The sequence below is a fragment of the Podarcis liolepis genome, assembly GCF_965112155.1.
Source record: "Podarcis liolepis genome assembly, chromosome: 17".
Taxonomy (NCBI): domain Eukaryota; kingdom Metazoa; phylum Chordata; class Lepidosauria; order Squamata; family Lacertidae; genus Podarcis; species Podarcis liolepis.
Genome location: NC_139571.1, coordinates 40012474 through 40134369, shown reverse-complemented (window position 1 = coordinate 40134369; position 121896 = coordinate 40012474). Strand labels below are relative to the sequence as shown.

The 121896-nt window shown below is 46.9% G+C and overlaps 4 protein-coding genes and 1 long non-coding RNA gene across 10 annotated transcripts; 3 read left to right on the top strand and 2 right to left on the bottom strand.

The window, feature by feature from the left end:
• Positions 1-2901: 2901 nt before the first annotated feature.
• On the bottom strand, positions 2902-31281 carry NCAPD2 (non-SMC condensin I complex subunit D2). Of its 3 annotated transcripts, none has more exons than XM_083481658.1 (31): positions 31065-31281; positions 26823-26898; positions 25979-26037; positions 25354-25535; positions 24479-24612; positions 24072-24199; positions 23795-23918; positions 23572-23719; positions 22441-22638; positions 21249-21383; positions 20659-20743; positions 19814-19988; positions 19502-19626; positions 18159-18356; positions 16925-17099; positions 16250-16334; positions 15127-15260; positions 14540-14672; positions 13384-13468; positions 13144-13293; positions 12711-12931; positions 11864-11975; positions 11596-11719; positions 11300-11455; positions 10921-11098; positions 8461-8555; positions 7563-7643; positions 5703-5889; positions 5361-5505; positions 3740-3892; positions 2902-3454 (listed from the first exon to the last, which is right to left on the bottom strand). In XM_083481658.1, exons 1-31 carry the CDS (start codon positions 31087-31089, stop codon positions 3369-3371), a joined length of 4092 nt encoding a protein of 1363 aa, XP_083337784.1. In that variant the 5' UTR covers positions 31090-31281; the 3' UTR covers positions 2902-3368. The 3 variants fall into 3 exon arrangements, with proteins under 3 accessions (XP_083337784.1, XP_083337785.1, XP_083337783.1); XM_083481659.1 differs by lacking the exon at positions 31065-31281 and adding an exon at positions 30818-31018; XM_083481657.1 differs by lacking the exon at positions 31065-31281 and adding an exon at positions 29028-29405.
• On the top strand, positions 8562-12702 carry LOC310696509. Of its 2 annotated transcripts, XR_014520591.1 has the most exons (5): positions 8562-9316; positions 10348-10549; positions 10892-11043; positions 12453-12523; positions 12556-12702. It is a non-coding gene; the product is annotated as an uncharacterized lncRNA (long non-coding RNA). The 2 variants fall into 2 exon arrangements; XR_014520590.1 differs by lacking the exon at positions 10348-10549.
• MRPL51 (mitochondrial ribosomal protein L51) lies at positions 31117-35302 on the top strand. Its single transcript, XM_083482061.1, has 3 exons — positions 31117-31247; positions 34004-34111; positions 34932-35302. Exons 1-3 carry the CDS (start codon positions 31157-31159, stop codon positions 35126-35128), a joined length of 396 nt encoding a protein of 131 aa, XP_083338187.1. The 5' UTR covers positions 31117-31156; the 3' UTR covers positions 35129-35302.
• An 8197-nt stretch (positions 35303-43499) lies between these two features.
• On the top strand, positions 43500-51897 carry VAMP1 (vesicle associated membrane protein 1). Its single transcript, XM_083482074.1, has 5 exons — positions 43500-43807; positions 46925-47051; positions 47453-47611; positions 48497-48548; positions 48871-51897. Coding segments are annotated over exons 1-5 (357 nt in total). The 5' UTR covers positions 43500-43805; the 3' UTR covers positions 48888-51897.
• A 4300-nt stretch (positions 51898-56197) lies between these two features.
• Positions 56198-83248, bottom strand: SCNN1A (sodium channel epithelial 1 subunit alpha). 3 transcript variants are annotated; one of them, XR_014520557.1, is made up of 16 exons: positions 82920-83159; positions 80812-80862; positions 78314-78359; positions 76056-76443; positions 74352-74601; positions 72649-72836; positions 66996-67096; positions 66168-66331; positions 64957-65055; positions 64669-64786; positions 64443-64521; positions 63157-63214; positions 61733-61788; positions 60246-60321; positions 57117-58414; positions 56198-56934 (listed from the first exon to the last, which is right to left on the bottom strand). XR_014520557.1 is itself a non-coding variant. In XM_083481795.1 (14 exons), exons 1-14 carry the CDS (start codon positions 82962-82964, stop codon positions 58115-58117), a joined length of 1968 nt encoding a protein of 655 aa, XP_083337921.1. In that variant the 5' UTR covers positions 82965-83159; the 3' UTR covers positions 56198-58114. The 3 variants fall into 3 exon arrangements, 1 of the variants encoding a protein (XP_083337921.1); XR_014520556.1 differs by lacking the exon at positions 80812-80862 and having other exon boundaries at positions 82920-83248; XM_083481795.1 differs by lacking the exon at positions 80812-80862 and having other exon boundaries at positions 56198-58414.
• Positions 83249-121896: the final 38648 nt, after the last annotated feature.

The following is a 121896-nucleotide window of genomic DNA, read 5'->3' as shown; positions in this document are numbered from 1 at the left end:
TCTGGGTTAGCAGAGTCAGTGGCGTAGCGTGGGGGGCGCAGGGGGGCCTGGCCACACCGGGCACAACATCTGGGGGTTAGGGTTAGGGGGCGCAAATCCACGGGTTAGGGGGCGCAAATCCACGGGTTAGGGAGCGCAAATTACTTGCCTTGCCCCGGGTGCTGACAACCCACGCTACGCCACTGAGCAGAGTCTGTAACCTGAAGCATATGTAACCCGAGGTACCACTGTAGTAGAATTGTAGCATTGAGACTTTGATGGCAACATGCTCTGGGCTACTGCGAAGGAAAGTGGTTTAAAGAGTCTCGAAGCATTTGCACAATCCGAATGTTCTGTTTGATGAGCAAACAATTGCCAGCAAGGACTCTCCTTTCAGGGGCCAGAGGACAAATGACACAGGCACATCAAATGCTAACGTTCGCCTGAAGTTTGTACTATCACCAGAACACCCTAGTACTTTGTGGTGGGAGGTGCCAGCTGGGAAAACACCCATTTATTAGGAACATAGGAAGTTGCTTTACACCGAGTCAGACTGGCATCGGCCTTGTAGGCAGAGTCTTTCTCAGCAACACCTGGGGAGGCTGAGGGCTGGACCTGGGACTTTTTGCATACAAAACACGTCCTCTGTCATTGAGCTATGCCTGTTTCCCAACCACTAAACTCTCACTCGTTTAGTTATGGCTCATAGTTGACCCCTGTGGTATATTTTAGGACTTGAAGCCGGGGTGGGTGGGGAAGAAACATGGCAGCAAGTGGATAAAGTTGAAAGGCGAGATTGATAAGGCGCTGCAGTGAGAGCTGTGTCTCTGCCATAGGAAGAGCGCAATATGCTACCCTTTTTTTGAGCATTTTCTCTCTTTCATAGCACCCCACAATCTTGCAGCACCTTGTCAGTTGCAGCAATATGTTATAGCATGTGTGCCATGCTAGGAAAAGCTCTTACAACTTCTGCCTCTTAACGTGAAAAAATATTCAAGAGGCAATAGCTCAACATGCACAAATGCCAATAATTAAAAAGGAAATTACATTCCAACCAAAGAATGGTTGAATAAATTATGCAAATACTTGGAATTAGCAAAGTTGACTGATTTGATAAGACAAAAACCAAAAAATATAATCCTGAAACAATGGAAATGCTTAAATTATTTATGTAGACAAGGATTAAATGTAAGGTATCGGTTGTGTTTAGAATAGATTTAGAAAACATATTGATCAGAATATTAGTGTGAGATTGTATGGGAAAAATATGGAATAACAGATACAATCTTGCTTAAAATGTATATAGGAAGTGCAGTGTAAGCAATGGAAGTCAATCAATGAAATTTTATTATTATTTTCATATTGAGATATTTGTAAAATGAACTTGGAAGAAATTCTTCCAACTTTTGTTCTTTTTTTCTCTTTATTTTTTTCTCTTTTGTTCTTTTTTAATATGTATGTGCTTATTTGAAATATATATGTATGTATTTGCAATATTTTGCTTATATTTTGCAACAATTGTTAAATAAAAAATAAAATTAAAAAACCCCACAAGCACAAATGCAGTAAAAAGCTCATGCCACCTTCTCAACTTCAAGTGCTGACTAATGAAAAAAAATCTGGTGGGATCCTGGCAGTGGGAAGGCTCAGCTGTTTAAAGTGGTATGATACTGCTTTAAAAGTGCATTGCAGATGGAGCCACACACACATGCATCTATGACTTTAGAGATCTGTTCAAGTCTGACAAAAGCTGCGATAAAGAAATGGTGTTAATGGGTCAGGTGCCTGTGGAAGCAGCCATCAGGCTGAGCAGGAGCTGCTCTTTCTATGAGGTTATGCGAGAGAATATCCACCGTTGCAGCATGTCAGCCAGCCTAGGCCTTGGCCAGGCCTATCATCCTTAAATGCAGCGGTGGTAGCTGTAGGGAACACTTTGGCATTAGAGCTTTTCAAAGGCCAAAAACATTTCTGACACCCTTCCCCTGCCTTCTGAACACAGCTTGGAAAATGAGACTCAAGATTAACTTGGAGCTTCCTGAGAAATGCTGTCGCTGAGATACTGGGGGTTGTGCTGCCATCTGCTGGCAATAGCTTGCAACCCCATCTCACATATTTTCTGTAACTCCCCTATAATTAGCAACTGTTTCCCCCTCTCTAAGCCATTTTGTTATATGGTTGCTCTGCTAAGTAATTTTCTATGCCTGTAAGCAAGAGCCAGTATGAATTGATGCTGTAATGGTATTTAACACTAAGGTTGATTTAATAAAGCGTTTTGTCACCAGGTTTCAAATACTGGAGAGATAAGGCTCTATACCAAATGTCAAAGAGAAAAACAACTACCAGACTTTTAGAAGACATCTAAAGGCAGCCTTGTTTAGGGAAGCTTTTAATATTTAATAGACTATTGTATTTTAATATTCTGTTGGAAGCCGCCCAGAGTGGCTGGGGAAACCCAGCCAGATGGGCGGGGTATAAATAATAAATTATTATTATTACTATAAACAGGTCTTTTTTTCGTATGTGATGGAACTGTCAACTCATATGATCTGCATCCAATACTTTTACAAGATCCATATTTGCTTTAGATCCTGTTAGCTGAATTTAGTGTTATGGATGTAGGTCTAGATTTGTTAATTGCATGGTTGACCAAGGGTAGTCAACCTTTTTATACCTACCGCCCACTAATGTATCTTTCTTGATGGTAAAATTTCCTTACCTCCCACCAGTGCTGGATGGAAGGAGGATTCAGCTTGTGAAATAGAACCCCCTACCGCCCACCTAGAATCCTGAAACGCCCACTAGTGGGTGGTAGGGACCAGGTTGACAACCCCTGGTCTAGACAATGTAGAGACCCCAAGATACTCAATGTTTAAATTTGGCAGAGATGATTGATATAACACACACACAATTGGGTATGCAATGGATGGTTCAGCTGACAAGTGAACAGACTTTATTCAATGCTGGAATAGGCACTGTGATCACATAACTTTGGACAGGAGCATGTTTGTATTAATTGCATTTATTGTGATTACATTTTTTACATTTTAAAGTGATACACATGAGTGGCTTTTCAAAGGCCAATTCTGAAAATCCGGGACCCATGTAAAATGCAAGGATAGTTCTTACGAGTGAATGGCACATATTTTCTCAAGGCCTACGCTGCCTTTTTAAATATCTTTTTTGCCTGTGTGTACCGGCACCTTCACCTCCTTTGAAAACCCATGGGGCAGAGAGGCTGCGCAATCTCCATGTTGTGATGCAAGAACACAAAGTCCAAGCTTGCATTCTGCGTTGCTTTAGCATATACAAAAACCTGGAGAAGCAATACTTCCAAAACCCAGAGAGCTTTACTCTCAAATTAACCAGGAGAGAGTCTATGCAGGGTGTCTTCATCGCCGAGCGCGGCGGGATGAAGCACGTAAAATGGGAGTAGTTTTGCTTGGTGTCTCCGCATCCGTCAGTTCGGCAGAGAGTTCTGAAAGAGAAGAAAGCAACAGCTGGCTTTGGAGGCAAATGGCCTGTGCACTGGGTGACAGCTGCAGCAAGCTTCAAGCAACAATCTCCCGTTTAATGAAATTCTAACCCACTTTTCAATATAAAAACATTTCCAGGGTGGCTATCGGATCAAATAGGAAACGAGGGAAACGCACAAGAGGTGGCTTTATGTGTTCATGTTTCCATTGGGGGGGGGGGGGGAAGACCATTCCAAAATGAGACCCCTCCATCTCAATGTTCAGGCACATACAGAACATAACCTCACCTTCCTCTGGGGCGTTCTCCTCATCGCTAGAGAAGACAACAGAAATTTTGAGCCTTGAAGTCTTTCTGCGGGGTTTGGAAACACGGGGCTCTGGAGTGGCGAAGGACGAGTCTGCTTCTCTGTTGGCTGCACGCAAGGGTCGTCGTCGGGAGCCTGCGTAAGAAGGGGGAGTTTGAAGAAGCTACAAGAACACAGACTGAACGTGCAAATGATTAAGTAGATACTACATTCTTCATAAAGCCAAAGTGGGACACTTTTTAAAGGTTCTATTATTGGGCATGTTAAAAAACCACACCCCAAACCACACATACCTTTTCCTAGCCTGTCATGGATGTTTCAGTCGAGATCCCTGCATTGCAGGGGTTGGACTAGATGACCCTCAGGGTCCCCTCCCATTTTTATTCCTAAAGTTTTCCCAAGCCTGCTTCTACAAGGGACAATTCCGGTGCAAGGTGCTTTACATACCATCTCTAAGCTGAGATGGAAGGTACAAGCTCTGGAGGCTAATAGAAATCTGCAAGTTAAGTTATACTGCTAAATCGCTGAAAGTTTCCCCCCCAGTATCCTGAGTTTTTTGTGTGCTTTTGTTAAAAGAAAAAAAGGCTGCAGGTCAAGTTTTCCCCGTTTCAAAGAAAACACGAATGTTTTTCTACAACAGGTCTACAAAAATCATGGAATAAGGACAGACATTCTTTAATCAACTGTGATAAGCTACCCCAGGACTTGCCTTTACAAGCCTTATAAGCTGCTGCTACAAGAGAGAGACTGTGAACATCATGGCAGGGGTGTGTCTACAACTGAGGTGAAACTGTCAAGCTTCCTTGCTATTTTTGCTTTTGGATGCTGTTAATGTAATTTTAAGGGATGCCAGTGGTGCTGTGGGTTACACCACAGAGCCTAGGACTTGCTGAGCAGAAGGTCGGCGGTTCAAATCCCCACGACGGGGTGAGCTCCCGTTCCTCGGTCCCAGCTGCTGCCAACCTAGCAGCTCGAAAGCACCTCAAAGTGCAAGTAGATAAATAGGTACCGCTCCGGCGGGAAGGTAAACGGCATTTCCGTGCACTGCTCTGGTTTGCCAGAAGCAGCTTAGTCATGCTGCCCACATGCTGTACGCCGGCTCCCTGGGCCAATAAAGCGAGATGAGCGCCGCAACCCCAGAGTTGGCCACGACTGGACCTAATGGTCAGGGCTCCCTTTACCTAATGTAATTTTGTTAGATTTGAATTGTTGTTTCATATTGTTAAATTTGCTATTGCTATTTTATTACGTTATTATTTAACTGTTTTGCAGTATTTGATTTTGAAATGCATTTCTCTTTGCTGTAAGCCCCTTTGAGCATGATTTTTCTGTGGAAAAGACAAATAATACAATGGGTGACGGATGGAAGTCCTATTCATTGTGTATAATTCCCAGTGTCTCTTGCTGTACCCTCTTTGCACCTCTTGCACCATAGTGGCCTTTAGTTCAATTCCTCCTAACCCCTCAAGAATTTAGAAAATATTCAAGGTGTTTTTAAAAAAACATTAAGCTGATGAAGATTTGGCACTTCACTTTAGTAGGCAACCCTGAGCGTTCATGCTGCTGAAAGGTGTGAGTTCAAACTCTTAAACTGTGGACATACTTGCTGCTGCTTTCTTTGTCGTCCGGGGCGCAGGAGTATTTCTGACTTTGGGGTCTACTGACTCCCCAGGAGGATCTTCAGCGAGAGAGTCCAGGCCCCTGTTGTGGCACGTGCGGAGCTTCTGCTCGAATTCTTCAGCAAGAGCCTGATAAATGACACCCCATGCAAAAGCAGAAATCAACACATATCACAAAGCAAGGAAAATATTGCATGTCTGGATGCCAGCAGTTGAAGAAGCTTTCACTTTTCTTTGTTTCGGGAGAAAAATGGCAACCTCTTCCCTGCCCTACCGGGGGACGGGACGGGACGGGACGGGACACAAAACACAACAATGGCCCTCACCTTCATCTCAGGCTTCGTGGACATCCTGCGAAGCCGGCCCAACACAGTCAGGAAGCAGTTGTAGACAGCTGCATCCTGAAGCTTGTCAGCAAAGCAATCAAAGTTGTCTTGCATCTTGCGAAGACCTCGTTCTGTGAGAGGAAGCAAGGTGAGGCAGTATGCCAGATCGTGGTGCTGACGCTCCGTTCTGCAGGAGAGAGGCAAAAAAGCAACCTGCCTTCAGCTTCAGGGATTGCAAACCAGTTGCAAGGGAGGGTGACTTGTCTTTGCCACAGTGGCCAGGGGATTCTGCTCTAGGTGGAAGTGCCCTGGCTTGCCCTGGGCTAGAAGCCTGCAATGGCTCTGCACTTCTGCTGCAAAGCACAGAGCCCAAACAGATCCCAGACTGAAAATGAGGGTTGGGTTTCATCCATTCTCCTTTGTAGCGCCAAAGCTCATCTCGCTCCCCTGAGCCTTGCCTTTCCCTTGCCATGGTGAGGAAGGCTATCAAACCCTGGTTCAAGGTTTACAACACTAAGGAGATACTAATGCCTAGCTCTGATAAGAGCTGAGAAATTTGTGCCGGGGCTGGACCGTTTCTGATTGCAAGCACCATCACCACTGACATTGCTTCTTTACCTGTAACTAGGGCTGCTTTGGCAGATAAGCTTTCAAGTGACAGTGAACAAAGTAGGAGCTCCAGAAAAACGACTTTGCTGTGGGATGTCCTGAGGAGTGCTTGACATCCTGTAAGCCCCTGCAGCCCAGACCAGACAAAGGTTTACCACTTCACCCAGAACTAGGCCTGCCTGTTGTATGCAGAAATCAGGAAGCGGAGAGCCAATCAGACACACGGGACAAAGTACCGACTTGCACGAGCACTTTATACTATTTTCCATAACAGCCTGTGCAAGAGTAGTTGGAAATTGGTAGTACAAGGATTTGGGGCCATTCGTGGAAGGCGGAATAAGAGATTTTAAACACAGAAACAACTAAAGGAAACATTATCCAGTAGTGCAGCAAAGCACACTGAACACAAGATTTTACTAATGCTATGCTTGGATTGCCAATTCGCTTTGTTGAAGCACTGCAGAAAATCTTGGCTGGCTGTAGCTGCCGCCTCAGTTTCTGGCAAGTATTCAAACTGGACAAAGAGCTTCTTTCTAAATAATCAGCACACAACCTAGAAAAAAAAAGGCTGCAGACACTGCCATTTAGGCACACCTCTTTTATAGCAGTGTAAAGGATTTCTATGCCCTAGTCATTGCCTCTCCACTTAAAAGTAGGAAAACACCCTTTTTAATTTCAGGAAAAAACCCCTCAGGAAAGCGTGCCTTCACTAGCTTCAAAACAAAATATATATATACTCCACCCTAGCAACGTTGCAAGTATGGCAAATAAGGAAATGACGACTAGTTCTGTTTTTTTCCTTTTTTTGGCCTGCCCCTAATAATTCCTGCAAGGACACTCTGCAGCGACTTCAGAGACACAGGGTGCAGTTCTGACGGACTTTCTCCCTGCCAGGGAGAGAATACAGTCTGGCAGGATCAATCCCTCTGCACCCAGGAGCACTACAGGCTTCTATAGCTACTGGTCCACAGGTCAACAGATGAGCCCAGACAGTCTTGCCCACTGAACTGTCTCACAGGCAGGCCAAGTGCTATTCATCATCCATTTGTAACTTCGTAAGACAGTAGTAACAGTGAGCTTTTGCTCTCCATGACTCGTTACCATACTTCAGTGAAGCAAGCACACCCTTTCCATCCAATTCTCACCCACCAAGTTCCTCATTCCAGAGCCTACGGCTTCTAATTTCAGGATCTAGCAGACTGAGATAGGTTGTTCCCAGATAGCACATTTCCCTAGCAATTCCTCACTCACCGAGAAGTCCGGAACCGCTGACAAAGCTTTTCCACCAAGCTCTCTGTCTGCTTCTCCTTTGTGATATAAGAGAAGAGCTGCCTGTGGAGGAGAGTAAAAAGAGGAATGAAGGAGGCAGTTGTTGCTGGCCCCCAGGGTTCCATAGTTTCACAGAGACTCTCCTATTGCAGCTTCCCTATATCAGCAGGAGCTACAAAGAGTCGGAAGGAACCAAAAGGAGAGAAGCCTATCCAAACATCCGACGCCGGAATTTACAATGCTAGTCGACTATACAAGAGCATTGTTACCAAGAATGGCAGCTTCCCTCTCTGAAAACAGTCTTTAACAGTGGAGGGAATCAGGAATGTTAACATATAATATTGAAATTAAAAGTGTATCACTGAGCCTCACAGGGACCCGTATGATTAGAAGAGACTCAGACCTCCTCTAAACAAAGGTGTAAGAGTCTCACAAGCCCTTTCTGCAAACTTGAATAGACTTGGGATCCCAAAACGCTGCTGCATCCTGCAGGAGTCTTAAAACAGGACAGGCGCTTAGGGAAAGTTTGGCTCCCATTGTGACCCCTTAATACAGCTTACCTGGATAAGACCAAGGATCCAAACAGCGACCAGCCAAATATCTCTGGGAAACCCACAAGCAAGGAAGGAAGCAACATGCCTTCACCGATTTGCCTCCCAGAAACTGGCATCTCTGAACCAGGAGATTCAATATACCCAGTCCCTCCCCAACCAGACACACTGTTCTGTTTTCCGTTTTATATTTAGCAAGCGTTTCAGGACAGCCATTTGCAAATTTGGCCTGGTACCACAGCTGCACCCTTCTGTCAGTCTGGGCACATAGGAAGTTCCGTGCCTCAAAGGTGGGGTGGGAGGGAAACACAAAGCCAAGACAAGGCTACCTCATAACGATGCGGAAAGGCTGCTCCTCTATGCCGGAGTCTGGATCTGAGAGACGACTGATGATGTCCGGGAGCAAGTTGTACACAGCGTTATCCTGCATGGAAAGGAGCAGAAGTTGTTGAACCGTTGCCCCAGTCCACTATTTGTGCCCTGAAGGTGGGCCCCTGGATTTCTGGGGATTCTTGGTTAAGATACACACTAAAACCAAGACAGGAGTCTGACCCAGAGACTGCCTTTTTGTTACAGAGAGAAGCATTTTTGACCGAGTGCAAGCACAGCCACCTGCAAACAAGCCTAGAAAGAGCATAAGGACTCTTTCTCTCCTTGGGATAAGCAGGTGCCACTTTTAGCATGAAGTTCAGAAGGATACTTTCAGAGAATGTGAGAAAAGGAGGAGGATACTGTCTAACATCAGAACATCAAGCAAAATAGTTTTGTCTTCTTGGTGGAGAAAGTAGCAATTTGATCTGTTTTGGAACATTTAAATATACAATCAAAGCAACTGTTAGAAAATGTTCTAACAGTTCACGATTAAGAACATTTAGTTCTGGTGACCACTGAACAGGGACTCACAAAGTCTGGCTGACCTTGGTTGCCTGGATCCCTGCCAACTGGCCTTTTGATTGGGTTTTGCGACTGAAACTGCATTGGCTGTCCTAATGCAGGGGTCGGGAAGCTCAGGCCCAAGGGCCATTTGCGGCCCCCCAGGCCGCTCTAAGTGGCCCTGTTTCACACCCTCGTGGAGTGTCTTTGCCTGGCTGGAATGTGTCCTTGAACTCTGATAATGCCTCGTGTGTCTGGATGGAGGACAGAAGAGTGCGTAAGTGTGTGCAGACACTCGTCTTCGGCACAAAGGTAATGTTTACATTTGCTGCTCATCCATGTTTGCCTCTGCCCTGCCTACCGCTGACACGTAACCCTCAGAAGGGAATGCACCCCCTGGCTGAAAGGGTTCTGCATCCCTTTGCTAGTGGATGAGTTGTGGCAGGAGAGGGACAGGGATATGTTATTATGCTTCATTCGCTGGGGCTTCTCCATAATCAACCATGCTATCCGTCTGGGTTGGCTTTCAGATAGTTTGGGAAAGCACTGTGGTCAGAGATGTGCTCCAGGTCTGAGAAGGTTTTGAGGGATTAATGCTTTACTTTCTGACCAGATGAGGTACCATCTGATCACTCACGCTTTTCAACATCTATATGAAGCTACAGTTGTCCAGAGATTTGGGCAACACCCAGCTCTCACTCTCAACAGATCTGAGGAAGGCAGTAGAATCCGAGAACTGTTTGAAACTCAATCCATTTGAGACTGGGATATTGTTGGGTGGTGTTGCCTGATTGATGGTTAGGTGTACAGCCCTGCTTTGGCTGGGGTTGCATCCCCCCTGAAAAAAATTAGTTGTGCAGCTTGGGGTGTGCTCCTTTGTCAGACACGAGAGATCACTAGGAGTAAAGGTAAAGGACCCCTAGACGGTTAAGTCCAGTCAAAGGCGACTATGGGGTTGCGGCGCTCATCTTGCTTTCAGGCCAAGGGAACCGGCGTTTATCTACAGACAGCTTTCTGGGTCATGAGGCCAGCATGACTAAACTGCTTCTGGCACAACGGGACACCGTGACGGAAGCTAGAGCGCACAGAAACGCCGTTTACCTTTCTGTCGCAGCAATACCCATTTATCTACTTGCACTGGCGTGCTTTTGAGCTGCTAGATTGGCAGGAGCTGGGACAGAGCAACGGGAGCTCACTCCATCACGTGGATTCGAACCAAGTGCTTTCTACTAGCTCTGGTTAATATATCAACTGTGTCTGTTCCAAAGAAGTCAGACTTGGCGATGGACATTCAAGCCTTAGGAACCTCTAGACTTTACTACTGTAAACTGCGCTCCATATAGGATGCACACATAAAATATTTGGAGACTTCAACTGGTTACAAAATAGTGCTGCCAGATTGTCTAGCGCCTACCAACAAAGAACAGCATCATGGCTTTATTTTGATCCATCTGCACTGTCCTTCCTGATTCCTCTGCCAGGTGTGCTGCTGTCCTCGTTATTTTGCATTCCTGTGATGAAATAGGAATTGAACCTCAAGCTTATGTAAGTCCTAGTGGAGGAAGTGAAACCTTGGGAAATATAGGCATTGGCCAACAGTGAATGAGAGTGTCACCATCACAAATCCCTAGGAAGTTTCAACATAAAGGGGAGTTTCAGATTTACAGGTTAATTTTGAGGTGAAATCCAGTTTGCATCTTCCCCTGTCCTGAACAGGCACGTCCCAAACCAAAGTGCTTAAGCCCATTTCCGTTTTGAATTGTCCTGTGCTGCTTTTTTAAAAAAAGGGACTGAAGCTTTTATATGGCAACTATACTTTGCTGACCTGCTTCATATAACATTTTAAAAGCATAGTAAAGTGAGCAAGATTAATGCTTTGAACTCCAGAAGTTTTGCACCACGCCCTTTCGCCTCACCTTGCCAGAGAGTTCTGTGAAGAAGTTCCGAGCGAGTCCCACTATGTCCTCCTCTGGGTCGATGAGAAGAGCTGCCATTTCGCTCACCTGCCCCTTCACTTTCACCATGTCCTTGAGGATCAGGTGAGTCATAACCAAAGCAGCTGTCTGCCTCACGCTCCGACAAGGGTCCCGCAGCCTGAGGAGCAAAGCACGCCCCCAAACAACAGCAGTAAGCAGCCAGGCCATTATAACCTGATGCTTCCATTGGACTCCTGCAGGCTTCCCCCGTCTGGAGAAGTCCTGCTCCTGCTCCAAGCACTGTTGCATGCTATTACAGCCCTCCATTGCCCAGATTCAAGCCCTACACCCCTCCCAATCTTCCTTACCAAAGATTTACCTAGCATAGAGGTGGGGTGTCCAAGGCTCCACCAAGTTGGGGAAGCGAATGGCCAGGTCTCCGGCTGCAATCATGAGGTTGGCGCGCACGCTGGGGAGGGCGGATTTTTCCATCATGGTGAAGAAGAGCCGCAACTGAGAGTCACAAAACTCTGAACTGAATGCGAACGGAAAGGGAATCAATGCCAAGTATGTCAGAGTGGTGGCTCCAAGTTGTTGAATTTGGAATGGAATACAGAACCATGCAAGAGGGGTTCCAGAGGAGCAGGAAGGGGAGGAACACAAAAAAATAAATACCTGACCATGCAAAATTTCCCAAGGGCCAATGTGGCAGCGGCTGAGAGTGCTGGATCACTGTAGAGTCCTGGGTTGTTGCAAATCTTGAGTACCAGGGGAATAAAGGTTGAAAGCAGCTGTTTTCCTATACAGAAAGAGGCGGTAGAGAGGTTGCAGCAGATCAGTCCAAATTAGAAGCCTACAACTGGGCTTCATTTGTGCAACGGTGTCTCACAAACTAAGCAAAGTAGCCTACAGCCTGCATTCCTACTCAAACAGCAACACTCACCATCCAGCAGCTCTGCTTCAGTAATGGTGCGGATGAGCTCTGCTTCTGTGTCGTCAGCAGAAGCCCCAACCAAGCCAAGGTCCTCCTCCATGGTGGTATCATTCCCAGTACTCTGAGCAGAGAGAAGGAAGCCACCAGAAGTTAGCACTTTCTAAACTCTTCCCCTCCAGCACAGACTGTCCAGCTTAAAAGCAGGAGAGAGCTAAGTGCAAAGAAAGGCAGGACACAGATAACTCTTGTCAGGAAGTATTCCCTGCACCCCTAATTCCAACTGAGGAAGCACTTCCAGAAAATTGGGGCTCTGTCTCTAACTCAAGTATTGGGGATCTACTCTGCAGATCAGATTCATTTGTTTTTATAGGAGCAGAGCAGAGGTCAATGGTTTACAAACAAACTTAATATTTTTTGAATACCAAGCAATTCTAGCAAGTAGCATGTTTGCAGCATGAGATATCAAGGAAAAGTATCCCACTACTCCTAATGAGATAGCAAAGAATTACCTTTGTAAAAACAGTGTCAAACCAGGTATGATCAACTTGTATAAATATCTAAGGCCCTAGTAACACTCTGCTTCTCCTCACTCTTCCAGATGAAGTAGTGACAAGCAAGCACACTTAGCAAGGGACTTACACAGAAGGATTTGCTCAGAAAGGTTTGGCTGTTTTTAAATAGAGAGAGAGAGAGAGAGAGAGAGAGAGAGAGAGAGAGAGAGAGAGAGAGCTCCTGAACAGCAGAGGGACCTGCAGAATTTTATGGCCAGATAGGAAACAGAGATCAGTTCCTGCTACGGTGTCAAAAGTGCCAGGAGGCCAATAAAGCAGCAGTGATAGAAATCCAGCCCCCTCACCTTGTCATTTTGCCCCTTCGTTTTGCTTGCAGCCTTTTCTTTCGCTTCCCGTTCTTCCCCAAGGACTCGGCGCCTGCGTAGCTCTGCGCTCACTGACAACTCCAGATGTACAAGCTGCTGCAACGCCACGTCCCCAGCCAGAGAGATCAGATGTGTCAACACCATGGTGTCAATAGTGCTAAGCTTGTCAGCAACCTTGTTGGGAGAAGGTGGCCCAGGCTCTGGAAGCAAATAAAAACTGTTCCATGACGCATTTGCAGTCTGCCCTTATTTTTCAGCGCTGCACATTTACTACCCAGAGTCCTTGTTGCCCTGTACCTAACCTGCTCATCTATTGGGTTCTTGGTCATCTCTTTTCCATTTCACCCTTTCTCCTCACAGCCACATAAGAGTAAACCAAAAGGAATGGGGGCATTTCCCATTTCCAACTCACCTGCCTCAGACTCCAACTTCTCCAGGGCCTGCTGGCTACAGCACTGCAAGATCTGAGCACATATTTCATCAGGCCCTTCTGCCAACTGATAGATGAGGGCAATTGCTGTCTCTGTGAAAGGGATCCAGTATGCACTTGATCTAGCAAAGCCTAAAGAAGAACAGAAGGACTACTTATATTAGGTAAGGCAACCAGCTTGCATACAGACTCACCCATCGTATTGCAGTTTCAGTAACTCACCCACAGTTATCACTTCGCGCAGGCGTTCAAAGAGCTGATGTGACTGAGGAAGCCGGAAGGGATGACTCCTTTTCTCAAGGCCAGGCTGTAAGTAGAAAGAGAGCGCATCAGGTTTTGTCCATCAAAACCTTGCCCTGTTTGCCTTTCAGCAATAAACTGATTAAATGTAGCAAAAATAAACAGTTCTAATTTAAAGCTACTCTTGCGACTGCTCCGTGAGTTTGGCCAAGCACAGCAGCTTGAGATTTTCGCATCAGAACTCTGTCCTCTATTCACAACAACGGTTAAATGACACATGCTTGGTCAGATTGGGCTGTGGCACTTAAAGGGCACGGGAGAGCCCTGGCTTTTGGACAATGATCTGGAACTGGAATGGGGAAACTTTCACCCTCCAGGTGCTGTTGAACTACAAGTCCCATCAGCTACAGCAAGCACAGCCAATGACCAGGGATAATGTGAGCTGTAGTTCAGCAACATCTGGAGGGACAAAGGTTCCTCACACCTGATCTGGAGCAGGTATATTCAACCTTGTCAGATGCAGGGCCCACTTTTAGCTCAAGCATATCCATTTCTTAATATTTTACCATATGTATTTGCATAGTGGTAGTTATCCTGTTGCGATCCATTTTCGATCAAGCCACAACCCAATAGCACAGGCATCCCCAAACTTTGCCCTCCAGATGTTTTGGGACTACAACTCCCATAATCCCTAGCTAACAGGACCAATGGGCAGGGATGATGGGAATTGTAGCCCCAAAACATCCGGAGCGCCGAGTTTGGGGATGCCTGCACTAGCAGGTCCCAACCCACCAGTTGCAGACCAGTGATCTACAGCTTAGTGCAATATTGTGAAGTGACTAAAAGAGCATGAATTCCCCCATAGCTGAAAGTGGCTTCCAGATGCCAATTAAAACTTAGGACACTTAGAACACCAGGCACAGTAGGGCTGTTGTAAAAGATGCAAGGTGAAGGAGGAGAGTACTCAAAAACATGCTGTATAGTTACATTGAATATTATTACAGTTTGGGGCAAAGAATGCATGCAATATTCATTACTGATAAAACTCCAAGACCCAGACTTATCGAAGTTGGCTGCCACCTGTTGTGGCAGATAACACAAGAAAATAACTTTACACCCATCACAGGCAGATTCTGACCTTCTGGCTGCCGGCAATTTTGGAGATGGCATTGCACACTTCTCGGGCAAGGCGATAATCTCCATGCACTCTCTCATCCAGCCCCACTGTTACCAGAACATCTAGGTTGCTCCCCACAATCTCAGGCTTCCCTCTGGTGAAGGCAAAAACACATTTCGTTAGAACCACATGAGAGTGACTCTGAAGGACTCAAGCCACTAAAATCCAAATATACCACAGAAGCAAAACAATCTAAGAGATCATTCCCCATGCTTAGTTATGCATTAAGCCTCAGCTAGTGGGAGACGAGAGAAATAATTTCACAGGGGTACCACAACAGTAAGAACACCGTGGCTGATATCTGACTTCTGAAACTCATTGGCCCACACAAAATGCAACACCTTTGAACTCTGGTGAGGACCATATACCTATGGCAAAAAGGGCAATACAGCCAAACCAACCAAATTTCAAGATTACTTGGGCTTCCCCTCACCTACCTAACCCAAGAGAGTGAGGGTAGAAAAGAGCAGGAGCTTGGGGGGGTGGGCAGGGAGAAAATCTGTTGCTTTGAAAGAGACAGGACACAGGAGGCTAAATTAATGACTCACCGTGCCATCATCCCAAGAAGCATGATGGCAGCATGGCGCTCCAATGCTGAACACTGCAATTTCTCTGTAAACTGTTCCCAGAGCAGTTGGACCACAGCAGGTTTTATTTCATCTTTTTGCACAAACTCAGAGATCTAGGGAACCACAAAGATTATCAGGGAAGAAAAAGCAATCAATTGTTAATTTTTTAAATTTTAAATAAAAAGCATGTAAGTTATCCCCCCCCCCAAGCAAGTGAGGTCAATTCTGTGCAGATTAAATGGCTGGAATAAAGAAGCTGCAACTTGGAGCAGAGGAGTGCTTTCATGCTGCAGGAATTTGGGTGAGTTATACTAAAAGACACACACACACGTGTGCCTATTCCAACTTTACAAAGCTACTATCAGGAGTGTGGGTTAAGAGACTATCATCTGGTTGACCAATTTCACTTTTCCACCATAACACAATAATTAAACAAGGACTAAAAACACATTGCACTACCCAGTAACAACAGACCAATAGTCCATCATTCTCTTCCCAACAATATCCAGCATGATGCTTATAAGCAGGGCACAGAAGCAGCAGCCTTCCTCCTAGCACTTGCCCCCCAATAGCAAGGATTCAGAGGACCACAGCCTCTGAACAAAGGTATAATTTGATCCGCAAATTTGTCTTATCCTCCTTTTGAAATGGGATCTAAGCAGGTGGTCACCAGCATAGCAAATTCTACAATTTATGTGTCCAGGGAAGTACTCTTTTCTTCTAAATCTACTGCCCTTCAAACTTGAATGACCCCAACAGCCAGTACTGTGGAGAAAAAAGTTCTATCTTCATATGCCCAATAATATTCCATCCTCAAGAAACCTCCCCCCCCCCGCCCCTGGTAGTTGGGTCCTTTCCTAAACTAAAGAAGCTGCAGCGCCGCCAGAGCACAATTTCTGTTCTCATCCTGAAGCCAAGTTCTTAACCCAAGGTACTATTTCTGGGTTAGTGGAGTCTGCAACCTGAAGCGTATACAGTGAGGTACCACTGTATTAGTAAGTTCCTCAAGAGTTCAAAGAACACAAGAAAAAAACTTTCAAAACAGGCTCAAGTGTGACTGGGTTTGTGAGAGGTGGTCTGTTACAGGGGAAAGCACACTCACAATTTCTCCGAGACACTGAGTAGTCCCCAGTGACGCATCCACCAGGAGCAGGGAGAGAGACTTCACCAAGTGCTGGGCTCGAGCCCTGTGTATTGAAGAGAAGCAGGAAGAGAATTAAAAGAAAAGGATAAATAGCCTAGAGATTCTACTTAACAGCTGCCATGATTGCAAACCTAGATTAAAAAGGTGAATAGGGACTACATCAAAAGAAGTAACCTGACAGAGTCCATAACCAGTGTATTCATTTAGAGGGAAAAGGCAGTTTGAGAGATGAGATGCATTCCTTGTTATGTGAAACCCAAAGAGGACACTGGATTTCAATCTGAAGGTGTAAAACAGACCTCAGGACTGGCCACATAGAAATAGTATACAGTGGTACCTCTGGTTACGTACTTAATACGTTCCGGAGGTCCGTTCTTAACCTGAAGCACCACTTTAGCTAATGGGGCCTCCTGCTGCACCGCCACTGCACAATTTCTGTTCTCATCCTGAAGCAAAGTTCTTAACCCGAGGTAATATTTCTGGGTTAGCGGCGTCTGTAACCTGAAGCGTATGTAACCCGAGGTCCCACTGTACTTGATTGTAGCTGCATCTTCTCCACCCCTCCCCGGAACTCCCAGTTAAGATAAAGCACAATCTACTCTGTCATGGCAGGTGGGAGGGCGTCAGCCAAACCTTTCAGAGTCTCCACTAGGATTCAGGTAGAGCGTCCTGTAGGCATCCAACACAGCATCTCTGATTCCTGGCTCTTTGGACCATACAAGCGGAAGCATTCGACGTACTCCAAGAACAGCCTGAGGGACACCAAACTGAGAGACTATCACAAAGAATTCAATAGCTTCCTGCATAACTGGGGGGAAAAGAAGAGAAGAGGACGGTGAGGGCACTTGGTTTTCTACTGCATCTTTAACCCCCACATGCCTTAAACGCTGCAATGTTCATGTTGCATTTCTGTTAGGCAGCCTTGTAAATGAGCCACAAGAAAAGTTACTAGCCAAAACATGTTATTGGCCTCCTGAAGGGTGGCAGAAGGACCGAGGGCTCCATCCTGCCTGCTGCATCTCTATCCTAAGGAGAGGATGGTGCTTTCGTCCTATGGCAGTAGACCTGGTTAGACACAGAGGAGGGATAGAGTGCTCCACCCTTCCTCCACATATTGGACCAAAGTTGTTCGGGGCTTTATAGGCAGCTGGGTCAGCAGCTAAGCAGTCTTCAAAGGCAGCCCCATGAGGAACACGTCAACATAGATGTTCAACAAGATAGGGGACAGAATAGAATCCTGTCGGACCCCATAGGATAGAGCCCAAGGTGTTGTATAGGACCCACAACCATCTTCTGAAACCCCTTCCAGGAAAGACTGGAACCACCACAAAACAGTGCCACCCAGTCCAATGACCCAGGGTACCATGGTACTGAAAGCAGTTCAGAAGCAATTGGCGTGCTCTTCCCTAGCCTAGTTCCTGCTGTAGATCACCTAAGGTGACTAGAGGTGTCTCTGTCCCAGAACCAAGGCTGAAACTGGACTGAAATTGCAGAGTTGAGATGCCATAACATCCTTAAACTTCTCCCCCACCCCCAAAAACATGGAATACTGGAGACCATGTGGCAATTCTTCAACAAGATGCGATTCATGGAGGGTTTTACTTTTTAAACAAAGATCTTAACCGTGCCTCTTTTGAGCCTGATGGAAACAGCTCTGTCTCGGAGACAATGACCATTCCCTTCCAACCAGTCCCCTCTTCTGGTAGGGTTTTTATAAGCAAAGAAGGGTAAACGAACTATCCTGCAAAAGGCATTACTTCACCAAAAATTCTGTCCATGTCCTTGGGCTCCACAAACTAAAAAACAACATTATATAAGACTAGCATTATCAGGAAAAGATAAACCAGGAGTAGGAGATTACACGTACCGGAGACTGAGCTTTCATACATTAGTCTGGAGACCAAGCTCAAGGCTTCCGTGATTTTTGCAGAGAAGTTGTAGGCATCCTGTAAGTACTGCACCAGCATCTCCTGCTTTACTAGCTCTTCTGGAGGCTGCTCCATTTCCTGGGCTTGTTCTTCCTCCCCATCTGTAGCTTCTTGGGCACCACCTTCAGCCTGGGACCCTGAAACACAGAAAGAAGATCCATGCAGCTCCAACACACTATCATAGAGGAGGTCTAAATACAATTGCATAGAGACCTATATTGCAATGGTGAATTTTTCAATGCATGCAGAGTCTGATGAAAGACAAGCGTTTTCCATGTTTCCAGACAAATGTCTAGTGTGGAAGGGAACTAGTGTCAATCTAACAATAATTGCAGCCACTATGATGGGAGTGGATGGGTAGACTAAACTTCATTAAACATGGGTGGGAGAACTGAATCCATCACATTCTCCCCTCCCACTGTGCTTGACTGCTTTGTGTGCTTTTCTTAGATCCTGCTTCAAGATTGGGAGTGCGATGGGGTCATGTTTGGGTGCCTGACTGCTGAGAGGTATGGTGAAGAAGAACGAGTTTAGCTTCCACATCCACAAACCCTTTTTGATTTTGGTACCTTCCACTACTCACTTCATGTGAGAAAAGATACACAGTTAGATGAAATAGTGGCACCCAGGTTTGTAAAGAGGGGATACTGGAGCCAACGAAGCAGCAAAGTGAGGTGGAGCACCAACAGTGTCAGTTTGCAGAAAGTATTGATCTGATGTGATCTTTCCTATTCTAATTACCGTATTTTTTGCTCTATAACACGCACCCGACCATAACACGCACGTAGTTTTTAGAGGAGGAAAATCCGTAGGCATGCCACCCGTAGGCATTCCCTCCATAACACGCACCGACATTTCCCCTTACTTTCTAGGAGGAAAAAAGTGAGTGTTATGGTGCAAAAAATACGGTAATTCAAGAAGGTTCTGGAAGCTTCTCTGTGTGAAAGAAACAAGCAAAAGGTTCATGATGTTTGGGTTACAGATAGGTAGCTGAAGAAGTGTGTATCTGAAGAAGTGTGCATGCACACGAAAGCTCATACCAAGAACTAACTTAGTTGGTCTTTAAGGTGCTACTGGAAGGAATTTTTTATTTTGACAATGATGTTTGGGTTATTCCTTCAGAGAACCTGAGTACAGCTGGCTTAAACTGTTCTCTTATCTCTGTCAAGGTCATGCTGACTATAAAAGTAAGGCCAGTAGGAGCCTGTGCTTCACTTTCTCTTTCTATCTTTTTTCCTTCTGGTGTGCTGGATCAATATTGAGTAGAATTTCAATGACAAACCTATGTAAAGTGTTCTCAACACGCTCAGGATAAAGTCTTCCTCATCACCCTCTGTTCTCGGTCCGCTGAAGGGCTCCACTGCCTGGAACTGGCGCATACCTTGTTGTGTCAGATGAATGGCACCCCTGCATTGAAAGCATGTGTGGCAAAATATGTGATCCAGCTGCCCTTCGCACATTCATCCAGCTCACCTGAGCGATGCAGCGTCCCCTTAGAATTACTTGCGGGGGAATATTGGGACACGTAGCTCCCAAGACAAAACCCCATCCTACTGCGATGAGAAGCACACAAATCCTTTCTGGGTTTACTCACTTGTAATTGGATTTCCTTAACAGCTGGACGATGCTCTCAAATAATCGTGCTGGATCCTCCGTCTCAAGCTCACCCACCTCTTCTTCCTGCCTTATCGAGCAAAGGCAACTCTTCAAGGTTGCTTGAAGCTCTGGCTGCATGGCTTCCCACTCCTCCTCTGGAGGGATCACCACAGCTGTGAGGTGGAAGAGTCAGATTAAGCCTTCATCACCATCGCGATGAACAGCAGTTAATGGGAAGTTAGTGCTCTACAGAGCAAGGGGTGGGGGAACCCTTTTCAGCCCAAGGGCTGCATTTCCTTCTAGGGCTAGGCAACCTTTCAAGAGCTACATGACAGTGAAGTACGGGGCTAGAGGCAAGAGTGGGTGGACCAATGAATGGAGATGTTACTTCTGTACAGAGCCAGTGGTGTAGTGGTTAAGAGTGCTGGGTTAGGATTTGGGGTAGATCTTTTCCAGCTGATTAACTGGTTTTCACCCTGCCATAGAAAACTGCTTGAAATGGGAAACATTCCCGAATCCAAAGCAGGACTTATGAATTGGGCTTAAGTCTCCTTAATAAGGGAGACAACACACAACTACATACCAACTGCAAATGTCTTAAGGTGTGTTCTCTAAGACATCCCCTCATACAGGCTTTGTTGGAGCTGAAGGTACAATTTTGAATTATGTTCGAGTCTCCAGGAGATTTCTGCCTTTTCTCCTGTGTTCCACTCTCACCACTGGTCTCAAACTTTGCCTTTCTATTCTCCATGCCTTTCCCTTTTCCATTTCTGCCTTTTCCCACACCTCCCCAGCCAGGGGCACCTCAAATGTTGAGCTGCGGCACAGGGGAAAGTACATTACCAGTTTTGGTTCTGCCTTTGCTCTTCATTTCCTGAAGTTTCTGCTTCTCTTTCTCAAGCAGCTCAGTTAAGTCTGTGCAGCTCAACTGTGAACATAAGAATTCTTGTTAATGCAGCTAATTTCATGCTCCTCCCACCAAACCCCCTTCTTCCCCCATTATCACCAAATTTCATATCCAGATCTGGTGAGAGCTAAGGGAATGTGATTCAAAAGTTAGATTGTGTTCGAGTTACCTGAGCAAATGCCGATATAAGTAACTTATAATAGTTTTTAAAAGATAGTTAGCTCCCATAAACTACTCAGAGGAAGAGTCCTTCCAAACTAACTAATGAAGAGTTACTGCCCCTGCTGTGTGGCCTCCTGTATTTTATGAAATTGGGGGCGGGGAATAATGACAAACGCTTGATGCTCTGATCTATCTTGCACATGTTACATTTCATGCAGTTTGAGTTTAAGATTTATCTACCGAGTTACCTCTTCTTTTCCATCCAATTGTGTATGAGTAGGAACCAAAGTTTGGGGAAGGGGGTGTCTACAGTGGCAGGAAAGGGTGTTAGCGTACCAAGCAAAATGTGAGATAAAGAGCTTACCTTACAGGAGAAAGGATTGTTGGAAAGGAAGGCAGCCAGCAGCTGAATTGCATTCTTAACCACATTTACAGATTTATCCTGTAGGCGACCCACAGCTAAGCATGCTACAGACTGGAACTGAGTTAAGGGCAAAGCCTACAAGCAGGGAGGAAAGAGAGAGATGAGAGGCTATAAACAGGTACAACTGTAGAAGCAGTAAGTGGCACCAATGCCATGTTACCTTGATTAAGTGGTACTAGAAACCTGTATTGTGCTTTTGGTCCTAAACATGTGTATGTTTATAATTGCCCTTGAAATATAGACTGGTTCCTACTTGCACTGTTCCCTTGAAGGCCTACAGCTCTCTCCAGCCATCACATGTATTGTTTCAGTGTTCAGTACGTGGGGGTTACGTTCTGGGTGAAAATCGTCTAAGTGGGGAGACCCTCTAAGCACCTTTTAAATGCCCTCTCTGCCACTGTCTCTCTAATCCAGAGCAAAAACCTGTATCAATAAGTATCCACAACTAGAACTGAAGCTCTTGGGCCAGCAAGAGGCTGTAGGATAAGTGGCTGCTGCGCTATCACAAGCATCAGCTGTTAGGCGGGGAGGCTGAGCAGACTAAACAAAGCACTACTGTGCCTCCAGTATCCTCAGGGCTTCCTCCACCCACACCAACATCCTCTTCGGGCTCCAAGGAGGGTCTCCTCATGAGCCACAAAACCTCCCCAGCTCTCTCCCGCCATGTCCAGGTTTGAATTGAATTATTTATATTTTTCCTGGTACCGCACATATGTGTGGTCATGCGCAAGCCCATTGTGCGTAAGTGGGGGGATGCCCGTGATTACAAACGGTGTGGATATTCCCATAGCCTCTTCCATAAGGAGGGGACCTGGAGGTCCAGCTAGAATACATGGCTGCCCATTTCCTGCTTTCTTCAACTGCAGAGGATGGACAAAATACGGTGAACCAAAGGCTGGAGGGGAGTAGATGCTCAGCAGACACAATCCCACTCGCAGGTGCGCAGAGGGGAGGAAAAATTAACCCTAAACAAGCCAATTAAACTTGGCAGGACAGGAAAACTAGAACAAAGCCCCAGCAATCTACAATTACCAAAAGCCTCCAAGAGAGATGGCACTTCCCAATGCAAACTACCCTCCTACCCTTTGAGGTATGGAATTGATAAAGGATGCTCAACTCCCTCACAACTCACTTTTTGCTGCACAATTCGGGTGAAGAGTTGCAGCACACGACTGCGCACAAAGCTATTGACATCACATGTGTGCGCCTGCAGGGTGTCCAGGAATTGATCCCTTGTGTTTTTGGAAGCTTCTTCCAGCTGCTCTCCATTCAGCACCTGCAGCAGCACCTCTGCCATAGCAGTCAAAATGGCATTGCGCATCCCATAGCTCTGCAGGACAACAATATTGTTTAGAAGGGCATTTCTCCTGGCACTTTCAAAATCTCACAAACAAGGGGTCGAGGAGGCAAACGTCCCAAGGAAACTTCCAATACGAAGCAGGTTGAATTGCATCATCTCTGCAGCACTTGTAGGCCAGATGCCCGCCACAGCAGCAGCTCTGTGCCAGCCTGAGCCTATTTATCATGCACTGCTAGAAGCTGCAGGGAAAGGCAATCCAAAACCAGAAAATCCTGATGCAATACTTGGACATGAGTCAGAACGAGAGAGACACAGAATTAAGATGCCATACACACATCCCATTTCGTATAGCTGGAAAGACATTTCTGGGCTGGCACATGTGTGCCCCTAGTGTTCCAGCTGCAGCACAGGGTTGTGGCCGACTTGCACATTGATCCAAACAAGGTTTTCTCCGAAGGAAGTCTCAAGAGTCCAACACCACTCATTACCAAGCAACCATGAGCAGGACTGATGCCACAGAAGAGAGGATTTCACGAATTAAGAACCACAGAGCTGATTCTTGTATTTGAACCAAACTCTTCTGGGCAGCCTCAGGAAAGCTGGTGATCCATTCTAAAGCAGGTTCTGAATTACAAGATTGGTCTGGGTGCTCGATACGTTTTGCCTGAAACCTGAGTGTAGTTATAAAGCAGGCATATGAAGGGAGGTTGGGGGCGGCGGCAGAGGAAAAGATGCCAGCTACTGGTTCTGAATCTACTGAGGTGCAACTAAAACAAAGAGATGCAGACAAAATAACAGAGCCTTGACAGATGCAAGATGCAGGCTGGGCAGGTGGGGGTGGTGACTTTCTTTGCTTTAAATAAGCCAGTACAACTACATCGTCCCATATATGCTCAAGATCTCAGGTCAAAGAAAAGGAGAGTTGTGCAGTCTTAACATTTCACATGCTTCCATATTGAGTACCTCTCCGTCCAGGTGATGCAGGAGGACACTTATGTTGGCCAGCACTATGGCTGGTGCTTGTCCAGCCAGTTCTACAAGGAAGGCAGCATAGCCCTTCACCCCTGAGGCATCTCGGGACAGCTCCTGAGGGCACTTCTGTCCGATTTCCCTGAACAATGAACCAAGAGTCAGTGGCTGAAGCTGCCGAGAACAGGGTGGGAACAAGGGCAAGAGCCCCTCTCACCTTAGCAGCTCCCCCACAATGCTCTTCATTCCATATTCCTTGATCCACACACCCACAGCCTCCACAAACACGGGAGCTACGTGTTCAAAGTGCTGCAGCATCTGCACGACCTTCAGAGTGGCACCTACCAAAGACAGCTGCGGTAAGAGAAGACTCATTTTCAATAAGAAGACAGGTAGGGAAGTTTAGGTTAGGGGTTTATGGTGCACCAGCAACAGCAGCTGGACCATATCATGTCGAACACTAGGGTAGCTCTAAAAGAAAAGAGCAGACTTACTGAGCATATGGCCATAACGCAGTAAAACGACACCTAGCAGATGAATCACTGCATTTCGTGTAGGCCGATGTCTCTGGTGGCCAATGCTAGGGTTCTCCAGGATGCGGTAGCAGCAGCCAGTCACCAAACTGGAGGGAAAATAAGAAAATATATGGATTATATTGGGGAGAACAGAGAAATGGGAGGGATATCAGATACTCAACACTGTAAGCCTCAAAGGCACACATATTACGGATGATAAATCCCTGAATTATTTTTCCTTAGTTCAAGTTTACCTTGTTGCCCTAATCAATCCTTCCTCCTCGCAAACGGACTGATCCTTGCCACTCTTCCACAATGTAAGAAAGCATGCTTTCAGAGACCTTGCCCAGAAACAGCTTCCTGTTCAACCCCTCCAACATTCACACCTGATAAACTCTTCCTCCACTACAAAACTGTTCCACAGGCGATGAAGGTCCAGCTGAAGTAACTGCGTGAGCAGCTGCACGACGTGTTGCCTTTCCTCCTCCCAGAGGAAGCCTTTAGCCTGGCTCTTCTTACCCTGTTAACGTAAATGCAAGGCATCAACTTCAGGGGAGTGGAAGATAAAAATGAGCACACACAGCACCCCTTCACGAATTAGGTTCCACATGTTCAAACTGCACTCCCAAGATCAATGCAGCTGAATGTGTGTGTCTTTCGCCCTTCAGATGTTCCACACAACACATGAAGGTGGTAGTGGGTGGAGCTTGCAGTGGAAAGCTGTGTCCCTATTTAAGTTCTCAGCTTACATTTTATGTATCAATTATTTTTATCATACAACTTGAAAGACTGATTTTAATTTGACTTTGGGGCAACTGTCTTCATCAACATCATCATCATAGTAACAGTAACAACAACAACAACAATAATAATAATAATAATAATAATAATAATAATTTATTATTTATACCCCGTCCATCTGGCTGGGTTTCCCCAGCTACTCTGGGCGGCTTCCAACAAAACACTAAAATACAATAACCTATTAAACATTAAAAGCTTCCCTAAACAGGGCTGCCTTCAGATGTCTTCTAAAAGTCTGGTAGTTATTTTTCTCTTTGACATCTGGTGGGAGGGCGTTCCACAGGGCAGGCGCCACTACCGAGAAGGCCCTCTGCCTGGTTCCCTGTAATTTGGCTTCTCGCAGCGAGGGAACCACCAGAAGGCCCTTGGCGCTGGACCTCAGTGTCCGGGCAGAACGACGGAGGTGGAGACGCTAAAGGGTCATCTTAAGCCCAGCAAGTTTTCAGATTCAGCCTTCTACCTTCTTCTTGGAATCCAGCCCCACCAGGTTGCTTTTGCCACACTCTATTTCAAAAGCCTCCACCAGCCGTGCTAGTAGGTAGCAGTTCATCTTGAGAGCATTATGGTGAAGAGCACGAAGTGAAGGTGCTAGGTCAGCATTGTTCATGATGGCTGTCAGGGCACTGGAGTGACTGGCGACAACTGTAGAGAGAAGTGGGAAGATGGATCACCAGGCATGCTCTTGGCACATGTTTTGCCTTAAATACAAACCCACTACAGCTTTCAGATTACCAAAGACTTGTGATCATGTTGCCTCAAAAGCCATAACTCTGGCAACACCCAGCAACCCATAACCCAGGCACGCTAGGCTTGTCTTGTGTCCATGCCCCTGACCACTCCTTGCAACACTTTGCAAGAGATGGATGCCTCCTCTAGAGAGGAAGCCAGAAGGAATGGGATATCCTGTAGGTCTGCCCTTACAGCGGACACACATAGCTTTGCACTGACCACCAAGATTACAGACCTCTATTAGGGGAATGGGCTGAGGGAGCAGCCTGCCAATGAGGTCACATTTGCCTTGATAGCATCATAAAGCTGCCAAAAAAGAAGTCACACTTTCCATGGCCTCAAGGGGCCTCACTCACCTTTCATCATCAGTTCTAGGGCATCTTCTTTAAGAGCAGCATCAACAGTTCTGAAGTGGCTGCAGGGCAGAGATGTGAAGTTCAAAGAAGGGAAAAGCAAGAGCGAGGTTCAGTTCAGAGCGGCATTCAGTGACCCCAGCTCCTAAGACATACTTTTAAAGTACATTATGTAATGCAAGGCCTAGATCTGCTGTTGGGTCAGAGACAGGTTAGGAATGCTATTGGTGTACCACCCACACTACTGCTTTACAGCTTCCCTGACTGAGGTCGTCTCAGGTGTGATGCTGAAGAAACCCAGAACAGGGGTTTTGGATGACTTCACTTAGGACCCAGCTTGGGAGTTCACAGCCTCCAATGGTCTTTCTCAAATGGTCATTGGTCCAAAGCACAGAGCAGAGCACACCTTCCATTTAATCTGTGCACTTTGGGGAGGGTGGCAGTCTGAAAATAGGTGGAGCGGTTATCACCTTGTTGCGATGGGCAGTCCACTTACAGGTGAGGTTTGGATTTACAGTGACAATTCTCCCCTGCAAGGGTGGGGGACTAGTTAGGATAGCCCACCCCTGCAGACGGAAGGTATCTTATTCCTAACTGCTCTAGGTTTCCTCCCCAGTGGATGGAGCAGGTGATCCTACTGAGGCACTAGTCTTATGATGGAATGGTGAGACTTGTAGGGCCATTGACATGATCACTCTTGACAGCCCTCTCCTATGCTGTGCAGCCCACTTTGTTCCTTGGTATACCGAGGAGTTGCATTACCATTAAGGGCCCCAGGGACTCTCAACCCCAAAAGGCTGAACTCTTTCAAATAATAGCAATAGTGCTTCTGAGCATGGAAACTCACTGTAGGATACTGTACACGGTATCAAAATGCTGCAGGATAGCAAGAGCTCCTTGTGCGCGGAAAACTGTCTGAAATGCTGCACAGAGAGAGAGAGAGAGAGAGAGAGAGAGACCACACGTGAGAGCCAAATTTTATATAGCTGACTAGGCTATGACTTATTGTGACTTAAATCAGTATACTTCCAAATACTGTCCTTAATGCTGTTCAGCGTCAGAATAATGTTGAAAATAAACAACGGAGCAAAACTGGTTCAGCTCTAGCTCTGATAGCTTTAAAAAGGGATTGGACTCATTCACGTAAGACAGATTCATTAACAGCTATTAGCCACAAAAGCATACCCGTCAAGTGTCCCAATTTTCCAGGGACAGCCATCCCAGCTTGATTTGATCCTGGAATGTCCCTATTTCCCCTGCCAGTGCTGCAGCACAGTGATAAGAAACACCATGGTGCATCTGCAGCAAAATAACTGGATGCCTTCACCTGCCACAAAGCATGTCTTTCCTGTATTGGTCTCCACAGCCACTGCAATTTTCCAATAGCTTGACCTCACCCCCAAAGGCAAACTCCTCCACTGTCTCCCAAGACAGATGGATGTCAGCTGCTGCCACTGAGCTCAGAGTGGATGATGAGCCAACACTTGTCCAGAGCGGTGGCTGCGAAGGAGCATCCTGTTGCCTCTCCATGGCTGCCGCTGACAGTTTCCTCCCCTAGGTAGCTCACAGCGGCTGCTGGAGAGCAGGTGAGGAGAGGCTGCCAATACCAAGGCCCCGGCCTATGTGATGTGCCAACTCTGAGGGGCAAGAATAAAAGGGAAGCGGAGCGCAAGGAGTCTGAGAGCCAGTGTGGTGTAGTGGTTAAGAGCGGTAGTCTCGTAATCTGGGGAACTGGGTTCGCGTCTCCGCTCCTCCACATGCAGCTGCTGGGTGACCTTGGGCCAGTCACACTTCTTTGAAGTCTCTCAGCCCCACTCACCTCACAGAGTGTTTGTTGTGGGGGAGGAAGGGAAAGGAGAATGTCAGCCGCTTTGAGACTCCTTAAAGGGAGTGAAAGGCGGGATATCAAATCCAAACTCTTCTTCTTCTTCTTCTTGTTTTTTGTTTTTAAAAAGTGCTTTGTGCGTCCATGTCTAATATTGCCCCCTTCTAATTTCTTTATTGGTGTGTGTTTTTCTTTTTGTAAATCTACTAAAGAATAAAATCAAATCAGGATTAAGGTGTTTTTACAGAACAGTGGATGGTGTGTATGTGTGTCCTATTGATTTAGTGGTGGTAGTATTGGCACTTCTCATAGGAAATCCTCTGCATGGGGGTGGGGAGGCAGACAAAAATTGTCTTCTTGGTTTCTGAGCTTCCCAGTTAATTTTGCCATTTCAGCACAGTCCATCAACTTAGTTTCCCATTCTTGTCTGGTCGGGGTTGTCTACAATTCTGTGATTCTCTCTCTCTCTTTAATCAATCAGTCATTTATTGTATTTGACTAAAAGGCGTTACAAATCCAGTTACAAAGGCACCAAACCCAATAAAACCCATTAAGATCCAGAAACAAGCAACCATTTACAATAAATCAAATTAATGAATCCCCTGCACAATCTATGATGTCTTTTATGTGACTGGCAAATAATTTTAGTGGCTTTTTCCAAGGCTGTTTTATATGTGACAAGGGGGTCGCAGTCAGGTAATCTGTGCTTTTTTTCTGGGGGTGATGCATAAGTACGCATACCCCTAAATATTTTGTGAACATTCATTTACTGTATTTATTTTTCCCGTTTTGAATTATAAAATGGTGGTTTTCTTTTAAATATATATATATATATATATATATATATAATTTTTCTTCATTTTCCATTTAGTTATATACATTCACATCCTCGATGTCCACGTTACCGTCCTGGCTCTTTAGAGCCTATCAACTTCCTTCCGGCCCCCGAGCTTTCAAAATTAACCTTTATATCATTGCATTTTGTACGTTTTCCTATTCTAATTACACTCTAATCACACTCACAATTCTGTGATTCTCGTGCAGTCCGCCTGCTGTATCTGGGAACAGACCTCGACACACACACACACACACACACACATATCACCGCCTCTCAGGCTGCACGGTTACTCGGGAGTAAGCCCGGCTCAGACGAAGGCGGGAAGGAGCCTTACTCCCGAGTAGGCACGCCCCGATCCCCGGCGACGTCAGCGCCCGCCTCCTACCCACCTGCCAGCTGCCCCGGGAGCTGCTTCGGGGGCAGCACCTCCTGCACCACGTACTGCGAGGGCCCCGCGCCGCGGAGCAAGTCGCCGGGCGACAAGGGCAGGCTGAACTCCCACGAGGGGGCCGCGGGCGGAGGAGCGTCGGCCATGGCCGCTTCGGAAAAGAATCCCCTCAGGAGGACAGAGACCCGCAGAGCAGACCTCGGAACACGACCGGCCCGCCGGCGGCGCCTCAGCGAATGGGGGGAAAGCGCGGGAAGCACCGAACGAAGCACCCCCAGCGCGCGCGCACACACCCGCCGCCCAATAAGAGACAGAGAAGACGAAATGCGCGCCGCCACTTCGAACGCCACCCGCTCGCCCAATCACGACGCTGAGCCCGGCCGCCCCAATCACGTGCAGAGGGCGAGGTCCCCTAACGGCCCAAAATTCCAATTAGAGCTTAGCAAAAAGTATAGAGATGTGAAAGTACCCGATACTTCCGAGACGGAACTTTTGGGTTGCCTTTGACGTGAGTTTCTTCAGCGGAGGAGAATTGTCTTTTCTTTTTAGGACTACTGAAATACAGTATAGTCGTTCCTCTGGTTCCCTTATTAAGTGACACAATCAGTGCTTTTTTTCCTGGGGGGGGGGGGACACGCAGGGGGACGCGTACCCCTAAACATTTTGTGAATCTAAATTTGGCCTCATTGAGGGGCAGTATATTTCAATATCAGTAGGAAAATGAGAGCACCTCTAAACATTTTAAAAGAAAAAGAAAAGCACTGGACACAATTAATCAGATCACGTTCAAATGAGGAACGAAACCGGCCATATTCAGTTGGAAGCCGCCCAGAGTGGCTGGGGAAACCCAGCCAGATGGGCGGGGTATAAATAATAAATTATTATTATTATTATTATTATTATTATTATTATTATTATTATTATTGATCCTACTTTGCCCCACAGAATCGAGGTATGTATCGTCAACTGGCTAAATTAGTGGCAGCAAAATACGGGAAATCTCTGGGGAGCAAACCTTTTCGAAGCTGGATCTCGCAAATACGGGCATCGTTCCTATATGGACCCCCAATACTTTCTATACACGTAGCTGTCAACGTTTTCCTTTTTTGAAAGGGAAATTCCCTTATTCCGAATAGGATTCCTCGCAAGAAAAGGGAAAAGTTGACAGCTATGTTACAACTTAAGACTCTGCAAAATCGACTGAACATGGTTTCTTTCCATCCACCATCACCGCATGGAAACATTATGGAACGAAACTTTTATTTGACAGTTTTCATTGGAATATAAGTCACCACAACTCTTTCGTCAATATTTTCTTTCTTCTTTTTGTTAAGGCTCTGCATTCCACTTCGACAATTATTTATTAAGTTTTTTCTGCACTGTATTGCTATTTGCCATTTAAAATCAATGAAATACATTTTTTAAAAAATAAGCTAAACAAGAGCTCATGGATTTTTTAAGAGAGAGTTTTTAAAACATCTTAAAAGTATGATACGGCTCCATGCAAATCAGTAAAGCTCAATGTTTCTGCATAGAACTAAGCCCTGGATCTGATGGATTGCAAATTAAGGACGGGACAGTTACGGGTACCTGGAGGGTTTTTGGTTCGTAAGAGTCCCAAATAGTCTCATTACCAGCCCACCTTTTAACCTTCTATATCCACAGTGTCAGTTAAAACGCCCCTCCCCGATCGCAGTTGAATTATCATAACATTTCAATGAATGTTTGTAAGCAACAAGCAATTAAGCACGCAAAATATGACGCAGGATGAGCTCTGATTTTCTCTGCTACCTTTTCCTTCTAGGTAGGGAGATGCTGTAATCCATTCGAAGTCATGATAAAATCCCGAATTTCTTCACTGGTTTCTTTAAGCAGCTCACCCCCCCAATTAATTTATTTAAAGAGTGCTTTCTTTGTTTTTTTTAGCCCCTTTTATTCAGCCCTAACCAAGCATTCCAGATTGTCTTGAATTTCCCCCCTCTTTCTAGCTCTATGGTAATTTCATTCACTTCCCATTAAAAAAAAGAAAATCCTTGACCGGAAGTTGTGAGGAAGCGATGCATTCTGGGAAGGTCCCAAGATGGCGGAAGTTGACTCGTGAGGGAAGCGGTTTAGGAACTCGGGATCTCGATGGCGGCGGCGGCGCTGCTCTTGTCAGCCTCGCGGGGCTTGTTGGGCCGCAGTTTCCTCGCGCCGGGAGTAAGCCGGCCATTCAGTACGGGTGAGTCGTCAGCCCGTCTGCGCGGAGGAGAAGTAGCTGGGGCTGGGGGGGGGGCAGTCGCCTGGCGATGACGTCACCGGAGTCATGTCGCCGTAGTTCCCATTACAGTATTTGAATGCTTAGAAAGCCGACCTCGTGTATCGTGTCTTCAGGGTTCCTCAAACTTGGGTCTCCAGCTGCTGTTGGACTACAGTCTCCAGGGAAGGAAGTCGATGGGCTCTAAGGAGCCAGGGAGGTAAAGTGGATAATAATGATGTGATTGTATATTATTAAATGGAAAACTATCTATCTATGCCAGGGGTCTGCAACCCGTGGCTCCGGAGCCGCATGTGGCTCTTTTACACCTTTGCCGCGGCTCCGGGGCGGATACTAGCGAGGGGAGGAGGCGCATTGTGCGCCCCGACACTCCCCACTGTGGCGGGCGCTGTACTGGCTGTGACGTCGCATGGGGGCGGTGCGTGCGTTAGTCACGCACCGTCCCGACGTCACCTTCCTGCCCGCTGTCAGAGTGCGGCTCCGGAGATATATTTGTTTTAAATGTCGCAATGGTTTTGCGGCTCCCAGGTTTTTTTCCCTTCAGAAACGGGTCCAAGTGGCTCTTTTTGTCTTAAAGGTTGCAGACCGCTGATCTATACAGTGGTACCTCAGGTTAAGACTTTAATTCGTTCCGGAGGTCTGTACTTAACCTGAAACTGTTCTTAACCTGAAGCACCACTTTAGCTAATGGGGCCTCTTGCTGCCACTGCGCCGCCGGAGCACGATTTCTGTTCTCATCTTGAAGCAAAGTTCTTAACCTGAGGCACTATTTCTGGGTTAGTGGAGTCTGTAACCCGAAGCGTATGTAACCTTGAGGTACCACTGTACAGTCATACCTCGGGCTGAATGTGCTTCGGGATGAGCGCGTTCAAGTTGCACTCTGCGGCAACCCGGAAGTAACAGAGCGCATTGCTTCCGGGTTTCGCCGCTTGTGCAGACGCTCAAAATGACGTCACGCACATGCACAGAAGCGCCGAAACGTGTCCCACACACGCTTAGACGCGCAGCCATGGGTTATGTTTGCTTCTAGATACAAACAGGGCTCCGGAATGGATCCCGTTCGCTTCTAGAGGTACCACTGTATCTATACAGTGGTACCTCGGGTTACATACGCTTCAGGTTACATACACTTCAGGTTACAGACTCCGCTAACCCAGAAATGTACCTTGGGTTAACAACTTTGCTTCAGGATGAAAACAGAAATCGTGCTCCGGCGGCGCGGCAGCAGCAGGAGGCCCCATTAGCTAAAGTGGTTCTTCAGGTTAAGAACAGTTTCAGGTTAAGTACGGACCTCCAGAACGAATTAAGTACTTAACCTGAGGTACCACTGTATCTATATTTATAAAAATGGAAAACACACACATATAAATTAGTTTTCCATTTAATAATATACAATCACATCCTTATTATCAACTTTATCTCTCCTTAGAGCCCCTCGACTTCCTTCCCTCCTGCCTCATGGCTTTCAAAATTAACCTTTATATCACTGCATTTTATACGTTTTCCAGTTCTAATTATGCTCATTACAAAACACCTCAAAAGTTAAATAAATATAAAAAGGGGGAGAATTTCTCATTACAAGTCTTCAGACAACCCTGCTAGTGATGTTACTTGATTACAATAATCTTTCAAATATATAAATTTACTCCAGTCCTTTTGGAATACTTGATGATGCTGGTTTGGGATTTTTCATGTCAGCATCTGGGGACCCAACTTTTGAGTCACGCTAGCTTCTGTGAGCTTGGTCACTCAGATCAGAAGCAAATCCTGTTGATTTTAATGCTGCTTGATTCCTGGTGACTTAATCCCTAGAAACAATTCCTAGTTAGCGTTCATCTGTGCCTGGCGCATGTAGATTTGACTTCAGTGGGGAACACTCCTGCAGAGGGGTGGAGTCAACCCTTCTCGTGAGGGGTGCTTGTGGGGTGTCCCTGTTTAATACCAGTGGCGGCTAATCCTTTAAGGGTCATAACTATGTTCTGCTTTGTTTCTGGACCCAGTTTAAGATGCCAATTTCCCCTCCTATAAAGTGCCACATGGGTCCTCAGACTTCAGTACCTGAAGGAACACTTTTTTCCGTAAGTCCCATGAGCTTATCAGCAGAAGCCCTTCTCCAAGAACTCTGGCTGCAATATTGTACACCTTCTGGAATTTCTGCTCCTCGGCTGTAACCATTACGCTGTAACTGTTATGCTGGCCTCGGTCCAGTATACCTGAAGGAGCATCTCCATCCCAATCATTCACTGAGGTCCAGCTCCAAGGGCCTTCTGGCGGTTCCCTCACTGTGAGAAGTGAGGTTACAGGGAACCAGGCAGAGGGACTTACTGATAGTGGCGCCTGCCCCATGGAACGCAATCCCATCAGATGTCAAAGAAATAAGCCACTATCCTACTTTTAAAAGACATCTGAAGGCAGCCCTTTTTTGGGAAGTTTTTAATGTTTAATGCTGTATTGTGTTTTTCATATTCGATTGAGAGCCGCCCAGAGTGGTTGGGGAAACCCAGCCAGATGGTTGGGGTATAAATAATAAATTATTATTATTATTTTATTAGTATGGGTAGGCCTTGATCCCAAGTTGCCCACATCTAAATCTGAGTAAGTAGTATTTTTGGACATATGCAATGTGAGAATTTCCAAGGTGAGTACCTAAAGAACAGATCCCAAAGGTGGAGTTTTTGCAATGACAGATCTACCATTTCTGGTCACTTTTTCTCTTCCAGGAATCCCTGACCAAATGCGTGTGCGGGAGCCCCCCCGCCCCAAACCAGTCGATCGATGGACAGAGAAACGAGCACTGTTTGGGGTCTATGACAATATTGGCATTCTGGGTAAATATTGGGAATGCAGAGTTACTGAACAGATAAATCGGGTAGCGTGCAACTTTATGTCAGCAAACACAGGCTTTCTCTTCCTCTCCTGCCCCCCCCCTGTAGCCCTCCACAGTTCCCCAATCTGCTCTGGAGGGTCCCTCAACCCATTGCTTTTTGAGGGAGGGGGAAGGGAGCTGACATTAAGCCTCACTCTCGGGGAGATGTGCTGGCATTTGGTGACAAGCAGTAAGGGAAAGACATGTATATCTGTTAATAGGTATTTGTTAGGAGTGCTTCCCAACCGAAGGAATGCACACGGCAGATAGTTAACTCTTTATTGTCAAGGATAATACTTAACACTCCCCCTCCACCACTTTATGTACCTACCCCCGTCACAGCCCAAGACTCTGCCTGCATGGCAACTGCCTCTGCTCCTCCCTTTTCAGTCCTCTCCTGGTGCTGGGAGACATTGCTGCAGGAGAGGGTGGAGAAGCACATGGGCCCTACACTTACCTGACCTGCCTCTTCCTCCTGTTCTTTCAACCCATCCTGTGCTCCATCCTGCAGCTCCGAAGCTTCCCCTGCCTCCGACTCTTGCCCCCCTAGCCGATGTAGTTTCCCCCAAATCACTGATCCCTCTGCCCCTGGTCAGACTCCAGCTCCTGCCAATCGCTGACAGCATTTTTATTATTACTTTCATGCTCAGGAGGTTGGCAGGGCAGCATGGGTGCGTTGGGAGGCGTGTGCAAAAGTGGAAAAGGACAATGTCTGGCTTTTTGGCCTACAGCCCCAAGGCTGACCTCTTTTTTATGTCTGTTGTCTCTCTCTCTCTTTTTAGGGGACTTTAAGGCACACCCCAAGGACCTGATCACCGGCCCCAAATGGTTACGTGGCTGGCGGGGGAATGAACTTCAGAGATGCATCCGCAAAAAGAAAATGGTGGGTGACCGAATGTTCGTGGATGATTACCACAACCTGAACAAGAGGATTAGATATCTGTACAGGCGTTATAACCGCACTGGGAAGCATCGCTGAGAGCAGCTCCTCGTTCGCTAGCATCTGTCCCGAAGAACATGGTGCAAAATATTTGCTCACGTTCTTAGGGCTCGAAAGAGAACTGTGGATGTGTAAAGTTGTTCTAATGATCTTATTCTGATTATGTTTCCATTGTACGCCACTTCGTCTACCAATATATTCCTGTACAATGTACTAATGTCCCATTGTGAGTGTACTGCTGTGACTTTTTTTTGGTCCAAGGGCTACATGTCCTAGTAGAGATATTGGGAAGGGGCATACAAGCTAGTGATGGGTGGCACCACTTTGTAATGTGGGCTACATTCCAACCATGCAAAAACCAGAGGTTGCTACACACATTTCCCCCCATCTGTCATTGTCATCACAGTGGAATGTTTAGGTGCCATTCCCCCCCAATGAATTATTATTATTATTTTATTCCATTAAAGAGAAAATCATCTCAAAGCAGTTTACAACACATTAGAACATAGAATAGAACAATCCAGAATAAAACGAATTCAAGCTTCAAGGAAAACATTTCGGATCCTTCTCTAAGTGACATCTTGCTTTCCTCCTATTTATTTACCTACTTAATTTATATAGCTGCCCCATAGCAGAAGTACTCTAGGAAGCCAATGTGGTGTATAGTCGTCCCTTGGATTCCAAATGCCTTGGACGTTTTGGCTCCCGAACTCCGCAAACCTGGAAGTGAGTGTTCCGGTTTGCGAACGTTCTTTGGAACCTGAACATTCAACGGGGCTTCTGCAGCTTCCGATTGGCTGCAGGAAGGTTTTGGAAGTTGAACGGACTTCTGGAACGGATTCCGTTCGACTTCCAAGGTATGACTGTAGGGGTTAGTGTGTCAAACTAGCACCTCAAGCCTGGGCAGCGTATATGGAGGTCCTGGGACTTGCACCAGCTTGGCTGTAGGACTTGCTGGAAGGAGGTGTACAAGGCGCCATCCAACTGCCTTAGGGACTCCACTAAGGATCTGTGTAGGGTTTACTCCTTAGCCCTTTCTTTTCTAGAAGATATCCTTCAAGGAAGCTGAGTTTTAGGATCAGAGTTTTCCTTCTGGGTGGGCTACTTTCCCAGGTTGACAGGCCTCATCTGCCCCTCACTTCCCACAACAGCATGTGCAGAAACTGCCTTCTTGACCGTTGGATCCACTATTGGTCTCCTCCGCTCAATCCGCCAGAGCCTGTTTTCACATGCAGGGGATCTCCATAACTCACTGAGGGTTTGAGACCCATCGGCTACCCTCACCTGGTTTAGCCAGCCAGTCTAAGTCATTCCTGGGATAGATAGATAATTTATTACGGTCGGAGACCAGCTTATAAAACACACTTGGGGGTACAGTCACGGAGGAAAACAAACAATTAATATACAACAATAAATTTAAAAACAATGTACAAAAATAAACTACCGCAGGGAGTTGATCCAGAGTCACACATGGAGCCGAGTTTGGGGATTTTCATAACGAACCAGTTTGAGTTGGGAGATGGTCTGTACCTACAGATCTGTACACAGAATCTGGCGACCATCCAGGTTGTCTTCTGATCTTTGCCTAACAGGAAAAGGTTGAATTTTTGCATTTCCGGGAGGTCAGCGAGCCTCACCAGTAGGGGATCAATGGTCTTACTATGTGCCTCTTCATAAAAGGGACATCTAAAGAACAAGTGTTCTGGGCTTCCTATCTCTCCCAAAGAACAGGCACAAAGTCTCTGAGCATATGGGACTTTTTTAAAGGCTCCTTCCAGGACCGGCGAGGGCAGAGCCGAGCTTCTGGGAAGTGTAAAGTCCCTTCTTGCATGTTTAGATACGAGAAAGAAGAGATATGCTGCCGGTGCGGCTATATCTCTCTTTATTTCTCCAATTTTATAGTCGGGGCACCTAGAGCAGCCCTGTTGTCTCTCGGTGTCTATGATTCTTTGCCTGACCGTAGCTTTTGCCTGGCTGAACCCCATCATTCCTGGGGTGTGGCCGCTGTTGCATGCTGACAGCTTATAGGAGCCACAGGTGAGAGCTGAGTGCAAGGTGGGGACCAAAGGTGGAAAACTATCCCAGAAGGAGCACAGTGTGCCCCCACCAGAGGTACTATCCCTCCCTTAGCACCCCATACACCCTAGGAGAGGGTTTAGGGCCGCAGTAAAAGCCATGTGAGTGATCAGCAGTGGTGCCTTTTGAGTCGTGCAATGCAACAGCAGCCAATTTAATTCACAGCTGAAGTCCTGGAAAGGGGGGGGGGCAGAATGAGTCAAATCCCTCTTCCACTTTTCATTCTTGTGAGCGCCTTTCATAACAATAGATTGTCATTGTCTTTAAGAGGAATGCTGGACATGTCTGTCGCATAAAGTATGAATTGCTTGTAAGTTGTAATAATAGCATTACTGATCACATCAAAGTGCTTCATGAAATCTTTGCATATCACCCTGTTTGACAGGATGTGATTGTGTTGTAAACACTTTTCTGTCAGGGTTTCTGTCATCAGTCTTAAGATGGACTTGGGAATAGGCAAGGCTATTCCCCAAAATGTGATACCGAGCAGTAGCAATCTTCACAGGGAATCAGGGAAGGAAATTCAAACATGCAGGGAGCATTAATAAAATGGCAAACTAATTCGGCTGCATAAAGTACAGAACCATTCCAGATACAATACTGGCTGCCGTGTTACTTAAAAGCACTTCAGGAGGGAAACAGAATTAAGCTCTAATGCGTCCTGAAGACCAGTGTCAAAAAACAATGCCCTGCCAAAGAAGTCAGCCTTTTCTTTTGTTTGAGATTAGAATACATATTTCTGTCAATGGTCGCCAGAGGTGAGAGGAATAATAAACCTGAAGCCAGCCATTTTTTTTTAATAATACAATATTAATAACACAATAAATAATATAAATAGTAAACTGGTCATCAAGGTAGTTTATATATTTAATATTTTATAAGCCACTTTTCTGCATTTAAATAATCACAATTTTTAACCATTATTTTGAGTGTAACAAAATTAAGTGCACAATCAATAATATTACAGTGGTACCTCGAGTTAAGTACTTAATTCATTCTGGAGGTCTGTTCTTAACCTGAAACTGTTCTTAACCTGAAGCACCACTTTAGCTAATGGGGCCTCCTGCTGCCGCTGCGCCGCCGGAGCCCGATTTCTGTTCTTATCCTGAAGCAAAGTTCTTAACCTGAAGCACTATTTCTGGGTTAGCGGAGTGTGTAACCCGAAGCGTATGTAACCTGAAGCGTATGTAACCCGAGGTACCACTGTACTAGGTGAAATGAATCATCAGCTATAGAAAAGAAATGAAATTGAGTCTGTCTGAATAAAAATATAATGTCTGATTTAGCACTGTTCAGACTCAAGTATGTATTCCAAAACCACAGCACCACTACTGAGAAGGCCCTGTCCTTGTCAACAATATTTCAGAGGTCAGTGTGCCAGAGAGCACACTGGCTCAAGAAGGTTCATATAGAGAAGGCAATTATAGATGGAGGAGGTCCTGAAAATATCTTAGGCTGTTATGCAATTGCTCCTCTCTTTAAATTTAGCCTGTGACTGCCTCTCGTCTGTCTGGTAGATGTTCTATGCCTAAGAAAAAACAGGAAAAGGGCTCAGCTTTTCTCACAGGCATATTCTCGCTTTCTGGCTATTGCGAATTTTGGAGATGGCATTACAAACTATGTGGGCAAGGCGACAGTTTTTTTTCTGCATTGCAATTTTCATACGGACCCTTCAACAGGTTCCTAAGCCAGCTTTTAGAAAGCTAAAATGACAACAAAAATTGAAATGTTAATACGGTATAAAAGAACATATAAAAGCAGCAGAAATAAAAACAAACACCAAGCAGCATGAGAGTAAGACAGTTTGGGAACATAAAAAGGTCTTTTCCTGGTGTTGAAATAACATCCAAGGTAAGAGTAAAGGACCCCTGGACGGTTAAGCCCAGACAAAGGCGACTATGGGGTTGTAGCGCTCATCTCGCTTTCAGGCTAAGGGAACCGGTGTTTGTCCACAGACAGCTTTTTGGGTCATGTGGCCAGCATGACTAAATCGCTTCTGGCACAACGGAACACCGTGATGGAAACCAGAGCGCACAGAAACGCCGTTTACTTTCCCACTGCAGCGGTACCCATTTATCTACTTGCACTGGTGTGTTTTCGAACTGCTAGGTTGGTAGGAGCTGGGACAGATCAACAGGATCTCACTCTGTCATGGGGATTCAAACCGCTGACCTGCTGATCGGCAAGCCCAAGAGGCTCAGTGGTTTAGACCACAGTACCAGCCTCGTCCCCATCACGCATCCACCATCACGCAAGCTTCCCTGTGGGGAGAGCATTCCACACAGCTTTCCAGGGTTGTAAAGACTGTGGAGAGAATAATTGGGTGCACTCTTCCCACCTTGCATCAAACCTATACTTACAGGTGCCATAAGAAAGCTGCAGAGATAGTGCAGGATAGTGCACACCCCGGAAATGATCTCTTTCAGCTTCTGCCTTCTGGAAGAAAGTCCAGGGTTATAAAGACTAGGACTAGCCGCCTGAGAAACTGTTTCTATTCAAATGCGATTTTGGTTTTAAATGCAGTGTACGGTAGCCTTTATGTGAATATATTGTATTCAGTTATGGGGTATCAGAGTTTTAGGGGCTAACCAGGCTGGGATAGCTGGGATAGCAGGCTTGTGGGTTTTTGAATGTCTGATGTAGATATTTTCAATTTTGTTGTTCTGCATGGGACAATGACAATAAAGAGTATCGTATCGTCACATCGTGATATATCACCAGCTAAACATTGTGAAGGGATGCGGGTGGCGCTGTGGGTTAAACCACAGAGCCTAGGACTTGCCGATCAGAAGGTCGGCGGTTTGAATCCCCATGACAGAGTAAGCTCCCGTTGCTCAGTCCCTGCTCCTGCCAACCTAGCAGTTCGAAAGCACGTCAAAGTGCAAGTAGATAAATAGGTACCACTCCAGCGGGAAGGTAAACGGCGTTTCCGTGTGCTGCTCTGGTTCTCCAGAAGCGGCTTAGTCATGCTGGCCACATGACCAGGAAGCTGTACGCCAGCTCCCTCGGCCAGTAAAGCGAGATGAGCGCCACAACGCCAGAATTGGTCACGACTGGACCTAATGGTCAGGGGTCCCTTTACCTTTACCTAAACATTGTGATAGACCAATATATCATGATGTCTGAAATAAGCATGTAGAGGCGACTGAGGTAATGTCCTGGCAACTGCTACTACTTAGGGGTCCAAAACTGATGCATTTTTACTTACGTATAATGTATTGTTCCACCTGCTATTTTATAGTACAGAGCAAAAGGGCAGCAGGAATCATGAGAGAAGTGATGGCTGGCATCACGGTTTTTCCCATATCACAGTTTTTTACATAGCACACACACATATTGTGTTTTGTGATATTATCGCCATGTCAAATATTATGAAACCATTATCACGATGATGATGATGATGATGATGATGATGATGATGATGATGATAATAATGATGATAAAAAATAAATTCTATTTATACCCCTCCCTCCCCAGCCGAGACTCAGGGCTCAGGGCGGCTAACACCAAGTATGAAACAATTGATTAAAATACAACTTAAAAACAAGATTAAAATACAACATTAAAATGCAGCCTCATTTCAGTAGAACTCAAATCAAAAAACTTTTTGGGGATGAAAACGTCAAATCTTTACCAAGGCCTACTGTCCAGACTGGTCCTACGTGGGCCAGAAAAAAACAGTCAGGGAAGTCCCCAATTAGGAGTTCCATCATAGAAGGAAAAAGGAAAGGGGGAGGGATGCAGACTTCAAACCGATTTTGGACGATGTATTGATACGTTGCCCAGACCTCCCACCATCCTGTTCTCATGGTGGTCGTCCAGATTCTTGTGGGAAACTAGCGAGCAGAACATGAGAGCACAAGAGCACGCTCATCTCCCATGGTTTGCAGCCACTGGTATTCAGAAGTATTGCTTTAGAGACAGAGCAGAGCCATCGTGGCTAGTAGCCATTGATAGCCTTCTCCATGAATTTGTCTAATTGTCTTTGAAAGCCATCGAGGTTGGTTGCCATCACTGCCTCCTCGGGGAGAAGTGATGTGGGTGGCTCTGTGGTCTAAGCCACTGAGGCTCTTGGGCTTGCCGTTCCATTGCACCAGAAGCGGTTTAGTCATGCTGGCCACATGACCCGGAAAGCTGTCTAGGGACAAATGCCGGCTCCTTCAGCCTGAAAGCAAGATGAGTGCCACAACCTCAAAGTCAAATTGAACTGGACTTAACCGTCCAGGGGTCCTTTACTTTTTTACGTACCTTGGGGAGAGAATCCCATAGTTTGACTACGCCCTGCTAGGACGTGTTGAATTTTTTTTACCTTTCAAATTCCCAAAATAAGGGATGCTAAAAAGTTGCAACGTGACTTGGGAATTCGAAAGAGATTTGGGTTAAATTAATATAATTCAATTTTGCTCGGTAAATTACATCAAAAATACCTACTTTTGTTAATTTTTGAGGAATTTCCAGTCATTTTAAACTTGTCTTATTATTCTTTTAAAATTGCATAAAAATAATTAAAAACATTTGCCTAGTATTTGCAGTAACATATATATAAATATTTTATTATTTCTATATTATAGTATTTTATATTGTATATTACAATTACACACACATAATTCACTAATGTTGTGCTGTAGTTGTATCTGCTTCTTTGGTAGGTTGAATAATCTTTTATCAGTGTGTTAAAAATTACTTGTCTGCCAGTGCTAATACTACGGCCATCCTAACGGGTGGGAATTGACCTACAATGGCTTCTTCAAGACTGGGGACATTCATTCACGCATATGAGCCACCTAATTGGAACTGGCAGAGAGTTGTTGCCCTTTGAACTCCCAACTCTGCCAGATGACCGGTTCTGTTGGATCACATCAGATTGGCTTGCCAGATCTGTCTGAGAAGCTAAAAAGCAGAAACAGCCAGAAGACTTGCTGAATCTGCTGCTCAGCATGGCAGCAGAATGTGAGTTCAAGCCCCACATGGGGCAAAAAGGCTCCTGCACAGCAGGGGGCTGGACTAGATCAGTGTTTCCCAACCGGTGTTCCGCGGCACACTAGTGTGCCGTGAGACACCGGCTGGTGTGCCGTGGGAGGGAGGCGGGCGAGTCGGGCGGCGAGAGGCGGCGGCGGCGAGGATCCGCGTCGAGCCGGGGGCGGCTCCGCGGTGCTGGTGCCGAGCGGCGGGGCAGCGCGCGCAAAAGGGAGGAGCGCGAGACAGCGGAGGAGGAGGAGGCCGGCATGTCCGGGCAGCAGCAGCAACAGCAGCAGCAGCAACTCCCGGCGACGGCTCCTCCTCCGCCCGCTATCGCCACCACCACCACAACAGCCGCCGCCTCAGCTGCCACCGTCCCTCAATCCCTCGCTCTGCTGCCTCCTCCCACCCCGGCAAGGGGAAGGGAAAAAACTTTCACTTTTGTGCGTCCCTCCCGGCGTGACGCAGCGCGCTGACGTCACGGGGCGGGGCTTTAATGGTGGTGTGCCGCGAGATTTTTCCCCGGTAAACAGGTGTGCCGTTGCCCAAAAACGTTTGGGAAACACTGCACTAGATGACCCTCGTGGGCCCTTCCAACTCTACGATTCTTCAGGTTGCAGCAAAAGACGCGTTTATCTAGTCTACCTCTTTCCAGCCCAAATCCAGCGCTCAACTGAATGCAATAACAAACGCCCGCCTGAAACCCGGAAGACTCACGGCTGACCAGATGGAGCAGTGTTCTTCCTTTTGTTGTTATTTAGTCATTTAGTCGTGTCCGACTCTTCGTGACCCCCTGGACCAGAGCGCGCCAGGCACTCCTCTGTCTTCCATTGCCTCCCGCAGTTTGGTCAAACGCATGCTGGTAGCTTCGAGAACACTATCCAACCATCTCACCCTCTGTCATCCCCTTCTCCTTGTGCCCTCCATCTTTCCCAACTTCAGGGTCTTTTCCAGGGAGTCTTCTCTTCTCCTGAGGTGGCCAAAGTCTTGGAGCCTCAGCTTCAGAATCTGTCCTTCCAGTGAGCACTCAGGGCTGATTTCCTTTCGAATGGAGAGGTTTGATCTTCTTGCAGTTCATGGGACTCTCAAGAGTCTCCTCCAACACCAGAATTCAAAAGCATCCATTCCTCCTCGACCAGCCTTCTTGATGGTCCAGCTCTCACCTCCATACATCACTCCTTCCTTTCGCCCCTGGTCAAATCCTGGCTCTCTCCAGTGACCTCGACACGCAACTCTCCCGCTTCCGCCCTGGGGGCCAAAAGAAAACCCCAAAAGCATCAGAGAAACGGAAGCTGAGATTTCACGCTCCCGTCTAATAATTAAGGCAGGTCTGGGAGAGCACCGTCGAAGTATGCAGATGGAGTAGGGAGCTGATTGGCTGCAGGGCGGGGGAGTGTCTCTTTCGGCGGCCAAGAGAAGCTCCGGCGTGAGCGCCTATTGGCTCGCCGAGCTGGGCCGGCAACAATGGAGGGCGTGGCCAGGGCCCGAGGGACCGCCCCCTCGGGCCGCCTATAAAGCGCGCGGGGCAGCAGCGCGGCTCCTGCTGCAGCAGTCGTTCTCCGAGCGCCGGCGGGAGAGGCTCACTGACGCGGACGCTCCCCCGGCTGGGCCGTCGATCCTCGCTCCGCACGCTCCGTCCAGCGCTCCGGAGGAAAGGGGTCTCCCCGAGCCGAAGCCGGCCATGTGAGTAGCAGCAGCCGGGCTGGGTGGTGGGGGAGGGAGCCCGCCCTGCCCTGCTGCGGTCCGTCCTGCGCTGCGCTGCCGCCTTCCCCTGCGCGGCTGCGGCACCTGCCGAGTTGCGCATTGCAGCACCCGCTCCCGCCCCCGCCCCCGATCTCCTTCCCGCCGTCCGTGCCCGGCTGCCCGGGGCTGAAGTCAGATGGGGCGCGGATGGCGCAGCATCCCGCCCCAGGTGGCCGCGGCTTTCCGGCCAGCTGCGCTTTTCTCCTTTATTTTTTTGCCTGCAGCAGTTGCCCGGCTCTCCGCTCTGTCTCCCGTGTCCCGCAGCATCGCTTCCCGTTCGAAACATTGGCTGCTCGTAGCGAAGCTAAGGGCGGCTCCGTTGTGTGTGTGGGCTAGGAAAAAGGGAATAGATGCGCGGGGATGGCTATGGGGGGCTTTTTCGCACGTGACGGTGCCTGCACGTGTGAATGTAAATATGCGGGAACGGTCGAAAGGACGGTGGTCAAGCCAATGCGGGTTTTGCGGTTGGGGTAAAGCAGAAAGTCGCCCAAACCTTTGGGTTGGGTGTCATGTGTGACCGAGGCGGTTCTGCCTGGCATGTGCCACTAGGGGCGGGGGAAGGGAGTGCGGAAACCGCCTTTGCATGAGCTTGTGTGTGGAGGAATCCGTCAGAGCTCAGCAAAATTATATTAAGCTGACCCTAGAGATCTGGGTAGCAGATATTGAGGGATGGGAGAGAAGAGAGACCTGTGGTTTTGAGACAGAAGGGTGGCTTAGAGTAGAAACACTCAGTTTTGTCTCTGCTTTCCTTTGGACTTCTGCAACTATGAAGTCTTTGCCGTCTTCCGTGAAAGCATGCCTCTATCCATGTCCTTTTATCTATGGGCCAACCAATGGTTGCCCAGTGGTGCTGCCTCAAACACCTTATGGCAGATTGTGCTAGACTAGTCATTGGTCCAGGATATCCTGGTGCTTTCGTTCCATGCCCACAGTTGCCATGCAAGAAACCCAGCCTTTCTCTCAAAACTGGGGCTTAACTGCTAGTTCCCCTGACCTCTCCTCTCTCGCTGCAGGAAGGAATTATTATGGCAGCAAAAACCCAAGGGTATTGGGTAGCAAATTTCTCCTGTGGCAAAGAACAGCAATGGTCCAGCCTTGTGACACAGCAGTTATTTTGTGTTTGCCCACACCTTAACAGACCTGGGAGCTTGCTAGGTTTCTCTGGATGCTGAAGAAGCCGTTTGACCTTGTTTGCTGCGACGTTTGCTCTGGCGGTGTAATCGCAGCCACAGTATTACAGAGCTTCACACATAGACATCCTAGGAATCCTTACAACAGCCTTGTAGGGGAGGCCAGTCCTCCCATATTGCAGGTTGGGGATGCTTAGGCGGATAGTGGATTGCCTACAACTGCCTAGACTGTTGCTGAGGTGACATCCTGGGCTCATAGCTCATACTTGCCCATGATACCAGCTGTGTCGCCCTGATTTTATCCCTCATGGACAGGTGTCCCTGGCAGGTCAAAAACCAGTTGAGGAGCAGTAAGATCTCACAGCATCGTTGCTTATTATCAGCTGTTTGTATTCTTGATTTCTATCTCACTTGGCGTGTTTAGCTTCAGTTGCAATCTCTGTGGCATTTCCTAGCTTAAGAGCATTAGATGAGCCCCACTAGATCAGGCCAGCGGTAACCCAGCCACATGCATCTGGGAAGTTGTAAGAAGGGTATAGAGGCAAAGGTTCCTGCCTCTGTTTGTCCCCTAGCAAGCTGGTCTTGAGAGAGATGTTTCCTATGAGCATAGAGGTCTACTTTGGCTACTCATGGCATGTGGATGTGGAGACCTGTCTTCTAAGCCAGAAATGGGGAACCTGTGGTCTTCCAGATGTAGATTAGCAAATCGTGTAGATCCATCCCAGTCAGCATAGCCAGTAGTTAGGCATCATGGGAGCTGTAGTCTTACAACTGTTGAAGCACCACAGGTCCTCCATCTGTGCTCCAAGCCATCTAAGCTAGTGGTCTTCACTGCGTCTTGTACAACCCTTTGCTTGAAGTTCTTCTTGGGTGACCTTGAGTTCCACGGTTGGACGAAGAGAAAAGCTTCTCTCTTCTGTGCGCAATCATCTCATGTTTTGAGTCTTTCTTTTGGCTTAAGGAAAAGCAGTTGGGTGCTCTTCACTTTCCTTCGTGGGGAAAGTAGCCCAGCTCTTTGATCATTTTTGGTTACCCTCTTCTGTGTCTTTTCCAGCTTTAGAATGCCCTTGGCTGGCCTTCTGTTCTGCTAGGAATACAACATTTGGGGCTGTCGTTTCTAGTTGCAGTTTAGTTGCTTATCTCTGTGGCTGAGGGCCCCAATGTGGCACTGTGGGTATCTGGGTGTCCTCAGCCACGCCCTTGCCGCCCACCAAGGCACATTGCCTCTCCAAGTTTCCAAGTTTCCAAATTTTTAATTTTTTTTCCTGGGTGGGGGTATTGTTTTGGGGACTTTCCTGTTTTGTGTTTCCTGCTTTCTTCTGTCTGCGTCTTATCTGTCGGGAGGGATGTGTTAATCTTTTGCTTGTTTGGAGGCTGATGGGAATGTTCTGAGCACCAACAGTTTTTCTTCTGTCGTGCCCACAGCAGTCATTCAGCTCTCCAGAAGTGCCCCTATTCCCCCAAAGGTTGGGGACATCTCTTCGGGGCGAGCACCGGACACGTGTGACCACTTCTCTCTCTCCCCCAAATAATATTTATTATTTTCAGTAGATAAACAAAGTATAGAAAAAAAGATTAACATAAAGACAAGCAATAAATAAAAGAAAAAGAGAAAAAAAGATACATACAGCATATTACCACTTAATTAATTAAAATTAAGTACCATCCATCTTCATAAACATAGTAATTGACTTCCTCGAATCTCTTCCATCCGAATTTCTTAGTAATTATATGTAGCAGTTTCCAATATCAGTGTTTCAAAAGACCATATCACAGTCTTAATCATATTACATAGCTTTCCTTATTGTACATTTTCTTATTTATAAATTTAATTCCATTCTAATCCTAGGCCTAATTGTTTCTTTCAAGTGGTTACATATCTTTAATATTAGTGTGACCACTTCTTGCACCTAATTTGCCTCCACAGGTCTGATCCAGCTCAGCAACCAGGGACGGGGCAAGAAGGGGAAGAAAACGCTGGAGGCCCCCCTGGAGCACCCCCAAATTTGACCAGCAATCGCCGCCTGCAACAGACCCAAGCGCAGGTGGAAGAAGTAAGTTGCTTAACCTCCTGAGCTGTTCTCGTTGGGTCTTGATGCATTCTTCGTTTCCAGGTGAATTCAGCTGTCCCTCTTCTCTTCTCTTCTCTCTTCCCTACCCTTCCCTTCCCCTTCCCCTTCCCCTTCCCCTTCCTTCCTCCCTTCCTCCCTTCCCTTCCCTTCCCTTCCCTTCCCTTCCCTTCCCTTCCTTCCTTCCTTCCTTCCTTCCTTCCTTCCTTCCTTCCTTCCTTCCCTCCCCTCCCCTCCCCTCCCCTCCCCTCCCCTCCCCTCCCCTCCCCTTCCCTTCCCTTCCCTCCTTCCTTCCTTCCTTCCTTCCTTCCTTCTCTCTCTCTCTCTCTCTCTCTCTCTCTCTCTCTCTCTCCCCCCCCCCCCCCGCCTCCATCCCTCTCATTCAGGTGGTGGATATTATGCGTGTGAATGTGGACAAAGTCTTGGAGCGAGACCAGAAGCTATCGGAATTAGATGAAAGAGCAGATGCGCTCCAAGCTGGTGCTCAAGTATTCGAAAGCAGTGCAGCAGCGCTCAAGAGAAAGTATTGGTGGAAGAACTGTAAGGTGAGCTTTGGAGGGAGGGGGAGCACACAGCAATTTTACACTGGTAGATTGAGACAACAGTCACAGTCCTATTGTGCTGCTGTTTCCTGAACTGGAGGGGGAGGGCCCATCTATTGGAAGTAGAATGAATGCTTTGAGATTCCAGGTTCAATGCCTAGAATTTCCAGAGAAAATATATGTATGGGTAGCAGGGCTGGGGAATAAAAAAATATGTGCCTGAGACTAGAGAGTTGCTGGTAGTTGTAATAAGGTAAAGGTAAAGGGACCACTGACCATTAGGTCCAGTCGTGACTGACTCTGGGGTTGCAGCGCTCATCTCGCTTTACTGGCTGAGGGAGCTGGCGTACAGCTTCCGGGTCATGTGGCCAGCATGACTAAGCCGCTTCTGGCGAAGCAGAGCAGTGCACGGAAACGCCGTTTACCTTCCCACCTGAGTGGTACCTATTTATCTACTTGCACTTTGACGTGCTTTCGAACTGCTCGGTTGGCAGGAGCAGGGACCGAGCAACGGGAGCTCACCCCATCGCGGGGATTCGAACCGCTGACCTTCTGATTGGCAAATCCTAGGTTCTGTGGTTTAACCCACAGTGCCACCTGCGTCCCTGGCTGCTATAATAGACCAGCCTTAATCAACCTGATATTCTCCCTGATGCTCTGGGCTCCTAGCTCTCTTCAGCCCCAGCCAGCAGCTCTAGTGCTTGGGGATGATGGGTACTTACAGTGCCGGGGGGGGGGGGCGCACCAGGTTGGTGGTAAGAGGCTTAGCGGACGTGCGGTCTCGCTTGGTACGAGGCATCTTTTAAAATGTCCACCTTGGTGAGATGTCTGTCTGCGCGGGGTGCTGTGTTGAAGAATGTGTGAGCTCACGGTGACTCTTCTCCCCAGATGATGATCATGCTGGGAGTGATCTGTGCCATTGTGGTCATCGCAATTGCACGTAAGTACCAAGGGGGGAGCCAGGGGGGGCTGGGCTTGTGACCCCTCCCTGAGCACCGGATAAACAGCACCGGCCTGTGGGTGTGACAAACTCTACCTGCTACCTCTCTCCTCTGAGTGATGCTGAAGACCAGCAGATCTGTGACCCTGGTGCCTTCTAGGATAATGGGGTTGTTTTGCCTGCTGGATGAGGGCAGAGGCATGGCAATAAGGGTGGGTCTTCCTTTCCTTGAATGTTCAGCCTGTGTTCAGTGTGGGAGGCTTGGTGTAACATGCCCTCTTGTTCTCTCCCCTCTCTTCCTTCTGTTGCTTCCTGTCCCCAGTCTACTTTTTTACCTGAGAATGTGGTCCCTTCCCCCCTCCCTCCCCAGTCTGCAGCCTCCTTTCCCCATCTCCCTTTCCAGTCCCAGGTGTTCCTCCTCCCTCCTCCTCCTCCTTTCCTTTCCTTTCTCCCTTCATTCTGGCTTAGTCATCAGTTTTCCTTTTGGTTCTGTTTGCCTTCCATACGAGACTTTAACGCACTGTTTCCAGATTTGAGTTGATTCCCCCTTCACAGCTGCTGCTGCATCAGCCTCTGAGCAGGCCACCTCGCCTTGGAGGGTGGCAGCGGGACGAGAGGAGGAAATGTGTGGGGTGGTTGAGTGACGCTTGCGGGTTGGAGGCCTACTCTAGGTGTCCGCTTCTCTTGCACCTCTCTTGCCGTGTGTTTGCTTTGGGACAGCATTACTTACATCTCTACAGGTGGCGGGAGGAGAGAGGAGGGGCGAGCCCCCCCCAGCACCAGGGAGAAGATTTGGATATTGTGACCCCAGGATAGTGTTCCCTTAATGTGAGGCATAAGCTCATGGTGTTTGCTCCGTCTGCAGAAATTCTGGTCCTATGAAGACGGGGGACATCTCTTTGCAATCCTCGAGCAACACTTGGCCTCACGAACCCTAGCAGGAAAGATGTTGGTTGGATCCAGTCTCCTCTGCTCCGGGGAGCAAGCGCACCGTTCCTGGAGGCTTGCATTCCCAGGATAGTCAGAAGTAGGGTCAGATATGCGCATCTTGCAGTTCTGTGGCCATGTGGTTTGCTGGAACACTCCGGCACTTAGATGGAGCTTGCTATTCAAACAGCAAGTCCCAGGCTACTTGCTTCTTAGCTGGACCCCAAGTCCTGCTGCAAAACAGTAGCAGCATGTCCCTCTTTGCCTCTTAGGGAGTCATAGAAGGGTTTCCTTCTAAAAAGCAGGCCTGCTGTGCAATGACAGGCCTGAATTCTTACCCTAGTTTTTAGGCTTCTTGGGTCAGAGGTGGTCACGCAGAATGCCAGTGTTTCCAGGGACCGCTTGAATGCAGATTCACATACAAGCCTTTCATCACTCCTGTTTTTGGCCATCACTTAATGATGCTCCCAGTGGTGAGCATGTGTGTATGAATTCATGCTTATTTTGCCACCTGACATGCTATGGAGGTGCTGTATTGATCCTGATTGGAAGAGAAGCCCAGTGCAAATGGGTTTTAAATCTGCTTTAGAGTGGGTTCAGCCATGCCTGCCAGTCGAAGACACAGGAAGTGGCGTAGCTATGAAGCACAATCACAGAGAGGGGTGGGAAAGGGAGGCGTTTGGGTGTTCCAATATGGCTCCAATCAGAGTTTGGCCAGAAAGAGAACAGTGTTGAAGGGTGGAAGGAGATCTAGAGACTGCAATGCTCTAGGACAGGAATGGTCAACTAGCGACTGGGGGCTCCATTGCGGCCTCGGACAAAGCAATATGATCTGGGCCCTTCAATGTTTTAACCCAGGAATACTCTCCCCATAGCATGCTGTGAAGGTGCTGACTCTTTTTGCATGCCCACTGCCACGCACCAGCATTTCATTTGCAGAGCCCATCTCCTTGATCTCCCCCCACCTCCCCCCACCTCGGGGGATGCTTCGAGGAGAACAGGAACGCCGAAGCGCTCTGCTGGTTTGGATAAACCTCTCCTGTCTCAGCGGAGCTGTGCTGGCGGAAGCGCAACACACCTGAAGAGGATCCGGGGTCCGTGTTTTGTGACGCTGCTGCCGCTGCTTTGGGGAGGAAACACAGTAAGGTGTTTAAAGAGGCCTCTTGATCTCTTCCGGACAAGATCTTGGTTTTGATCTGCTGCCGTCTGTATTGAGAGGAAAGCCCTCCCGGCTGCTTTCTTTTGCTTTCCTTCTCTGTTCTCATGGATGTTGTATGTTTTGCCTCTCTCTCTGTCTCTCTCTCTCCCCCCGCCCCCTTGTTACCTCTCCACTTGCTCCATCTCTTTATGCATGGGCAAAAAAGTTTACCCCCCACCCCTAGGCCCTCTGTGCCTAAAGCAAGGGACTTTCTTTCTCTATGCAGAGGACTTCAGCCGCTTTCTCACGCACGTGTGGTTTCTGTCTTTGTAAGGAACACAGCCGTAATATTTTTTCCCTCTGGCATGTGTCGATTTACCAGCTCATGTACTCTTTAATCTCCGCCAACAAACACTCCTCTGCCACCCAAAATGAGTCTGCGTCCTCTGTCTTGAGTGTTAGCGAGAAGGGGGTTGCTGCTTTTAAAGTGGGAGGGGAGAAGAACCCAGGTACAGTGGGACCTTAGTTCTCAAACTGCTTGGCTCCCAAACGCCGCAAACCTGGAAGTAAGTGTTCCGGTTTGTGAATGTTTTCCAGAAGCTGAACATCCGACGCGGCTTTCTCGTGAGTGCAGGAAGCCGCGCCTTGGTTTTCGGATGGTTTTGGGAATCAAACGGACTCCTGGAACGGATTAAGTTCAAGAACCTAGGTACCACTGTACTTAAAACGTAGGCCATAGCACCCCCTGGAAAGGTACCCTACCTTTAACGCTGTAGATCGTAGGTGAAGAATGTAGCACCTAGACAGGAGCAGGAGATCTTGCAGGACTAGTTTACAGCACAGCCGGGTCCACGTCCCTGCCTGCCTGCAGCAGCCATGCTGTGCTCATGCAGATCCTTTGCTCAGTAGACTGCGGTCAAACCTGCACCCTGGTAGAAGGAACCTTTATATGCAGCCTAGCTGGTGTTTGCGTGGTTCTCTCTCATGCTTTGTGGGTGGAGCACACTTGTCAAGAGCTTGGCCACAGCTGGTGTCGACTCTTCCATCATGAAGGGCTTATGAGCAGCCAGCAGAGGCCGGGAGGCTTGCTATAGTGAGAAATGGCCTAAGCTAGGGCAGCTCCTGACCGGGACCTCAGATAGCCATACCGTGCTTTGTTCCTCCTTGTCCTGCCTTCCCTTATCTTAACGGCCATAATGCACCTTCTGTTTCCTTTGCATAAACGAGCTAAATTCACTGAAACCATCAATATGAGCAGAATAAAGTGTGTCAAGATAAACCAAACACCTGGCCTTGTAATTTTCCTAATTGGGATCTCTTTCTGGCACCGTGGAAGTCAAGTCTTGTAGAACGACCACCTGGGATACTGCAGTTGAGAGGTCTGAGCAAGAAAGCCCAGACTAGACTATCTGGAGGCCTCATTGGGGTGTGTGTGTGTGTGTGTGTGTGTGAGAATCAGCGGTGGTCCCTCACTCTGTGAAAAATGAGGCGCTTTCCCCTGAAGTGACATGTAGGAGGCCAAACCGCATCTCCTGCATGAGACGAGAGGAGACCTAAACACAACGTTTATGCTTCCAGGGCAGAGTCTTGGGTACAAGTGTAACTCGAAGTAGTGGAAGAAGCTCCATTTGCACTACATAATTGGTAACTTAATTTTTGTACCATGTCTGTTCCAAGAAGGAAACCGGGCTGTTGCAGAAGGAAATGAGAAGCACTTCAGGGATGTTATGCCATATGCCACAACTCATGCCATTGCTATCTTCGTAGTATGTTGACCATGTCTGGCAGACATCTAGCTTCCATCATCCTTGACCATTGGGCCGTACTGCGTAGGGGTTGAAAGGAGTTGTCAAATGACACTTGGAGGCTTCCCCGGTGCTGGTGCTGCTGATGACATGGAAGTCGCACATGAAGGTCCTACACAGCAGACATGTAACATAAATGTATACATTTGAGGGTACAAAAATCTAGGCAATGCAGTTGTACCATGGTTGACTAACGCCTTGCGAGTCAAACGTTTTGGATCCCGAATGCCGCAACCCCGGAAGTGAGTGTTCCGGTTTACGAACGTTCTTTGGAACCCGAACATCCAGTGCGGCTTCCGATTGGCTGCAGGAGCTTCCTGCAGCCAATCGGAAGTTGCACCTTGGTTTCCGAATGTTTGGAAGTGGAGCAGACTTCCGGAATGTCTTCCAAGGTACGACTGTACTTTGTTCCTGTCACATAGATATTGTGGCCTATGAAAATAGGACTGTTTCCTGCGTACTTGCATTGTTTGTGGTCTTACTCAAATCCCCTCCTCTCATTATCACACGTTGCTGAAGGATCTTCTGTCGGATGCATTCATTTTCTCTGTCCTGATTTAAATGCAAGGAGTGTGTTTGTTTTGCTACAGATGACGCTGGAAAAGCAGAACTGTCCTACAATATATTAAACAGCTCGATGTCACGATCCCTAGCTGCAGTGTATGAAATGGCATGTTCCATCTTAGTGTGGGCATGTTTAGCAAATCCAAATAGCATCTGACCTTGGGCAATTATTTAAATACTGGAGTGATGGAGGGATAGGGCTGGGAAAACGGCAACTTGCAGTATGCTAGCATACCCAAATAGTTGAATTTTTTTCTGGTAAGTCACCATCACTATCTCATAATTGGATTATGTGCATGGAATCCTGTGATCATTGTAACTGCGCAGCCTCCTGCTGAAATGCTGAATACATCACCAAGAAGATACATTAATAATAATCAGGTTTTTTTTAATAATAAAAAAAGTACAGGAGAAATGGAATCTGTTCAGTGGGTTCCTTGCACTGTGTTGGCTCCTGCGGTTGTTCAAGAGCAGCTGAAGTAGGTATAGGATCACCAAAGGGATCTCTAAAACATCCTTTTCAACTACCGGGGGTGGGTGGGTAGTTTGCAACAAATGTATGTGTGCCAGGGTCCCAAGTTGTCTACCTGCAATCTGTTGTGGTGCTGTGTCAGTACAGCAGCAAGCAAGCAGTAAATACCTTGAGGCAGTAAATACTTTGCAACGCCAGAGGGAGCCCTGGCAGAAGAGCAGGACACCTGCTTGCCGATATGGGAAAGAAATAACGCAGAACACTGAAACTTACGTCTTCCTGCAGCTTGCATTGCTTGGACAGTGCAGTTCTCTGTGGGTAGGAAGCACTAGACTTTTAAAATCAGAGGGGCTGTCTGAGAAGATCCTTGCCTTCCTTGGCGCTGCAGGACAAATGCAGGTGCAAGACCATGACTGGTGAGAGCGCAAGCAGAGGGGATGAAAGCTCACCTTCCCTTTAGTGCAACTGTGGGGAACATGTGAGCCTTGCAGATGCTCTTGGCTTGCAGCCATCCCAGGCTACGGACATTGCTGGCTGGGACTGATGAGGGCTGTAAGTGGGGCTGCAATTTAATTGTAGAGCCGAAATGCAGGCTGTTCCAGTTTCAATTCCAAGCGTTTGCTGCTAGGGCTGGGAAGTGTCACTGTCAGTCAGTAGACAGATCCAGTGCTCTGAGTGTATAAAACAGCTCCCTGCATGGTCCACCAAACAGCTGACGGGCTGCAGGTTCTTTACCTTTGACTTGTACCGTTAAGTACACTTAATGTTCATGTTTGTGTACACACACACACACACACACACAACCTCTTGAGTGCAGACCTGTTTTCCTAATGCCTCTGCACCCATTCTGTTCTTTGTTTGCATCACACTATTAGAAATGGGGAAAGGGTGCTGAAGTTCATCCTCCTGGCTTCTAGGAGTTACATTGTGCACTTACATCAGTGTTTCCCAAACCTGGGTCTTCAGCTGATTTTGGACCACAACTCCCATCATCCCTGACTTGCTAGCTAGTAGTGCCAAAACAGCTGGAGACCCATGTTTGGGAAAACACATAAAACAGCAAGCATGTTGTGAGCAAAAGCACCTCCCACCCATTAGAAGAGTGGTGAGGCCAAGATCCAAGCAGGACCCAGATTCTTGCTGAACGCCAGGTCCCCAGAGGCAGTCTGCAAAGAGGCTGAATGTAAACAGGCCCCTGAAAGGGATAACACAGCTGGCTTGAGCTCTAGCTGCTTCGGAGCTAACCTTTGGCCTAGATGGCGCTTGGCTACAACTCCCAACATCCCTGACCATTGAAGAAGAGTTTGGATTTGATATCCCGCTTTATCACTATCCGAAGGAGTCTCAAAGCGGCTAACATTCTCCTTTCCCTTCCTCCCCCACAACAAACACTCTGTGAGGTGAGTGGGGCTGAGAGACTTCAAAGAAGTGTGACTGGCCCAAGGTCACCCAGCAGCTGCATGTGGAGGAGCGGAGACGCGAACCCAGTTCCCCAGATTGCAAGACTACTGCTCTTAACCACTACACCACACTGGTTCACCTTGGCCATGCTGGCTGGGACTGACTGAGTCCCAACAACAGTCAGAGGGCTGCAAGTTAGCCACCTATAAGGTACCCTTGGATGTGCTTAATGGATCGAGTCTTAACAAATTCGTGGACAGAGGTTGGTAAAAGCAGCACAGTTTGAAGCAATCCAGACTTTGGACACTTTATATTCTTAGAAAGGGACTGTGGCTCATCAACCTGGGAAGGTAGCCCATCTAGGAGAAAGAAAGGTAAAGGTAAAGGGACCCCTGACCATTAGGTCCAGTCGTGGCTGACTCTGGGGTTGCGGCACTCATCTTGCTTTATTGACCAAGGGAGCCGGCGTACAGCTTCCAGGTCACGTGGCCAGCAGGACTAAGCCGCTTCTGGCAAGCCAGAGCAGCGCACAGAAACACCGTTTACCTTTCCACCGCAGTGGTACCTCTTTATCTACTTGAGCTTTGACGCGCTTTTGAACTGCTAGGTTGGCAGGAGCAGGGACCGAGCAAGAGGAGCTCACCCCGTCACGGGGATTCAAACCACCAACCTTCTGATCGACAAGTCCTAGGCTCTGGGGTTTAACCCACAGCGCCGACCCTAATCCTCTGCTGCCTTGTGGGATATCTCTGGGAGAAGAAAAGGCTGAGGAGTAAACCCGACACAAATCCAGAGAGCAGTCCCTAAGTCAGTTGGATGCCACTTTGTATGCTGCCTTCTGGCAAGCCCTCTAACCAACCTGGTGCCAAATACAGTTCTGTGCTTTCCTTTGGACCCCACCAATGAGGTCAAGAGGGAGGTCTGGGCAGCCCAGGACCTCCACACACACTTCCCAGGCTTGCGCCCCAGGGAGGTCACTTCGGTGCTGCTAACACAGCGGTTGGACTACCCCCCTGGAGGCGCACTCCATGATCTCTCAAGGCCGATGGGTACCAGCAACTGATGTTCTAGAACAGACTTCCTCAGCCTCGGCCCTCCAGATGTTTTGAGACTGCAGTCCCCATCATCCCTGACCACTGGTCCTGCTAGCTAGGCATCATGGGAGTTGTAGGCCAAAAACATCTGGAGGGCCGAGGTTGAGGAAACCTGTTCTAGAAGATTTACCTTTGAATGGACCAGAACAGCATCCCTTGTATGAGATGAGAGAAACTGAAAGAAGCTAGAGCCCCCTAAACATCTGATCCCACAAGGTAGGTTGTTTCCCATTAATGAGGAGGCACACTTCATTGTTCACACTCAAATATTTAATTCACACCTTTTTTACTAGCTCCTTGGTGTTCCTGCTGTGGTATAACACCATTCAAGAGTGCTGCGTGCCTAGTCAGGGCTGGGAAGGTAGGTCATGTGATGCTCCTTGGATTCTCCTGAGCTGCAATGGGGCTAGCATTCCCTTCCTTACCTTCTCCCTCCCTCCCTCCCAGTTGTTTTCCTGATGCTACAGTTGTCACCTTTGCCTGCCTCCCTGTCTGTCTGTGTTGCACGAGGTGTCCCAGCTCTGAGGGACATAGATGGATGCCTCCAACATAGAGAACTTGTTTTTTACAGGCTCTCATTTTAGTCCCTTCCTCGACCCCCACACTGGGCCTCGCAGTATTGCCACAGTTCTAATACCGGGAGCTCTTGGGTTTACCGCATTTCTGTTCTCGGTTCATATTACACATCCCAACATTGAGCTGCACGATAAAAGGAATCCCCGGGCTCCTAGTGGGATGGAGGAAGATGCTGCCAAGGATGCCTTTGCCTAGCAAGCTTGCAGAAGCGAGGCCCATTTCCTGTCTTTAAGCAGAAAAAATGTGTACATTGCACGGGGCGGCAAGACTCCAGCCAAACTGACTCTTGCATCTCTCCAGGTGCAAAGGAATCTGTTGGAAATGGCAGCAATGAAGGCAAAATGGGTAGAGGGTTTTCCCTTGAAGACTCTGCTAATTGTACGTGAGCTAAAGGGGTTGGTTCCTTGTTCTTCATAGAATCATAGAGTTGGAAGAGACCACAAGGGCCATCGAGTCCAACCCCCTGCCAAGCAGGAAACACCATCAGAGCACTCCTGACATATGGTTGTCAAGCCTCTGCTTAAAGACCTCCAAAGAAGGAGACTCCGCCACACTCCTGGGCAGCAAATTCCACTGTCGAACAGCTCTTACTGTTCGACATGCTTTCTTTCCTGCTAGACTCTTGCTTATCATGCACACAAAGACCTAGCAGATACACAGCCCGTTTCTGGTTTGTTCTTTTAGATCAGGGGTCTCCCACCTTTCGGGGCCTGGGAACAACCCATTTCACAGAAGGGAAAAACGGTGATGCTCAGAACTCTTCTGCTCTCCATCAACAGCCCCCCTCCAAAAACAAACACAACACAGACCAAAAAAGTTTCCCCCAGTAGCCAGAACATTCTCCACAACCAAACAGCAACAAGAGCCAATCCAAACACCCCAAAACCAAGCAAAGTAAAAAACCAAAAACAAAATATACACCAAAGGGAAGGGGGGGAGGACCCCAAACAAAACATTTCTGCATGGGCCCACAGACATTCTGGGCGAAGGGAGGGGTGGGTGGGTGGATGATGAGCTTTGTTTTCTACCCGGCCCAATGTCACTCATGGTCAAAACAAAACAATTAAACAACTGGGAGGCATGGGCAGATGGCAACTCTGTGTGTATGTCTGAGGGTGCCACATTGGGGACCCCAATTTGAAACAGAAGAAGAAGAAGAGTTTGGATTTGATATCCCGCTTTATCACTACCCTAAGGAGTCTTAAAGTGGCTAACATTCTCCTTTCCCTTCCTCCCCCATAACAAACACTCTGTGAGCTGAGTGGGGCTGAGAGTGGGGCTGAGAGACTGGCCCAAGGTCACCCAGCAGCTGCATGTGGAGGAGCGGAGACGCGAACCCGGTTCCCTAGATTACGAGTCTACTGCTCCTAACCACTACACCACGTTGCAAAGCAGGCAGAGAGGGCATTCCAAGCCACTTGGGCCCTATATATATAAGGACTATGACTTCCTTCTGCCAGTAACTTCCCAGGAGACCTTTCGGTCCAATCCTCCTCATGGAAGTATGAGAAGTACAGTGAGCTGCTGGCAGTAATGTCCATCTCCATGCTTCAAGAAGGGCTTATGCAAGCCATTCTGGCCTGGGCCCCTCACTCTGTTCTCCTGAAGGAAACTCTGTGCAGGGATAGCGACTCCAGGCTGTTGTAGGATGGTAGCGCAGCAACTTCAGAGGCATGTTGTGGGGCAGCAGATGTAGCGTGGGAGCTGGTATTGTGGCTGTTGGGTGTATGGAGGTCAGAAGATTTGTGCAAGTACAGCCGGCGGAAAGTCAGGATGCAGGTGATGGCGACAAAATCCAGAATCAACTCAGCCAGCTCTACTACGGAAAGGACCGAGGAACCGAACCAGAGACTCCACTGGCTTCCCAGCTGTGAAAGCAGTGTCACCACCTGCAGAATGAAGATCAGAATAGGGGAATATTTTATTTTTATAAAAACAATGCTCAAGAAATAAATTTGGCTCCCCAAACATCTTAGCCACTGATAGAGATAGGAAAGGCTGCCATCTTTTCCCTTGGGACTCACCTAGATTACCTGTTCTGTGAACTCCATTTCAGAAGAAATCACAATATCCAGTCTAACTGCAATGAGGAGTAGCTATGTTGCTCCTGCCTCCTGGGGGCTGGAGATGTACTCCAGAACATTTATATTTTAATGTCTACATATGATCCAAAAGTTGACACTTGCGCTTCAAAAATCGAAATTGCTGTTAAACTTTTACAGTCACCTATTTCGATGTATTGAATTGAGGTCCATATACTAAATTACTAAATTGTGATGCAGGTCATGTTGGTGTGCAATTTTGACACCATCTACGGTACCACATGCTGTCAAATATTGACTGCTACAGCAAAATCCGGCAGTGACTGTCAACTACTTGCTGAAGTTTTGCAAACCTAGAGAACGCTCACTATCAAAACGTCCACAAAAGATTGGGGATTGTATATGCATTTTTACTCTAGCTCCTGTGCACAGTGCTTAGCCTACTAAAAATGAACTCTCTCAGATGATGAAAGTGACCAATCTCAAGACTTCTTGCTGGGTAGAGAGATGTGGGGAATAGGATACTTGTCTAGTTTAAGCTTCTTTAGGAAGAGCTCTTTGCAGGGGCTGCTGTTAGCGGGCATGGGGGCAGGGGAATTGTGTCACTCAGCATATTGGCTGTGAGTCCTGGAAGACCTGCTCCCTGCCTTGCAGGCCTTCTCCCACCTGGCCTGAGAGGGCGGGGCTCAGACTGACTCCAACTACAAAAAACTGAGCCTGCTAAACAGAATCTTGGACTGGGGTATTGTTTAGGGGAGGTTGTTGCAGTAAATGTTTGTCTCTTTATATTGGATCTTACAATTTATGTGGAAGTTGTTCAGTTTGGTTGTGCTCTTTTTGAGGTTTTATTTATTGTTTATGATTACTTTTGGTATGTTTGTAGTTACACAATTTTTCACATGCTGTAAGCTGCTTTGTAAAAGTAAAGGTAAAGGGACCCCTGACCATTAAGTCCAGTCGTGACCGACTCTGGGGTTGCGGCGCTCATCTCGCTTTATTGGCCAAGGGAGCCAGCATACAGTTTCCGGGTTATGTGGCCAGCATGACTAAGCCACTTCTGGCGAACCAGAGCAGCGCACGGAAACGCCGTTTACCTTCCCGCTGCAGCGGTACCTATTTATCTACTTGCAGTTTGACGTGCTTTTGAACTGCTAGGTTGGCAGGAGCTGGGACCGAGCAATGGGAGCTCACCCCGTCACGGGGATTCGAACTGCCGACCTTCTGATCTGCAAGTCCTAGGCTCTGTGGTTTAACCCACAGCACCACCTGTCCCACACAGCCGCCTTGAGCACAGTAGTAAAGGTAGCAAACAAATAAAATAATTGATTGATGCCATGGGGTGGGCATTATTTTGGCATATGCCCATGACATTCTAACGAGTACATTCAAAAAGTGTTGCAGAATGCAGTTACGTTGCTGCTTGGGGCAGAGAACCACACTTTCCCAACAACAAAAATGACACCCCCCCCCAAGAAATAGGGAAGTGCAATGTACCTGAAACAAAAGCACTTATTTGAAAGAAGGAGGCTAGATTCCCATGCAATGAGCAACAATGGGCAGATTTTTATTTCCAGGAACTGACTATCTGGACAGGCCTTAAAGGATGATGGCTTTTTGGTGTCACAGATGGTGGTAGGGGGAGCAGTTGGGAATACGTGACGATGAAGGGAATACATACTGTGAAAGCAGGAGATTCCCCGTTGCTTTTATAATTCCACTCCTCAAAAAATATATTCACTTTGGCAATTCCATTCCTGGCAATACAAAAGGGAAAGTTCTGGCTCAATCAATGTCCTACAGCTCAGTCCTACAAATGAGTATTCATCCTATTCAGTGCAATGGGGCTTTTTGCCAGGTAAGTGCCCACTCCTTCCAAATTCACAACCCCCCATTCCCAGGTCTACGGCATTTCTCTGAACTTTATCTCATAAACTCAAATTAAGCTGCCCCATAACATGCCAAATGTTTTTAAACAATGTGAGCATCTGTTCGGAAGCTATAATTTCCTACTTCACCTCCTGAAACCTGCAAACGATCTGTCTAGGACATGGGTAGGCAAACTAAGGCCCATGGGCCAGATCAGGCCCAATTGCCTTCTGGATCTGGCCCGCGGACGGTCTGGGAATCACTGCATGGATTGCCAGCACACACATTCTTTCCCTCTCCCTCCCTCACATGGCGGCGCCTCCTGGCTTCTCCCTCCTCCTGGCTTCTCCCTGCCCTGCCTAGAGGAGGAAGGGGGCTGGGCTTTGTTGAGCGGCCACCATTTTAAGCAGCCTCTCTCCGGAGCCCTTTTGCGCGCCACTCATTGTTCTGCCGCCGCTGCCAACCCCTGCCGCTCGCAAGACACAGGTAAGCAGTCATAGGGGCTTGTGGTGCTCTTGCATCACCCCCCCCCAATATAGTTCGGCCCCCCACAAGGTCTGAGGGACAGTGGAGCGGCCCCCTGTTGAAAAAGTTTGCTGACCTCTGGTCTAGGGCAGTCAGCAACTTGTGGTTGCTGATAAACAGGACTTGTTGGAGTATATATTTTTAAAAGTGTGTGTGTGTTTTCAGCTATTCTTATTGTATCTGTAAGCTACATTGAGTGTCTAACATTATGTAGAGGAATGGATTAGAAGTGGTACCTCGGGTTAAGTACTTAATTCGTTCCGGAGATCCGTACTTAACCTGAAACTGTTCTTAACCTGAAGCACCACTTTAGCTAATGGGGCCTCCTGCCACCGCGGCGCTGCCGGAGCACGATTTCTGGTCTCATCCTGAAGCAAAGTTCTTAACCCGGGGTAATATTTCTGGGTTAGCAGAGTCTGTAACCTGAAGCGTATGTAACCCGAGGTACCACTGTACTACACTGCTTCTTGCACTAGAATCATATAATTATATAGTTGGAAGGGACCCTGGAGCTTGCCTCTGCTGTTCAGGAATCTCAACACATTGTCCCCAGTCCAATTAATCTCCATAGTTTCAGAAAACATGCATTTAATTCATGCAATCTACCTTAGGCCCTATCCCTAATTAATTTCTTCCTTGATCCTAGAATTCACCACTCTCTCCTGTCCCAACACAGCTTAGCACCCTGTGATCCTCATTGTTTCTCCCTATTTTTCATCGACCGTTACGTCTCCGATGCTGACCTTCTATTCTGACTGTAGGTGGAGCTCTTACCTCTTGGATGTGATGTTGTACTTGTTTTGCCGTGACAGCATGTGGAACACCCAGGCCTGAAACGGCACATTTGCAAAATAAATAAATTGGAAACAAAAGCTTTATAGGCAGCCCAGAAGCACACAAATGCATATAACTGACCCCCAGCAAGAAAATAATCCACGTGTGTGTGTGTGTGTGTGTGTGTGTGTGTGTGTGTGTGTGTGTGTGTGATTTATAGCAAATCAGTGTGTGTGGGGAAACTTAGTCTTTCCCCCCACTGTTTCCACTCTGCTTCTTTTCTTTTCTTTACTAAAAACTTTTTAATTTAGGTTTACCTTGCAAATTTAAATTCAAACATTAAACATCAACATCATCATCATTAAGGATTCCTTGAGTTCTTCGATTCCCCTCCGCCTTTCCATGGTTACCACTATCAAACTTTTTTCAACTGCTTCACTTATTTTCTCTATTTTTCTTAAATAATCCATTTTTACCTTAGTTTTTTAATACGTTACAAGCGTTACTCAAATCCTGCCAAAGTTTTTTGTTGTTTACAGTGTTCTCTTAAACACATTGTAATCCCATTCCTCCTTAAAGTTCTTCTCTTCCTGGTTTCTCGTTTTCTGTTTCCACTGTTTCTGGTTGCTTGCCCCAAGTGGCTGCCAACCCCCCACCCCAGTATGCTGAAAAAGTGAGTTTGATAGAAACGTACTTTTGGACTCCATACTGCAGGGAAAGGCTGAAGCCTTCTGATATGGTTGTTCAATTTTTTTTTAAAGCACCGCAGCTCTGCTACATGCATTTCTGCAAAACATATACCATATTTTTCACTCTACAGGACGCACTTATTCCCCTCCAAAATTAAAGGGGAAATGTGTGTGCGTCCTATGGAGCGAATGCAGGCTCCTTGGCTTCAGCGATAGCAACGTGAAGCCTCCGAAGCGCAGAGGGAGCGCTCCCCCCGCGCTCTGGAGGCTTTGTGTTGCTTTCGCTGAAGCCGCCTGAAGCCCCCGGAGTGCAGGGAACTCCTGCTGCACTCCGGGGCCTTCAGGCAGCTATCCGCAAGCCTTCAGAGCGCAGCAGGAGTTTCCACTGTGCTCCGAAGGCTTGCGGATAGCCGCCTGAAGCCTGAAGAGCGAGAGGGGTCAGTGCACACTGATCCCTCTTGCTCTCCAGGCTGCGCTTCGCTGGAGAGGCGCTGCACAGTTTTCCCTCTCTGCGCAGCGCCCCTTCAGCGAAGCGGGAGGAGAAATGGAAGGGGCTCTGTTTTTTCTGCCACTTCGCTGAAGGGGCACTGAGCAGAGAGGGGGAGAAACCCCCCCCTGTTCTCCCCTTCCTATGGTCCGGTGTGTCCTATAGAGCAGTTGCCCCGTGTAGTTGCCCCGTGACAGTTCTTAGGCGTGCATGTGTGTACTCATGGAAGCAGGAAATCATCTCCTTACCTCAGAGACAGCAGAAGGCCATCGTGAATATCCAGCTGACAACTGGTATTCTGTCACCCTAAAGAGAAAAGCATACAATAAGCTTAGAGGCACATTACCAGGGGACCTTATTTACATCTGATGTTCATGGGTGTCAAAGATTGTAACCTAACCTTCCAACATTCCTCAGAATTGGAAATACTCGATGCAGCCTCAGAGACGCTTGTGCCACCTCTTCATTACACCACACATTTCCGGGTGGGACCCTAGCGCTGGGCTCCAGTCCTCTTCCCCTTTCCCCCTTGCCCCCATCCTGCTGGTCACTCATCAACTGCTACTGCTGGCTCCAATCTGCACTGCCCATGCTTCTCTCCACACACCCCTGGTCTGTCTCCCTGCACTCTGCAGCGCCTTGGCAAATTACATCATCAAGCTGCGCCACCAAGCCCGGAGGCAGCCGCCATGTTGCGAGGGGCAGAGAGGCAGAATCCGCTACTGGGGCAGCATTGTGATGGCGGCTGCTGCTGGTGGGATAAAGCCTTGAAATTGGGATGCGCCAATTCAAAGTCAGAAAGTGTGATGGCTTCCCCAATTCTGAGACTGTCCTGGAAAAATTGGGGTTCTTGAGGGGTATGCTGTAAGGGTGCAAGTTCTTATAATGGTGCTCTTCTGTTGGTACCATTCTGAACCAGTCCTAGCTTGCATGGCTCAGCTAAGACATACACCTAGGACACCTGTGGCGCCATCACCTTCCAAGATATGAGCAGTTGCCAATCACAAGATATGCTTGCTACATCAGGCGGTGGCATAGCGTGGGTTGCCAGTGCCTGGGGCTGTGTTGGAGGGAGGGAAACGGATAGAGTATGCATGGAAATTCAATGGTCTAGCTAGCGGCATCCATATCACCCAGGAGTTTGCAGCCACAGAGATAAGAAAAGAAGAATTGTTCCATTGGTTTGCATGGAGAAGCAGTTTTCAATGGAGCCCAGCGACGGAAGTGTACAGCTATATTGAGGCAGCACCGGGTGTCCCCCACTATGCTACACCACTGACATCAGGTGAGACATCAGCTGGAGAAAAGAGGCAATGGAAGAACCCTTTGTTACTGGGTTTCTGAAGAAAGCCTGGGGCTGAGAGGCCTGAGTTTGGGAAACCAGCATGGAATGATAAGTTGGGTACAAAAAACCACAAAAAAACAAAAATCCTGTTCCGCTCCATTTTACTGAATATTTTTTACTGCCCAGCAAGCTCTGTGGAATTTGACCAGGCCCAGGAATGCAACTGCACAGGTTTTGAAGCTGACTTACTTGCAAGGTTTCCGGCATTTGGTGAAACAGCCCAGGGTGCCTGTTTTGAATTCAGCCTGGAGTTTGTAATAACAATAACCTAGTCCAGAGACAGAGGGACAGTCGATAAAGTAATTGTGTGAGCTGCGTGCATAGGACAGGAGCCCCAGCACCTTGCACCTTGGATAGGAAACAGGTGAGATTGTGGATTCCTCCCCCCCCCCCGCTGCCTTTTGTCTCCCCTTACCCCAGGCGGGATGCTTGTTGTAGTCACAGTAAACTGCTCCGGTGGGCAAGGGGTAGAAGAAATGGCCACAGCCACACCGGTCCACCATGTTATTCTGAAAACAGGAACGAATGCAGACCTAGGTGAAGTAAAAGGAGAATTGTCACCATAGGGCAATGTTAGCAGTACCCTGGGAAACCTACGGGGACAGGCATGTAATGCAAATAAAAATAAGGATCGTAATCATAATAGGGTTGGTCTGGTGCCAATTACAGGGTAAGGATTAGTGGGTGAGTCAGTTGTAGATACCTGCTCCGTATAGCGGGATTGGTAGAGGATCTTCACGGGTACATCGCTGCCGTTTTCTGTGCAGTCGCTGTAGGTGCCCCCAAGACGGTTTGTCGTTTCCTGACAGTTAATTCACAATACGTCAGATCAACACAGTTGCATTCCTTCCCTTTGATGTGCAGCTGTTTCTCAGGCCAAATCAGCTGCTCTCTCTATCTCTAGTTTTATGGGAAAGTAACCAACATTTCTTTATATTTTCTTTTTGTAACCTCTGACTGAATAATGTGTTGTGGTGTGTCGAAGTGCTAGGTGTGGCCATCGCCTATGCCTTCAATTTATAGGGGTATTCCGGTAAAGGAATCTGGGGGTCGTGTATTCCATCCGATGCCTGCTTGGCGGGAGGCCTTGGCACGACCCTCGGTGACAGCAGGGGTGAGCCTATAGTTGGATTAGCATCAACAGGCTCCACCTACTGGTGAATAACCCACTTGTTTCGATCCAATGCCTAAGCCCATACCTTTCCATTGCTGTAATCAATAAAGTTGTGGCCTTTTCTAGCCCATTAACCTTATATCACGTGTCCCTGTGTCTTCATTTTACTTTGCGGGGGTCGGGTCCTCGAACCACAACATTTCTTTATATTTTCTTTTTGTAACCTCTGACTGAATCCAATGGGTCTTACGGGAGCCAGGTGCCTTCCCCTCATTCCCTCACAATTCTGCACACTGAAGCCAGGTCTCATGGGACATGGGTGGCGCTGTGGGTTAAAGCCACAGAGCCTAGGGCTTGCCGATTGGAAGGTCGGCGGGTCGAATCCCTGTGACGGGGTGAGCTCCCATTGCTCTGTCCCAGCTCCTGTCAACCTAGCAGTTCGAAAGCACGTCAAAGTGCAAGTAGATAAATAGGTACTGCTCCAGCAGGAAGGTAAATGGCATTTCCGTGCGCTGCTCTGGTTTGCCAGAAGCGGCTTAGTCATGCTGGCCACATGACCCAGAAGCTGTACGCCGGCTCCCTCGGCCAATAAAGCGAGATGAGCACCGCAACCCCAGAGTTGGCCACGTCTGGACCTAATGGTCAGGGGTCCCTTTACCTTTAACCAACATTTCTTTATATTTTCTTTTTGTAACCTCTGACTGAATCCAATGGGTCTTACGGTAGCCATGTGCTTTCCTCTCATTCCCTCACAATTCTGCACACTGAAGCCAGGTCTCATATCCTACTTCTGACCTCACCTTTCTCATACTGATGGATGTTTCAACGCCGGGGCGCACATTAAAGCCCCCGTCATCCATGAAGGCCGGTTCCTTCTGACCGTGCACCATCACTCGGGCTCCCGTAACAGTGGAGAGAAGTGGGATAAAGTCGTTCTGCTCTGTGCGGACAACTAGAGAGAGACCTGTGGAGACAGAGGGCAGGGAAGGCCAATGGCAGTCATGCACAGAGATGAAAACAGGGCAAAAGAAAGATGGAAAGAAGATGAAGTTCCCGCAAGAGAGGAACGGTAGACCAAGCTGATGGACTATGCGGAGATGGCGAAAATGACTGGGAAAACCAGAAACCAGGAAGACCAGAATTTCAACAAGGACTAGAGGAAATTCACAATTTACCTTGGAGACCACTGTAAACAATTGAACTCTTTAGCAATATTTGAATAATGCTTGTATTGTAAAAAGAACTAGGAATAATTGGGATTCTTAAAAAATTGGAGTAATATGCAGCAGAAAAGGACTAGAGATGGAACCCATGGAAGGGGGAGGGGAAGTCCAGAGATTTGGGTGAATCTTTTGTCTATTTACCTTTTTATTACTTAGGACTTTGAATGTAAGCTTTAACTTGTCAAACCAAATAAAAACTATTATCAAAAAAGAAAGAAAGAAAAGAAACACACAAAAATGCAAAGAAAGGAAGAAAAGAAGACAGGCAGGAGTGAGCTCAGCTAGGAAGAAAAATCAGTGTTGCAGGAAAGAGATGAATGTGGTGCCAGATTAGAAAGGGAAATGAGGATATAGCTCAAGGAGCCTCTTCCGACATCCACCACCACCTTCCAAGCCTCTGCTCACCATTATTGATCCCAGGCAGGGAGGACATCCAGAGTGTGCTGCTGTTGTCATTGAACGTGTAGCAGTTTCCATAAATAGGGTGATGGAAATGAGTGTAGTTCCTGAGGAGAAGAAACGCAAAGTGTCCAGGTCAACTCAATGGAGAATCATAGAATTGAAGAGTTGGAAGAGACCCTGAGGATCATGCAGTCCAGTCCCCTGCAATGCAGGAATATGCAGGGATGGAACCTGCAACCTTGGCGTTATCAGCACCACGCTCTAGCCAACTGAGTTATCCAGAAAGACAATTCAGTTGAACAAAAGTGAGAAAAGGCAGGCCACTGGGTTGGCCCATTAGAACTGAGAAAACATCAACGGTAGCACAATTTCTGTACTGGAGCCAAGTAAACACAATAGCGAAAAAAGCCAGCAAGCTATAGTGTATGAGAACTCAGCCTAGGTATCAATTTCCTGCTTTAAAAATGGAAGAGAGGAAGAGAGAAAAAGAAGCTTCTGTCATGGTGGAAGTCCCAAGTCTTGCAGCTTGCCTGTCCTAAGATGGAAGGTTTTGTGCTGATTTAACATTCTGCCAATAGAAAAAAAAAGAAGACTATTGGTCCAATCTTGGAGTCAAATACACCCCAAGAAAGCCATACAAACAAGCTACCGTGGGGTTGGTATTAAGCATGCCACTATATGCCAATGAGAGGGACATGGGTAGCGCTGTGGGTGAAGCCACAGAGCCTAGAGCTTGCCGATCAGAAGGTCGGCAGTTCGGATCCCGTTGCTCGATCCCTGTTCCTGCCAACCTAGCAGTTCGAAAGCATGTCAAAGTGCAAGTAGATAAATAGGTACCGCTCCGGCGGGAAGGTAAACGGCGTTTCTGTGCGCTGCTCTGGTTCGCCTGAAGTGGCTTAGTCATGCTGACCACATGACTGTACGCTGTACGCTGGCTCCCTCGGCCAATAAAGTGAGATGAGCGCCGCAACCCCAGAGTCATCTGCGACTGGACCTAATGGTCAGGGGTCCCTTTACTGTTACCTATATGCCAATGAAGACAAACTAACATGCCTTTGTTGATAACTTTCTTTTGCCAGCAAAACAGTATGGTGCACATTAGTATTTAGTACACAAATTAGTACAGCCACACATGCACAGGGATGGTGCACGGAGCATAACATAAAACAAATTATTATGCGTTTAACATGCATCTAATGTTAAGTATAAAAGTCACATAAGCGGAACAGTGTAGAGATAATTAATTGTGAAAGATCTGCGACAACAACTCTGATGGGCCTTGCGATTTTAATACACCACTTGAGCAGCCTGGGCATAGTCAACACATTTCACAACTGAACAAGTTGGGTTGGCAGATTGGTTACATGCAGTACACTGCTGCTGCCAAGCACGGAGATGGCACCTTGGCATTGTCTTCGTGCCCTCAGGGGTCAGCAGGATTGGGCAGCTGCCGAGGGCACCAGAACTCAGAAGGGCCCCATCACCCACTGGCCTGACCCCCTAGCTCTGCTGCCAGTCACTCGCTTCACCCTCCCCTCCCCACTGCGCTGCTGAGACACATTTGACATCACTTAAGGGGTGGCTAATTAGGTGAAAGCAGTGTTTGCCTTACTGCACCCAAAGTTCTTTTTTGCACCAGCAGAGTCAAATAGCGCTTAACACCTGCTCCATCCCATCTGAAGGCTATTACAAATGGCCACCTGTCATGTTTGAGCTACTTGAAATTCCTGCATTGCAGGGGGTTGGATTAAATGACGCTTTGGTCCCTTCCAGCTTCTACAATTCTGTGATTCTATTCTCTGCTGACTTCAGCTCTTCAACCAAGCCCAGCAATATTTTGTTTTCTTCCTCTGCCCAAAGATGTGGTGTGCAAAAGTGCTGTAGTGAATTCAAAGATTTGCTCATTGCCTCATAACATTTTACTTAGCCTTAGTAAAGGTAAAGGGACTCCTGCCCGTTAGGTCCAGACGTGGACAACTCTGGGGTTGCGGCGCTCATCTCGCTTTATTGGCCGAGGGAACAGCTTCCGGGTCATGTGGCCAGCATGACTAAGCCGCTTCTGACGAACCAGAGCAGCGCACGGAAACACCGTTTACCTTACTGCCGGAGTGGTACCTATTTATCTACTTGCACTCTGACGTGCTTTCAAACTGCTAGGTTGGCAGGAGCAGGGACCGAGCAGTGACCAAATTGTGTCTGTGATTATGACCCTGCAGCAGAGCTTCCTTAACTACGACCCCTAAAGTTTCGGATTCCCTCTAAACCGGTGCCAAAGTTTTGTGGTTGTTTTGTAGGGTTTTGTAGTGTGAACCCCTTGTTTTGTAGAACCACCCCCCACTGATTAATTGAGACATCAAACAGGGGTTCGTACTTAACAACAACAAAATCAAGCATGGTTCCTGCTACAAAATCCTACAAAACTTTGACACCACTTTGAAGGGGACCCCAAATTTCAGGGTTTGAAAATTTCCCTGAGCAGCTTTGATGCACTTAGCAGCCTTCTCAGAGAAGATCCAGCGCTTTCTAATTCAGAGGCACAACGGATGTGTGAAAGCTGTGGGCATGACCCAGGCGCAAGCTGTGTCGACACCATAAATAGTGTCTTCAGCACCAGAGGCAAATCAGCAAGGCTTAAACGTATTGCAAATTTAAACAAGAATAAACGGCATTCAGCGCTGATTCAGGGTTTGGAAGGGGGTGGAAACGGCGTGCACAAGTTGTGAAAGGAAGGTCAGAGTAAGGTGAGTTGACAAAGTACTGCAAACAATTGCTGGAACTAATGGTGGTTTGTCAGCCTGCCAGCTAGACCCAAACAACTGAGGCTTGGCAGCACTGGAAAAATGGTATTTTTGTTCCAGAGATGGGAATCTAACCGGTGTAACTAACCCCTGTGGTCACGGAAGGCCTGATTCATGTACGCCCTTATCACCAAGCCAAATGCAGCCCACTGGGAAATTGATACACTTCCTTGTTTTGCTGCTTGTGGGGCACTGGGAAAAACAGGGGCAAGGGGGCTGGTGGCCAAGAACCTGGCAGCAGAGAGAGGGTATACACGTGGCCAGGGGGCTGTATTTGGCTTGGTGGGTTAACAGGCAGAGCAGGGCTGCCTCAGCATCACATGGAAAGGGGTGTCAAATGAATCATGTGGACACCTTCCGATGAAAGAAGCAACTCCCCACAACATTTGGGTGACGCATAGCTGTCAACTTACAGATTTGAAAATAAGGGACCAGCAGCCTTGAAAATAAGGGATCAGCAGCCAAAATAAGGGATTTTAGTCAAACAGCAGCCAAACGAAGCCTCAAGCGGTGGTTCCCACAGCACAGCAACCCAGCAAAGGGGATGCAGCAAGGAAAACCACCGTCACCTCTCCGCTGGGAAGCGCTGAGCAAAGGCGAGTCCCCAGGCAACGCGGCCGATTTGATTGGCACAAGGCATGCAAGCTCCATCCCCCAGTCGTTCTTAGACTCCTTATTGGGTGAGCAACACAATTGGAGCCTCCGTCCTCCCTGGCTGGCAGGCAGGGAGGGAGAGAGGAGAGGAGCTGCTTCCTTTGAAACCCGGGAAATTTATGGGAAATCATCAATCCATGACAGCAGCGGGAAACGGCGCTGGGATAAGGGAGTTTCCCGCCAAATAAGGGACGGTTGATAGCTATGGGGTGACGTCAACCTCTTTCTTGGCGGGAGAGGGGGGATATTTGCTGGCATGGCTGCACTGACATAACCGTAGGAACCAGCTACTAGGGAGCGAGGTCTCTTTGGCTCCTCCATTAAAATTTAAAATACCTGAGGGGACAGGCCTCCCCAAAGTTGATGGGCACTGCCATTCAAATGGTGTGTGCGTACGGCTTCTTGTGATTGATTATGCAGGGTGGGGCCTACCTGGACCCCCCAATATTTTATTCAAGTTGGCACCCCTGGACATAATTTGTAATGATCCTTAACTGGGGTTGCCAAGCTGCCAGGCAGGATTTTGCAAAGGTGGGACTGCTTTTCATTCAGATGTCATATTTGAGTGGAACTAGGAGGGACGTGGGTGGTGCTGTGGGTTAAACCACAGAGCCTAGGACTTGTCAATCAGAAGGTCGGCGGTTCGAATCCCCACGACGGGGTGAGCTCCCGTTGCTCGGTCCCTGCTCCTGCCAACCTAGCAGTTCGAAAGCACAAAGTGCAAGTAGATAAATAGGTACCGCTCTGGTGGGAAAGGTAAATGGTGTTTCCATGCACTGCTCTGGTTTGCCAGAAGCGGCTTAGTCATGCTGGCCACATGACCCGGAAGCTGTACGCCAGCTCCCTTGGCCAATAAAGCGAGATGAGCACCGCAACCCCAAAGTCGGCCATGACTGGACCTAATGGTCAGGGGTCCTTTACCTTTTAGAAGGTTTCACGGCAAAAACATGTTCCCAAATCACAGAGATACTGGGAATATAGGGTCCGAAGGGCACTCAGGGTTTGTCCAAACTTTTGCTTGTCCCATGCTTTCTAGACATGAGTCGAAGAAGTTTTTCTTTTGTCCCACTGTTTTCCCTGGGGAAACACAGTTACTGTTTAATTGGAACAAATGTTAATCCGCAGAAAACCTGATCAGTGTTTGTTAAACAGCAGGGTTTCCTGGGGAAAGCGGTGGGGCGAATGAAAAATCTCTCAAACCCATGCACTGAAGTGTGAACAAGCCCTCAAACTTTCCACCCACTGGGGATGGAAAGTTCTACCAGTTTGGTTCTCTCTGTTTCACATTTTCCCCCCAATCTTAAATCGAGTGTTCCACATTTCTGAAGCGATTTGCAATTTAAAAAAAAAATCCTCATAAAAATAGTCAACATTTTAGTATTTCTCCTAATGAGAACACATTTTTGTAGACAGTTCTGATTAATGTACACATTTTTGCAAGCCATTTTTAATGAATTCAATAATGCTCTTTTATGTGTTATTTCCACGAATGTGTGTACATGTTGTTTGCCCTAGAGAACTGCATTGCAAAATTTGAATAAATGTGCATTTTGAAAGGTGGTTGTGTTTTGCTTCTTGTATGGCTTTGGCAAGTGTGAATTAGGCAGATTTGGCTTTAAATGTGAGCTGCACTAATCCCCCCCCCTTTACTCTCATTGCTAATGCCCACCAATTCTCCTCAGAAAAATGCTCCTCAGACAATTTTTCTCTTAGAATGGCTTCTGGTTTCAGAGTCTGGTGGTGGAAAAATCCAGATTACCTGGGGGATGGAAGTGTAGGTGCAAGTAAACAGGCAGATGTGTGTGTGTGTGGGGGGGGATATTTATGTAAAAATTCCATGCTCCTTCCCCTTCTCTTGGAAGGAGGGTCACAGATCATGTTGTGAATTGCCTTCTTTAACATGGAAATCCACTACTTCATCAGCTATTTAGTTTTTTTAAATTGAATTTTTGAGGCACTTTGAATCAGTGATGGAAAGATGGCCTTTTTATTTTTTATTTTAAAAACCAAACATGTGTTTTCCAAAACTAGGCCAAAATTAAAATACCCATGAACAGTGAGTGACCCATGTCAATCATTGAGAGCCTTTCCTAGCCTGTTGCCCTCAAGATGCTTTGGATTATAATTCCCATCAGCCCCAGCCAGCAACGGGTCCCGAGGTAGGGAAGGTGGGTTTATAAAGCAGCAGTTATTTGGGGACTCACGCTTTGTTGCAGGTCTCCTCGTTGAAACGGCAGGAATAGATGAAGCTTGTGAAGTTGGACTCGTCGAGGTCTTTGACGTCAGGGATGCTCGCCAGGATGTTGATGTAGTGGAAGCTGTACCACTCTCGCACGGCATCCACACCCGAAGAGTACATTTGGTGGAAGCAGTCTGTCTTGTTTTCATTCCACTGCAAAAGGAAGTCAACAACCCCGTTAGGCCACTTCCCCAGGGCATAGAGGATGAAATGTGGGCCCTGGGAAGATCAAATGGACATGGAGGAAGAGGGTCGTTCCAAATGCCTGACGAGGACGAAATGTTGGGGAAGCAGGAGAGGCTCAAATCTTGGTTGTCACACAAGCAAGATTGTCATAAGACATATGGTTGTTCAGGATAGCTATGATGTAGATACATCAATTTAACATTTATTCCGTCGTCCAAAGTAAAAAGAGATTATCTTTACTGATGAAAAGCATTGTTTGTTTCTTTGATGAACTGGGGATTTAAATGTTGCAGGTACAGTGGTACCTCGGGTTACATACGCTTCAGGTTACATACGCTTCAGGTTACATACGCTTCAGGTTACATACGCTTCAGGTTACAGACTCCGCTAACCCAGAAATAGTGCTTCAGGTTAAGAACTTTGCTTCAGAATGAGAGCAGAAATCGGCAGCGGGAGGCCCCATTAGCTAAAGTGGTGCTTCAGGTTAAGAACAGTTTCAGGTTAAGAACGGACCTCCGGAACGAATGAAGTACTTAACCCGAGGTACCACTGTAATCTGAACCTGTACCATTTGAGAATATGGGCGACACTGAGTTAGATTCAGTCACTGTCCTTTCCAGCTTGTGTGTGTGTGATTTTTTAATTATTATTTTTTCTAATTTACATTTCAAAATATCCAATAAACTTTAAATCAATGACTTCCCTTCTTTTTCCAAAGCTCAATTTGCATACCAGACATCCCTGCATATTTTGCATAAACTAAACCATTCAGTATTCCATTGTTACATCCACCAAAATGTATTTACACTGTTGAATTTACCTTAATGCTACCAGTGTTATTAAATGTACACAGTTTTCACCCATATATTCAGTAAACATTTTCCAGTCTTCTTTAAATGTATGCTCTTCTTGTTCTCTTATTGTATATGTTAAATCTCCAAGCTGCACGTTTTCCATCAGTTTAAGTTGTCGTTCTTTAGTTGGGACCTTGCTCGTTTTTCATTTTGGGGCTAGCAAACATACATAAATAACCTCTTTTGATACTTGGGAATTTCCATTTGAATTATCCCCAACAGAAAGGAATCTTTTTTTTTTTTTTGGAAAGGTACTTTTAAACATTTTTTTCAATTCATTCTATATTATTTCCCAATACGCTTTTACCCTTTTACAAGTCCACCATATATGATAAAATGTACACTCCATTTCATTACATCTCCAGCACTTATCTGATTAGGATTTATACATTTTAGCAAGTCTACTCAGAGTTAAATACCATCTATAAATCATTTTCAAGAAGTTCTCTTTCCTTTCCAGCTTTTGAAGTCCAGCAGAGATACTGGACTTTGAAACAATACTGGTGTGTGTGTGTGTGTGTGTGTGTGTGTGTGTGTGTGTGTGTGTAAATCATGCAGGGCAGACCTGTTGGAGGGTAGCAGGAAGAAGCAGAGAGGTGCCACCAAACGAATAGGAAGTCATCCTTACCAGAATGAAACCAATCTTCCAGTCACTCTTGTCCACTTGGGGATTGTTCTCCTCCATGCTGGTCTCACGCTTGTGTCTATAGAGTGGGTGGCGTTGGATGTGGCGGTACAGGCTCCTGGAGCTGCGTTTCCGCAAGGATTGGGCTTGCCAGTTCTTCTGCTCCATGGACATGTTGTATTTGTAGAGCTCCATCAGTGTCCGCTGGGTGATTTGATCCAGCTCTTGCAGCTGCTCCTGAATCGCGCTGTACCTAAAAGACGGAAGAAGGGGCTTAAAGGGGTCCATTTCTCTACACTTACCTCAAGGGGTCCAGTACATGAAAGGTGGGCAGAAGGTAATATGGTCTACTTGATGGTCGGTTAGGGGTGCATGGGGTGTTAGGGGAGGGACACGCCATGCTCCTTCTGGGGTTGTTTTGTCCACCTTTGGGCCTCACCCTGTACTCAGCTCTCACCTGTGGCTCCTAGAAGCTGTCAACACGTGACAGCGGCTACACCCTGGGAATGGCCTCGACGGATCAACTAAACCAAGCGAGGGCAACCAATGGGTCTCAAACCCTCAGTGAGTTGGAGACTTCCTCTACGTGCAAAGACAAGCTCTGGTGGAATGAGTGGACTAGGTCAATAGTGGGTCCAATGGTCAAGACGGTGGTTTCTGCATGGTCCTAAACCTCCGCTGTGTTGTGGCTATACTCATTTGTGAGAAAGGCTTTGGGAGTAAACCCTGAGGAAAAATCCATACCGGCTGCCTTGCCAGGACCTCTTCAGGAGGAGAAAAGGGCCAAGGAGTAAACAATACACAAGATAGTTGGATGGTGCCTACTGGGCCTCCTTCTGGCAACTCCTGCAGCCAAGCTGGTGCCAAACATATTGTTCTGCTTTCAATTTGGCCCACATAGCAAGGCTGAGAGAAGGGACTTGTTGTCTGGGCAGCCCAGGACCTCCATGCACACCACCCAAGCTTGTGCTCCAGGGAGGTCACTGTGATGCTGCTAATGCAGCAGAAACAGCACAGGAGGCAGCAGTTATGAACTGCCAGTTTCTGCAGCCGCAGCAGGCGCTGTGATTCCCCAGCAGTGTGCCTTCGCTCTCGGTGGTGCACTTTGTTGCCTCTTGAGACAAATGGATGCCTGCTGCAGGTGAACCGACCCCTTGATCTGATCGGGCATGGAACATATTTCAATGCAAGATCAGATACTCAGGATCACATTACACAGGTTAAAGGTAAAGGTACCCCTGACCATTAGGTCCAGTCACGGCTGACTCTGGGGTTGCGGCGCTCATCTCGCTTTACTGGCCGAGGGAGCTGGCGTACAGCTTCCAGGTCATGTGTCCAGCATGACTAAGCTGCTTCTGGCGAACCAGAGCAGCACACAGAAACGCCGTTTACCTTCACCTATTGATCTACTTGCACTTTGAGGTGCTTTCGAACTGCTAGGTGGGCAGGAGCAGGGACCGAGCAATGGGAGCTCCCCCCGTTGCGGGGATTCGAACTGCCGACCTTCTGATCGGCAAGTCCTAGGCTCTGTGGTTTAACCCACAGTGCTACCCACGTCCCTATTACACAGGTTAGCCATGCCTTAACTGTTTGTGGATACTGAGTGCTAACTCACCCTTTATCAACCTAAAACACTGGGCAGGGGAAGTAGACCACGCAAGGCTCAAGTCAGCCCCAACCGGCAATATTGCACATCATCAGGCTTACCTGTAGGGATTGAGAGTACACAGTGTGACAGCGGGGAAGGTCAGCCTATCAGAGTTGAGGTTCAAGTTCAGGTTGACAGGAAAGCTGAAGTACTCTCTGTAGATAATTCCAAACTGCCAGTACATGAGGCCAAAGGTGAGGAAGAAGAGAACTGACCAGAAGGCTGTCTTCATCTTGTTCCTCTTAGAACAAACCAGTCGGATGGCCCCATGGATGGTTGTGTTGTTACAAAAGAACTGGAAAAGCTCCTGATAGGAACTAAAGAATTCAATGAGACCAGAACTCTCTTCTTTTTTCTCCTCCTTTTTCTCCTGCTTTGTCTCCATTTTGAGATGTTCAGCCCTCTTGCGTCTAGGCTGGTTTTCAGCCTTCACGGTTACAATTCGAGCTGAAAAGAACAGTCACAAATAAATATATATACAGTGGTACCTTGGGTTAAGAACTTAATTCGTTCTGGAGGTCCGTACTTAACCTGAAACTGTTCTTAACCTGAAGCACCACTTTAGCTAATGGAGCCTCCCACTGTCGCCGTGCCGCCGGTGCACGATTTCTGTTCTCAACCTGAAGCAAAGTTCTTAACCTGAAGCACTATTTCTGGGTTAGCGGAGTCTGTAACCTGAAGCGTCTGTAACCTGAAACGTATGTAACCCAAGGTACCACTGTATAAAATCAACCACTTCCAACTTCTCCATTCAACTTCTCAAAGGGAAATTTCGAAATCGAAATGCAAATTCACACTTAGAATGTGAAAGTTTAACTTAAATGTTTGAAATTGGACTGCCATGCAGCTGGTTTAATGCTTGCTTACACAGAGGTAACAGTGGGAGAGGCTTAGAAGAAAATGTACGTAGAAATGTACCCATATCTCTTGGTAGCTTTGATGTTGGCAAATATGAAATATGACATTTCATTCATATGGAGTACAGCCCTTGAGTTGACGGCTAGTTCACTAAACTGCCTCAGGGTCTTACTCAAGCAGTCAGGCTTGCCTTGGTGATAGTCAGTGATACCCTACACACATAATTTCTGTTTGTGCTCACTGGGTTTATTCCCAGGTTCATAGTATTGTAACCTAGCCTCCTTACTAATACAGATCCACATTATAGATTTAAAGCACATCCAACATACAAGGCTTTCCTGCAAAGAATCGTGGGAATTGTAGCTTGTTAAGGAAACTGGGAATTGTAGTTATGTGAGGGGAAAGCTGCAGTTCCCAGAATTCCGGGGTTGAAGTCATGGGCTTCAAAGGTGCTCTGGAGGTGCTTCAAATGTACGTTGTGACATCTTGAATGCTGCCTGTTAGGCTGAGAAAGGATCTTGGTCCTCAAAGCATATTCCTTTCCATCTCCCTTGTCTCAGTCACATAGCAGTCAACTTACAGATTTGAAAATAAGGAACCAGCAGCCTTGAAAATAAGGGATCAGCAGCCCAAATAAGGGATTTTGCTATTGTAAAGAGTTACATACATTGGCAGGCTTGACAGATGCTGTCAATCCGGCATGAGGCGGTTGTGGTGTGGCAGCGGCCGCTGAAGCGCCGCCCTTCTGCGTCCTTCCCCATCCCCTCCTCTTCCTCCTCCCTCAGGCTGCCTCCTCAGCTGCTGCCATCACCGCTGCTGCCTCTGGGCTTGCAGGCGGCATGGGCGAGAGTCTCTCTCCCCCCCCTCGGGCAGGGAAGGGCTGATGGAACTCCTCGCGCCAGGACGACGGCGCCAGCGTGTGCTCTCTCTCACAGCGGAGGACCCCGAGCCGCTGCTTCTCTCCCGAGCCGGATGAGCATGAAACCCGGGAAATTTAAGGGACATCATCAATAAGGGACAGCAGCGGGAAACGGTGCTGGGATAAGGGAGTTTCCCACCAAATAAGGGACGGTTGACAGCTATGCTCAGTCATAGCCATGTGTCTCAATTCCCGGAGGCTCTTGCCAGAGGCATCTGACTGGTCATTGTGAGATTAGATGGTCCTTTGGCCTGGCAGGACTGGCAGAAGCATATGTGGAGATATGCTTCAGAAATCTGGACCGTGGGGAGCTCTGAAAAATTAATAATTATAATTTGGTCTTTTTTATTTTAGTTTTTTATTTTAATTGGAGTATTATGATTGGATATATTAATTGGATGTTTTTTATTGGAAAATCAATAAAAATGAATTTTTTTAAAAAAGATGGCCCTTTGGTCTGATCCGACAGGGATCTGATTACATTCTTAAAATCACACAGAAGTGTACCTTGTGCCTTATGTTTTGTGACCAGAAGCCTACCTTTTCCACGAAGTCTTTGGCTCAGGCCCTTGGTCCTCATATCCATCTGAAACAAAACGTAAGTAAATGTAACTCTATCCGCTCATCTGCATCCCTTGACCAGCTGAACGTCTCCCATTCCCTCACTTCCACTGCAGAAATTTAGACGGACAGCTGCTTAGGGACACAGACCTGTCTTTTTTGAGTACATTCCTGTTTGAGCTGAACTGGACGCCACTCCTATCGCAGTGCTGTGTAGTGGTTAGAACATGGGTAGGCAAACTAAGGCTCAGGGGCCGGATCTGGACCAATCGCCTTCTGAATCCGGCCCGCGGACGGTCCGGGAATCAGCGTGTTTTTACATGAGTAGAATGTGTGCTTTTATTTAAAATGCATCTCTGGGTTATTTGCGGGGCATAGGAATTCGTTCACCCCCCCCCCCAAATATAGTACAGCGCCCCCACAAGGTCTTAGGAACAGTGGGCTGGCCCCCTGCTGGAAAGGGTTGCTGACCCCTGGGTTAGACTGTCAGGCCAGGACCTGGGAGACCAGGCTTCGAATCCTTAAAAGGTACAGTGGTACCTCGGGTTAAGTGCTTAATTCGTTCCGGAGGTCCGTACTTAACCTGAAACTGTTCTTAAGCTGAAGCACCACTTTAGCTAATGGGGCCTCCTGCTGCCGCTGCGCCGCTGGAGCACGATTTCTATTCTCATCCTGAAGCAAAGCTCTTAACCTGAAGCACTATTTCTGGGTTCGTAGAGTTTGTAACCTGAAGCATATGTAACCTGATGCGTATGTAACCTGAGGTACCACTGTAAAGGTCAAGGGACCCCTGACCATTAGGTCCAGTTGTGGCCAACTCTGGGGTTGCGGCACTCATCTCGCTTTATTGGCCGAGGGAGCTGGCGTACAACTTCCGGGTCGTGTGGCCAGCATGACTAAGCCGCTTCTGGCGAACCAGAGCAGCGCATGGAAACGCCGTTTACATTCCCGCCAGAGCAGTACCTATTTATCTACTTGTACTTGACGTGCTTTTGAACTGCTAGGTGGGCAGGAGCAGGGACCGAGCAACGGGAGCTCACCCCATCGCGGGGATTCGAACCGCCAACCTTCTGATCGGCCAGCCCTAGGCTCTGTGGTTTAACCCACAGCGCCACCCACATCCTTGCTCAGCCACAAATCTCCTTGGGGGTGACCTTGGGCTGGTCACTGCCTCTCAACCTAACCTATCTCACAGGGTTGTTGTGGGGATTAAATGAGGAGGGGGAGAAAATCATGTATGCCACCTTGAGCTCCCTGGGGGGGGAGGTGGGATATAAATGCAATAAATAATAGTTTCATGTGTCATAGCTGTTTTTGATTTCACAAATAGCTGGCATGGCAGGGCGGGGTGGGGGGGCGATGACGACAATGAGAACTTCATATTGCCAAGTAACATCTAGTTTGGCTTCTTCTGCCCTCATAAAGTAATGAGTAATCAATCGACTCATTGACAGATCCTTGCAACAGCAGACTAAACAGGAAATGTCCACACTGGCTAATATTTCAATAAGGATTTATTTACTTATTTTTTTAAAAAAAGTCTACCACAAGAAAAAAACACAGCGCCCATACAGAACAAAGTGAAAAATGAAGTTCTGTTCTATTATATTTGACAATCTTTTTCTGTGCCATGATAGAAAGAGTGCCACTTCAGATTACTCAAGGAAGTGCTTACGGTTGCCTAATGAAGCATGAAGGTCAGAAGCAGAAACTGAGCTGGCTTCATCGCTTTCTTCACATTGATGACATGTATTTATTTATTCATTTATTTGTAATTCTTTAGTCTAACCTCACGGTTTAGCTTCTGCTTGGCAAAATTGTTTGAAAACTGATGTTTGGCCAGTGCATTCCTGTAAACTGCTTCTATCTGAAAAGCTGGAATATATAACTCTGAAATATAATTAGTAGTCAAATTTTGTTCTTAATGGTTGCATAGCTTACGTAGGATGGGACGCGGGTGGCGTTGTGGGTAAAACCTCAGTGCCTAGGACTTGCCGATCACATGGTCAGCGGTTCGAATCCCCGCGGCGGGGTGAGCTCCCATCTTTCGGTCCCAGCTCCTGCCCACCTAGCAGTTCTTGACTAATGTAGTTGAGTCCCTTTTCAATACTACTACTACTATTAATTTTATTATTTATACCCCGCCTATCTGACTGGGTTTCCCCAGCCACTCTGGGCAGCTTCCAACATATATAAAAACATAATAAAACATTAAACACTAAAAAATAAATAAATCCCTTACAGGGGTGCCTTCAGATGTCTTCTAAAGGTTGTATAGTTACTTTTCTCCTTGGCTTTGGGGGGGGGTCGCATAACTCCATACCCGCCAACATTTCTCCCATGAAAATGGGGACATCCTAAGGAAAAGTGGGGCTTTCCGGGATCAAATCAGAAACCAGGACGGCTTCTGTAAACCCTGGACTGTCCCTGGAAAATAGGGACACTTGGAGGGTTCTGACCTCCCAGTTCTTCCTTACCTTGCAGTGCTCTGCACTTCACACACCTTTCCTGCCAGTGGAGCTCACTTCCTGTAAAAGAGACAGGCTGCAACGATGGCCACTCACCCCATTTGGTATTAAATGAGATGGACTGGAAGAAAAATGTCTGCAACGATGGAGGGCAGAGAGATGGGGGGGGGGCTCAGCTCCCCTCAGCCACTTGGGCCTTTTTGGTTCAAAAGAGAATGTCTAGGAGAAGACTGCTTGTAACAATGATGTGTGGAGAGGGGTAGGTACCATATTTTTTGCTCTATAAGACACACTTCCCCCCTCCTAAAAAGTAAGGGGAAATGTGTGTGCGTCTTATGGAGTGAATGCAGGCGGGAGGCTCTGTCAGCGCTCCCTTTAAAGAGCGTGCGGAGCGTGTGTGCAGCTCTTCGGGGCTTTTCCCCGAGGAGGGAAGAAGGGCTACACTTCTCCCTCCTCGGGGAAAAGCCCCCAAGAGCCACACACACACTCTGCATGCTCTTTAAAGGGAGCACGGCTCTTGGGGGAGCCTTAGCCGCGCGGAGCCTATCCTGGGCAGGGAATGAAGGCTCCCATTGACTGGGAAAGGCTGCGTGCAGCTAAAGCAGCCAGGACAGCGAGCGGGATCCCGCTGGCTGTTCTAGCTTCTGGCTTAGCCACGGGATGAAGTCTCCGCAGGGGAGCGGGGAGCCTCCCCTAAAAACTAGGTGCGTCCAATCGTCCGGTGCGTCTAACAGAGCGAAAAATACGGTACATGAACAAGCCAGAGCTGCGATTGTGTAAGGCTGGGGTTGCACCATTACATGTTGTTGGGTCTTTGCAAAGAGACCACTACCTGCAGGAGCGAAAGGGCTTGGAGGTGAGGAGAATTGCGACGAGGAAAGCAATGGGGTTTAAGCACCATTCTCTGACACTGTCTCTGCTGCAAATCTCCCCCTCCCAATGCTGCTTTTCTCTTGAAGAACCTGCTGCTAGAGTTTTAATAAGCACGTAACCGTGCAATCAGACTCCAACAACAAATCGAGGCCACTCATGCAAAATGGTTGCAACAAATGGCAGCCTCGACACAGAGAGGTGAGCACTGCAAAACACCACCACCATCATTCCGGCAACTCTTGTTAGAGGTAAAAAATCTGAGAAGACCCAAGGCAAAGAGTAAAGCCCAACAGGAGTGCCTGGGCAAACAAAGGTGACACTGAGTTGTGTGTGAGAGATTGAGAGAAACATTATATACTTTAGTGTGCTACATTCCATCATTTCATGGCAGAGAGGCAAGACAAGGGAAGGAGAGTCTTTGGCGGCTGTCTGTCTGCTGCTTCAGCATCACAGTGGAAACAAGACGAAGGAAACCAAACTCCAAAAGTGGGCTCAGGAGAACTCTTCCTCCAAGCAGGTTATTGTGGCCTCGATGCTCCCCACGCATTCAGTTTTTATGCTGTGCCCACAAAATGCCTCCCCCATCAAAATGCCACCCCGTATTATTTCTCCATTTCATTTGGATTTATCATTTATACAGAAGACCCGTCAGTAAACAAACAGAAACCCCCAGACCATGGAAATGGCAAATCTGGATTAAACTGAGGGTGGGGTTAGATATGGGACGGCAACTTAATGTGGGCGATATTGTGTGGGTGCTGTGAAAAGCTTGCCTGCGTCAACAACCAGAGCCCGCCATAAAGTGGCTTGCGGAGCTGCCTGTTTTCTCATCCTGCGATAAAAGTACAGGGCTGTCCTGCTGTCCCCACAAAGAGATCCATGTACAGTTATCTCTCCCCCCCCCCCACACTGCTGTGGGCCCTGCTGTGCCTTTAAAGAGCTGCCTGACTTGCCAAAACTCAAGGTTTTTCCCCCACGTGGGGATAAAAGTGATGGGAAAAATTAAACTCCACCTGCTAAACGTATGCATCTCTGGCTGTTGCTAAAGTAAAGGACTCTATATGGGCTCTTGGGTGCCCCATAAGGGAAAAGGAGCAGTTTTTTCTTACAACGTTACAGATTTGGAATAACGGTAGAATTGGTTAATTCCAGTGGGAGACAGCTGACTTTCTCCTTTCCCCCCTTCTTATCTACTTGTATCTCTTGTCTCCTCTGCCCACAACTGCACAGTCCCCAGGCTTTACCTGTTGATTAGAATCAGAGATGGCAGGGACACCAGGCTCTCGCATGTTGCCTTTGGTGATGATGCTTCTGTCCTGCTGCGTTTTCCCTGGAGGGGTGCTCCACCCAGCAGCTGCTGTCTCTGCTGCAGAAGAGGGAGAGAGAGAGAGAGAGAGATCTCTTCTTGCCTGATCTCCGGAGGCTGGCCCCTGCTTTGCTGGCAGCTCCTTGTTCCTGATGGTTGGGATTAAACTGGTTCCTTTCCAGATCAGTCTGGCGACTTGTCCTGCTCCTTTGGCCCTCCCTGCCTCTCCCCGCCCATGTGAAGGGGCTGGGATGAAAGAAAAGTTTAGACAGCGGAGGCAGCAGCAGCAGCAGGAGTCTCAATTTACTGCATAATAGCAGAGAGGTTGAGAAAGATGGAAAGGAGGAGGTGATATCAGTAGAAGGAAAAGATGAGGCTTTGTCTCCACTGCAGGACATCTTACTTTACATTCAGAGAGGGATGCTATTTATTCTATGTTATACTGAATTACAGCGGCTAGCTTTATAATTTGATTTCTCCGTGTGCAGCCCGTTTGTCGCATCACTTCTTCCATCTCATGGTCTCCCCGGTCTAACATACCTCAGTTTCCCCTGTGTTTGGGCTGCACCGGCTTGTGACTGTGTTACTCAGGGGTAGGCAACCTAAGGCCCGGGAGCCGGATCTGGTCCAATCTCCTTCTCAGTCTGGCCCACAGACGGTCTGGGAATCAGCGTGTTTTTACATGAGTAGAATGTGTCCTTTTATTTAAAATGCATCTCTGGGTTATTTGTGGGGCCTAGGAATTCGTTCATCCCCCCCTCCCCAAAAAATATAATCCGGCCCACCACATGGTCTGAGGGACGGTGGACCGACCCACGGCTGAAAAAGGTTGCTGACCCCTGGTGTAACTGGCCTTTGAGGTGAGTGGAAGAGATTTGGCACAGTTCCAAATGACTGGTCTATTGTGCTTTCATCCCGATTTGTTTGCAGGGAGGTTAGACAGCCTTGGTTGTTTCATTCATTTTATTTGCAGGGAGGTTGGATGAGATGCATACACACTATACCTTCAAAGCACATTCGGAGCACATTTACCCCTCAAAGAATTCTGGGCACTGTAGGTTACCGTTTATACAGTTATGTTCCAGCAACCCTGAAGAAAACTTTGAGGAGAAGGCTGTCATTTGAATGTGCTTTAAAGGTGCAATGTGTATGCAGCCATTGTGTCAAAGCAAGTCTTACCCTGTGCTTTCCACCAGTGCATCACTTTCCTTATTGCAAAAAGCCCAGTCTTTTGGAAAAGCGGATTTGCTGCACAACTTGAATTTTGCCTGTATGTGGTTGAACCCCACCTGAAAATGGCAACAGCCTGGAAGTGTCTCTGTTATCCCTCCAGAGTCAGCTTTTTGAAGAAGTCTAATAAAAGTTGGCTGTTGTGTACATGTTCATCACAAGCATGCAAAACTATGGGGGAAGGGGGGGAGAAATAAGTTGTTGGGGACGGTATACAAGGACCCTGCTCATGTTTAACGGCCATAATAGTATACTTAAATTCACACACAAATTTGTTGCACAGTAAATGTCCCCCAATCTGATTTATTAACTGGGTGCCACTGAATATTGCTGGGGGTGGGTATCAGGGAGCATACCATCCATGGGGGAAGGTCTTTAGTACAGTTGTACATTGGAAATTGAAAGGAATCTGTTCTGGAAGTCTGTTCGACTTACAAAACGTTCGGAAACCAAAGCGTGGCTTCTGATTGGCTCACCTTCAGAAATGCAGTGCTTCACAATTTACTTCATCAAGTCCTTATAATTTTGGCAGCCCAAAATCCACCCTCGCACCCAATTCACTAAGCTTTGTTAGTGAAATATACTTAGAGTCGAGAGTGGATTTCATGCTCTTTATTCACCTCATGGTGGTGAGGAGGAATGGAAGTTCCCCCAGAATGTCTGCTTTATATACATTATTTACACAATGGGCCCCACGTGATTGGCTAATTCCAGGATTCTCCTGTAGGCCAATCAGGTTGTGGATTCACTTCCACCTGGAGCTGGATTGGGTGGCTCTTGTGGACCAATCAGACTGCTGCATTCTGAATCCTATTGTTCTAGGACCAATCAGACTGCTGCCTTTTGGATCCTATTCAACTCAGTACATAACAGTTAGTGCCTGCCAATATCTTTCTCAAATTTAAAACGGCCGCCAGGTAATATCTTGTCCCCCTGCAGGCTGCAGACTCAGATCCCCTCATGTTTCCTGTTTGTACCACAGTTTTTAGTGAAACTAGAGAAGAAGCAGGAAGAGCTTGCCTTACAAGGAAGCAATATCCCCCAGGGCTATAGAGGTGATGACCATGTCTGCATTAGCCACAAATAATTAGCAGCTTAAAATGCAGTGAGGTCATCGCCGGTCCCACCGACCGTGTTTCAAGTGGCATGTTTCTGTTGCTGGACACACCAGAGAGGGGGAGGGGATGTGTTCACTAGATGTGCATTGCCTGGTTAGTTTCACTGCACCTACAACCCCCCTGCCTCAAACAACAATTCAATAAAGTTGTCGTCTGTGCAAGCACAACAGCGTTCTCAAATGTACGCACTTCAGCTTAACCATAGCTCCTGTTTTCAAACAAGGTTCAGCCCAAGGAGGTCCTAGACTTGTGTTTGGGATCTGTATGGATTGGAGGAAGGGATGCAGAGTCCCACAGGAAAGGGCCACCTAGATGTCCCGACCCCCAGTGTACCTGGCGGTAAGTCAGTCCTAATAGTCAAACACTGGTCCAGGTCCGATACAATGAGCAAGGTCCGAAGACAATCTGTGAGGTCAGGTTCCCACCTCCAGAGCAGAAGCAGAATCTCAGCCTTGCTTCCCTTTCATGCTTCCCAATCTTGATTGTGTCGGAATGTTGTGGATAGTAGGAGAAGATATATTGATTAAATATTATCCTTCCTCACTCACACTAGTGAGTTAGCAGCAGAACATATTCCCTGTACATCGCAGGAAACTAGTTGGTAGATTTGTTAGAATCTCTTGAGTTAAGCAGTCCAGTCTGGCTTGTCCAAATTGGATTTGTTCCTGGTAAATTCCCCTTTAATTCCCTCTTAAAAACAATAATGACACAACAGCCTTCTTTTAAAGGTAATAAGAAGTTTACTTACATTCAGTTCACAGTATGAGCCTGAAGGCAGGCTTTGGCTTGTAGTTACAGTTACAGAGAAAGATGTGGATTCTTCCCACATGGGGACTGAGCCCATGTGCTGCTGGCTGAGAGCCAGCAGACAGCAAAATAACATCAGGAAGATGGAGAATCAAGAAGAAGGGGAAGGGAAGATGGCTGTGTGACTAGTCCCTTCATGGGGTCTTCCAGGGTCATGCCCATCTACCAGGTCACATGCAGGAGGTGGATGCTCCAGACAGGTGTGACAGGAAGTCCTCCTGGCTGGCGTAACATCCCTCTGTGTGTCCCCTCTGGGCAAACAGGAAATGTTGTACCTGACTGCCACAGATTGATGCACCTGAGTTTGCTCCAGCTGAGCAGCTGTCCTCCTCCACTTGACGAAACATGTGATCATCACCTGCTCTGAGCCTAATCCATCTCAGCAACCACAAACCTCCTCCCAAACCTAAGGAAGGAACCCCATGATCTCCACCTGGTCCACTAGTGAACTGGGCTGTGTGCCCTTGCCTGCCTCAGTCCCCTGGAGTGCAATTCCTGCTGTTCCCAATGCCTCAGAGCCCAATGTGTCTGTGGCGATCAGGGTACCTCTGGTTCTGGTGATGGGTCTCCTTCCTCTGGCTTCTGCGAACTGTTTGCTACCTCCTCAACATCCCCTGATGTCCCATGAGTAAGTCCTAACTTCCCAACCTCCCTTTTGCCATCTTCATCTTGCCCTGGTATGAACCAATCGTGGCCACACCCCTCCTCCCCGCCGGAGTCCTGCCAGCTCATGACACTAAGATGAGGCACAGAACCAGTCGTGACCCGAATTCTGTCTCCTAAGCTGTAAGCCGATTCCGTTCTGGGAACTGCTCGAAGGAACGTTCCAAGGCCAGGGATTTTGCTCCTAACGATGTTAGGTGGAACAATCTGATCCAAAGCAGTTGTCTTGAGAACGTCATATAAACTGAAGTCTGGCGAAGTGGAACAGTTAACCCACACAATACCCAGGAAAGCATACATTAGGCAACTTCTGGCCCAGGGGCTCAAACTGACCCCGCTCCCAGCAGCTTTCCATCAGGCCCTTTCCAATTTTTCTCTGCATCTGAGTGAGCCCGTGGGCAGAGCCATTATTGATTGGCTCTTCCGCTACCCAGATATAGTACGCTGACTTAGGTAGGAGATGGGGCTGGAATGACGCTCAGGCGTCGTGTGGCGGCTTGGTTTCCATGGCCAGTGGCCCCGGAGACAGCTCCTCCTCCTCCTGTGGCCTCCATGGGTCAGGGGCTAAGGCAGCAGGTGGAGTAGCCACTGTGAGCCGCTGCAGCCGCACTTCCAGAAGCTGCCAATGTACTTCCAGAATCGCACTATTGGCACCAGCTTCTGGAAGTACATAGCCGTTGGTGGCCTAGGCAGCCTGCCGGCAGCCTAGCGATCCTTGCAATGGTGGTGGCCTGGCAAGCCTCATGCCCATGCCCTGGAGACCTCACACTGGTGGCTGTAGTGTGGCGCACCTCATGCCAGTGGCCTGGCAGTCTCGTGCTGGTGGCTTGGCACACCTTGTGACAGTGGTAGCACTCAGCTTTGGGGGTGGGGACTCAGTTCCATCAACTACATTTTGGGGGGGGGGGCTGAAGTCACCTCAGTCCCTAGGACAGGGGTCAGCAAGGTTTACCTTGCCTGGGCCGGTTCACTCCAACAGAGAACCCTCCGTGGGCTGTATCGCGCACGAGTGATTAAGCCCTGCCCGCCCATGATTTCCGGTGTCTGTGCAGACACACTTTTCGTTGCTGCGGAAGCGAGTCTCCGCACCAAGTTGTGCCAGTTTAGCGCAGTGGGCAGGGACTCGCCGAGCGGGCGGCTCAGTTTGGGGGCGGCTTGTGGGCCAGTTAAACGACCAAACTACAAGAAAGAAGATTCCACCTAAACATTAGGAAGAACTTCCTGACAGTAAGAGCTGTTCGACAGTGGAATTTGCTGCCAAGGAGTGTGGTGGAGTCTCCTCCTTTGGAGGTCTTTAAGCAGAGGCTTGACAACCATATGTCAGGAGTGCTCTGATGGTGTTTCCTGCTTGGCAGGGGGTTGGACTCGATGGCCCTTGTGGTCTCTTCCAACTCTATGATTCTATGACCCCTGTGGGCTGCTTGTGGCCCATGGGCCTTAGGTTGCTGACCCCTGCTGTAGGAGTCGGCGCCCCTGCCGTGACCGTTCAGTTCAAAAAGCGGACCTTTAGAAATCACTTGCCGAACATGCATTTAAATGAAAATGAAACTGACTCCATAGCTCCTTGTGGCTCATAAAAGGGCACTCCAGCGAGTGAAGCACATGTTTCTGTGGAACGTGGGTGGCCTACAGAACATCAGAGTTTGCATTCTGCTGAGGAGTCCTTTTTTAGATGAGCCATCAATCATACTGGACAGGTTGGAGACAACCAGGATGAGGGGGGTTGCTGGTGGCAACGGCAGAGTTGCCACCTTTCTTGGGTGTCTCTGCTCCTGCGCTTTTTAAACAACTCCTGACATGCAGAGAATCACAGCGGACTGTAGGCTTTCCCCGCCACTTAGCTCCATTCTATCAAAAGCTTCACACGCTCAATTTCCTCAGGCCAGTAAAAAAAATAACTTGGCGGACCTAGCATTCCGCCTCGTGTCTTACTTGATGTGATTACGATCTCCCTGTCACCTGAAACAGGTGAGGGGGAGGAATTACACTTTCTGCTCCAGGCTATAACTGCACACTGCTTAAAGAACATTGTGTTCCTGGAATGGTGGCGGCGGGGGTGGGGTGGGGGGGATCAGCAGGTAAACAATTAGCTAAGAAAGAAAAAAGAAAAAAGAGAGTTGGCAGCAGCTTCTCAGAGACTTCAGGTGATGATCACCAGGAAGCGTCCAGGATTAGTGGTTCCTATTTTCCAGGCTCAAGATCTATTGTTAATGCATTTGATTTATTGCTGGTCCTTCACCATAAGCTTCCAGGGCAAGCCACAGCAAATAAAATGTAGAATAGTAAAAACAGTTTAAAATAAATCAGTATCCATTAGCGATGCCCGTGTGCCAGCTTACATCTTGTCCTTCTGGGATGGCGTGGATTGTCATGGCTTCACAGTACATTTGCCTTCGGCTAGCTGTACCTTGTCTGTTCCACTTTTTGTTTCCCATGGTATTCACACACCTCAGGGCTATGACAGGGTTGCTGGCATTGCCAAAGAGGGTTTGCCCATTTGCCAGGCATCTGAGCTGCTGATGGTATAAATAAAATAGGAGATTTGTTGTTGTTGTTGTTGTTTAGTCGTTTAGTCGTGTCCGACTCTTCATGACCCCATGGACCAGAGAACACCAGGCACTCCTGTCTTCCACTGCCTCCCGCAGTTTGGTCAAACTCATGCTGGTAGCTTCGAGAACACTATCCAACCATCTCGTCCTCTGTCATCCCCTTCTCCTTGTGCCCTCCATCTTTCCCAACATCAAGGTCTTTTCCAGCGAGTCTTCTCTTCTCCTGAGGTTGCCAAAGTCTTGGAGCCTCAGCTTCACGATCTGTCCTTCCAGTGAGCACTCAGGGCTGATTTCCTTCAGAATGGATAGGTTTGATCTTCTTGCAGTCCATGGGGCTCTCAAGAGTCTCCTCCAGCACCATAATTCAAAAGCATCCATTCTTCGGCGATCAGCCTTCTTTATGGTCCAGCTCTCACTTCCATACATCACTATGACCCCAAATACACAATACAACATAGTACAAGGTGTGACCGGAAAGTTTGGTGAATGGTCACAGAAATTGGACAGCGAGAAATATTCGAACATGCATACCTTACCGGCCTTCAACGTAGGCCCCCTTTGATTCAATGCACTGTTGACAACATTTGTAGAACTGTTGGAAACTTCTGGAGAGTCCTATTTTAATACTGCTTTCATTTCCCTCATCACAGCAGCTTGGACGTGTGAAATGTTGGAAAATCTGTGCCCTTTCAGTGCAGATTTCAGTTTTGGACAAAGAAACTCCGGTGGGGCAGATCGGGAGAATATGGAGGATGGGACAACACAGTGACCTCAGTAACAATTTCATACAAAATATGCAATTCTTCTGCCATCATTTGGACCGACAAATGCCAATCCTGCATCAATAACTCACGAACTCTGTCGACATTTGCCGCCATTCTGCTCATCGATGGTCTGCAAGACCAAGGGTCATATTTGATAGTTTTCCACCCTTCATGGAAACGCTTAAACCACTCACACACTGTCTTTCGAGTTACAGCTTCATCTCTGTGCACAATTGTGAGCATTTTGTGGGTTTCCGATGCCAATTGTATGTTCGAATATTTCTCGCTGTCCAGTTTCTGTGACTATTCACTGAACTTTCCGGTCACACCTTCTATATATCAACAGTGATTAAGGTGTAAGATCGCCCATGCTAGCCAACAAAGGAGCTTTAGCCTGTACATACTGATGTCTGATTTTTACTGCTTCCGGGAGGAATTTTGCTACAGCCAGTGTGATAGTATCAATTTTATCCTCACCTAGGGCCTTTCCAGGGACGCGGGTGGCGCTGTGGGTAAAACCACAGTGCCTAGGACTTGCCGATTGCATGGTCGGTGGTTCGAATCCCCACGGCGGGGTGAGCTCCTGTCGTTCGGTCCCAGCTCCTGCCCACCTAGCAGTTCGAAAGCACCCCTAAGTGCAAGTAGATAAATAGGTACCGCTTTATAGCAGGAAGGTAAACGGCGTTTCCATGTGCTGCGCTGGTGCTGGCTCGCCACAGCAGCTTTGTCACGCTGCCCACGTGACCCGGAAGTGTCTTCGGACAGCGCTGGCTCCCGGCCTCTAGAGTGAGATGAGCGCACAACCCTAGAGTCGGACACGACTGGCCCGTATGGGCAGGAATACCTTTACCTTTACCTTTAGGGCCTTTTCAGCCAGAACTCACCAGAACTCAATTCTGGCACCTCTCAGGTGGGCACCAGAGCCAATCTAAGAGAACGAGGGAGGTGTTTGTGGTGAGTTCCACCACCTCTTTTTTTCAAGAAAAATAGCACTGGTTGTACCTATGAATTATGAGACAGAACCCACGGATTTTACATGTACAGTGTATGGACATATCCCACAGCACTGTTCATGGAACCAAACAGGGAGAAAACACAAGTTTTCACTTGAAAACTAGCCTAGATGTGTGCGAACTCCCAGGCTGAAAATGCTGTTGCAGCCTCCGTACTGCGCAATGCCTTTCCCCGTTGCAGGGAGTTGACACATACGTACTTTGATGGTTGGCCTTGACACTTCCCTCCTGCCACAGGTAGCTAAAAACATTTTTTGTTCTGCAAGGCCTCCTGTTTACTGATAAATATTGAGGAATGATCCCTCAGCTGTGGATTTGTTGCTTGCTGAACGGCTTTCGGTTTCGTCGCTTCTCTTGCTTTGCATGCATTGTAGTTTATTCTGAAATGTTGTAAACTGTTTTGCACCTTGTAAATCAGATGTTTGATGTGTTAATATTCTGGAAGCCCCCCCCCCCCCGAGTGGCTGGGGAAACTCAGTCAGAAGGGCGGCATATAAACAAATTATTATTATTATTATTATTATTATTATTATTATTATTATTATTATTGGTAAAAGAAATAAGGACACAGGGCAGCAATCTCCTCATGACTGTCTTTAGCATATCCGCTGCTGGGGTGCAAAGATCTACCCAGCACCCCTTTTTTAGGGGGGCAAACTCAAAGTTGTTGTCCGTTCTTTGGGGGGAGGGAAATCGCTCACCCGTAACAACGATGCAGCGGGGGGGGGGAATGCTTTTGTTTTTGTAACAGAGCGACGGGGACGGGGACGACGGGGGGACGGGACGACTTCCGCTCCATTGCTTTTCATTGCTGCCAGTTGAAAGGCACCGGAATGCATTTGGCGTCCCCCAGAATTCAGCGCCCAGGTGCACCGCACCCCTTGCACCCCCGGCTAAAGACGGCGCTGCCCTGCAGAAAGGCATTTGCTTGTGCAGTTGGACTTTCCCTCCTCCCCTCCCATGTGCCCACCTGCACCCCTAAAATTGGCACTGGAGACTTCAGGAACAACAATGTGGAGGGGGAGGAGAGGGAAAACCATTTTGCCAGGCTGCCAGGCAAGGGGAACAATCACCTTAGCACGTTGAATTGCTCCCAAGGTGAAAACATTAAAAAAAAAAGTGAGATACAGATAGGAAAATATGTGAATAAGAATTTGTTCAACTACAGTGGTGCCTCGGGTTACAGACACTTCAGGTTACAGACTCTGCTAACCCAGAAATAGTACCTCGGGTTAAGAACTTTGCTTCAGGATGAGAACAGAAATCACGTGGCAGCGGCGGGAGACCCCATTAGCTAAAGTCGTACCTCAGGTTAAGAACAGTTTCAGGTTAAGAACGGACCTCCAGAATGAATGACCGTATTTTTCACTCTATAAGATGCACCAGACCACAAGACGCACCTAGTTTTTGGAGGAGGAAAACAAGAAAAAAAATATTCTGAATCTCAGAAGCCAGAACAGCAAGAGGGATCGCTGCGCTGTGAAAGCAGCAATCCCTCTTGCTGTTCTGGCTTCTGGGATAGCTGCGCAGCCTGCATTTGCTCCATAAGACGCACACACATTTCCCCTTACTTTTTAGGAGGGAAAAAGTGAGTCTTATAGAGCCAAAAATACGGTAACTTCTTAACCCAAGGTACCACTATACAGTGCAAATTCATAACAATCTGTTGCTGTAGTTTACAGTGGACAGTCTTGTGTTTGAAGTGGACAATTGGGCTGATCTAGCTTAGCAGGCCTTATGATCTTAACTGATAACTGTACGCGTTGCAATTTGCTCCAGTTCCAATTGTGCTCTCACCATTGGTTTTTGATGCCATGTGCACATGGCATTGCACCACATCCCATATCTATCCTGTACTCTCTTGAGAAATGCTGCAGTTTGATGGCTTTCCCTTCAAACTAGCATCAGTCCAATTTGCAGACATAAGCCACATTCACTTTGCGGTTAAGCCGAGGTGTGTGTAAATTCGAGACAGCCACTGCGAATGCGCTGCTGACAGCTTCGTGAATAGGAGTCTGGGTGTGCTCCTGTGCAGGCATGGGGAAAGCAAGCAAGGAATGCACATTGGGTGAAAACATCCCCACCGGGTCTCTGGGGTGTGCAGCAGAATGCAAATGCTATTGGAAATGCCGGGGTGTGTGGGCAGGGGGGCTGGAGAATTCACTTCGTTTTAAGCTGCTAATGTATATACTACCTAAATAATAATAATAATAATAATAATAATAATAATAATAATAATAATTTATTATTTGTACCCCACCCATCTGGCTGGGTTTCCCCAGCCACTCTGGGCGGCTTCCACAGAGACCAAAAATACACTAAAATGTCACACATTAAAAACTTCCCTGAACAGGGCTGCCTTCAGATGTCTTCTGAATGTTTATCGCTTTGACATCTGATGGGAGGGCGTTCCACAGGGTGGGCGCCACTACCGATAAGGCCCTCTGCCTGGTTCCCTGTAGCTTTGCTTCTTGCAATGAGGGAACCACCAGAAGGCCCTCGGCGCTGGACCTCAGCGTCCGGGCAGAACGATAGGGGTGGAGACACTCCTTCAGGTATACTGGACTGAGGCCGTTTAGGCTGTCAGGGCCGGATTTAGGTTTGATGAGGCCCTAAGCCAGTGTTTCCCAACCGGTGTTCCGCGGCACACTAGTGTGCCGTGAGACGTTGCCTGGTGTGCCGTGGGAGGGAGGCGGGCGAGTCGGGCGGCGAGAGGCGGGGCGGCGGTGGCGAGGAGAGGCTGCCCAGCGCGGGGCTCTCGCCGTCTGCCTGCCTGGCTGCCTGCGTGGCGCTGACGTCACGGGGCTGTAACGTGCCCCACATAGGCACACGCGGGGCGGCGAGCGAGCTCCCTCCCACATCCCATCGCCGCTCGCTTCGGCCGGCCTACTGGGCTGTCGCAGGCGGAAGGCTTGCGCATGCGCGAGGTTTTCGCGCCTTCGGGATTCCCTTCACGCCTTCCTCCTCCCGGGTCCTTGAGAGCGCGGGAAGCGGCAGCGCGAGACCGGTGTTGAGCCTGGTAGGTATTGCGCTTGCCAAGGCAGTCATTTGGGAAATGAAAACTTGCAAAGCAAGCAACCAGTTCAATCTGAAGTACGTGTATGCTTAATATCCTGTATCTGAAACCTGTTCTGCCCCCTCCCCCACACTTGGTGCCATTTTCATCTACACATGCAGCAGAGTAAGTTGACCCAGAATAGTACCAATTCAGATGGCAGATGGGAGAATGACAGTGCTGAATGCTTTCCCATGTAGAACAGTCCCTGCAAATAAAAACCTAGCATATTTGGAAGAGGGATGCTAGCCTAACCATTACCTTCTATGCTGTTACTATTTTTTTATTTTTTTTTACATAAGTAAAAAGTGACCTTTCCCCATCTGGCATGGTGGTGTGCCTTGAGATTTTTTTCATGAAACAAGTGTGCCTTTGCCCAAAAAAGGTTGGGAAACACTGCCCTAAGCTACTGAAGGTAATGGGGTCCTTTATATGTCCAGCTGTCCTTTGTCAACAACAAATTGTCGCTGTTTTTTGTGTTGAGTACAGTCATACCTCTTGTTACATTTGCTTCATGGTACATTTTTTTTCAGGTTGCGTCCTGTGGCAACCCGGAAGTACCAGAAAGGGTTACTTCCGGGTTTTGCCACTCACACATGCGCAGGCATGCAAAATGACATCACACGCATGCGCAGAAGTGACGAATCATGACCCACATGTGCGCAGATACGCAGACGCGGGTTGTGTTCCTTTCAGGTTGCGAACGGGGCTCTGGAACGGATCCTGTTCACAACCAGAGGTACCACTGTATATGCTATATGGTAATTTATGGACCTAATAGGTATCTAAACCCATTTGCACGTAACAAAATATGTATTTTTTCAAAGTAATTGTTGAACTGAACTACAGTGGTACCTCTACTTACGTGCCCAGGGGTCAGCAAACTTTTTCAGCAGAGGGCCAGTCCACTGTCCCTCAGACCCTGTGGGGGGCTGGACTATATTTTGAAAAAAAATATGAACGAATTCCTATGCCCCACAAATAACCCAGAGATGCATTTTAAATAAAAGGACACATTCTACTCATGTACAGACACGCTGATTCCCTGACCGTCCGTGGGCCAGATTTGGAAGGCGATTGGGCCAGATCCAGCCACCCGGCCTTAGTTTGCCTACCCATGGCTTAAGCGGACTGCAGACTTGACGGCTGTATGGTCACTGTTTGAAGCTTGAATAGACAGTGTTTTGATAAAGTGGACACACGTTTTTCATTCAGATTGGTGCCTTCTTTTTTTGGGAGGGGATGTGTTGCATTTCTTCTTCCTTGGCATTGCCTAAGTGGCTACACTGATGAAACTACTCCTGACACTTTCAGGCATTTGTCTGGGAAACCCAGCCATATGTGTGGGGTATTAATAACATGATTCTGATTCTGATTATTGTTTCAACATAGAATTCCCTGGGTTGCCTTGACTTTGGTGAAGAGCTACCTGTCCCCAGAAATATCTCCTCCTCCGTCCAGATGAGAACTTGAATGGAACAGGTGGCACCATCTGGGCCAAGTTCTGTGGCTCTTGCTCCGGGAAATGATCTTAAGCTCCAAGGGCTACTGTTCCCATCTACTCCTTTTCTAAGTTCTGCAAATATTTGCAGGAACACTTTTGCAAATACCTCTGTTCTGCCTGAACCTCTGATGAACAAGTTTGTTTAGCAGGCAGGTGTAAGCAGCACGCAACAAGTAGGTCAAGCTGGGTGGGATGGGCAAGGAGCCTGGCACTGCCCCTTGGAGGAGAGGAGATGGGGCACTATTTTAATGTTTGCCTCAAGGGTCTCTGGGCATCCTTCTCTAACTGTACTGCCGGAAATTGACTGGAAGCTAGCAAACAGTGTGGAGAAGGGGACTTCTTGTCTTGAGAGCCAGTGTGGTGTAGTGGTTAAGAGCGGTAGTCTCGTAATCTGGGGAACCGGGTTCGCGTCTCTGCTCCTCCACATGCAGCTGCTGGGTGACCTTGGGCCAGTCACACTTCTGTGAAGTCTCTCAGCCCCACTCACCTCACAGAGTGTTTGTTGTGGGGGAGGAAGGGAAAGGAGAATGTTAGCCGCTTTGAGACTCCTTAAAGGGATTGAAAGGCGGGATATCAAATCCAAACTCTTCTTCTTCTTCTTCTTGATGATCTGTGTGTAACTTTTCAGGGGACTTTGACTGACCACCGTTGGTATCAGAAATGGATGGTGGGCTACATGGTCTGACCCAGCAAGAGAGTCCCTACAGATGTATTCTATGGAATAAGACATAAATTACTGCTGGTTGTTCAATGTCCTTACTAAAGAATTGAATTCCAATGACTAATGAAATTAGCATGCTGGAAGCGATCTTACCACAGTGTCCATTCTTTCTCTCTCTCTCTCCCACCCTAAGACTGAGTTTATGAAAAAACTGGTTCTCTGTATTTATGCAGTGGTGTAGCAGGTAGGGGGACCAGGGAGCAGTGGTCCTGGGTACAAAATTCTGCAGGGAGGCAAGCCACACCTGGTCCAGGCCTTTGGGGCCAGGGTGGTGCCTCCTTCTCCATGTGGCTAGCGAAGGGACATCTGTGCGTGCCCCACCTTGGGCTGGCCAATGAGGCCGGGCCAGTTTGCCCATCCCTCCATGCAAGCTCTGCACCCACCCTCAGGCTGCCCAGTTCACTAGGGAGGTGCAACACTTGCTGTGTCCCAGGCACCAGCAACCCATGCTATGCTACTGTGTTTATGAACTGTGCATTGATGGGCTGGAGTCTGCAGCGACATAATAGACTTCCCTTCCTGGAAGCCGTTTTTCAATTCTTTAAAAAGGGTGTGGGCAGATCCACAGCACATATGTAAAACACATGACTTCCCTCAAAGAATCCTGGGAAGTGGAGTTCCCCCTCACGGGGGGGTTGGGGGAGCAGCAATTTCAGGCACACTTAAACAAACTACCTCAATTTATTTGTTTGTTTATTTTCTTCCACCATGGAATGCAAGGCTGTGTTGATGTGGTTTCCAAACAGCCACCCACCCAGACAGACACGGAACAGACTCAAAACTGCTTAGCTTTAGCAGGGTGCTAGCCTCATGTCACCTCATGTGCCTTCAAATTGTGTTACTGCTGCCTCACAATAACAATTTCATATAAAAAACTAAATTAGATGCGCTTTGAGGTATCCTTTAAAATTTAAAATTTTAAAATATGAAAAAGGAGGAGAGCATCCATGACTTGTCAGCTTGCTGAGAAGTGCATTTTTCTAAAGCACTGCGAAGATGAGGAAATCTGAAACTGCTGCAAGGCTTCTTTTAAAGGCATGGGTCAAGAATGGAGAATGACATTTACTAGGCCTCCTGGCACCCACGTCACTCTGACTTATAGGGAGGGAGAGGGGGGAGTGCAAGGCGGTGGGGAGGTTGACACGGTTTGAATGCATTGACGGAAGTGCTGAATTGTCTCTGCCTGGACACCTGCACTATGACAAAATCCTGCCTTGTCCTTCCTCCTCTTCTTCCTGGTAAGCCACAGTGAAACCAGTGCTAGGAAGCTGATAAGCACTGCTACTCTTCCCTGTTGGACGCTCCCAAAAATTACCTAACTGTACTACTTGGCTATTGAAAGGAGCAAGCCAGCAGTAAATCACACCGTGCATGTCGGAGTTAACTCTTTAATAGAAAGAACAGGATCTGCACTGACTTGGTGGAGTGGCAGGTCTCATGAGTGGCAGGTCTAGTGAGCACAGCAACTCATCCCCTATATGTCTTGCCCCCATGGATCAATTGCCAAGACTAAAAGTCCCTACCACCCCACAGCCATCTATGTCTCTTCCTTCCCAGGCAATCAGAGATTGCACCTGCATGCCTGACTTTGCTCCTCCTGTTTCATGCTCCTCCTGGTTCTGGGATACCAGGTGGGAAGGGAGCTTGTCACAGCGGGAGCCTGACTCATCTCTGCCTCTTGGCCTCCCTCCTCTCCTGCTTCAGCTTCTGCCTTGTCTCTGCCACCAACTCTCACAGCTCACGAAGCCCTGTTACCTCTTCCCAGTCTTTCCCCTCTGACCACTCATCATTGTCCCACCACCTGTCCTTGGGCACGGAGCCTTTGTCCACTAGGGGTTTCCCAGTTGGATCCTCCCACCGTTCCTCTGTAACCAACCAGACCATGACAGCTGTTGATGCACAATGATAAGTCTGGAGCATATACTGCAACAAGAGGCATCAATGCAAGCCAAGGTTGACACTGGCAGAAAAGGCCACTGCTTACAGCCATCATCACCATCATCATCTTCTGTAGAGGCTGGTTCTTGCAGGAGATGCTGAATATGCTGTCGGCTTGTTGGGCCCCTAAATCACTCTGGGGCTTAGCACATGCTTGGGTTTGCTGGCCGCAATCTCTGGGTGTGGGTCTGTGATTGATGAATTATTCTGCCCCAGTCGCACAGTCAGGAACCAGGAAGCAGCTTCCAGTAGGCAGAAATTGCCAGCTCGGTGCTCCATGAGAAAGTCCTGCCCTGGTGGAATCAGTTTTCTTGGCAAACAAAAGGACAACAGGGCTCTCTGATTGCCCTTGACTGACCCAATATTTGAGCAGCAGCAACATCACAAAGAAGGTCCGTGGGGAGCAGATCCAGTGCTTTCGTTGCTTTCCGTGGCAACTGCTCATTTATATGCCTGGGACAGGATACCAGTTCTGGGCCTGTCCCTGAGAACTGGCACTGTAGCAAGCTAAGGAACCTCATGGGCCTTTGAGGGTTCTGTTCCTGAAATTCAGTGTGTTAACTTCTCCAGGAGTTTTGCTCCTGTTCAGAATCTGCTGTGTAAAACACCTGCTGCTATCCAACATCACATGGTTATCGTTTTCTCTTATGTTGGGGGCACGGACAGGGTCCATCAGAAGCTGCAACAGTTCCTGGCCTGCTGTTCTCAGTAAAGGCCCCTCCAGACATCCTTTTCATTGTGAATACATTATAAGGCCTTGTCCACACTTCTGCATGTTCCGTGCCTAGGAAGCACTGGTCTGAGTGGTTTTCCGCTTGACCTGCGCTCGTTAAGCATGGCTCTGAGTGGTTTTCTGCTTGCCCCGCTCCTTTCGCAGGAAAAGCCTGCTCTTTAGTTTGCTAAATTGGAGAAACCATCAAAGTGGAGAAAACCTGAATTGCCATTTGCTCCGATGGAGCACAAAAGAGCAGTTTTCCCCCAGGGGAACAAGAACAAGAGGAAGTGTGGATATGTTCAGAGAGGCAACAACTTGTGCTCTTGATGCAATCCTATTTTCAATACAGTTTGAAACAGCAAAAGTTTTGGGGCAGACATAATGCCTCATTCCCAGGTGCACCAACTATAGGGGGCTGACGTGTCTCCAGCCCCCTCAATCTTTGTTGGAAACAGGCCAGGCCCCCTCAGTATTGGGGCGGCCTGGTGCATCGCAGCTTCAGTGCTGGCTCCCACAGAGCCTTCTCCAGGTGACGCAACGTCGCATGATGTCACACACCGGGACATGCAATGCTTGAGTGACGTCACACTCACACTTTCGCTGGGCCATCACAATCTTGAGGACAACCTGGCACCTCTGCTCATTCCCAATTGCCCTGTATGGCTGCACTACAGTGTAAGAATGCCCCTCCAAATGGCAGCAATGAGACTAATCCTATTGGAGGAGCATTGCATAACAACTAATAAAGTGGGACGATTTGTGGACTGTTCAGTAGAAATCTACCACTAATGTACTATTATTGCAACAGAGACATGTTGCAGAGGTGGCTTTTGTACTGAGTTTCCTTGCACTAAAATGAATGGGGCAGAATAACGTAATGTCCTTTGGGAGGAAGAGTGGCATAGAAACGGAATACCTAATAACTTTTTAAAAAGTATACTTCTGTAAGATGTTGTACCACCTGAAATAACAGTATCAATTTGTGCAGGGGGCCGGGGAGAGAGACAGCCTGCTGAGAAGCACATTAACCTTTGCATTTTGTGAGACAAGAGTTCATACTTTCCTACTTGAAAAGGCAACGGCATGACCACACACTTCACAGTTGCAGCATTCCTAGGCAGGCCTTTGTAGATGCCAAGAGGCTGGCCTGTACTGAGGCGCCACCTACTTTGGATGCAGGCAGTGGACCCTGGACCACTGAGCTCATGGTTTTTCAAGAGAGAAGCCAGAGCCAAGAATCATTGCTCAGAAGTTGTGCACAGGATTTTGCAAGAATATGGGCTCGTGTTCAAGCTCTTAAAACACAAAACTCACATTGTATTTTCCCAACGGTGTTCTTGGAAAGAAGGTGACACAGGCATTGCTTAATCTCGGTTTTTTTAAAAAAAAAACACGGAAAAGAAAACCAACACAGACATATCAAAAACACAATGTACTGTTAATGGCAATCGCATGAGAAAACGATTAGAATAAATCATATGGATAATATAAATATCTAGTCCCTTTAATCAAATCTTCAATATTTTAGCTTATGATGACAAGCAATTAACATTACATTCTGGCAAAGCAATAACGTAGCTATAATGTTAATATCTAGTCTCCCAAAGTTCCATAAAAGGTTGCCAATCCATCATAAATTCCATTTTCCTGCTTTCTCCCATCTGTCAGTCTGATTTCACTTAATTCAATCAACAGAACGGCCTACCAAACTTCATCCCTTCCCCGTAGTTTTCACCTCCCCAGTTTGTTAGCAATAATAAATTTGAGGACATTGCTCAATCTGTATATTTATTTTATTAATTTCTAAAAGCCCTTTTTTGTTCCATCAGTAATACTCCATTCTCTATATGTCTCTTCTAATTTATTTTGGGCTGCATGTTCACTCCAGCTTCTTATTGAAGCTGCTCGTTCAACTTGCTTTTGAACTCTCACTGGAAGAAGAAGTGAGGAGCTGGGAATTTCAGCCTCATCTTTTGCCTGGCAATAGAGCTAACCCACCTTGTTGCTCGGAAACCCGAATGAAGGACAGGAAGTGAGAAGCTTCTTTCAGCAGTTACTGTTTGCAGAGTTCGCATTTAGGGTTTCAGAGATCTAGGGCATGGGAACTCTCCAGCAGCACACAACCGTCTCAGCTCTCTTTCTCGTGATCCTAACCATTTCAGAAGCGTACACAAACATTAAAAAGAAGAAGCACAGATTTCCACCAAATGGCTCACAAATGGTCCTTTGGCAAATGACACAGAGAGCAGCTTTCGCCTGTGACAGAGTTCTCAATATGTGTCAGTGAGTGCATGATGTGCATGCTGCTGTCATAACTATAAAAGTGCCATAATGGTTCACCCAACAGAGGTCATCATAACAGTGCTTGAAAAGCTGACCAAAATTCAAAACAGCTGCAAATGAGCTGGGCTTGTGGTGAGTGCAAAGTACAAATGGCGTGCAAACCACCCATGATATTTACCCCAGTCTCTCATCTCTTGAGCGAGGTTCTTTTGCCTTTCATAGCTGACATGAAGGGAGAATTTCAGCGGTTGCAACTTTTCTCATATTGATACCAGCCAAGGATAACTTGCATTTGTCCAAATTCAGCCATGCTGGCAATTATTGGATGTCATATGACCTCAGTGCCATGCATAATAATAACAACAACAACAACAACAACAACAACAACAACAACAACAACAACAACAATAATAATAATAAATTTATACCCCAGCCACTCTGGGTGGCTCCCTACAGAATATTAAAAACACAATAAAACATCTAACATTAAAAACTTCCCTAAACAGGGCTGCCTTCAGATGTCTTCTAAAAGTCAGATAGTTGTTTATTTCCTTGACATCCTTCAGATTTGAATTGTGCTCATCAAACAAGTCTAGGTCCTGGAGGCCATCTGGAGAGATTCATATTTACCGTAATCCCATTTCCAGCTTCTTGCACAGTGGCGTATAGGAACACTCCCTGAACATATGCCTGTGCATTGTCGTGCTCCTGTGCAGCTTCAACTCACTGCATGAGATTTGTGCAGGAGAGCGGTCTGCTCACACGCACTAACTTAAAAGGAGAATTGGGTGGGAGCTGTTGTCCCACATGTGTGCGACATCACATAAGCAATGCTTGGTGTGCACCGAGCACCCCAAACAACATGTACTGAGTGTCCCGAGCTTGCGCTCCAGGAAGGTTGCTCCGGTGTTGCTAGTGAAGTGGTTTGGCTTCACCCTTGGTGGCGCACTTCATTGTCTCTCGAGGCAAACGGATGCCAACAGCAATAGCTCCCATCGCCCCTAACCCCCTAACCACCAGCCATGTTAGCTGGGGTCAACGGGAGTTGGAGTCCAATAGTATCTTAAGGGCCATAGCTTGCCTGCCTGGTATACAGGATATACAGTCATACCTCTGGTTACAGATGCTTCAGGTTGCGTTTTTTTGGGTTGCGGAGCGCCGAAACCCAGAAGGACCGGAATGGGTTACTTCTGGGTTTTGGCAGTCGCACATGTGCAGAAGCGCCAAATCACAACCTGCATGTGCACAGACACACAACTGTGGATTGCGAACGTGCATCCCACACGGATCATGTTCGCAACCCCAGCGTCCACTGTACAGTCGTACCTTGGATCCCAAATGCCCCGAGAGTCGAACATTTTGGCTCCTGAACGCTGCAAACCTGGAAGTGAGTGTTCTGGTTTGCAAACCTTCTTTGGAACCCAAACATCCGAAGCGGCCTCTGCAGCTTCCGATTGACTGCAGGAGCTTCCTGCAGCCAATCGGAAGCTGTGCCTTGGTTTCCGAACGTTTTGGAATTTGAATAGACTTCAGGAATGGATTCCGTTCAACTTCCAAGGTACCACTGTACTTGCATTAGAGATATAAGCAGGCACATTTTTATTTATTTGCACCCCTACCTCTCTTCTAATAACAAGCAAAATTACATTCCCTCCAGCATTTCTCCAATGAAGATAGGGATGTCTTCTGTAACTCTGGGACTGTCCCTGGAACATCAGAACATTTGGAGGGTATGAAATTAAAATATATATGTTCATTAAGGGAACATTTTCTCAGAAAGCAGACTTGAGGTCACAGAAAACCATACAGTACCTTTAAAAAAAAAAAAAAAGAGAGCTCAGAATGGCAACACCGCCACCTGCTGAGAATGAGTGAAATTAACAATGGAATTTCATGCAGCCTTTGCATTTTTTTCATTACTTACAAGCAACTTTGAGAATCTTTCATGCGGTTCAATGAGGTGCTTTTAGTGTTGTTGTCTGAAAAAGCTTGTTTTCAGAAGCATGTGGTGCCAAAGACTGTGAACATACCTGCAGTTGATAAGTATATCTTAAAGGTAAAGGGACCCCTGACCATTTGGTCCAGTTGTGGCTGACTCTGGGGTTGCGGCGCTCATCTCGCTTTATTGGCCAAGGGAGCCGGCATACAGCTTCCGGGTCATGTGGCCAGCATGATTAAGCCGCTTCTGGCAAACCAGAGCAGCGCACGGAAACGCCGTTTACCTTCCCTCCAGAGTGGTACCTATTTATCTACCTGCACTTTGACGTGCTTTCGAACTGCTAGGTTGGCAGGAGCAGGGACCGAGCAATGGGAGCTCACCTGTCGCAGGGATTCAAACCGCCGACCTTCTGATCAGTAAGTCCTAGGCTCTGTGGTTTAACCCACAGCACCACCTGCATCCCAAGTATATTTTAGGCTAGAATAAAAACCTCGTCAGCTTATTTTCTTTATATATGTCTCTGAGATGATCAGTGGCTTGCAAATCAGTGAGTCCCATCTGGGGAAAAAAACCACTTGCATCTTCTGGCACCACTTCAAGTGGATTGTAAAACATTCTTATTTCTTTCCTATGCATATGGCACAGGTCAGTTCTGTTTCTTTCCATAGAAACCAAAAATACAGTAAAATCTCACACATTAAAAACTTCCCTGAACAGGGCTGCCTTAAGATGTCTTCTGAATGTCAGGTAGTTGTTTATTGCTTTGACATCTGCTGGAAGGGCATTCCACAGGGCAGGCGCCACTACCGAGAAGGCCCTCTGCCTGGTTCCCTGTAGCTTTGCTTCTCGCAATGAGGGAACTGCCAGAAGGCCCTCGGCGCTGGACCTCAGCGTCCGGGCATAACGATGGGGGTGGAGACGCTCCTTCAGGTATACTGGACCAAGGCCATTTAGGGCTTTAAAGGTCAGCACCAACACTTTGAATTGTGCTCGGAAACGTACTGGGAGCCAATGTAGGTCTTTCAAGACCGGTGTCGAAGGGCCCCACCCGTCTGGGTTTGAGTTTCTTGCACCCCCCTTTCCAGGGCAACCCTTGCATGGACAACCACACTCTATCCCCAACCCGGATGACCTCCCCTGGTCTCCGATGCTTGTCTGCCTCCCTTTTGTATACTTCTTTGGCCCTTTCCAAGTTCAGCTGGAGCTGTTGGTGAATCACCTCCATTTCCTCCACAAACTGTTCCGCGGCAGGCACACTCCATGACTCCTCACCCCTTCCCAGGAAAGCCCTAGGGTGACACCCGTGATTGGCGAAGAAAGGAGTCATCCCTGTGGATACGTTCTCCACGTTATTGTAAGCAAACTCCGCTAGTGCTAATTTGTCCACCCAGTCATTCTGCCTCTGACTGACATAACACCGCAAATACTGTTGCAAGACAGCATTTGCTCTCTCCACCTGCCCATTGGTTTCGGGGTGCCTCGCTGTCGTGAAGCTCACCTCTACTTGCAGCAAACTCATGAGCTTGCGCCAAAACCGTGAGGTAAATTGGGTCCCCCTGTCCGAAATCACCTTAGAAGGGACCGCATGCAACCTAAACACATGCTCTATGAACAGCTTGGCTGTTTCCTCCGCCGTCACTGCATGTGAACATGCCACAAAATGACGCATCTTGGTTAGGAGATCCACCACCACCATGACTGCTGTTTTCTCCTTAGCCCTGGGCAGTTCAGTGATGAAATCTACCGATACCACCTCCCATGGCCTCCCTGGTGTGGGCAAAGGCTCCAACAACCCTGCTGGAGCAGCCCTCTCCCCTTTGGCCCTCTGACAGGTGTCACACCCTCTTACATATTCCCTCACGTCCTCCCTACCTTTGGGCCACCAAAATTCCCTAGTAACCAGCAACATGGTTTTGTGTTGCCCAAAATGTCCTGCTGTGGAGCTGTCATGAAGTTTCTTGGGACTCTGGCCCTTAGGGATTCACCTGGAATATACAATGCCCCCAATAGAATAGAAGCCCCCCTTTTTCCTCAACACCTCCCTCAGCTCCCTCCTTTTTCCTTAGCTCGTCCATCTTCCGCCTTGCAAAGGCATCGTCTCTGATCAATTGCATCAGTTCATCGTCCTTCACCAATGCCCCCCCCCCACAAGTCCACCTTTTCTAGGGAAACATGAGCCTGGCTACAGGAGGTCCTTCTTCCCCCAGGTACTCGGGCTTGCGAGATAGCACATCTGCCCTCACGTTCTGCTCCCCTGGCATGTACTAAATCCTAAAGTTGAAGTTGGCAAAAAACTCCGCCCAGCGTATCTGCCTTTGGCGCAGCACACATGCCGTACGCCAGTACTCCAGGTTCTTCTGATCTGTGCACACCTGTATCTGGTGGCTCGCACCAATCAGGAAGTGTCTCCATTGCTTGAACGCAGCCACAATAGCAAGCAATTCTTTGTCATAGATACTGTAGTTTAGCTCCGATTTCTTCAGCTTCCGGGAGAAAAAGGCACACGGCCGCCAATCCCCCTTGCCATCTTGCTGCATCAGTACTGCTCCAATGGCCCGGTCAGACGCATCAGTCTCCACCCGCAGCAGCAGGTTGGGGTTGACATGCAGTAGCTGCTCCTCGGATGCAAAAACCTTCTTAAGCCTCTCAAATCCCTCTTGCGCCGCTTCAGTCAACACTTCTTCCCACTAAGGTGGTCCGTTATGGGCGGCGTCAACTGCGCAAAGTTTTTAATGAACTTCCTGTAGAAGTTGCTGAAACCCAGGAACCGCTGAACATCCTTCCTGGTCTTAGGGCTTTTCCATTCCACCACAGCAAAAGAAAGCTGATCACCGAAGAATTGATGCTTTTGAATTATGGCGCTGGAGGAGACTCTTGAGAGTCCCATGGACTGCAAGAAGATCCAACCTCTCCATTCTGAAGGAAATCAGCCCTGAGTGCTCACTGGAAGGACAGATCGTGAAGCTGAGGCTCCAATACTTTGGCCACCTCATGAGAAGAGAAGACTCCATGGAAAAGACCCTGATGTTGGGAAAGATGGAGGGCACAAGGAGAAGGGGACGACAGAGGACGAGATGGTTGGATAGTGTTCTCGAAGCTACCAGCATGAGTTTGACCAAACTGCAGGAGGCAGTGGAAGACAGGAGTGCCTGGCGTGCTCTGGTCCAGGGGGTCACGAAGAGTCGGACACGACTAAACGACTAAACAACAACAACAAATAATACACTACTACAGAATTAGAGAGCATACCCAACAGAAAGTTCTCCCGTGCAACCCTCCTTGCAACAGCTGGGCACTCTTGTTCAGAACTTCTCCTAAGCTGTGTCCTCAGAGCGTGTGGGCACCTGCAAACCCAGGGACAGACAATATTGTACAATATTCTTCTATGCAAACCACTCTGCAGTGGTTGGTCAGTCTTTTCCAGGAGAACTTCTTCTAGGCAGTTCTTAGACAGAAGGTTTTGTATCTGCAAAAGAGGATGACACTTCCATGATGACTTGATGGCCTTTAAGTTGGTGTCTTCATGCAGCTTTTTAGCTGATGTAGAATCCTTACCGATTCCCTTTTTTGTTTGGGATTAATGAAGATCAGGATAATGGCATGGCCAGAGGAACATGCAGCAATCATATTATATAAAAATATTGTTACCCAAAGGTCCACAGTGTCCATCCAGGCCAGGACAGCTTCCAAAATTCCCACAAAAAAGTTAGATCCGTAGAGAATGCAGAAAGAAGCCAGAGCTTTGATGGCATTCAGGTGAACTTCTGTGCTGACATCCCTCACAGTGTTTCGTAGAAGAGTTTTGTGCCTCCACAGAGAAGTTAGTAGTAAGATGGATGAGGAGAAAAATATCATGAAGGGAAAGAAATCTGGAGCAACATATAGAAAGATGGAATACTTACAAAAGTCAGATGTCTTCATTCCTGAGTCAGTGTTATTGCTTAGAAGTGATTCAAATGCCTTGCATTCAGACATGAGTCTATTGCCCATTATTGCCTTGATGGTGGTGATGATTGCAGAGAAGACCACTGTCCCCAGAAGCAGCCAAGGCACCAGTCCAGGGAATCTCCGCTTCATTCGCAGGAAGAGAGGGTGAGAGAAGTTGGCAATCTTTACACAGTACAAAACACTGAGCCAAGCGGCAAACCAAAGTTCAGTAGTATTAGCAAAAAACCACAAGACATTGTATACAGTGCTTAGGTCCTTATTCTGAAGAGTGTCCTTGAAAAAGAGGATAAGAATTGCAATCTGTATCACAACGGCAAGAAATGCAAATCTGAACAAGCTAAGACAACTCAGGAACATGTCAGCTGAGGATAGTTTTCTGCTTCGAAACCAGTCAATGCAGTTAACGATAGCAATAAATCCATTTCCTGCCAATCCTGTGAGGGTCACAACCACCAGAAGAATGAAGCCGAACAATTCAAATAAAGTAGGCATCTTTCTGAGCGTGAAGGAGAATGTCATCTCTGTTGTAATGTGTAATATTTATGTATATGTGTTGTGTGGAGCACAATACCTCTGCCTTTTATCTAGAACAGAAAAGGTTTTAGAGAGCTGAGGAGTTATTTTCATTTGTTGATTGATTCTGTTCTGATGCAAATCAACCATGGAAGGATTCTGTTACTAAATCGATATTGCCTCTTCTGATGTCATGTGTGCAAATTCCATAGACATTTTGATTATTGTATTTGAATCTGGCTTAACAAAGTGATTTATATATATTTATATATATAGAGAGAGGATTTGTTGATTTTGATTAATCTTTGTCCACCAACATTGCTATTAATCTTACTAATAAATTTGAAAACATATGTCTTTATCAAATGGGTATTTGTTCTAATTAGATGGGTAATTGAAGTGGGGTGTTAGATAATAAATAATAATAATAATAATGTTTTTTATTTATATCCTGCCCTCATCAGCTGAAGCCGGGCTCAGAGCAGCTAACAACAGTAAAAGTAATACAGCATTATAAAATCAATTCATTCTAAAATTAATTCAAAATCAAATTAATGGCAACCATTGGGTTCTGTGAGGATTACCAAAGAAGGGGGTCAGGCTGTGCTTTGGCCAAAGGCCTGGTGGAGCAGCTCTGTCTTGCAGGCCCTGCGGAAAGATGTCAAGTCCCGCAGGGCCCTAGTCTCTTGTGACAGTGTTTCACCAGATCAGAGCCACAGCCGAAAAAGCCCTGGCTCTGGGTGAGGCTAGCCTAACCTCCCTGTAGCCTGGGACCTCCAAGATGTTTTTGTTTGAAGACCATAAGGTCCCATAGAGCTGTTATGCAGACCAATAGATTGGCATTCCATAAAAAGGCAGAAGTTAGAAGAATTAAAAACCAGGAAGCTGATTGTGTACATTCAAATATTATATGTATACATAATATTTAGTTAATGAAATTAAAACAGTTTCTCCAGGTTTTCTGCTCTATAGAGAAATTTTGCAACTCAGTCAGATGGGAAGCATATTAAAAATGTTGTTGTTCTTGTTGTTGTCCCCCCAAATGACTTTTCCCTCCTACTCCCTGCACCTGCTCCCTGACCTGAATTGTGATGCGTCTGTTGCAGTGTGGCACAGCCCAGCCACCAGCCTAGGGGGAGATGTCTCAGCTTCTACCTTTCATCGTGGGATTCAAACCACGTTAACTGAAGAGAATGCTAACATGTGGACAGCCAGATTTGGAGCTGTCAGTCTTCTTTATACAAATCCCTTGCCTGCAGCCTCCTTTTTTCAGAACAATACTTACACTTTCCGTAGTCATTCTCTGCTGCCTACCTTCATAATGTGTACAACATTATTGCAACAGGGTGCTCACCCCCCACGCAGGGGGGAGGAAGAACCCAGAACATTGGTGTGCAAGTTCTTATATAGACTTTTGAAATTGGCTGCCCTGTAGCTCAAGACCACCCCCCAAAACATCATACATACATCACAGAAAGAGGTGGTCCAAAGACAATTGGAAAGCTTTTCCCATTTCCTTCCGCCTTGCAGAGAAATACTTGAGGTCAATTTGGGAGAGTCAAAATGGCTTCAGGATTGTTCTCCTGTACTATTTCCTCCAAGTGGTTTATATACTTATGTATGCGTTTGTCTTTATTTTATTTTATATATATAAGACCTTAGAATTCCTATAATAGATTCAAACACCACTGGTAGGAGTGGCGGGATTGTGCTAGAATTAGAGCTGGGGAAAATGGTAATGTGTACACAGCCTGACTCAAAACTCTGGGGCTTTTGTTATTTTTACAGATTCCTTGCTTGCAGCACCTGCTTTTCTTTTCTTTCTTTCTTTTTGATAATAATTTTTATTACTTTTCAAGTACAGTCCAATAATAGCCTCATTATAACAATGCCAAATTATAATACGATTACTAGTACCAATCATTCAAATACCGAATTATATAATTTAGGTGGCCTACTGCATGTAATAATAAAAATAAATAAATAAATAAATAAATAAATAAATAAATAAATAAATAAATAAATAAATTTATATCCCGCCCTCCCCAGCAGAAGCCGGGGTCAGGGCGGCTAACAACAAGAATTGATGGTTTGATGATTTTCTTTATTTCTGCATTCCAAAATCTTATTAATTTCAATTACATTCTAATCAAAATTATAATCCCATATATAATAACTGCATTATTAATTTCTATTCGTGTTGAAACATTAAATGATTTATGAAACTACAAGTGAGGCACTCAAACTATATCCTTGTTCTTCCTGTATGTGACAATTATTCTGTCCGTGATGTTTCTTCCTGTCCATGTAAAATGTTATGTCTCTTTTCCTGATTGTTCTCCCTCATGCCTTTGGTGTAGCTAATATCCCATTGTTGTTTCAGAAATTTCTCCATTGCTCCGTCCCATGCTTCGTTTGTTGTGCAACTTTGACAACAGCTGCAAAAATCACACTGTCCCAGTAATGAACCTTATCAGTTCCTTGCCAAGTTTGCAGATTCCTTTCATCCTTCCGTCTGAATGGAGATAACGGAGCAGTTGTACTTTCAATTAAATGAATTCCAAGTCCTTGGAACATTATTCAGTTCATTCCGTAAATAATAAAGGATGTGGAAGAGTCAGCTCAAAGCTTCCACCGTAAACCTCTTGCAACATAGAGCTTCCCTCCCTTTTTCCTTTTTTTTTTTTACACACACAGTTCCATTTAATGTTATATTCCATATCTACAATCCAGTTTCATCCCTCCTCACTTGCACATATACAATCTGAACTGAAATTCAAGGGAGGGTTGCCGAAACATAAACGTAGAGAAGAAAACTTCATATAAAGAAGCCGTAGGCTCCCCTCCCCTCCACCGCCTTTTGTACTGAATGACGTCTTTTCTCAAGTTCAGACCTTAAAGACCTTGCAGCTGGTTCAGTTTCGCAGTTTATGATCTCATCTCTTCTAGCACGATCGTGTCCATTAGTCCAAATTAAGCTCTAATTAACAGGAGAACCTCTGTTTCTTAAGGACGGTGTAGGAGGGTTAACGCAGGCAAAGTGCTTCTGCACTCAGTGCCTCTGTGTCTCCCACAATCCATGTTGGAGTGAGAGCCAGGTACCAAGACAAGCCGAGTACCGAGACTTGCCCGTTCCCCCGTCTCTGGTTTTCAGCCATTAAGAAAAAAACAACATCTTCAGAACTCTGATTAACCATATACCAGCCACCTCACAATGTTGTGTAAATAATGAGGAGGAAGTTAATATGGATAGAACACTTGCTTTTCAGTTTTGACATGAAAGTGCATTCATTTATTCAATACTTCATTCAGTATTTTAGCTGATGTAGCATCTTGATTGATTCCTGTTTCAGTTTAGGATTCATGAAGATCAGGATAATGGCATGACCAGAGGAATATGCAGCAATCACATTAAAAAGAATTAAATGCACCCCATTGTCGTTAATGCCCATCCAAAACAAAACTATTGACAAGATTTCCACAAAAATGTTAGTTACGTAGAGAACGGAGAAAGAAGCCAGGGCTTTGATGGCATTCAGGTGAGCTTCTGTGCTGACATCCCTTGCGCTGTTTTGTAACAGATTTTTGTGCCTCCACAGAGAAGTTAGTAATAAAATGGATGAGATCAAAAATATCATGAAAGGAAGGAAATTCGGAAAAAAATATAATAGGCTAAGAAACCTACAGGAACTGGTCGTGTCAATTGCCGAGTCATTGTTATTGTTTAGATGTGATTCAAATGGATTACATTTAGACAAAATGATACTGCTTGTTATTGCCACAGTGGTGGTGATTGCAGAGAAGCCCACAGTCCCCAGAAGCAGCCATGGCACCAGTCCAGGGAATCTCCGCTTCATTTGCAGGAAGAGAGGGTGGGGGAAGTTAGCGATTTTCACACAGTACAAAACACTGAGCCAAGCGGCAAACCAAAGGCTAGGCGTATTAAGAAATAGCCACAAGGCATTGTATGCAATATATACGTTCATTTTCTGAAAGGTGTCCACAAAAAAGACGTTTATTATTGCAATCTGTATCAAAACGGCATGAAATGGAAATCTGAACAAGCCAAGAAAACTCAGGATCATGTCAACCGGGGATACTTTTCGGCTTCGAAACCAGTCAATGCAGTTAACGATAGCAATGAATCCATTTCCCACCATTCCTGTGAGGGTTTCAATCACCAGAAGAACGAAGCCAAACAATTCAAATAAGGTAGGCATCTTTCTGAGCATGAAATAGAAGCGTTTCTTCCAGTGTAATGTGTAATATTAGCAGAGGCTGATGCTGCTGCTGCTCTTTATATGACCAGTGGGGAGCAGAATACTTCTGCCTACTTTCAAGAATAGAGAAACGTGCAGGGAGGGATGTGAGCTATTTTCATTTGTTGATTCTGTGCAAATGCAAATCACATCTGGAAGATTCCATTACTAAATCTATATCATATATTCTGCTGTCATTTTTGCAAATTCTACAGTGGTGCTAAATATCATCTTTGCATCTGGTTTAACAGTGATACATGATTGTTTTAGGATTTGTTTATCTTGATTAATGTTTGTAAAGGACCAATGGACAGTTAAGTCCAGTCAAAGGCCACTATGGGGTTGCAGGACTCATCTTGCTTTCTGGCCAAGGGAGCTGGCGTTTGTCCACAGACAGCTTTCCAGGTCATTATGGCCAGCAGGACTAAACTGCTTCTGGCGCAACGGAACACCGTGACGGAAACCAGAGAACATGGAAATGCCATTTACCTTCTCGCCACAGTGATATTATTATTATTTATTTTGTTTCTATACCTATCTCTGAAGGTCTCAGGGCGGTTCTCCTTAAAAATCACTTACATAAAATCAAAACCAAAACCAGATTACTATTTTCCCCCCAGGAAAGAGCCAGCATTTAAAAAAGGGCATAGCATGTCAAGTCAGGTAAAAGAAGAATCAGTTGGAGGGAAGACAAATGCCCTCTTCATAGCCATGCATGAGTCTTTGGAAGTTTGTATAATACACTACTACAGAATTCAAGGGCGTACCCAGCAGAAAGTTCTTCTGTACAACCATCCTTGCGATAGCTGAGCATTTTTGTGCAGGAGAACCTCTCCTAAGCTGTGTCCTCAGAGCATGTGGGCACCTGCAAACCCAGGGACAGACAATATTGTACAATATTCTCCTATGCAAACCACTCTGCAGTGGTTGGGCAGTCTTGTGCAGGAGAACTTCTTCTAGGTGGTTGTCAGACAGAAAGTTTTGTATCTGCAAAAGAGGATGACACTTCCATGATGACTTGATGGCCTTTAAGATGGTGTCCACATGCAGCTTTTTAGCTGATATAGAATCCTTACCGATTCCTTTTTTTGTTTGGGATTAATGAAGATCAGGATAATGGCATGGCCAGAGGAACATGCAGCAATCATATTATAACAAAATATTTTTACCCAAAGGTCCCCAGTGTCCATCCAGGACAGGACAGCATTCAAAATTTCCACAAAAAAGTTAGATCCGTAGAGAATGGAGAAAGAAGCCAGAGCTTTGATGGCATTCAGGTGAACTTCTGTGCTGACATCCCTCACAGTGTTTTGTAGAAGAGTTTTGTGCCTCCACAGAGAAGTTAGTAGTAAAATGGATGAGGAGAAAAATATAATGAAGGGAAAGAAATCTGGAACAACATATAGAAAGATGGAATACTGACAAATGTCTGAAGTCTTCATTCCTGAGTCAGTGTTATTGCTTAGAATTGATTCAATTGTCTTGCATTCAGACATGAGTCTATTGCCCATTATTACCTTGATGGTGGTGATGATTGCAGAGAAGACGACTGTCCCCAGAAGCAGCCAAGGCACCAGCCCAGGGAATCTCCGCTTCATTCGCAGGAAGAGAGGGTGGGAGAAGTTAGCGATTTTTACACAGTACAAGACACTGAGCCAAGCGGCAAACCAAAGTTCAGTAGTATTAACAAAAAACCACGAGGCATTGTATACAGTGCTTAGGTCCTTATTCTGAAGAGTGTCCTTGAAAAAGAGGATAAAAATTGCAATCTGTATCACAATGGCAAGAAATGCAAATCTGAACAAGCTAAGACCACTCAGGATTTTGTCAGCTGGGGATAGTTTTCTGCTTCTAAACCAGTCAATGAAGTTAATGATAGCAATAAATCCATTTCCCACCATTCCTATGAGGGTTTCAATCACCAGAAGAATGAAGCCAAACAATTCAAATAATGTAAGCATCTTTCTGAGCATGAAATAGAAGCATTTCTTCCAGTGTAATGTGTAAGATTAGCACAGGCTGATGCTGCTCTTTATATGACCAGTGGGGAGCAGAATACTTCTGCCTACTTTCAAGAATAGAGAAACTTGCAGGGAGGGATGTGAGCTATTTTCATTTATTGATTCTGTTGAGATGCAAATCACATCTGGAAAGATTCCATTACTAAATCTATATCATATATTCTGCTGTCATTTTTGCAAATTTGACAGTGGTGCTAAATATCATCTTTGCATCTGGCTTGACGAACTGGGATACATGATTCTTTTAGGATTTGTTTATCTTGATTAATGTTTGTTCACCAGTATGATTATTTTTAATCCATATGTAAACAGAGATTTCTGACAAATGATTTCATAAATTTATTGTGTTTGTGAGGGACGTTGTTCTAATTGGTCAGAGAAATAAAGCAAGGTGTTTACTTGTGCAGGCCAATAGAAGATTTTTAAAAAAGAATTTATTCATTGTTTTCTATGTTCTTGCCCCTCTTTAAGCAATCAATGGATTTGACGCTCAGGTTTTGACCTCTTAAGGGACACCCAGCAGAGCTGCCCTCTGTTGCCATTGCTGTTTGCATTGTTCATAGAGGTACTAGGCATTGAACTATACCAAGACGCCTTCTACAGAGGGTGTCATTGTGCAGAATGAGGTACACAAAATGAGTATGTTTGCAGATGACACCCCTTTATCTTTGCAAAATCCAATAACAGCCTTTAGCCACCTAAACGGCAATTAGAAATGTATCACAGGGTAGCAGGATTGCAGATCAGCTACTCTAAATCTGAGCTCCTGCCTATCGATTTAGAAACACTACAAGAGGCTGGTTACTAGCTAACTCTCCATTTCCCATAGCGCATGGAGGATTTAAGTAGTTAGGTATAAACCTCACTGCAGGTAAAAGGTAAAGGACCAATGGACAGTTAAGTCCAGTCAAAGGCCACTATGGGGTTGCAGCACTCATCTCACTTTCAGGCAGAAGGAGCCAGCATTTGTCCACAGACAGCTTTCTGGGTCATGTGGCCAGCAGGACTAAACCACTTCTGGCGCAATGGAACAGAGTGATGGAAACCAGAGAACATGGAAATGCCATTTACCTTCTCGCCACAGCGGTATTATTATTTATTTTGTTTCTATATCCATCCCTGAAGGTCTCAGGGCGGTTCTCATTAAAAACCACTTACATAAAATCAAACCCAAAACCAGATTACTATCTCCCCCCCAGGAAAGAGCCAGCATTTAAAAAAGGGCATAGGATGTCAGGTCAGGCAAAGAGGAATGTTTTTGCCTGGCGCCTAAAGATGTATAGTGAAGGCACCAGGCGAACCTCCCTGGGGAGGGCATTCCACAGATGGGGAGCCACTGAAGAGAAGGCCTGTTCTCGTGCTGCCACCATCCTGACCTCTCGAGGAGGAGGCACAAGAAGAAGGGCCTCAGAAGATGACCTCAGGGTCCAGGTAGCTTCATATGGGAAGAGGTGGTCCTTAAAGTATTGCGGTCCTGAGCCTAAGGCATTATAGGTCAAAACCAGCACTTTGAATTGGGCCTGGAAACTAATTGGTAGCCAGTGCAGTTGGACCAGGATCGGTGTAATATGCTCAAATTGTCTAGTTCTGGTGAGCAATCTGGCCGCTGAGTTCTGCACCAGCTGAAGTTTCCGAACCGTCTTCAGAGGCTGCCCTACGTATAATGTATTGCAGTAATCTAACCTTGAGGTTACCAGAGCATAGACAACAATAATTAGATGATCCCTGTCCAGATAGGGGTGTAGCTGGGCCACCAGCCGAAGCTGATGGAAGGCACTCTGGGCCACTGAGGCTACCTGGGCCTCAAGCAACAGCAAAGGATCCAGGAGTACACCCAAGCTACAAACCTGCTCCTTTAGGGGCAGCGTAACCCCATCAAGAGCAGGTGACCTCCCAACCATCCTGTCTGAGGAAGCACCCATGAACAGTGCCTCAGTCTTATCTGGACTGAACTTTAGTTTGTTGGCTCTCATCCAGTCCATTACTGAGGCAAGACATTGGTCCTGCACTTCCACCGCCTCACCTGCAGATGTGAAGGAGAAATAGAGCTGAGTGTCATCAGCATACTGCTGATGACATACTCCTAACCTCCGCATAATCCCATCCAGCACTTTCATATAGATGTTAAACAACATGGAGGATAGAATTGAGCCCTGCGGAACCCCATATTGAAGGTACCTATTTATGTACTTGCACTGCTGTTCTTTTGAACTGTTAGGTTGGCAGGAGCTGGGACAGAGCAACGGGAGCTCACCCTGTTACAGGGATTCGAACCGCCACCTTCTGATCAGCAAGCCCAAGGGGCTCAGTGGTTTAGACCACAGTGCCACCCGCGTTCCTGCCTCACTGCAGACACGGCTTCCAGTTCCGGCTGCCTTAATGGAGACAGCTCCCATGACAACAGGAGATTGTTGGCGAAGGAAAAAAACCAAGGATGATTGAGGGTAATTATCCTTGCAAGTTCCCCCCAGGATGATTGAGGGTAATTATCCTTCACTTGCAGATTGTCTTGATACCTGATTTTCACTCCGATATGGAATGCGGGAGGCAGGGAGGCACTGAGTGCAAAAGCACTTTGCCTGTTGGTAACCCACCTCCTCCACCATTAAGAAGCAGAGGTTCTTCTGCTCATTAAAAGTTTAATTAGGATAAATGTATAGATGCATGCTGAAATTGAAACAGCTGCAATTGAAACTGCTGAATTGAAACAGCTGCAAGGTTGTTAAGATTTGAGTGAGAAAGAAGACTTTATTTGGTGCAAAAGACGGTATGGGGCAGGGGAGCCTAAAAATGGATTCGTTATATTTTTTCTATTTACATAACTGACTCAGCAAACTCCCTAGACGCCAAATTAACATTTTAAAGCAACAAGCAGAGTGGGAGAGAACTAGATTATAGATATGGTTTACAAATAATAAAAAAATGAACTGTGTGTATGGAATATAAAACAAAGAGAATAATTATAAATGGATGTGGAATTAATAAGATGGTCTGAGTCAATTATTACTTGGGAGAAGAAAAAGGGGTTGTTATCTTGGACGGCAGGACAAGATGGGAGTTTGGAGACATGGTAAGGCTTTGGCAAGGCTGGATGGACAAAGGAAGAGAAATTGGATACCTGCCAGGACTTTGTCGGGGTGCCGGTTAACTCTTTCCCTAGGCTGATGTATTTATATTGCAATTACAACTGCAAATCAACATCAGATAGAAATGAGATCAAAAGCATCATTTACAACAGCAAAAATGATCAATTGGTTAGGGAGGAGAACAATATTTAACATGTCAAGTGCAGGCAAAAGGAGGATCTGTTGGCGGGAAGACAAATGCCCTCTTCATAGCCATGCATGAGTCTATGGAGGTTTGTATAATACACTACTACAGAATTCAAGGGCGTACCCAGTGGAAAGTTCTTCTGTGCAACCCTCCTTGCGATAGCTGGGCATTTTTGTGCAGGAGAACCTCTCCTAGGTTGTGTCCTCAGAGCATGTGGGCACCTGCAAACCCAGGGACAGACAATATTGTACAATATTCTCCTATGCAAACAACTCTGCAGTGATTGGGCAGTCTTGTGCAGGAGAACCTCTTCTAGGCGGTTCTCAGACAGAAGATTTTGTACCTGCAAAAGTGGATGACACTTCCATGATGACTTGATGGCCTTTAAGATGGTGTCTTCATGCAGCTTTTTAGCTGATGTAGAATCCTTACTGATTCCTGTTTTAGTCTGGGATTAATGAAGATCAGGATAATGGCATGGCCAGAGGAATATGCAGCAATCACATTAAAAAAAAAAAAAGTTACCCAAAGGTCCCCAGTGTCCATCCAGGACAGGACATCATCCAAAATTTCCACAAAAAAGCTAGATACGTAGAGGATGCAGAAAGAAGCCAGAGCTTTGATGGCATTCAGGTGAGCTTCTGTGCTGACATCCTTTGCTGTGTTTCGTAGAAGATTTTTGTGCCTCCACAGAGAAGTTAGTAGTAAGATAGATGAGAACAAAAATATCATGAAGGGAAATAAATCTGGAACAACATATAGAAAGATGGAATACTTGCAAAAGTCAGATGTCTTAATTCCTGAGTCAGTGTTATTGCCGAGAAGTGATTCATATGAACTACATTCAGATATGAGTGTAATGTCCATTGTTCCTACAATGGTGGCGAGTGCCGAATAGACCACAGTCCCCAGAAGCAGCCAAGGCACCAGCCCAGGGAATCTCCACTTCATTTGCAGGAAGAGAGAGTGGGAGAAGTTAGCAATTTTTACACAGTACAAAATACTGAGCAAAGCGGCAAAACAAAGTTCAGCAGTATTAACAAATAGCCATGAGGTATCATATGCAATGCTTAGGTCCCTCTTCTGAAAAGTGTCCTCAAAAAAGAGGATAAAAATTGCAGTCTGTATCACAACGGCAAGAAATGCAAATCTGAACAAGCTAAGACAACTGAGGATCATGTCAGCTGGGGATAGTTTTCTGCTTCGAAACCAGTCAGTGCAGTTAACGATAGCAATAAATCCATTTCCTGCCAATCCTGTTAGGGTCACAACCACCAGAAGAATGAAGCCGAACAATTCAAATAAAGTAGGCATCTTTCTGAGCGTGAAGGAGAATGTCAACTCTGTTGTAATGTGTAATATTTGCACCATCTGCTGCTGCCACCACACTGTATGTATTTGAGTTGTGTGGAGGACAATACCTCTGCCTTCTATCTAGGACAGAAAAGGTTTTAGAGAGCTGAGGAGTTATTTTCATTTGTTGATTCTGTTCAGATGCAAATCAACCCTGGAAGGATTCTATTACTAAATCGATATTGCCTCTTCTGATGTCATGTGTGCAAATTCCATAGACATGCTGATTATCATATTTGAATCTGGCTTCACACACACACACACACACACACTGCTGATTTTGATTAATCTTTGTCCACCAGTATTACCATTATTATTATTAATCAATTTGAAAACATATGTCTTTATCAAATGGGTATTTGTTCTAATTAGCTGGATAATTAAAGTGGGATGTTACATTATGTAGACCAATAGAGTGGTATTCCATAAAAAGGCAGAAGCTAGAAGAATTAAAAACCCCGAAACTGAATGTGTACATTCAACATAAAATATGGTTAATGAAATTAAAATACTTTATCCAGGTTTTCTGCTTTTATAGAGAAATCTTGCAACCCAGTCAGATGGGAGGCATATTAAAATTGTTGTTGTTGTTGTTGTTGTTGTTGTTGTTGTTGTTGTTGTTGTTGTTGTTGTTATAATATATTTATACCCTGCCCATCTGGCTGGGTTCCCCCCGCCACCCTGGGCAGCTTCCAACAAAATATTAAAATACGATAGTCCTTCAGATATTAAAAGCTTCCCTAAACAGGGAACAACAATTGTTGCCCAAAATGACTTTCCCCTTCCATTCCATGCACCTGCTCCCTGACCTGAATTGTGATGCGTCTGTTGCAGTGTGGCACAGCCCAGCCACCATCCTTGGGCACCCAACGGCTGGGGGAGATGTCTCAGCCTCTACCTTTGGTCGTGGGATTCAAACCACATTAACCAGAGCGAATGCTAACGTATGGGCAGCCTGTTGATGACTCTTAACAACTGCAATAGGTCTTACAGGAAAAGGCAAGGGGTGAGAAGGTGAAAAATGGCTAGCCAACAGGCTCATCTCAGCCATCTGCCAATCTCCCATTCCCACCACCCTTCTGAGTAATACCCCTCCCCACCTTCTCACTATATAGAAGGATCTGGCAACTTCTGTTTCAGTGTATCTGAAGAAGTGTGCATGCACACGAAAGCTCATACCAAGAACTAACTTAGTTGGTCTTTAAGGTGCTACTGGAAGGACTTTTTTTATTTTGACTATGGCAGACCAACACGGCTACCTATCTGTATCAGGAGAGCAAAGTACCTTATTTCAATGCACCCGTCTATTTAGAAAATAAGGAACAGATTGGGAAAGTGGATGAAATCTTTGGGCAGCTCAGAGACTTTTATTTTTCAGTCAAATTGTCGGAAAACATGAAAGCTGCTTCCTTCAAAAAGTTGCAAAAGTTTTCTATCGATTCAGCAAAATTGCTCCCTCTGCAGAGATTTTTGCCAAGGCCCCAAGGTGAAAAAGGACATCCGAGAGGTGGAAGAGGAGGCCGTGGTGGAAGAGTGGCAGTGGCGGAGCAACATGCTGCAGCCCCCAGACCGGAGAACAGGCAGGGGTGTGGTTGGCGCACATCCCGGGGGCGTGACGTGCGTCCCAGGAGGGCGCGGCATGTGGCACATGTCCCAGGGGGTGGCCGCGATGGCAGCCTTTCCCCAAATGGTGCCTGGGTCGGTGCGCTCCACTGCCCTGCCTACGTACACCAGTGCAGAGAGGTAGGTAGGCACTGTTGTCTGGATGCATGCAATAATGTGGTAGAGATATCTCTCTCTCCCCCCACATCCATCCCAGACAGAAAGTTTGAAAATCCAGGTCTGGAAGCAAGGCCGCCCCAATGGCACCCTACTGGAATAGTGGTGCCGGGGGCAGTCCACTCCCTCCATAGCCCCGTTCCTCCTCCAGAGAGTGGACTAGCAAACATAATAAATGAATAAAATTAAAAAAGAAACCACAACTTGAAGCTTTCTATCAGATGGAAGCTGGTTTGAGGGGAAAGACATTGAACACCAGCATTTCTCAAGACGCTGCAAGACACATACGGATTGTGGCTTCAGTCACGTGTGCTTGGATTCAAACACCAGTGGTGGGAGTGCACTAGAATTAGAGCTGGAGAAAATGGTAATGTGTACACAGCCTGACTCAAAACTGTCGGGCTTTTGTTATTTATACAGATCCCTTGCTTGCAGCACCTGCTTTTCTTTTCTTTCTTTCTTTTTGATAATAATTTTTATTAGTTTTCAATTACAGTCCGATAATAGCCTCATTATAACAATGCCAAATTATAATACGATAACTAGTACCAATCATTCAAATACCAAATGATATAATTTAGGTGGTCTACTGCATGCTAGAATTGATGGTTTGATGATTTTCTTTAATTCTGCATTCCAAAATCTTATTAATTTCAATTACATTTCAATCAAAATAATAATCCCATATACAATAACTGCATTATTAATTTCTATTTGTGTTGAAACATTAAATGATTTATGAAACTACAAGTGAGGCACTCAAACTATACCCTTGTTCTTCCTGTGTGTGACAATTATTCTGTCCGTGATGTTTCTTCCTGGGAAGAACTTCCGGGAAATGTTATGTTTCTCTTTTCCCGGTTGTTGCTGTTCTCCCTCATGCCTTGGGTGGAGCTAATATCCCATTGTTGTTTCAGAAATTTCTCCATTGCTCCGCCCCGTGTTTCGTTGTTGTGCAAATATGACAACAGCTGCAAAAAATCACACTGTCCCAGTAATGAACCTTATCAGTTCCTTGGCGTGTTTGCAGATTCCTTTCATCCTTCCGTTCGGCTGGAGATAACGGAGCAGTTGTACTTCCAGTTAAATGAATTCCAAGTCCTTTTAACATTATTCAGTTCAGTCTGTAAATAATAAAGGATGGGGAAGAGTCAGCTCTAAGCTTCCATCGTAAACCTCTTGCAACAAAGAGCTTCCCTCCCTTTTTCCTTTTTTTTTTTTTTACACACACAGTTCCATTTAATGTTATATTTCATATCTACAATCCAGTTTCATCCCTCCTCACTTGGACATATACAATCTGAATTAGCATTCAAGGGAGGGTTGCCGAATCATGAATGTAGAGAAGAAAACTTCATATAAAGGAGCCATAGGCTCCCCTCCCCTCCACAGCTTTTTGTACTGAATGACGTGTTCTTTCAAGTTCAGACCTTAAAGACCTTGCAGCTGGTTCAGTTCCGCAGTTTATGA

Coding starts and splice junctions, on each gene's coding strand:
- NCAPD2 (XM_083481657.1), bottom strand. CDS start 29,172: ATGGCCGACGCTCCTCCGCCCGCGGCCCCCTCGTGGGAGTTCAGCCTG. Junction 23,720..23,794: donor ATTGTGGGGGAGCTGCTAAG/GTGAGAGGGGCT, acceptor TTCATTGTTCAG/GGAAATCGGACAGAAGTGCC. Junction 11,976..12,710: donor CGAAGGGGCAAAATGACAAG/GTGAGGGGGCTG, acceptor CTCTCTGCTCAG/AGTACTGGGAATGATACCAC.
- SCNN1A (XM_083481795.1), bottom strand. CDS start 82,964: ATGCGAGAGCCTGGTGTCCCTGCCATCTCTGATTCTAATCAACAG. Junction 76,444..78,313: donor CCAAAGACTTCGTGGAAAAG/GTAGGCTTCTGG, acceptor TGTTCTTTTCAG/CTCGAATTGTAACCGTGAAG. Junction 74,602..76,055: donor TGTACTCTCAATCCCTACAG/GTAAGCCTGATG, acceptor TCCGTCTTTTAG/GTACAGCGCGATTCAGGAGC.
- VAMP1 (XM_083482074.1), top strand. Junction 47,052..47,452: donor CCCAAGCGCAGGTGGAAGAA/GTAAGTTGCTTA, acceptor CCTCTCATTCAG/GTGGTGGATATTATGCGTGT. Junction 47,612..48,496: donor ATTGGTGGAAGAACTGTAAG/GTGAGCTTTGGA, acceptor TCTTCTCCCCAG/ATGATGATCATGCTGGGAGT.
- MRPL51 (XM_083482061.1), top strand. CDS start 31,157: ATGGCGGCGGCGGCGCTGCTCTTGTCAGCCTCGCGGGGCTTGTTGGGC. Junction 31,248..34,003: donor AAGCCGGCCATTCAGTACGG/GTGAGTCGTCAG, acceptor TTTCTCTTCCAG/GAATCCCTGACCAAATGCGT. Junction 34,112..34,931: donor TGACAATATTGGCATTCTGG/GTAAATATTGGG, acceptor CTCTCTTTTTAG/GGGACTTTAAGGCACACCCC.